Source organism: Hylobates moloch, unplaced genomic scaffold, assembly GCF_009828535.3.
Source record: "Hylobates moloch isolate HMO894 unplaced genomic scaffold, HMol_V3 SCAFFOLD_5, whole genome shotgun sequence".
NCBI classification, from domain to species: Eukaryota; Metazoa; Chordata; class Mammalia; order Primates; family Hylobatidae; genus Hylobates; species Hylobates moloch.
This window is the reverse complement of record NW_026652280.1, coordinates 19,582,592-19,726,770: the sequence shown is the minus strand read 5'-3', so window position 1 is coordinate 19,726,770 and position 144,179 is coordinate 19,582,592. Positions and strand designations below refer to the sequence as shown.

At 40.7% G+C, this 144,179-nt stretch overlaps 1 protein-coding gene and 4 pseudogenes across 2 annotated transcripts; 4 read left to right on the top strand and 1 right to left on the bottom strand.

The window, feature by feature from the left end:
* The first annotated feature begins 10,331 nt into the window (after nt 1-10,331).
* Nucleotides 10,332-14,672, top strand: PMAIP1 (phorbol-12-myristate-13-acetate-induced protein 1). Of its 2 annotated transcripts, none has more exons than XM_032152133.2 (2): nt 10,332-10,590; nt 13,004-14,672. In XM_032152133.2, exons 1-2 carry the CDS (start codon nt 10,533-10,535, stop codon nt 13,108-13,110), a joined length of 165 nt encoding a protein of 54 aa, XP_032008024.1. In that variant the 5' UTR covers nt 10,332-10,532; the 3' UTR covers nt 13,111-14,672. The 2 variants fall into 2 exon arrangements, with proteins under 2 accessions (XP_032008024.1, XP_058295739.1); XM_058439756.1 differs by lacking the exon at nt 13,004-14,672 and adding an exon at nt 10,784-11,294 and having other exon boundaries at nt 10,332-10,606.
* Nucleotides 14,673-40,900: 26,228 nt separating this feature from the next.
* LOC116468505 (pleckstrin homology domain-containing family B member 2-like) lies at nt 40,901-42,106 on the top strand (annotated as a pseudogene).
* A 683-nt stretch (nt 42,107-42,789) lies between these two features.
* On the top strand, nt 42,790-82,691 carry LOC116467776 (nuclear factor erythroid 2-related factor 3-like; annotated as a pseudogene).
* Nucleotides 82,692-124,447: 41,756 nt separating this feature from the next.
* LOC116468066 (endosome-associated-trafficking regulator 1-like) lies at nt 124,448-125,625 on the bottom strand (annotated as a pseudogene).
* A 3,632-nt stretch (nt 125,626-129,257) lies between these two features.
* On the top strand, nt 129,258-129,354 carry LOC116470012 (U6 spliceosomal RNA; annotated as a pseudogene).
* The last annotated feature ends 14,825 nt before the right edge of the window (nt 129,355-144,179 follow it).

The following is a 144,179-nucleotide window of genomic DNA, read 5'->3' as shown; positions in this document are numbered from 1 at the left end:
AGACAGACAGATAGGATGCAGCCTCCCTCAACTTCCAAATCTATCTTCCATAGTGAAATTATACCTCTTACTTTTTCTTTTCTTTTTTTTTTTTTTTGAGATGGAGTCTTGCTCTGTTGCCCAGGCTGGAGTGCAGTGGAGCGATCTCGGCTCATTGCAAGCTCCGCATCTTGGGTTCTCACCATTCTCCTTCCTCAGCCTCCGGAGTAGCTGGGACTACAGGCACCCGCCACCACGCCCGGCTAATTTTTTTGTGTTTTTAGTAGAGACGGGGTTTCACCGCATTAGCCAGGATGGTCTCGATCTTCTGACCTTGTGATCTGCCCACCTCAGCCTCCCAAAGTGCTGGGATTACAGGCATGAGCCACTGCGCCCGGCCTATACCTCTTACTAAAGGCAGCAATCACTGATTATCTACACAGCTGGGTAATAATTCTGCATGTTAGTAGTAACACTCAAAGCTTCTGCAAACTCAAAGCATCTTCCAATTATCCGTTCCCTTCTCAACACGTGTATCTTGTCTTGTTCCTGCTGCCTCTTGTAAATCATGACTATCTTTTCCCTATTCCACGGGACAAATGCTATGGGGCAATTGTATTCGTGTGTGTGTGTATTATTACTGTTTTCATTCTTTTTGCCTAAGACTATTTATCCAGGAGGCCTAGGATTCTTTTGCCTCCTGATGATAATAAACAGGACTTTTTATTTTTCCTTTCCCTACATAGTTTGTTTAAATTGTAAAACACGCCGGTGCGGTGGCTCACGCCTGTAATCCCAGCACTTTGGGAGACAGAGGTGGGCGGATCACTTGAGGCTAAGAGTTAGAGACCAGCCTGGCTAACATGGTGAAACTCTGTTTCTACTAAAGATACAAAAATTAGTCAGGTGTAGTGGTGCACGCCTGTAGTCCCAGCTACTCGGGAGGCTGAGGCATAGAATGGCTTGAACAAGGAGGTGGAGGTTGCAGTGAGCCAAGATCACGCCACTGTACTCTAGGCTGGGTGACAGTGCAAGACTTTGTTACCAAAAAAAAAAAAAAAAAAAGAAAACTGTAAAACATAACACTAAACCAGAAAAGCACACAAAGTATAAATATGCAGATTGGTAATTCATTTTACATTATTTGTTACTATTAATAAATCATTATAAATTTTTTCACTTAGCTGTTTTGTAAAAATATTTCCATGTCACATAATTTCACCCAAAAATTATAATCTATTTTCTATTATCTGCTGCTAATTCACAGGTACTGTCTTTAACTAGACTGTGAGCCACTTGAGGTCAGGTATCATTTCTTAAGTGCCTTTTCATTCTCTCCATTAGTGTCTCTATGTAACCCGAGAAGCTTTTTAAAGTGAAAATACCAAGTCTGAGGAAAGGTCTGTATTTTAAATAACGTCATCAATTAGTTCTGAGGTTGTACAGGAGCTACACTTAGACACTCATTGCTTTCTACTCTCCCATAAGAATAAATTACATAACTAGTAGTTCTTCAGTAACTACCTAAAAATCATTTTATCACCAGACATTAACGGTTCTGATAAACACAGCACTTACTAAGTCTCTTCAATTAAATCTTCTAAACTAATTGGATTTATTTCATTGCTAAAAGTCAGTAATTAAGCTAATTTAAATATTCAGGCAGTACTGACAAACTCCCTTCATTCCACGGGCAGCTTCTGAAACATACCTCTGCCTGCTTCTCTTCTGAAATCTTTGCAGAAAAAAACAAAAGCACAAACATGCTCAATAGTCATCATCTGCAATAATCCAGAAGGCTGGGGAAAAGTTAATAACAAGAGAGAATAAAATGAAGAAGAGAGACTTTGGGTACTGAATGTACTGAATTATCCAAAGAGAAAAGTAGAAGAGGCAATGAAAAGCAAGACAGGGCCAGCCTGAGGGGGTCAACTTTTAGTACTTTTTCTCTCCCTCAGAAGCATACATACAACGAAGTTGTATCTAGATTTCAAAAGGAATTAAACTGAAATTAATCTGCAAGTAACAAAGAGAAAGGAGGAAGGGCTGGATGTGGTGGCTCACATCTATAATCCCAGCACTTTAGGAGGCTAAGTGGGGAGGACTGCTTGAGCCTAGGAGTTCAAGACCAGCCTGGGCAACATGGCAAGAACCCTGTCCCTACAAAAAAATTTTTTTTTTGGATGGGGACAGTGGCTCATGCCTGTAATCTCAGCACTTTGGGAGGCCCAGAGGGGGCAGACTGCCTGAGGTCATAAGTTCGAGACCAGCCTGTCCAACATGGCAAAACCCTGTCTCTACTAAAAATACAAAAATTAGCTGAGTGTGGTGGCAGGCACCTATAATCCCAGCTACTCGGGAGGCTGAGGCACTAGAATCCCTTGAACCCGGGAGGCGGAGGTTGCAGTGAGCCAAGATCATGCCAGTCTGGACCACAGAACAAGACTTCATCTCAAAAAAAAATTTTTTTTTTTAATTAGCCAGACGTTGTGTGCAACTGTGATCTTAGCTACTTGGGAGGCTGAGGTGGGAGGATCACTTGAGCCCATGAGGTTGAGGCTGCCATGAGCTATGATCTTGCCAATGCACTCCAACCTGGGTGACAGAGCAAGGGCCTGTCTCAAAATAAATAAATAAATAATAAAAAAGGAGAGAGAAAGGAAGTAAGGGGGCAGGGTGGGGACGTCCAGGAGAGAAGAGAAAGAGACAAATCCCAGAGTACTACAAACGAGTGAATGGCCAAGTAGTAAGCTGTGAGCTGTCTACTTGATCACACTATTAGGAAGCAAGAAAAATGGTGCACATGAAGGCCAGCAAATAACATTTGATATAATGTAAGTGAGAAACAGAATACAGAATCTTACATGCACTGCATGCAATTATGATTTTTAGAAACACTCATTGAAGATAAGACCAGAAGTATACACTGAAATTCTTTCTTTTCTGTCTGGTTTTGAGACAGAGTCTCACTCTGTCACCCAGGCTAGAGTATGGTGGCACAATCATGGCTCACTGCAGCCTCAGCCTCCCCAGGTTTAGGTGGTTCTTCCACCTCACCCTCCCCAGTAGCTGGACCACAGGCATGCACCATCACACTCAGCTAATTTTTGTATTTTTGATAGAGATGGGGGTTTCGCCATGTTGACTAGACTGGTCTCAAACTCCTGGGCTCAAGAAGTCCTCCCACCTCGGCCTCCCAAAGTGCTGGGATTACAGGAGTGAGCCACTGTGCCTGGCTGAAATTCTTTTTTTTTTTTTTTTATGTTTCTTAAACAATACATTTAAAACCACAGTCAGGGTCTTTTCTTGCTATTTTTCCCAGACTGGTTGGTCTCAAACTGCTGGCCTCAAGTGATCATGCCTCATCAGCCTCCCAAAGCTCTGAGATTTCAGGCACGAGCCATTACACCCCATCTCCAAATCCTCATAACGGTTGTGTTAAGGTGCTGAGATGAAAAGAGATGTAAAAGTTTTTTTCTCTGTTACCCACATTTTATAATGTACTTATATGTTGCACTAATAGAAATTAAATTTACTTTCAAGCTCTTTCAGGGAATTTATTGAAAACTTGCTTGGCCTTGTAAGTGGGAAGCCTGGGTGTGGGCGGAGGGTGGAGTCACACCGTAACTTCCAACTAAGAATATGTAGGACACATACTTTCTTGGCTGACAGAGGTTCTAAGCCTATTCCCTCAGAAGTCCTCTTACTCCTTATCTTGTCTATACTGCGCTTGAGTATTTCAGGCTGCTTTAAATTCATTGTCAAGTATACTAAGGGCCTTATGATTTGCAAAATGTGCAGTTTGGTTTTGTTTGTTTGTTTTTTGAGCTGGAGTCTTGTTCTGTCACCAGGCTGGAGTGCAGTGGCATAATCTCGGCTCACTACAACCTCTGCCTCCCAGGTTTGAGCGATTCTCCTGCCTCAGCCTCCCGACTAGCTGGGATGACAGGTGTGCACCACCACGCTCAGCTAATTTTTGTATTTTTAGTAAAGATGGGGCTTTACCATATTGGCCAGGCTGGTCTCGAACTCCTGGCCTCAGGTGATCTGCCCACCTCGGCCTCCCAAAGAGCTAGGATTACACGCATGAGCCACCACACCCGGCCCAAATTGTAAAGAGGATGGAAAATGTATGTGCCAACAGCATGGGAAATGAAAATACCTATGATGATGTAAATGTAAAAATAACTGAAGAAAAAAAGAAAAAAATATATATATAGAACTTTTTTTAAAAGGCAGTTGATACAAGGAGATGTTAAGGCTTAAATTGCGTCCCCCCAAAAAGATATGTTGAAGTCCTAGATCCCCCCCACAACAAATTATAAATGTGAGTTCTTTGGAAATAGGGTCTTTACATATGTAATCAAGTTAAAGTGAGGTTTTACTAATTTGCGGTGAACCCTAGTCCTAGAGGGCTAATGTTTTTATAAGAGGGAAATTTGGACACAGGCACACTGGGGAGAAGGTCATGTGAAGACAGGCAGAGTGCAGTGACACACCTACAAGTTAAGGAATGCAGGCCAGACGCGGTGGCTCACACCTGTAATCCCAGCACTTTGGGAGGCCTAGGTAGGGGGGATCACCTGAGGTCAGGAGTTCGAGACTAGCCTGGCCAACATGGCGAAACTCCACCCCTACTAAAATTATAAGAATTAGCCAGGTGTGGTGGCAGGTACCTGTAATCCCAGCTACTCAGGAGGCTGAGGCAGGAGAATCACTTGAACCCAGGAGGCGGAGGTTGCAGTGAGCCGAGATTGTGCCACTGCACTCCAGCCTGGGCGACAGAGCGAGACTCCATCTAAAAAAAAAAAAAAAAAAGAAAGAAAAAAAAAGAAAAGAAGAAAAGAAATGCCAGGACTGTAGGCACCCACCAGAAGCTAGGAGAGGGAGAGAAGGATTCTCCCTTGGAGGCTTCAGAAAGAGCATGCCCTGAAGGCACCTTGATTTTGGACTTCTGGAGCGCAGTGGCATGATCTTGGCTCACTGCAACCTGATCTCGGCTCACTGCAACCTCTGCCTCCTGGGTTCAAGTGATTCTCCTACCTCAGCCTCCCAAGTAGCTGGGACTACAGGCGTGCACCACCGCCTGGCTAATTTTTGTATTTTTAGTAGAGACGGGGTTTCACCATGTAGGTCAGGCTGGTCTCGAACTCCTAATTTTAAGTGATCTTCCCACCTTGGCCTCCCAAAGTGCTGGGATCACAGGCATGAGCCACCATTCCTGGCCTGACAGAATATATTTCTATTGTTTTAAACCACCCAGTGTGTGGTACTTTGTTACAGCAGCCCTAGGAAGCTAGCATAGGATAAAATGTCAATTACAATGATGCTGAAACAAAAAATCAAGACATGTTCTACCACAATGTGGTCCTACCCTAGTCAGGAAATATGGGAGTTTTAATAAGATAGGTTGAAACAGTGACTGTCTTTGCTGACACTGCCATTTTATACTAGAATTACCATAATATTTTTACAAGTCACACTGTCTTGGGTCTTAGCTTGGTTAATCTACTCACACTGCAGTCAGAGTGACTTTCTAGAGTTTTATTACATCAACTACCTGCTAAAAACCTTCTGTAATTCCCTATTGCCCCCACGATAATATCCAAACTCCTCCAGTGGCTTTTCTCCCCATCACTTCTCGCCACTCCTGGCCTCACACTGCTGTCAGTCTCTGCCGAGAATGTCCTTCTTCCCTTTGGTTGGTGTGATTGCTTGGCCAACTTCTATTTGAGCCTCAGGTACCTATGTTGATGCCCTTTCCTACTGATTGCTCTCCCAGGCAGCCCTGTAATCTGCTCTAATTTCCCTGGCTCAGGACTGACACACATCTTATTGCAACTGCTGCATTACTGTCTGTATCACCCTCTGGCCTTGCTACTCAAAGTTGTCCACAGAGCAGAAGCAGCAACATCGCCAGAGTTCATGAAAGATGCAGAATCTCAGGTCCGAGCAGAGCACCAGAATCAGATGCACATTTTAAGAAGATACTCAAGTGATTCTTATGCACATGAAATTTCTGAGTTACTGGTCTCTCCACCAAAGATTGCATAGGGGCTGGCAGCAATGCCTTCCCTTGGCCTAGCTCAGTGTCTGTCTTTTTGTTTTTTTGGTTTTTTTTTGAGACGGAGTCTCGCTCTGTCGCCCAGGCTGGTGTGCAGTGGCGCGATCTCAGGTCACTGCAAGCTCTGCCTCCCAGGTTCACGTCATTCTCCTCCCTCAGCCTCCTGAGTAGCTGGGACTACAGGCACCCGCCACCATGCCCAGCTAATTTTTTGTATTTTTAGTAGAGACGGGGTTTCACCGTGTTAGCCAGGATGGTCTCGATCTCCTGACCTCATGATCTGCCTGCCCCGGCCTCCGAAAGTGCTGGGATTACAGACGTGAGCCACTGCGCCTGGCCTGGTTTTTTTTTTTGTTTTTTTTTTGTTTTTTTTGAGATGGAGTTTTGCTCTTGTTGCCTAGGCTGGAGTGCAATGGTGTAATCTCAGCTCACTGCAACCTCCACCTCCCGTGTTCAAACAGTTCTCCTGCCTCAGCCTCCTGAGTAGCTGGGATTACAGGCATGTGCCACCACACCCGGCTAATTTTGTATTTTTAGTAGAGATGGGTTTTCACCATGTTGGTCAGGCTGGTCTCGAACTCCTGACCTCAGGTGATCCACCCACCTCAGCCTCCCAAAGTGCTGGGATTACAAGCGTGAGCCACACTGTGCCTGGCCTCAGTGTCTGTCTTAAAGAGAGATTTTTTTTCTTTTTTTTGGACAGAGTCTCACTCTGTTGCCCAGGCTGGAGTGCAGTGGCGCCATCTCGGCTCACTGCAACCTCCGCCTGGGTTCAAGCAGTTCTCCTGTCTCAGCCCAGCCTCCTGAATAGCTGGGATTACAGGATTACAGGCATGCACCATCACGCCCAGCTAATTTTTGTATTTTTAGTAGAGACGGGGTTCTGCCACATTGGCCAGGCTGGCAGACTCCTGACCTCAAGTGATCTGACGGCCTCGGCTTCCCAAAGCGCTGGGATTACAGGCGTGAGAGATATAATCCATCAAATACTCTGGCTAATTTCCTGTTAACAAACATGCTATACGGGAAAACAACAACAACAACAAACACTTTTATTAGAACAAACACAATCAGATCTACAGCCTGTATATTTTATCCCAGGTTGACTCTAAATATGCCTCATTTATATCTCATGTCCTCTTGTTTAACTGTCAAATCCTATTTTCTGCAAGAAATATATGAATGACTATTCTGTTACTAATTATGCTTATCTTGTTTTGTCATTGTGGTTCATATATATATATACATACATATACATTTTTCTTTTTTTTTAAACACTGACATCGAAATGATCAGATGTGCACTGTCATTTTTGACAGTGTTTTACGAGAAAGGATTATCTAATAGTTTTTTAAAATGTCATTTTCACCAGTCGTACTTAAAAAAAATAGTAGGGAATTCTAACGCTTCATGATACATTTTTATTAATTATTTCGTTTGGTCAAATATCTCCATGTTTATATTTGTTGCAAGCCCGACATTAAATGATATCTCCCTTTTCCAGAGGATATAGTTAAAAGAAGCTATTCACTCTGCTTCTAGCTCTTTTTTTTTTTTTTTTTTTTTGAGACACGGTTCTCCCTTTGTCGCTTGTCACTCAGGCTAGAGTGGAGTGGCTGGATCATAGCTCACTGCAACCTCCTCCTCCTTGGCTCAAGCAATCCTCCCACCTCAGCCTCCCGAGTAGCTGACACTACAGCTTGTACTTGTATTATCGGGGTTTCACCATGTTCCCCAGGTTGGTCATCAACTCCTGGACTCAAGCGATCCCCCTGCCTCCACCTCCCACAGTGCTGAGATTACAGGCGTGAGCCACCATGCCCGGCCAATTCTCTTTAGAGAATGTTAGATCTGCCAAAGAGTTTATGGACCATCTCAAATCCCAAATCTTTAAAAGTCCTCTATAAACCAGCTGAATTTGACCCATGTCCCAAACCCCCCCTCCCCTGACTTCTTTCCGCCCTTTTCCTCCTTGCAAGCTGAATTTGCAATTCCCTAAAAAACAGAGTTGCCTAAGGTTTGTATCCAGTATGGGTCACGTGACCAATTCTTTTCTAATGAAAATGTTAGAGGATGGGATTAACATACCTTTTGTAGGTAAACAATGTTATGATTCACTTTTTTTTTTTTTTTTTTTTTTGGTGGTTGTTGAGTATATTCTCTGCATTTCAGGGTGCGTATTTGAACGACAGAAATTTAATAATTGATGCAACCAAAAAGTTAACGGTGTTCCTTATGTATTAAGTAAGTCAAAATGAGCCTGGAGCGGTTTTGAATTACCACTTGGGGATAATAGATTTCAAGGCAGCATCTCCACTGTGCTTCCTGGGTCTTTTGATGATTCCTAAATTCTGTCCACTCTTACCCGTTTGTATATACCCCACTCAAAAACAGCCAACATCAGCCTCGAAACTATGTTGTTTAAACTCAAGAGCAGTTTTGTTCCATGCTTATATTGTTGTCCATACCTTCAGCAGGGCCAAGCCATTAATAAATACTTGCTGGTTTGTGTTGACTGAATGATTTAAGATAAATAAACAACCTCAAATGCCTACTGAGGCCAGATAATGTAAATGGGAAAAGCAAACAGCAGGGAGTGTGGTGAACAGGAGCACCCTAGGTTCCTCTAAAGGTTGTGGCTTCGACCACACTTCAAGCCTATTTTGCACTTTTGGAAAACGGATCCCAGGTTGTCAGAGCTTCTGGTTTTCCAAGAGATGCTGGAATCTGGGTTTTTCATGCAATCCCTCAATGTTTAACATGTTGGTAATCAATTCAAATTTTTACAATACATTTTGAAGGCCAATACTGTAAACCAAACTAAGCACTTCTAGGGAGCCCTTGCAACGAATTTGCAATCTTTTCATTAAACAGCACAGCTAAGATGAAAACACGCTTTTTTTTTTTTCTTTTTCGTTTTTGAGACAGAGTCTTATTCTATCACCCAGGCTGGAATGCAGTGGCGCGATCTTGGCTCACTGCAACCTCCGCCTCCCAGGTTCAAGCGATTCTCGTGCCTCAGCCGCCCAAGCAACTGGGACGACAGGCGTGCACCACCAAGGCCGGCTAATCTTTTGTATTTCAGTAGAGACGGGGTTTCACCATATCGGCAAGACTGGTCTCGAACTCCTGGTCTCAAACGAACCACCCGCCTCCGCCTCCTAAAGAGCTAGGATTACAGACGTGAGCCACCGCGTTGGGCGGAAACACACATTTTCTAAGAAACTGATTGCTGGGAAGGCTACAGTGGGTAAGAGGTCTTGCTCTCTGTGGGCCCGCCTGGGTCGGGATCAGGGCAGTGCTCTCTGCCTAAGTGAACTTGGGAATTTTCTACAAAGCTCAGTTTCTGCACCTGTAAAGTAGCAACGGTTGTTCTGAGGCCGGAATGAGAAAATGCATGCCAAAGCCCTTAGCATGAAGCGGCTCTCAGTAACCGTTAACCACTCCTAATTACTCCTCTTCATAATAGTAGAATTACTCATGGCCTCGCCAAATATTGTGCAAATAATTTCACGTTCCCAGGTAGCTCATCCCTCTCACAAAAGATTTGAACGTTTTCCATATGATAACGATCCACTCGTTTTTGCTAAACATCCAGAATGGGCGATATCGACCTATCTGGAAGGACACACACGAATCCCTTCCCAACTCAAACACGATGTTCTTTCTGGCTGGCACCAGGGCTTGTTTGCAGTGACTTCCTGGGACCCGGCGCTTTCTCACAGGGCCTCTGGCATCTCCTCTGCGGTGATTAAGGTTCTTCTCATTTCCCTTCACTGTTACTACCCATACTCTTCAAGTTCGAAAAGTTTCCTTTTCTAATCTCTTTTCCGGGCTTGTTTACCCAAGTCTCTAATTGCCAAGGCCTTTGGTCTCTCCCCACCCACAACTTTCCTCCTGGTTAAACCCTTCCCCTCCCGCCACTCCCAGCTCCCGCCACTCCCAGCTCCCGCCACCACTGCAGCTGACGACGTCCAGTGTTTGCAGATGGTCAAAGCCGACCCCCTTCTCCTCCCACCCCATTTTGTAAGGAAGTAATTTCGGGGCCGAGCGCTCTGCGCCCCCCGCCGCGGGTCGGCGCCGCAGCGGGTCGGGAGCGTGTCCAGGCGGGTCGCGCTCAGCAGGGGACTTCCCCGCCCGCCTGGGTCCCGCGTCAGCTCACCTAACGCCGTCTGCGGGGCGGGGACAGGGGCGGGCCCGGCGTCTAGTTTCCCTACGTCACCAGGGAAGTTCTCATTGGACAAAAGCGTGGTCTCTGGCGCGGGGACCTCAGAGAGGCGCGGGGACCTCAGAGTTGCGCGGGGACCTCAGTTTCCTGGGCACTCACCGAGTGTAGTTGGCATCTCCGCGCGTCCGGACACCCGATCCCGGTACCCCTTCCTGCGGCACTGTTCGTGTTCAGCTCGCGTCCTGCAGACGTCCGAGGTGCTCCAGTTGGAGGCTGAGGTTCCCGGGCTCTGTAGCTGAGTGGGCGGCGGCACCCGCGGAGATGCCTGGGAAGAAAGCGCGCAGGAACGCTCAACCGAGCCCCGCGCCGGCTCCAGCAGGTACCGACCCGCTGGGGCCAGCGAAGACCCAGGCCGGGCGAGGTCGGGGCCGGGGTGGAGGTCTCGGTTGGGGCGGGCTCAGCTCGTCGGGGCTCAAGCACAGACTGCACGCGGGCTCAAGGTCGGGCCAGGTCTTTGCCCTGGCGCGAGCCTTAGGGGCGCCTCCAGAAAGTTCTTCGGGGGTTTTCCCCAGGACGGCGGGGACGGCGAGGAACCAAGCCGGATTTGGGATTGGGATGCAGCTGCGTTTCACCAGGGGCAAAAAGCTCCTCTCCTCCTCTCTTTCCTCCTCGCCACTTGCCCTTCCCCGGGGCCACGAGGAACAAGTGCAAGTGTAGGCGACTGCGTCTAGGAGAAAGTCATTATCGCGGCAGAAGGGGCAGGAGAGAGCTCCGGGGACCGCCTGGACTCCCAGTGCTTCCAGAGACGGCCCCATAAGGGCCCCTGTGTTCAGGAGCCTAGAAAATCTTGTAACATTTAATAATCGATATTGTGGGAGGTGGAGATAGGAGAATAGGAGTTAGTCCGCTCCTTTTTTTCATTCATTCATTCCCACTCCCCACCCCGATACATACAACTCCATCATAACTTTTCAGGCCTGCGCCCCGGCCCCATCCTTTTTCTAAATCTAAACAGAGAACCCAGTCACTGCCCAGAGCCCGAAATCTGTGTGGGCCATACTGCTGTTGCATCAGACGATTATACGTCCCCCCGCCTTTTAAGTTACTTTCATTTTATAGAGCTCCTGGGGCGTGCGAAGGAAGTGGTGCATTGCAAATGTGACCATGCCTAAGATGGTAACAACAGGCTGCTGTCTCTGGCCCTTGTGTAGGATGGGAAAAGCTTTGTCTACCTTTTGTGATGTCTTAGGATTCTGACCTTGTTTCTTTCTGAAGGATCTTACCTGTGCACAGCACTTTCTGGTCCGACTTAATTCCCAAGAACAGGAAGCAGCACAAAGTCCTTCTTAAACTTGATTTGATTGATACTAATACATTTATAGGTGTGTAACTGTAATTTTTAAAAAATTAAGGAAATGACCGGGAAGTATTTTCTGCCTTGTTTTCTACATTTTTGGTGAAAGGGATAACTTTTCCACTTAGAATTCAGGGCTTCCAGTGTCGGATGCTGAATGGTATTTGGTTTTTCTTTTAAAACTGTATATTAATATATCTCAGTCTCTGCAGACAACATGTCTATGTAAATACTTCCCAACATGTTTGATCCTGTAGCCCATAAAGAATAACATCTTAAGAGATTTATTAGGTCTCTTGGTATAGGAGTTAGGAAAGATTTCACTCACCTCTTGTAGAGAGAAATTGGTTGAAATATAGGTTTAAGATTTTGCTTTACTATATATTGACAGCTTTGATTCATTTTGAGCCTAAATATGGTATTTTCAGGGTCGATTTATAAAATAGACCAGATTTTAATTTGTAATCATGATTTTTAATGTTTGTAATCATGCAGTGTACCCGAAAGACCTCAAGCTGCTCTTTGAAATATTCAAGAAAATTGAAATTATAGTCAGTATAGATACGATATTATAGTCAGTATAGTATTAACTGCACTTACTGAAAAAAGTGTACTTGGAAATTATATTATAAGCATTATTTTTCTTAATATTCAGTTAGAATAACTCAATTCCAAAAAGTAGTAAACATATGAATTAAACATTGCTTATTTTCTGCTCCTCTCATTTCCGTAAAGGCAATGGATTGGTACATAACGGTGTTATAGGAAGAAGTGGGTTTACATTAAAATAGAAATGTTTAAATTATTTTAGAGAATGTGGACTTAATTTTAGAATAAGATTTTATGAGTCTTCTATGAAAAAATATCAGAGTTTTTTAATGAGAAAAAGAATACCTCTAGATTTGCCTATATAATGAGAGTATAACCTAAGCTGTAAATTATTGCCATTTGAAAATCAAATCCTACTTGAAAGCCACACAGAACTTGACTTCTGTTTCCTAGCCAACTTTAAATGAAACAGAAAAAGATGACATCATCTAAGGCTGGTGACTTATGCTACTCTTTGTAGCATTGCTTTTAAAATGAAGTGGTTTTATAATGTTCTCACATCTCAAAGAATGATAATGCTACTCTTCGTAGTATTTGACATAAAGAAAGGTAACACTTGACTCATCCAGGATGCGTTTTTAAAAACCTCAAAGTAAATGTCTTTATTCTTACCTTAACGATTGCTTTCGGTGAGTCACAATGTGTGTAAGTGTGTGTGTGTGTGTGTGTGTGTGTGTCACATTTGGAAAACAGATGCACATAAAGCCAAAGTTAAGAGAAATGCTTCCTGGGATCCTCAATTTGTCACTAGTGTGGGCGTATTAGGTCTTGCTGGTTACAGTTTGTGATATCATCAATGTTCATGTCCATGTTTTGCTTTCCTTCTCAGAGCTGGAAGTTGAGTGTGCTACTCAACTCAGGAGATTTGGAGACAAACTGAACTTCCGGCAGAAACTTCTGAATCTGATATCCAAACTCTTCTGCTCAGGAACCTGACTGCATCAAAAACTTGCATGAGGGGACTCCTTCAAAAGAGTTTTCTCAGGAGGCGCACATTTCATCAATTTGAAGAAAGATTGCATTGTAATTGGGAGGAATGTGAAGGCGCATTCACGGGTGCCCTTGGAAACGGAAGACGGAATACATCAAAGTGAATTTCTGTTCAAGATTTCCCAGATTATCATTCTTTGGGATGAGAGAACATTATAAAACCACTTTGCTTATTTTAAAGCAGGAATGGAAGATCCTTGAAAATAAGGAAGTAATTATTGACACATTTCTTTTTTACTTAGAGAATTGTTCTAGTGTTTTTGCGGAAGATTACTGCTGGCCTACTGTGAAGGGAGATGACCCATCATTAGACTGGGCAGCTGGGGAGAAACAGTTCAGTGCTTTGTTGTTGTTGCTGTTTTTGGTGTTTTGCTTTTCAGTGTCAACTCAGCACAATGTATATGATTCGGTTTATACATATTACCTTGTTATAATGAAAAAATTCATTCTGAGAACACTGAAATGTTATAGTCAATGTTGATTTCTTCGGTCACTACACAACGTAAAATCATCTGTTTCTTTTGACTCAAATTGTATTGCTTCTGTTCAGATGATCTTTCATTCAGTGTGTTCCTGTTGGGCATTACTAGAAACTGTGGAAAACTGGAAAATAACTTTGAAAAAATTGGATAGAAGTATAGGAGGGTTACTTGGGGCCAGTAAATCAGTAGACTGAACATTCAATATAATAAAAGAACATGGGGATTTTGTATAACCAGTGATAATAAAAGGAAAAAAGAAGTTGATTTTTAATTGATGTTTTTGAAACTTAGTAAAACAAATATTCAGAAGTAACTTGATACGAAATGAATGTTTCTCAAGAAGTTTCTAAAGATTTGGAAAATGCTCCTTGTCACGTTAGTTAGTGTGCATCCTACAAAAAGTGATCTCTTAATGTAAATTAAGAATATTTTCATAATTGGAATATACTTTTCTTAAAAAAAAGGAACAGTTAGTTCTCATCTAGAATGAAAGTTCCACATATGCATTGGTGAATATATATGTCTACACATACTTACATACTTATGTGGGTATCTGTATAGATAATTTGTATTATAGTATTATATAGATTCTTAGGGTCTCAAGTAAGTTTCATTGTTTTTATCTGAGCTATATACAGTCCTCAAATAACATAAATAATGTCTTGATTTTATTTCAGTAGAAATAATTTTATTTATTTTGCTTATTTATAATTAAAGTATTTTTCTTTAGTTTGAAAATGTGTATTAAAGTTACATTTTTGAGTTACAGGAGTCTTATAACTACTTGAATTTTTAGCTGAAATGTCTTAATGTAGGTTGTAGTCACTTTAGATGTAAGATTACCTCACATCTGTTTTCTTCAGTATTACTTAAGATTGTTTATTTAGTGGTAGAGAGTTTTTTTTTTTTTCAGCCTAGAGGCAGGTATCTTACCATCTGGTATTTATGGTCTAACTTGTATTTAAACATATGTACACATATAAAAGTTGATACTGTGGCAGTAAACTATTAAAAGTTTTCACTGTTCTTTTCTGTGTGTTAATTTTGTCTTCATCTTGTAAACTACTAACTACTAAGTGTTCATTATCAAGCCAAAGTATTTTAACTGATTTCCATCAGCAGACATCCTCTGACCTTCTGACCACACTGTCTCCTCCCAGTAGTTGGAGTAGAAAATATAGGAGAATTTGCATGATTTCTGCTGTCAAGGGACTTACACTTTAATTGGGAGGGGAAATAGTGAAAAATAGGAAATGAATGCCCGACATAGGTCCTTTTTTTTTTTTTTTTTTTTTTTTTCTGAGACAGAGTCTTGCTCTGTAGTCCAGGATGGAGTGCATTGGCACAATTTTGGCTCACTGCAACCTCTGCCTCCTGGGTCTAAGTGATTCTCATGCGAAAGCCTCCCCCACACGCCACCACACTGGGTAATTTTTGTGTTTTTAGTAGAGACGGGGATTTCACCATGTTGACCAGGCTGGTCTTGAACTCCTGGCCTCAAGTCATCTGCCCACCTTGGCCTCCCAAAGTGCTGGGATTACAGCTTATAGAGATTCATGATCTAATTAGAGGTGTTTTGTGAGCTGGCACCCTTGACTTCTCCTGGGTCTGTCTGGCAAGAGGAGCTGCAGTGCAGTTTCCTTTTTGGCGACCTCACACTTCTTCCTCTGCTTCCAGCCCTAGAGTAGCAAAGATTGCTTCATCTGAGGTTAGTCATGTGCAAAAGTAGGTGTAACTCAATGGCCTTCCTGTTTGAGTGTGAGAACTAAAAGATACCCCTAGTTTTTAGCTTCAATCTGGGAGCCACATCTTCACCCCAGCTCTGCCCAGGGAGTCAGCTGACACCTTAGAATGTAAATTGCCTTCCTAAAATGGGAAACGTGAGGGAAGAAGGAGGAGTTATAGAGGAAAAGAAGAACCAGAGAACTGAAGGATGCAGGGTTATGGACAAGATACACAACAATGCCTGGAGGGAAAGGCTTTTGTCTGGGAAAGTGGGGTGGAGGTGGGAGCTTGCCTTCAGAAAGGGTGGGGACAAACTGCATGATTTGATTTGAGAATCACTGGAAGAGTAACTCCTGTCTCTAAGCCTGTTCGCATAGCCAGAATTGTTTTGCTAAAAGTGCGCCTTATTAGTTCTTGCCACCACTAGAAAACAAATAAGGAAAAAGAGTGTACCTCAGGCTCTTCTTTTATATAAAGAGTAACACATGAAGGCTTAGGCACAGATTCACGATCTTCAGGTATTAGAGCTATATATTTTTTTGAGAACCATATTTTAATGTTGGAAAATGTCCAAGATGTTCAGGCAATTCTAATTATATCTGTTGACTGACAAAAACTGCTAGCTTTTAAATTTGCATTTATATTATAAAAGAAAATATCTATCAGTGAATAAGTTGTCCTTCAGTTTAAAGAACTGTGTGCTGTGATTTGGGTTTTGGAATCCATTGCAATAACTCTGCAAACTCCTCCCTGCCCCACTTCCCGTCCTCAATCACGGAGCAGAAACCACCTAAAGGGTCAAAAATCCTGTAAATCTCATTGTCAATCGTCAAAGGGGACGATCCATCATCATCAGGAAGAGAACCAACACCTTAAAAACAGAATAGTGACTGGAAGTGCTGTGATACAAGGAGTATCCCACTTTAGAATCTTGAAGCTGGACTTTCAAGGCAAAATCATGAATGAGCTGTGTGACCTTGGGCAAGACAACCTCTCTGAGCTACAGTTAATCTGAAATTGGGACTTAGATCATCTTTAAGGTCCCCTGAAGTTTGAATCATAAAATGGGATGGCAGAGGAGTCTGAAGAGTCTCCCACCACAGTTCCAAGTCTGTTGGCCCCCACTCCTGAGCTCATTTCAGACACTGTAAGAGGAAAGTTAAGGGTTTGCAAAAAGAAGTAGGGGAGTGTGATTTTAAAAGACCTCCCAAAATTTCTGTTTTCTGGATTCTTCTCCCAAACATTGATTCTAAATCTTAGAGGAGGTTGAGTGGGAACCTCTTGGACTTGTATTTTCTTAGAAAGGAGAGTTTGCTATGCATGCAAGCTTTCCCAGTGATGGTATCACTGCCAGAATTCCTTCTTATGTGGAGCTGAAAATAGATAGGGTCACCTGATAGACACACCTTGCGGTGTCATCACATGAATTTTCTCAAGTAATAGTTCATGGTTAAAAAGCAAAACATTTGTCAATACGGCCCAGGCACTAACTTTAGTTTCTCTTTTAAAAACTTTCAGAAAGCTGTTTAGCCAATTCAGGGTGAAACATTCATGCTCACGATTTATTCCCTTATGGTTTTCTTCCAAATAATACCATTCTTCAAATCACCAGAGAAACAGGAGAGTTGATAAGAGTTATAGATGGGGATTTTGGATTCTTTAATTTAGCAAGTAATTAACCACATGCTCTGGGCACCTCCCAACCACCCCCCGCCCCGATACAGTGCATGTAATCTATGCTCTCTGCCATTAGACATTGCGCAGTGCGAGAAGGCTCAGCTTGGATTTACACTGTGCAATAAGATAGAATAGAACAATAAAGAATGTGCAAATAACTCCTTGATATTTCTTGTGTTTTATGAAAAGGCCTCTATTGTTCTTCTCATGCTCTCTCACTATGATCTCTAGCAGAGCCTATGACATTTGCCCATTTCCAAATTCACATCTTTACTCAGCCATTTTCAAAACGACTATGTCCCTCTCCCACAATTGTCATTGTCATTGCCTCTGGCTTCAGAATTGTCATTTTGCCACTTTGTGCAACTCTGGATAAATATTGGATCTCTGTTCTCTTATAAACTGGTCTAAAATATATCTATTTCAAAGCATCATTGAAAATCAAATTAGATGAGATGAATATAGTGCCTGGTTCACAGTCAGTGTCCAGTAAGTGTGAGTTAACTTTCCTGACAAGGTGGAGGGAGGGTTAGAGATTAGCTTTCTTACAAAGCTATGGAAGATCTTACCCAATCAAGGTTGTTAGACTGAAACGAAACCTTTCAAAGGAAAGACGGGTAGGGCAGTGGTGTAGCTGGAGGGGAAGTGGCAGTTTTTCCCTTGATGAGGCCATCTGCTTTTAATTTATAAACTCTTAGTAATGTTAAACCGTTTTTTTTTTTTTCACCTGGTATACAACAGCTTTCACAAGCACTATTGAATTGTCCAAAGCCCCTTGCATGTATTCACATAAAAATTCAGGTCCTGATTTACATAATAACATCTCAAGAAGTAGAAAGAAAGTTCCGGTCTAGTTATTTTTGACTGGGGTAAGGCTAGATTTGGGTACAGTAATTTTTCAAGAGGGAATCTTGAAATGCTCTCCTTGAGATAAGACAAAAAAAAGTGTTAATTTGGAAAACACAGGTCAAACCCCAGCTGCCTTTGTTTTTGGCTTTAGGGAGTCAGTTGCACACATCCACAGGGGTGCAACACTGCTACGTTAACACTATACTCATATGACTCATATATACTTACATATACATGTATGTACATATATACGCATATGAGTATATACTAATAGGAACAAAACTTCCACTAGATAAATACTACTCACTGACAAACCCATCATGTGCCAAATACTTTCGAAACATAACTTTATTGATCCATCTGGTGCTCAGACACTCCTATTCGGAAGGTATGATTATCTTTTTCATTCTAGGAAGCAGCTTCAGAGAATCAGTAGTGTCCTCAAGGTCCCAAAGTAGTCAATTGGCAAATGAGGAGAAGTTACAGGATTTGAATTGGGCTTTTCTTTCTTTTTTTTTTTTTGAGACAATCTAGCTCTATTGCCCAGGCTGGAGTGCAGTGGTGCAATCTCAGCTCATTGCAGCCTCCATCTCCTTGATTTAAGCGATTCTCGTGCCTCAGCCTCCTGAGTAGCTGGGATTATAGGCTCACACCACCATGCCTGGCTAATTTTTGCATTTTTAGTAGAGACAGGGTTTTGCCATGTTGGCCAAGCTGGTCTTGAACTCCTGATCTCAAGTGATCCGCTCTCCTCGGCCTTCCAAAGTGCTGGGATTACAGGCGTGAGCTACCTCATCTGGCCTGAACTTGTGTCTTTCTGAACGCAAAATTCTTTTATCTTCCTACCACAACGCGACTGCTTCCCAGTGTGGGGCTGGAGGCAGGATCCCCGTCCCAGAGCAACGCTAGTTTGTTTTCCATCCTGCGTCTCATTAATTACAACCAAGGTTTACACCTCTGGGTGTTCCAAGGAAGGCTGATGATTAAGCCAGCTGATAGGCTAAAAAAAGACTGATCATTGCAGCCCCTATTTGCACTCATCTGGTATAGGGGCTTTCCAAACTGCAGCAATAAATGAGACTAACCCTATAAACTGTCTCACGTTAATCCAAGAAGGTAGGTAGAGCAAGCCAGTCAGCCACAGTCATGCGGCATCTCACTCCCAGAGGGATTTTGTGGTGGAGGAGAATAGAATTAATTCTGAAAGAAACAGCATTCATGGGCTTGCTTTTTATCAATTTAAGCCAAAACAGACCTGCACGAGCTATTTGTAAATGGAAAGAAAGTTATTAAAAGAAGCCTGTCAAAACAGCAACGGGTGTGTTTTTTCGGCTCCCCTGCAGTATCCACCCTATTTCAGCAAGTCTAGGCAGAAGTCAGGAAGGAAGAATAAATGGCTGCCACTACTTTAACAAAAATCAAACAACAGAGAATATCTAGACTAACCAGTGTATGTTTGTGATGATTCATTTTGGACAAGTGTTGGGAACCCGTCAGAAATCGACGGGTGGTTATATTGTGAAATCCTCTGGTTTTACAAAGCCTGCATTTTTAGTAAGAGATTCCCAAATGCTGTCTTCGAGAAACACGCATTTATTGATTCATCAGGAAAACACTCCCCTTTTCCTATCTGAATAAAAATGACACAATACAGTGCTGGTCACTGAGGTAAGAAAACAGCTCCTTCACCCCTTTCGAAATCTTTACTGATGTTATATTAAAATGAACAGGTTTCTGAGAACTAGCAAGTCAAGACTAGAACTTTAACTTTCAAAATGTCATTATAGAGGAATAGAAGGAAGTCAGGCTAATAACTTATCAATGACTCCTGGGCTACCCTGGTATTCAGTGACCTTTCCTGGAGTCTTGGAAAGCACCTAGTCTGGATGATAAATCTAGGCTTTTTTTCTGAACTTTAAATTAACGTAAACAAGGACAAAGGGCAGTAACAAGGCGTCAGTGTGTTACTTGCCAACCATACTATTTTTAGAATAAATTGGCTAACTTAAAAAGTATATAGACTTGCTTAAAACATACTTTCCCGTAAGTTTCAACCCACGTTATCTTACACTTACACTGAAATTTTTTCTTTAAAAATATTGTGGGAGGCCACAGATATTGGCCCTTTTCTTTATGAAAGCTTTTTATTGTTTCATCCTTAATGAATATGGAAATTTCTTTGGTACTGGTTTGCCTCTGACTGTCTCGCTTTTAAAACTGAAAGTCCCTTGGCCAGGTGCCTGTGGCTCATACCTGAAATCCCAGCATTTTGGAAGGCCAAGGTGGGCGGGTCACAAGATCCCAGGAGTTCAAGACCAGCCTGGGCAACGTGGTGAAACTCTATCTCTACTAAAAATCCAAAAATTAGCCAGGCGTGGTGGCACATGCCTGTGATCCCGGCTACTTGGGAGGCTGAGGCACCAGAATTGATTGAACCTGGGAGGCAGAGGTTGCAGTGAGCAGAGACTGAGCCACTGTACTTCAGCCTGGGTGACAGAGCAAGAGTCCGTCTCAAAAATAAATAAAATAAATAAAAACAGGCTGGGTGTGGGGTGGCTTATGCCTGTAATCCCAAAACTTTGGGAGGCTGATGGGGGTGGATCACCTGAGGTCGGGAGTTTGAGACCAGCCTGGCCAACATGGTGAAACCCTGTCTCTACTGAAAATACAAAAATTAGCCAGGCGTGGTGGTGCTGCACCTGTGGTCCCAGCTACTCGGGAGGCTGAGGAAGGAGAATTGCTTGAACCCGGGAGGCGGAGGTTGCAGTGAGCCGAGATCATGCCACTGCACTCCAGCCTGGGAGACAGAGCGAGATTTCATTTCATAAAATAAAATAAATAAAATAAAATAAAATATAAATAAATAAAATAAAACTGAAAGTACCATTTCCTGGAAATGTTCTCACTTCCAGGCAAATCAGGTGAGTCACCCTTGTAAGGTTGTAATGTGATTCCATGTGAAATGTTAGTAGATTTAACCATAAGAATCTACATCTAAGTAGCTATATCCTACTAACTTTTTATTTATTTATTTTTTTTGAGACAAGGTCTTGCTCTGTTACCCAGGATGGAGTGCAGTGGCACAATCTCAGCTCACTGTAACCTCTAGACTCTTGGGTTCAAGGGGTTCTCCTGCCTTGGCCTCTCTAGTAACTGGGATTACAGGTGCGTGCCAGCACACCTGGCTAATTTTTGTATGTTAAGTAGAGATGGGGGTTTCACCATGTTGGCCAAACTGGTCTCAAACTCCTGACCTCCACCCATTTCGGCCTCCCAAAGTGCTGAGATACAAGCGTGAGCCACCACACCTGGCCCCCACTTACTTTTTTTCACCACTTTTGACTCAGTTGTGAGAAGCATATAATCATTATTCCCTGCCTATCACAAGTTTCACTAGGGGATTAAAAGACACCACAGAGTCAAAGCTCTCAGCCCACGGCATGACTGTTCATAAGCCACCAGTAAATGGCTAAAAAAAATATTCTGTAGGAATACAGAGAGTTTACAAAAGCCAGATGTTATCATAGTTGTTGGAATTATTAAGTACAAAATGAGTGAAGAGATAAAGGCATTCCTCCTGATTTATGGACTTTACAGTTGAGAAGACAGATGAACCCAACCAGATGAAATATCTGCAAATGGTTCAGAACTCAAAGTTATAAGCCAAGAAAGTATTCACTAGAAAAAAGAAAAAATGGCTGGGGGCAGTGACTCACTGCTGCAATCCCAGCAATTTCAGAGGCCAAGGTCAGGGGATCGCTGGAGCCCAGGAGTTTAAGACCAGCTTGGGCAACAGGAGGAAACCTTGTCTCTACAAAAAATAAAAATTAAAAATAATTAGCCGGCATGGTGGAGTGTGCCTGCAGCTCCAGCTACTTGGTGGGATGAGGCTGGAGGATGGCCAGAGTCCAGTAGGTCTAGGCTACAGTGAGCTGAGAACGTGCCACCACACTGTAGCCTGGGCCATAGAGCAAGACTGTCTCAAAATAAGAAAAAAAAAAGTCAGGTAATATCAGTTACTTTTTATTTCAGGTAAAGAAAGGTGCTTATTTCATAATCAGATAAGTTATTTTATTGTCAAAATCACTAGTGACTTAATTAATGAGTAGGTCTACCAAGTTATTATTGGGACTGCTTTCCCAAAAACTAGTTGCTTTGTTGACTTCCTCAAATATACTGTACTTTTGCCATGTTGTAATCTGTCTTCCATCTCCATTTTTTTTTTCCATAGTTACTGTTTTCCTAAAGGTCACTAGTGGTCTAATTGCCACATCCAAAGGCCTCTTTTTACATTGCATCATGCTAAACCTCTGAGAGTCATCTCCTCCTTCAAACTCATGTAAAGTGATTGGCTCTTGTCTCCATGCACCTCGAGCCCTCTTAACTCTACTTAGCAACTTCCTCTTCCCTTTTGTTCCTTAAGTTTCACAAGGTTCATCTTACAACCATATTATCTAAGAGTAATGACCTCATTACTTTAAGCTAACTGATTTCCAGTTTTCATCTTTCATCTGGCTTCTCTCCCCCTCTCCCCAGCTCTGTCTCTCTGCTTCCCTTTTAAGGATTTGTTTATGCTTTTAATCAGCTCTCGATTTCTTTCTTTTCTCATTTTTGCTGCTCAAAGCTCTGTCATCATTCAAGGTCCATGTCAAAATCCATTTCCTCTGAGAATTCTTTTCAGATTGATCAGAACAGAAAGGACATTTTATCTTTTAGATTCCCATAGCACATTTTTCTTTTCCAGATCCTTACTTCATTGTTGATTCATTATGGACAAGTATTGGGGACCTGGCAGGGACAAATGGGTAGTTATATTATGAAATTCTTTGATTTCACAAAGGTTACTTTTTAGTAGGAGGCTCCCACATGCTCTGTCTTCAAGAAACACACATTCATTAATTTGTCAAAAAAATACCCCTCTTTTCCCATTTGAAAGAAAAAGACTTGTACAATACAATATAGCACATGAAATTATAGGCATAATAGGTTTTGTCTGCCTCTTCAACTTGATTATATGATCCTGTAGTTACAACATAGATCTAATTTATTTTTCCCCCTGCTTCACTTAGCAAAATGACTATTATTCATTTGTTCACTCATTCATTCATTCATCCATAAAATAATTTTTGACCAGATGTGCCAAGAACTATTTGACATAGAGATACTGAGATAGAATAGCCAGGAGGACATACTACAGCCTCAAATGTCTCAAAGTCTAGTGGGAACAATCCAAAAATTAATTAAAGGCTTAATTATAATTAAAACTTTAAATACAGTGCCAGGAGGTGAGTAGAAAGCACTGTGGAAGCTCTGAAGAGGCTCACAAAATGTGTGTATGTATGTGTGAGTCTGGAGGAGGGATTGAAGTCTTCATGGAATAGAGGTTACCTGAAATGATTGTTTTAGTTACATATTACTGTAACAATTTACTCAGAAATTTAGCAGCATAAAACAGCATGCATTTATTGTCTCATAGTTTCTGTAGATCAAAATTCTGGGCATGGATTAGTTGGATCTTCTCCTTCAGAGTCTCTGACAAAGCTGCAATCAAATTGTTGGCTAGGGCTGTTGTCTCAACTGAAGGCTCCAATGGAGAAGGATTCATTCTAAGCTCTCTTGTGGTTGTTGGAAGGACTTGATTTTGACACTGTTGTTGCCTGAAGGCCTCAGTTCCTAACTGGCAGTTGTCAAGAGGCCATCCTCTATTTTTTGCCACCTAGGCCTCTCCAGCCTGCTTCCTCAACACAAACATTTGAGGAGAACCAGAGAGAAAAAGTACAAACAAGATGAAAGTCACAGTCATGTATAATCTAATCATGGAAGTGACCTCTTATCCCTTTCATTATATTCTATTCTCTAGAAATAAGTCACCAGGTCAGACCTATACTTGAGGAAAAGGGATCACACAGGATGTGAAAAGTAGGAGTTGGGGATTCTTGAGTTTTTTTTTTTCTTTTGGCAGGGTTTTGCTTTTTCACCCAGGTTGGAGTTTAGTGGCACAATCATAGCTTACTGTAGTCTTGACCTCCTGGGCTCAAGGATCCTCTCACCTCAGCCTCCTAAGTAGCAGGGACCACAGATGTGTGCCACCATGTCTGGCTAAGTTTTTAAAATTTTATGCTTATTTATTCATTTTTCTGACATAGGGTCTCACTCTGTTACCCAAGCTGGAGTGCAGTGTTTTGATCACTGCTCACTGCAGTCTTGACTTCCTGGGCTCAAATGATGCTCCTATCTCAGTCTCCCATGGAGCTGGGAACATAGGTGCATGCCACTACTCCCTGCTAATATTTTTTTAAAATTCTGGTAGAGATGGAATCTCTCTCTGTTTCCCAGGCTGGTCTCAAACTACTGGCCTCAAGCTTTCTTCCTTCCTTGGCCTTTCAAAGTTCTGGGATTACAGGTGTGAGCCACTGTGCCTGGCCAAGGATCCATTATTAAAGGCTATCTCCCACCACAGTGAGTCTTAAAGAATAAGAAGTTAACTCAGGACGTCTTGCTCAGGCAAACGCATGATGAAGAGAATACATATGGCATGCATATGAATACATATGGCATGCATGTCTCCTACATGCATAGGAGACACTTTGGTGCTGCTGGGTTTTAAAGTTTAAAGTAGGAGATGAAGGATTCGAGGCTGGAGAGTTAAGCAGGGCCTGGTTTGTCATATGAAGGGGCTTGGACTTTATCTTGTAAGTTGATCGGGCTAGTATGAGAAGGAGTAACTGGAAAGTTGACATTTTAGATATCTCAATCTGGTGCCTAGATAGAAGATAGATTTGAGAGGGATAAATCTAGAATATGAGAAGCCAAAAGGGGATTGTTGTAGAAACATGATGAAGACCTCAGTGTTGGCAGTCTTTTAGGGTAGGAGAAGAGGAAATAGGCTTGAGATATTAAAAAAGGTAAAGTGGGTTGAATTTTATTTGTTACATCTGGGGAAACTTAGGGAGAAACGTCTTTCAGACCGCGTGGATATGTATCTATGAAGTTCAGGAAAGAACTTAGCCCCAAGTTTGCGAGTCATATAAATATCAGTGGTGGGTACAACTAGAAGAGTTGAACAGAGAATGAGATGAAAATGAATCTGGGTAATAGAAGGATGTAAAAAATGTACAGAGAAAGAGAGACCTGAAAGAATAAGAAGGAACAATCAGAAATGAACTCCTAGAGAAAATATTGGCCAGGTACAGTGGCTCACACCTTTAATCCCAGAACTTTGAAAAGCCAAGGAAAGAGGAAAGCTTCAGCCCAGGAGTTTGAGGCCAGTCTGGGAAACATAGAAAGATCCCATCGTTCAAGTCAAAGGACGAGAGGTGGTCAGATGCAGCAGAGAAATCCAACAGGATAAAGATTGAATGCCACTTTCACATTCATTCATTCACTCAATTCTTTATTTACTGGGCACTGAGCTGGGTATGGTCCATGAACAAGACAGACATTTTTCCTTCCCCTAGGGAAGTTATAGTCCAGTGGGTAAGATGGACCTTGGAGATAGTTACAAGTACCCAAAGTAAATGCAGAAAATGCCATGAGCAAAACTAAGAGGGCACAAAATATTCAAGTGGAATCTTCTTAAAAAGTAGAGCAGGGGAACAGTTTTAGAGGTTCCATCAAGGAAATCTCTTTTACCAAGTCAGGCAGGAAGGCTGGGGTGCAGATTCCTAGCAGCTCTCCTCTGTGGCTTAGGTGTCCCAGCTTGCTTGGAACAATTAATAGGTCTATCATTTGCCTTTTTTTTTTTCTTTTGAGATAGAGTCTCACTCTGTTGCCCAGGCTGGAGTGCAGTGGCGTGATCTCGGCTCACTGCAACCTACTGCAACCTCCACCTCCCGGATTCAAGTGATTCTCCTGCCTCAGCCTCCTGAGTAGCTGGGATTACAGGCATGTGCCACCACGCCCGGCTAATTTTTGTATTTTTAGTAGAGATGGGGTTTTACTATGTTGGTCAGGCTGGTCTCGAACTCCTGACTTTGTGATCCTCCTGCCTTAGCCTCCCAAAGTGTTGGGATTACAGGTGTGAGCCACCGTGCCTGGCCCAAGGTCTATCATTTCCTAAGGTAACTGTACAAAGTACAACAGATTGGGTGGGTTAAAGCAGCAGGAGTTTCTTCTTTCACACAGTTTTGCAGCCTAGAGTCCAAAATCAAGGTATCAGCAGGGCCATGCTCCCTCTGACACCTGAAAAGGAGAATCCTTCCTTGCCTCTTCCTAGCATCTGGTGGTTTCTGCAATCCTTGGCGTTCCTTGGCTTGTAAATGCATCACTCCAACCTCTGCCTCTGTTGCCACATGGCATTTCCCCTGTGTGTCTCGGCCTTCCATTCGCTTTGTCGTCTTCTTATAAGGACACCAGTCATACTGGATTAGGACTCATCCTAATGAACTCATGTTAACTTGATTATATTTACAGAGTTGATTTCCAAATAAGGCCGTATTTACAAGGACTGGGAGTTAGGACTTCAACATATCTTTTTGGGGGACACAGTTCAACCCATAACAGGAGTTGTTTAAAATTAATTAGTAAAACTTCACTAAGGACAGTTTCAGTAGATGGATGAATTTTAGTATTATTACAGGATTCGCCTGACATCTGCTCAATAAATGAATTGGATAAGATAGATGGTAATCGTTGCTTTTCTCCGTATCTATGGTGCCATGTTAGGTCAGAGAAAACTGTTTCTTACAAGTGCTCATCACTGAGAAAGGAGAAAACATATTGGCCTGGCCTTTGCCTTTGCTAGCTCACAGGCCTTATTGGCTGGGCTGAGGTTTCTTTTCTTTTCTTTTCTTTTCTTTTTTTGAGACAGGGTCTGGACTGCAGTGGCATGATCACCGCTAACTGCAGCCTCAAATTCTTGGGCTCAAGTGATACTGCTGTCTCAGTCTCCCAAGTAGGTGGAACTACAGGCATGCACTACCATGGTTGGCTAATTTTAAACATTTTGTAGAGATAAGGTCTCACTATGTTGCCTAGGCTGGTCTCAAACTCTTGGGCTCAAGAGATCTGCCCGCTTCAACTTCCCAAAGTGTTGGGATCATAGGTGTGAGCCACCATACCTGGCCTAGGGCTGTGGTTTCTTTTTTTTTTTTTTTTTTGAGACAGATTCTCACTCTGTCGCCTAGGCTGGAGTGCAGTGGTGCTATCTCGGCTCACTGCAACCTCTGCCCTCTGAGTTCAAGTGATTTTCCTGCCTCAGCCTCCCGAGTAGCTGGGATTACAGGCATCTGCCACCACACCTGGCTAATTTTTTGTGTTTTTAGTAGAGATGGGGTTTCACCATCTTGGCCAGGCTGGTCTTGAACTACTGACCTGGTGATCCGCCCGCCTTGGCCTCCTAAAGTGCTGGGATTACAGGTGTGAGCCACCACGAAGGGCTGAGGTTTCTTAACTGTTCTTGGCCTCACTCATCATTTGCCCAAAGAAAAGTCTGACCTGATAGGGGAGCCTCAGGATGTCAGTGTGTCCCTGAAATTGTGTATAAAAGAGTTGTTTGTTTTTTTTTTCTAGATGAAATCTATTGTACTTGTCACAGGAGTCTGTGACTCAGTAACACTTAAGAGCCACTGGACTGGATTTCCTACATTTAACTGCACATTAGAGTCACCTGCAGAGATTGCAAATGCCCCATCTGAATCCCAGAGACTCATTCAATTGGTCTGGGAGAAGGCTTATCCATCGGTATTTTTTAAGTTCCTCTAGTAATCTTGGTGTGCAGCTGAGTTGGGTACCACAGCACCAGACAATTCCTACACCCACCCTTTTGGCACTAATACTCAGATTCTGATGCTCTCTACTCTTTACATAAATAATATGGCATATCCCATCAAAACTGCCATTGCCCTGGGGAGAGGGCTTGTTTAGGGCCTGAGTATTAGGACTTAATATACTTCTGGTATGCATTTCAAGACATTCTCTTAGGCTTCTGCTGTACTCCTCTGCTGCACTGGGGTGGGGAGCTGGCTCCTGGGGCATCTCTCCTTTGCTTCCCATACCACTGTGCATTCAGGGAGAATCAGCTCTACAGAGGAACTCACTGTGGAGCTTCAAAGGGGATGCACTGAGAGGGCCAACAGGGGGCTGCCAAGCGAGCCTCCAGAGTGGGAGGGGAAATGTCAAAGAGAAAACGGGTGGCAAGCAAGAGGTGCTGGGGATGGGGTTATGCAGTGCGAATCGGAAAAGTGAGCCAGCTCCCGAGCACAGGCCATAGTTGCCTTTGGAGGGTGACTCAGCAGGTTACTTTTCAGGAAGTATTCTTTCTTCATTTTTTTGTTTCTTTTTAATGAGCCAGTGAAGGGCATCAAATGAACAGACAAGTTACTAAGACTGAAAAATATTTCAGTTTCTTTTTTTTTTTTTGTAAATAGAGACAGGAGGCCAGGTGCGGTGGCTCATGCCTGCAGTCCCAGCACTTTGGGAGGCTGAGGCGGGCGGATCACCTGCGGTTACGAGTTCAATACCAGCCTGACCAACATGGAGAAACCCTGTCTCTACTAAAAACACAAAAATTAGTTGGACGTGGTGGCGTGTGCCTGTAATCAGCTACGCAGGAGGCTGAGGCGGGAGAATCGCTTGAACCCCGGAGGTGGAGGTTGGAGTGAGCTGAGAGGGTGCCACTGCATTTCAGCCTGTGCGACAGAGTGAGACTCCATCTTAAAAAAAAAAAAAAATAGAGTCTCCCTATGTTGCCCAGTCTGGTCTTGAACTCCTCGGCTCAAGTGATCTTCCTGCCTTGGCCTCCCAAACTGCTGGGATTACAGACATGAGGCATTGCCCCCAGCCTTTTCAGTTTCTTATGCTAGATATGGAGATTAGCATTAATTGCTTAATTAGCTATGCACAAAAATAATCTAGTGATTCACACTTCTCTACTGTTGTCTGCAGACTGACATTGTATAATCCAGGTGTCTCTCCGACACTGATACACAAACTGATAAGGCTGATAAACGCTCAAATAAAATGGCCATTCCACAGTTGATGGCCCAGATACCCAGAAAGACACATGGCCTCCCCCATTTGCCATTTATCTCTGCAGACAGGAAAGCTAGGTGTGGCTGTACTGTGGATCGGGTGACGGACATGGCCCCTTGGGACTTAAAATTGCCTTGCCGGCAGCTGGCATGACTCAGCTTGTGTGCTGCAGCCAACATAGCGAGGCCAGGCAGGGTGGGGCTGAGGGCAATGGAGCAGAAGAGATCTTCCCCAGTTGCTCTATTTTAAGTTACAGGGTCTTCTAACAGGTTTGGTAGGAACTGAAATACTGGCTGAGGAGTGAGGAGGGATTGCATAGTCTCGAGGTCATTGGTTTAATAATAGTTTACACTTTCGGATTCCTTGATGTGTGCCAACTTCTATACCTAGTGCTTTGCAAATATAATTTCATCTAATCCTTCCACCAACTCTGAGGGCTAAGTATCATTATCTTCATTTCTTTCTTCTCTCTCTCTCTTTTTTTTTTTTTAATAGTAAAAAACAAGAGAGAACACTGAAGATTAGGAGGTTTAAAAGCCTGCTCAAAGTCAGAGGACTGAATGCAGAGGTAGTGACAAATATTAGAACGGTCTGATTCTAATGCGTGTCCTCAAGCCTCACAATGTAGCCACCCGTGGCCTCTCCCCGTGGGGAGTTAATTCAGTGAGCATTTGTTGAGGGCCTACAGCATGCCAGGTGCTTTGCTGGGCATGGTGGAGAATGCAGGGCTGAAACGTGGCCCCTGTTATCAAGGGCTCAGTATCCTCTAGGGGGACCACCCAGGGAAATTGCAACATGTTTGTTTTAGTCTCCATTTTATCCTTTACTGGTGGTGTGATCATGGCTGATTTATGTAGTCTGGGATAACATTTTATTTTTCAGCTATTAAAAGACTATTGTGAGTCCAGACGAGAGAAAGGATGGGGATGGTGTGTTGAAAAGTAACAGGTGCTCAAAAAGTGAAGCTTCATTCATCTTTCACAAGCTACCTGGATTTTGGATGGACTGGTTCTGAAGCAAAGGAGGCTCAGGCCAAGCTCAGGCATCTTGCCTCATCCAAAACCCTTTCTTTCTATAGACCTCACATTCTGTCACTCCTTCAGCAAATCCTGACAGCTATGTCTTCTGAGTATGGACAGAGTATGACCCTTCTCTATTCCCCAGGACACAGAGCCACTATCATTCCATACCTGGGTGCTATAGAGGCCTCCTAACTGGTCTCCAGCTTCTGCCCTTACTCCTCTTTGATCTCTGCTCAAATGGCATTTTATCAGAGAACGCTTGAATACCTGTTGAAAGACTATGCCCCCTACCATCACTCACTGTATCCCAACCTGCTTTATTCTTCTTCACCACTTGATATAGACCTGCTCATTTGCTGGTCATCTGATGCCCTCTCTTGAATGTAGGGCCCTGAGGGCCAAAGCCTGGGCTCTTCCATGCACTGCTGTATCCCCCAGATCAAGAACCTGGCAGGCAAGGCGATAGGGGCTGCCATGCTTGACCTCTTTCAGTTTGTTCTCAAACTGGTTTGCCCTTTATTTTTATTTTTATTTTTTTAATGAGACAGAGGAGTCTCCCTCTGTCACCCAGGCTGGAGTGCAGTGGCGCCATCTCCGCTCACTGCAAGCTCCGCCTCCTGGGTTCACGTCATTCTCCTGCTTCAGCCTCCCGAGTAGCTGGGACTACAGGCGCCCGCCACCACGCCCGGCTACTTTTTTATTTTTTGTATTTTTAGTAGAGACAGGCTTTCACTGTGTTAGCCAGGATGGTCTTGATCTCCTGACCTCGTGATCCACCTGCTTCGGTCTCCCAAAGCGCTGGGATTACAGGCATGAGCCACCGTGTCCAGCCCTAAATCTTATTTTTAATATTACAAAATTCAGCATATAGAGAAAGGTAAAAAAGGGAGGAGAAATATGTCCCTAATGGCAGTCCCAGCAACAACCACTAATACATTTAAAACTGTTTTGATTTTTAATATCATTTTTGTTTGTTTGTTTTGAGAGAAAGTCTGGCTCTGTTGCTCGGGCTGGAGTGCAATGGTGCCATTTCGGCTCACTGCAACCTCCATCTCCAGGGTTCAAGCGATTCTTCTGCCTCAGCCTCCCCAGTAGCTGAGACTACAGGTGCCCACCACTACACGTGGCTAACTTTTGTATTTTTAGTAGAAATGGGGTTCTCCCTGTTGGCCAGGCTGGTCTCTAACTCCTGCCCTCAGGTTATCTGCCCACCTTGGCCTCCCAAAGTGCTGGGATTACAGGAGTAAACCACGGTGCCTGACCTGATTTTTAATATAATTTTAAGAGTATTTTAATTACAAAGACTAACCAAGCCTTATTGCATCCCAGATGTTCTGAATTTTGATGTTTTACTTAAAGCATTTGAACAGTGGAGTGAGCCTAATTTGAAGTCTATACTTACCGTTATGAATGTTTAGCATTATCAGGTAACCCTTATCCAAATATTTTGAGAAAGTAAACCCTAAGAGGAAGCCCATTACACACTGTAAGCTGCTCTCATTATGTGTCTAATGCCCTGACAATACACCAACTTTATTCACATGATCGCTCATTAATTTATCAATAAACTATTTATTCACCACCTACTACATGCTGTACATCCAGTTTCTGTCTCAGTTTGAACCTTAAACTTCCATGCTGTTGTTCTCCTGAGTTTTCATCATGATGATATAGTAGGGCTGTCAGGCAGAAGCTGTGGTTTGTGGTTGTGGTGGGGGTGAGGGAAGATGGCTAGGCTCAGAGCTGGTAGGTAGATTTTTATGATGAAGCCCATGATCACTTTTGAAGTGGGAACAGTCTTGGACTAAGAGATAGAAGAGGGTTCTTGTTCCAAGTGTTGCAACTAAGTTGCTAAGGGATAGTGGAAAGTCACTCCTTCTCCAGATGTCAATTTCTATGTCTAGAAAATGTTAGGTTGGGCGGGGGTAATTCCTTAACTCTCATGAATGATTCATCATCTTGGCCAATTTTCTTGTCATTTGCCACCTAATTTATAAGTTGAACGCAGGGGAAAGAACCAAACCAAACCACCTGCCTACCCAACCAATCCAACCAGTAAAGCCATGTCCTGGCAACACTTCTTGTCTCCTGCTCAGATTTTCTGGTATTCCAGCAGTAGAAAACAGTTCTTCATGCTGCTTTGTGTTTGTTTGTGCTGGTCTTTGGCTATTTCTGAATTGGAGGAAGATTCTCTGATCGTTTTTAGAGCCTCCCACTGGCAAGGAAGGGTAAAAAAATCTGAGGATATAACCTACCCCAAACAATACTCAGAGTTGGGGTCAAAATATTGATAGTCACTTGGTGGCTTCCTGATGTCTCAAATCCAGTTTTTTTTTTGTTTGTTTGAGACAAGGTCTGTCTCTATTGCCCAGCCTGGAGTGCAGTGGCACAATCTTGACTCACTACAACCTCCACCTCAGCAATTCTACTGCCTTAGGCTCCCAAGCAGCTGGAATTACAGGTGCGTGCCACCATGCCTGGCTAATTTTCGTAGTTTTAGTAGAGACGAGCTTTCACCATGTTGGCCAGGCTGGTCTTGAACTCCAGATCTCAAGTGATCCACCCGCCTCGGCCTCCTCCCAAAGTGTTGGGATTATAGAAGTGAGCCACCACCCCTGGCCCAAAATGTCTTAAAATAAGAGCATTTTGGGCTATTTTGTCCTTGAAGCTTGGTCAGTTACTGCTACTTGTACATCATTTCAAGTTTTTAATTATTTAAACACAAACCATGAGTTTGACTTTTATCTAGATCAACTTTCTATGAAACAGAGGGAAATAAGCCACTCTGAATTGGCTAATAGTTTAATTCTATGTCAAATGTAGAATTTCTTTCCTTTTTTTTTTTTTTGAGATGGTGTTTCGCTCTTCTTGCCCACGCTGGAGTGCAATGGCCTGATCTTGGCTCACCACAACCTCCGCTTCCTGGGTTCAAGCGATTCTCCTGCCTCAGCCTGCTGAGTAGCTGGGATTACAGGCATACACTACCACACCCAGCTAATTTTGTATTTTTAGTAGAGACGGGGTTTCTCCATGTTGATCAGGCTGGTCTCAAACTCCCAACCTCAGGTGATCCACCTGCCTCAGCCTCCCAAAGTGCTGGGATTACAGGCGTGAGCCACCATGCCCGGCCTCTTTTTTTTTTTTTTTTTGAGATGGAGTCTCCCTCTGTCATCCTGGCTGGAGTACAGTGGCGCGATCTTGGCTCACTGCTACCTCCGCCTCCCGGGTTCAAGCAATTCTCGTGCCTCAGCCTCCTGAGTAGCTAGGATTATAGGCACACGCCACCATGCCTGGCTAAGTTTTGTATTTTTAGTAGAGACGGGTGTCACCATGTTGGCCAGGCTTGCAAATGTAGAATTTCTAAGCTGTGCTTGATATTGTTTTGTCATCTAAACAGGAGGTTTCTCCACAGCGGTAGCTTCAACCTGAACACCCAAGATGACATGAGCCTTTGGAATGTCACCTGACAAGACCACACTTTGTAAGAGAACACCAGTGTCTGGTAACCCACAAACCTTGTTTGGCCTCTGTGAGGAGTTCTGTTTCACCCGATAGCCGCAGCCTCTCTGTAGAGTACAGTGTGACCACATCAGTCATTGGATTTTGTGCCAGCGATTCCCATGAGAGAACAGATTGCATTTGTCTGTAAATGTTTCCTTAGATAATGTGCAGTTTCTTTGGTTGTTTTTTCCCCAGAAACAAACATAAAAGGGGTAAAATTTTTCTGGCTCTTTATTTTGATGTTTGGCAGGAATATGCTTTGATATATTAAGAGAGGTTTTGGTGTGTGTGATATTCTCTGTTACTCCATGAACCTCCTGCTGCTGGGCAGAGAGAAACCAAGCTCTGTTGCCTCAAGGGACAGTTGTCATAGCAGAATCCAAGAAATAAGAATCAAACTCTTGGCTTTTAGTTTTAAAAGCTAACAGCCAGGTGGAGGATGCAAAAGATTGAGAAGAATAGGTGGCCAAGGCAAGTCAGTTTTTCCATCGCTGAAGATTAGAGAAATCTACTAGTCCAAGACAGAAAAGACTTGAAGAGGGGAACAGTTTAGTGAGGCTGGGGACAAGGGGACCAATTGAAGCAGGCGCTGTCTGTCTTCACCACCAGGAAGCTGTGATGAGCCTCCATGGATCCTCTACAGACCCCACGCTCTATTTTGAAGCATTCTTCACCTTCCACGTAACTTAGGGTCCTTCTCTTCCGTGGGCTACTTGTGAGCAACACTTGCCTGCACCCCATCTTTTTTCAGCATCTCGCTGCTCACTGTGGAGGATTCCCCTTTCAGCAGCCTAGGAAATTTAAGCTGCCAAGAAGCTGCCTTTCCAATTCCTTTTTTCTTCCCTTAAAATCCTAATTTACTGTCTCTGAACAGAAGAATAGTGGGTGCTGGCAGGCCTCTGCTTCTGGTAGTCACTCTTCAACTGACCTCATAGAGATCATAAAGCTCTCAAAATTCGGAGCTTTTTCTTTTTCTTTCTTTTTCTCTCCAGAAATATGCTTACCCAAGAATATGGGGCTAGACCGATTCACCAAACAACTGCAAATTAATTAATTCAGATGTGTTAATTCTGAAATTTTTTTCAGGTACAGATAAGAACCCAAACTATTCATTGCACTTAAAGAAAACATAATTCAAATTAATCATACCACTTAGCATTAATTAATGTACTAGTTCATTACAGAATCTAATGTCCATGGTCAATTCCACCAAATCAATTTCAGAGGCTGCAGGTCTAGAATTATCTCTCTTCATTTGTACTCTTTCTCCTCACCAGAAGCCAGTATATTAAAACCTGATTTAATTAGATACAGTCAGCAGGGAATGGTTAAGCTTTCTTTCATTTGTGCAGTGTAGGATTCTGTTATAAATAATCCCAAAATATAAGTTGTTTAACAAAATTAAAAGTTCATGGGTTGCTCACAAAAAGTCTAATGCTGTTGTTCTTAGTTGAGAGGACTTCTAGGCTTCTCTCTTCCAAGGGGCGATTTGGGGACCCAGGATCCTTCCATCTTGTGGCTCCATGGTTTGGCTTCCAGGTCACTGTTATGCACTGAATTGTATCTTCCCCAGATTCATATGCTGAAACTCTAGCCCGCAGTTCCTCAGAATGTGACTATATCTGGAAACAGGGCCTTTAAAGATGCGATTAAATTAAAATGAAGCTGTTAGGATGGGCCCTAATCTGATGTGACTGATGTTCTTATAAGAAGAAGAGGAAATTTGGAGATAGAAAGAGACACCAGGGATGTGCACACAGAGAGGAAAGCCCATGTGAGAACATGGCGAGAGGGCAGCTGTCTGCCTGCCAGTGAGAGAGGCTTTAGGAGAAACCAAACCTGCCAGCACCTCGGTGACGGGCTTCCAGCCTCCAGAACTGTGAGAAAATAAATTTCTGTTCTTTAAGCTCCACTAGTCAGTGATGTTTTTTCATAGTAGCCCCAGCAAACTAATACCTGCACCTCAGCATCATCCAGGGAATTGATGAGTGGCGTGAGAATCCCATCTGGAAACTCTTCATGGCCCATGTCTGTAAGTAGTATATCTTTTCCATCTATATTCCCTGGCCCAGAATTTAGTCACAAATGGTGGTGGCTTTAATAAGTGTTCACTGATAATTAGTGTTCAAATTGTTTATATTATAAGTACTCAGATACATATGGTGCATATCATAGTGAAAAAACAGAAAAAAAAAAAAAAAAACCACCAAAAATTCTACTCCAGTGCCTCCAAAGTAGTAGTCTAATAGATAGTTTAGCTACCCCCTTTTCTCTGTATGTTAGGGATCCTAGATTAGAGAGTTAGGGCAGGAAAAACAATCTCTCTACTTGTTTTTAGGTAAATCTCTCATATGATTTGAAATTTGTATAGGTTTTTTTTTTGTTATTGTTATTTTATGTTTGTATTTGTAATGAAATAATGCTAAGGACCCTGTTTTCATAAAAATACATGATGCACAAACTACAAGTTATTCTTTTTCTGTTATTAAAGGGCATTAGATATTTTTAAGAAGAGATTTAGGTGGTTTTTCTTCTCTTCTCTTTTTCTTCTTTCAGAGACAGGTTTTCACTCTGTTGCCCAGACTGGAGAGCAGAGGTGCAATCATAGCTTACTGTGACCTGGAATTCCTGAGTTTGGACTCACACAATCCTCTTGCCTCAGCCTCACAAGCAACTGGAACTACAGGCACATGCCACCATGCCTGGCTAATTTTTTTTTTTTTTTTTTGGTAGAAATGGGATCTCACAATGTTGCCCAGGAAGGCCTTGAACAACTGGCCTCAAGGGATCCTGCTGCTTCAGCCTCCCAATGTGCTAGGATTACTGATGTGAGCCACCATGCCTGGCTTGTTTTGACTTTCTATAAGTCTTCTGAAAATAACCAACTATATTTCTTTATCAAAATCACACTTTTTCCAATAATTTTTCAAAATTAGTGTCTTGCTGCAAGCATGCATACTCATTTCCCCCATCGTTTTTTTTCCTCACAAAAAGACAACAGCAAAGATGTCCAGAAATCAGTAGTTGACCAAAAGCCTTTTTCATGCTTTCGTGTTTATGTTCTCGGCATAAACATATCTGCCATATCTGCTGGAGAATGGTAGGGCTCCTGAGGTCTAAATTATGGCTTCCACTGAAGCCTGAGACCATTGCCCTTACAGAAGCTTATTCAGAAACACACTCTCTGAGAAGCAAAATTGTGTGGTAATTAAGGGCAAAGACTCCGATTTCAAATCCACCACTTAATAGCTGGACAATTAACTTAAGCTCTCTGTGGCTCAGTTTTCCCACGTGTAAAGTAGGAATAACACTAGACCTACGTCATAGGGTTGCTGTGCTGATGAAAAGAGTTAATATATAGAAAGAACTTAAAACAGTACCTGATATGAAGTAAGTGCTACCTAAGTGTTTGCTGCTATTGCTACTAATAATCAGCTAGGTATTATCATCTTCCACGGACATAAGTCTGCCACTGTTTTTCTGTTTTAGCATCACATTTTCTAGGAAGAGTAGAAACTATCGGTGTGGGGAAAAAACTAATATGTTAATTTAAAAAATGAAGCCAGTTGCACAAGAGGCCTAAATGAGAAAATGAGTGCCTGTCTTGGAGATTCACAAGTTCAAGCATGATTCCTAACAGGTGCCTCAGAATTCTACTCCTTTAGAAAAGATTCACGCTGAAAACCCATTGTCACAATCACAGTTGCTGAACCAATCATCTTGCTGAGTGCTCCTGGACCTGCCCAAAGGGAAAGTCCAGGGATGGTGTTGAAATTCCATTCTGAGCTAGAGGGCTGTTTTAACAGAGAAAGGAATCTATAATTGGCAAGAAAGACCAAGCTTAATCTCAAAGCAGTTTGATAAGTCTGGAGGTCTGAGATCACAGAATGTCTAGGCCAAGACTTACTCAGTCAGAATGAAACACGTTTCTGGAGGTAGGTAAATGAGATTAGGGAAGGGGAAGACACAACTATTTATCATGTGACTTTTTCTTCCTTAACGTTCCACAAAGAATTGTTGTGGGGCCTGATAAGACATATGTGGGAGACTAAAAGCTTAATGACACTCAACTCTGGCCAACCTAGTTCTCACTGTGTGCTTGGGAGAAGGATTCCTACTCTTGGGTTTCTGTCCCTTCTTCCCAACTCCGGTGTGACTTCCTGCGGTGAGCCATCTCTGCCTCCTCAGTGAAATAATTGAACCAGAGAAACTTCTCAGATGTGGGTGGATTTAGAAAAAGATATGCGTGTGGGGAGAATGATTGAACACCTTGTATATGGGGTGATGCAGTGGTGGTCCCCTGAAGCAGTAACCGCTGTAGCAGGCTTCCCCGTTGGGCCCTGATGCTGCAATGTTGTGTGAACTTGGACCAATTAATGTTAAATTTCAATGATCTTATTTGAAAAATAGGTAGTGTAAAATCTACTGCACTAGCTGGATTAAAAGCAAAATTTCTAGTTCCACAGGTGGAAGTTGAAGCAAGATGTTTTTCCTCTAAGTGCATGGGGTCTTTACACAGAGAAGCTAGCTGCATAGGATATGAGTAAGACAAAAACAAATTCAAAACAGACTGCTTCCAGTCTGTTTTAGCTTAGCAGGAAAAAAGACAGAAGGGAGAAAGAGGCTGCAGTTTTCCTCCACTTCATTAGTGACCTGGGGAAATGGAGGGGGCACTATTCCAGCAGCTCACTGGTGCCTGAAATGTGTTGACTCACAAAACTTTTGATACCGGATGTGTTTGTTTTTCTTCCCCTCACATTAAGCAGGTCTCTAGTTCTTCGGAAAACAACTGAGTGATCTACAATTCCATTCAAGTCTGATAATTATTACCTGGAGTTAGTGCAGGTCCCATAGCTAAGGGCTCAGTCCCACAAGATTGGCCTCACTTCAGATGCCAATCACATGTCCTGGGTTGCCACCTGCACTTTGGTTCTGATTGGCTGGCTATAAATCAGGGGTTTCCATGCCCTTCTCCTCATGTTTGAGAATTTGATGGAAAAACATGAGAAAACCCTTTACTTACATTTACTGGTTTGTTATAAAGGATACCACTCAGAACAGCCAAATGAAGAGACACACAGGGCAAGCGATGGGGAACGAGTGCCCCATTCCCCCAGCACCTCCATGAGTTCACTAATCTCAAAGCTTCCCGAAGCCCCTTGTTTAGGGGTTTTTAGGAATGATGGATTAAATCCTTGGCCATTGGTCATTAAACTCAATCTCTGGCTCTCTCTTCTCCCTGAAGATCAGGCTGTGAAACTGAAAGTTCCAGTCCTGTAATCATGCATTGGGCTTTCTGGCAACCAGCTCCCATCCTGAGGCTATCTAGGAACCACTAGTCACCAGTCATCTCATTAACATGTAGAAAGACACTCTTTTTTTTTTTTAAAAAAACCATTTATTTATTTATTTTTGTTATTGTTGTTGTTTGAGATGGAGTCTCACTCTGTTGCCCAGACTGGAGTGCAGGGGCATAACCTCGGTTCACTGCAACATCCGCCTCCCAGGTGCAAGCGATTCTCGTGCCTCAGCCTCCTGAGTAGCTGGGACTACAGGTGTGTGCCAACACACCCAGCTAATTTTTGTATTTTTAGTAGATACGGGGTTTCATCATGTTGGCCAGGCTGGTCTCAAACTCCTGGCCTCAAGTGATCCACCCACCTTGGCCTCTCAAAGTTCTGGCATTACAGGCTTGAGCCACTGCTCCCGGCCCTTAACTTTTATTTTAAGTTCAGGGGTACAAGGGCAGGTTTGTTACATAGGTAAACTTGTGTCATGGGGCTTTGTTGTACAGATTATTTCATCACCCAGGTATTAAGCCTAGTATCCATTAGTTATTTTGCCTCATCCTCTCTCTCCTCCCACCTTTCTGCCTTCTGATAGGCCCGAGTGTGTGTTTTTCCCCTCTATGTATCCGTGTGTTCTCATGATTTAGCTCCAAATTATAAGTGAGGATATATGGTATTTAGTTTTCTGTTCCTGTGTTAGTTTGCTCAGGATATGGCCTCCAGCTCCATCCATGTTCCTGTGAAGAACATCATCTCATTCTTTTTTATGGCTGTGTAGTATTCCATGGTGTATATGTGACACATTTTCTTTACTCAGTCTATCATTGATGGGCATTTAGGTTGATGCCATGTCTTTGTTATTGTGAATAGTGCTGCAATGAACATATGTGTTCATGTGTCTTTATAACAGAATTATTTATATCCCTTTGGGTATATACCCAGTAACGGGATTGCTGGGTCAAATGACATTTCTGTCTTCACGCCCAAAAAAACCACTCTTAGTCATGCCAGAGATACTGTGGGTCTTAGAAGCTCATGTGCCAGGAACTGTGGACTAAGACTAAATATATATATTTTTATTGTCTCATATTGGCTCTGTTCATCCAGTTAGAAGAACAGCATTTCTTCAGGGGGATCTCAACAGAGACATGACATACGGAAGGTGCAGAATTCTGTATGCCCGGATGCATTGCGAGCTGTCCTGAAGAGAGGCCAGCTAGAGGCTGGCTAGAGGCGCTGGAGACGTGGTCCTGATTCTTACTATTGGGCTCAGGCATTGGGGCCTGAAATTCCTACCACAGGAATAAAAGAAGAAAGTTCATTCATATTCAGATAGTTTTAAGCTGGTAAGTGAGTTTCTATTCAAACTCCTACATTATTTTCAAGGTGCATTAGCCCATTTATGTTTAATACCTGTGGTTTCAACTAGCTCAGGGGCATTCTGATCACTGGAAAGAAAGCTGTTTACAAGGTGGTTTATGTCAGATGACTTTGCCAAGAAACCTATCTTGAAAGGTTGCTGGAAGGATTATGTGAAACAGCATATCAAGGTTCTAAACAGTGCCTACTACATTAAGTGCTGGATGGTGACTAAGACATACTCAGTCCCTCCCCTTATGGTCCTTATGGTTTAGTGAGAAAATGGAAAAATAAACAAGTCATTTCATTCTCATTCTAACTGGCTGGGGTGGTAATGCAGAGTAAAATCTGAAGAACCCCTGTAAATTGTATGTTAAATTAAGCTTAAGTGAGCACATACTATTTTCTAGGGCTCAAGTCCAAAGATTTCATTAAATTTTTAAAGATCTCCTTGGCTCATAAGAGTTTAATGATCATTTGTTAGAAGTAGATGAAAAGCACCCCAAATTATCTTATAAAATATTTTCCTGTTTCCCAATTTATTGTATGAAAGCTAGCATTACATTTTATAAAAGCCAATAAAGATATTTCAAAAGTAAAACTATAGGCTGATTTTACTTATGGATATAGGTGTAAAAATTCTAGATAAAATATTCGCAAACCAAATGCAGTATTACATTAGAAGAATAGATATTGGTGTGACAGTTGGAGCTGAGGAACCCCAGCAGTGTCTTTGCATTCTCCACTCTGGCTGGTGGGTGGAGATGGCCTGAAGAGTGGCTGGTTGCTGCAACAGAGTGCTATGTTGAAGCTCTGGAATAAGAATTGGTTTGACCTGTGGTCACGTGGTACCTGACCTATTATGATGACCAGACTCGGCAGAGTGTTGACGATAAGGCCCACATGCAAGTGGAATGCCTCAACATCCCTACCGGGCAGGAATGTCGGGATAGTCAGCCTCTGGATGGAAAGTCAAAAGACTGCATACTGACGGGAGTGGTGGCTCACGTCTGTAATCCCAGCACTTTGGGAGGTCGAGGCAGGCGGATCACTTGAGGTCAGGAGTTCGAGACCAGCCTGGCCAACATAGTGAAACCTCGTCTCACCTAAAAATACAAAAATTAGCCAGTCATGGTGGCACGCACCTGTAATCCCAGCTACTCGGGAGGCTGAGGCAGGATAATTGCTTGAACCTGGGAGGTGGAGGTTGTGTTGAGCCGAGATTGTGCCACTGCACTCCAGCCTGGGTGACAGAATGAGACCCTGTCCCCCCCCAAAAAATGTACAAAATATATATTATATATTGTATAATAAATAATATTTATATATTATATAATCACATTTAAATATAATATACATTAATATTTAAATTGATTATATAATATATAATATTCTTATTAAAATATATCATATATAATTTGTATATAAGCAAGCCAGGAACCCTGCCTTGCTTTTGTTCTTGATCTCTGCATGATAGAGAAGCTTAGAACATGGAATTTTGAACTCCTGACCTTGTGATTCACCCGCCTTGGCCTCCCAAAGTGCTGGGATTACAGGCTTGAGCCACTGTGCCCGGCCCCTAGCTTCTTATTCTCAGGTTATTCTTGTATGGTTTTGTATAGAAAAAGACTGCATGCTGCAGATTGTTTGCTCAGATGGGAAAGCAATTAGTCTTTGTGCAGAAAACACAGTGATTGCTTGGCCTGGAAATTTACACTCCAAGATTCCGGGACAAACACAGCCTGTGTGGGCTCCACAGTCATGACTGATGAGACACTCGTGGTTTCCTCCCCTCCACCACACACAGCCTATGCTGCACCAGCCACTGAGGAATAGGCCTGTGAGCCATACAGTGGTATGTGCCTGCCAGGAACTCAAATTGTCTATGCTGCTAATGGACAGGCATAGGCTGTGCCCTACCAGTACTCGTATGCAGGACTTTATGGACAGCAGCCTGCTAACCAAGTCATCATTCAGGAGTGATATCGAGACAGTGACCTGGGCAGTGGGCATGTTGTCAGGAGTGGCCATGGTCATGGCCTTAGGGTGTCTATTCTTGGTCTTCTAGAGGCCATAAGGTATTGATGTGCATAGCTCCTGATAACCCTGTGTGCAGTAACATGATTTACAGGGCATTTCTGTCTGTCACAAATGTTTTTAATAATAATTTTAATCGTTCCTTTGAAAGTAGTGACGTCATAATTGTAACTAATCCACATAAGTACCACAGAGAAAGGTTTGAACTGTGCTATTTTTTTCTTTTTCCTTTTTTTTTTTGAGATGGAGTCTAGCTCTGTCCCCCAGGATGGAGTGCAGTGGCGCGATCTTGGCTCCCTGCAACCTCTGCCTCCAGGGTTCAAGTGATTCTCCTGCCTCAGCTTCCCGAGTAGCTGGGATTACAAGCACGTGCCGCCATACTCGGCTAATTTGTGTATTTTTAGTAGAGATGGGGTTTCACCATGTTGGCCGGGATGGTCTTGATCTCCTGACCTTGTGATCTGCCCACCTCAGCCTCCCAAAGTGCCGGGATTACAGGCATAAGCCACTGCGCCTGGCCAGAACTGTGCTATTTTGTTCAAATATGGGCTCTCCAGGGGCACTGGCTCATTCTAGGACTGTCCTTACGGAGGTCTCGGAATACTTTATTTGAGCATAGCTGTTTTGAAAGGCATTTTCTTTTTAGAGTTAGGTGTAGTGCTTAAGGGATACTTTGTTTTCATGTTATGCCAGTAATATAGTGCTGTATGCGTCATGAGTGATTGTGGCAAGAAAATCTACAGTTCCTTTCTGTTTAACTTTTTCAAGCCAAAGACCAGAACCGGATGCATGTTACCCCAGGAGCTGTGGATTGGTAAGCTTCTGGTTACTTCTCCTAGGCTGTGATGTGAGAGCCCCCTGACCCGCCTTCTGGGGCTCCACAGGCCCCCAGCAAGGGTGACTCCTCAGGATGAGAGGGCACAGCCAGCCTTTGAAAAAACGATGCTTCAGAAATCTGCCTAACCCTAGCTTCTTCTTTTTCTTTCTTTTCTTTTCTTTTTTTTTTTTTAAGACAGAGTCTCACTCTGTCACCCAGGCTTGAGTGCAGTGGCATGATCTAGGCTCACTGCAACCTCCACCTCTCGGGTTCAAGCAATTCTCTGCCTCAGCCTCCCAAGTAGCTAGGATTACAGGGGCCTGCCACCAAGCCTGGCTAATTTTTTTTTGTATTTTTTTTTTTTAGTAGAGATGGGCTTTCACTATCTAGGTCAGGCTGGTCTTGAACTCCTGACCTTGGGATTCACCCGCCTTGGCCTCCCAAAGTGCTGGGATCACAGGCTTGAGCCACTGTGCCCGGCCCCTAGCTTCTTATTCTCAGGTTATTCTTGTATGGTTTCGGTAGCCGTATTTGGAAAACATATCCCTCATTAGGAATTGATTTGAGCTTCTGAGTTTTAGGGTTTTATCCTTTAAAACTTGGAGAAGCCAGAAAAATAACAAACAAGTGTGTGGGGGCAGATTTGCTTTATTCAGAGAGAGCTATTTGAGTGTGTGTCTGCCTGGGGTGTTTGCATTGCTGCCTCAGCCTCCTTATAGCCTATTTTTCTGCTTGTTGAGAGACTAATATTAAAAGAAAGGTGGGGGAGTGGAAGGAGAGCCTTAGTTAGAGCATTTTCATTTCAGGCCTTCTGAGAGGTTGGACTGTGGGGGGATTGCTCTCTCTTGTCCCCCTGAAGGCCCACAGGAACGGGGCCCTGTGGCTGTCCACTGAGCACCAGGACAGACCGTAGCTGAGCAAACTCGGGTTATGGATGGGAAATGGGGCCCAGGGGCCCTCAGGACACAGGGACTGGCTCAAGGTGCCACTCAGTCTGGCCAGGACCCCTGCCTTGCTTTTGTTCTTGATCTCTGCATGATAGAGAAGCTTAGAACATGGAATTTTGAGCCCCAAAATGTGGGAGTCTCTGGAAAATCCAGTCCTGCCTTTCTGTCCAATGCTCTTATTTCTAATATTATGAACCATGTATTTCAAATATTCACATTTCTGTTGTTTCATATTTTCAAGCTCTGAATTATTCTGGTTTTCTGTCCTTCATGCTTTAAACATGTGATTGTAAAAAGGCAGTTTAGCGCAGTGAATATCTCTGCCCCACCCTCCATATGGTCCTGTTTTCCCTAACATACGTTCCAGGTAGCACAGACGTGTTATTTTGCCCGACTAGTTACATACATGCTGTCTTGCTTTGCTGCTCAGTTACTTCCCTCTGAGGCCAACTTACATAGGATTCCACATGAAGCCAGATGCCCGAGAAACCGAGTGGTGACCACAAGTCTGTTTTTATCGCCAGTCCTAGGGGACTTGTTGACATGAGAGTGTCTGTTCCCACCTGGAAGGATGTGTGTTTATCTGTCGTCTCTGGATAGATGCAACGTATGACAACGCTAGTGTCCATGGTTTAAAATGTTGCTTTGAGGATTTTCCATCCTGTATAATAAGAACGGCTTTGTTAAGATTATAATCGTTGTTAAAGCTGTATGTACGCTTTACTTAAAAACTGTGAACAGTTTTTCATGTTGCACTGGTGGTAATTTTGGACTTGGAATTACCGGGAGGGAATTACAGGAACCAGAGAGTATTGACTTTTGCAGCTGAAATGCTCTTGAAGCAGACGTCTCCCTGTGCCCCATGGCTGCTTCTGGATGAACTGGGGGAGTTGTGGACTGAAGCTTGGGCACCCGTGTGTGTCCCCTCCCCAGTCCCCATCCCCAGTGGGGCCAGCCTCATTAGGCAGCCATAGTTGAGCCTGGAAATTCACGGTCATTAGTGATTTGATCCTGGTATGAAATGCATACTGGGGATAAGGTGGGCTCAGATATTTCATTTCTTTGGCCACAACTCCCACAGATGCCAACATTTTGATAGCCTCAGTATCTCAACGACATCCTTTGTTTACAGTGCTACACTTACTAATTCCAAGTCAAGAAGTGCGTGAGTTAGAAGAAACTTCTGTTCATTTTTGAGTAAGCATTTTACTTTCATGTGTCCTTTTTTTTTTTTTTTTTGAGACGGAGTCTCACTCTGTCGCCCAGGCTGGAGTGCAGTGGCACGATGATCTCAGCTCACTGCAAGTCCCGCCTCCCGGGTTCACACCATTCTCCTGCCTCAGCCTCCTGAGTAGCTGGGACTACAGGTGCCTGCCACCACGCCCGGCTAATTTTTTGTATTTTTAGTAGAGACGGGATTTCACCGTGTTAGCCAGGATGGTCTCGATCTCCTGACCTTGTGATCCGCCTGCCTCGGCCTCCCAAAGTGCTGGGATTATAGGCGTGAACCACTGCACCCGGCCTCTATGTGTACTTTTAAATAATGATCCATACCTTGAAGAAGTTGGCCATTGACATTACTTGCATGCTAATCTGATTGTTCTTTTAGCTCTGTTCTTTTCATTCCTTGAATCAACTTCAGGGTCTTGGATATTAAAGAGAAGAGGGAGAACTGTGGTTAATATCTTGGATCATAATTTGTGAACAAGGCCAGACTGCCCATTTTAGGCCATCCAGGACTTAGTGTAGCCACCTGGATCATAAGAAGATTCTCAGTTGAGACAAAATGACCCAAGTTTATTTTCCACATCGAGTTTTGATCCCCCGGAATATTTCTTTTTCCTTCCCTAGTGTATATAGATACAAGCCATGGAATGCAGTCCCACTTTCTCTCCAGAACTGAACTTTTTGTGATTGCTTTCTGTCTCTAGTATTCTCTTGTGTCTACAGAACTGATTTTTTTCCTACATATGCAAATTGTACGTTTGTAAGCGAAAATGTCAATATATTAACGTGTTAACCTTGAAGAAAAAAAAAAGAATAAATACCAAGATTAAGTAAATTTATTCTGGAATGCAAGAATTGTTCAACATTTAAAAAACTATAAATAATAATCAATTACAGTAACAAATTAAAAGAGAAAACCTGCAAGATTATATTAATAAATATTTAAAAGTATGTGATAATTCAATATTCATTTCAGAGAAAAAAGCTACCTAAATATGATGAGATTTGCCAAAACCCAAAAGCAAACATCATACCAAGTATTATAGAACAAAAAAAGTTAACTGAATTAAAATGAGGAATAAGGCAGATACACTTGTTATCTCAACTTATTTATTACTCCTACATTGTTTTGGAGGCTCTAGCTAATGCAATAGAAGATGAGATTATTTGCTTAAATATTGAAAAAGGAAAGCACAATACTAGAATTAATAAGTGAATTCGGCAAGTCATTTGGACTTTTTGTTAATTTTCTTTGGCTGTTATTTATTGAATGATATGACATTGTAAGGAAATGTAAGTTTTATGTTTTTACACTAACAGATTTAAAAATCTTTTCCTTTAAATTTAGGATTTTGCATCTCTGCTTAGAAATGACTTCCTCATGCTTAGAAATGACTTCCCAGGATTTCTTCTAGTAGTTTTATGATTTTATGTTTAAACTTTCGATTCATCAGGAAGCTCCTTTTGGCTTGTGAGGGAAAATTGGGCCTAAGATTTATTTATCTTCAAAGTATTTTATTTATTACACAATGCACTTTCTCCCATTGATTTGAAATGCCAACATGGCATAAATTTCATTTTAGAATGCAGCTGGGTCTGTTTCTGGACTCTGTACCTCTGTTTTCTTCTTTTGCAGTTCCAAGATATTTTAATTATCGTAGCTGCATTTTATGATTTACTACCTGGATGAGTGAGTTTCTAGGGAGAAATTGTCAGCATTTTAAATAGTGAAGGGAAGGTACTAGCAGAGAGGTTAGTGATGTTACACCAGGGTGTATTTATTTATTTGTTTTTAGAGATGGGGTTGTGCTTTGTTGGCCAGGTGGTCTTGAACTCTTGGCCTCAAGCAATCCTCCTGCCTCCACTTCCCAAAGTGCTGGATTACAGGCAGGAACCACCATACCTGGCCAGAAGGTTGTATTTAGATAACAGATCCCTGAATAGGTGGGTGGGTGATAAGGGAAGTGCAGGGGGTTGAGAGGGTAGTGGGGAATGGTTTTCAGGGCCAGGTTGGGGTGTTAGCCTTGACCAGGAGGAAGGGTACTCTGACACTGTGAAGAGACAGAGAGAGGGAAAGCTGGCATTAGCAAGATTACAGCCCTTCCAGGGGAAAGACCCTTCATCCTACTCCTAATGCTGGTCTTAGGTAGCCATATTTTGTGACTGTGAGTCCCTGTCCATCCCAACCATCCCCGATTAAATCAGGAAGGCCCTGTTACCAGAAAGCGGTCCCCATCCAGACCCCAAGAGAGGGTTCTTGGATCTCGCATGAAAAAGAATTTAGGAAGAGTCCATAGAGTAAAGCGAAAGTGAGTTTATTGAGAAAGTAGAGGAATAAAAGAATGGCTACTTGGTAGGCAAAGCAGCCCCAGGGGCTGCTGGTTGCCCATTTTTATGATTATTTCTTGGTTATATGCTAAACAAAATGTGGATTATTCATGCCTGCCCTTTTTAGACAATATAGGGTAACTTCCTGACATTGCCATGGCATTTGTAAACTGTCATGGCGCTGGTGGGAGTGTGGCAGTGAGGACGACCAGAGGTCACTGTCGTTACCATCTTGGTTTTGGCCGGCTTCTTTACTGCAAGCTGTTTTATCAGCAAGGTCTTTATGACCTGTATCTTGTGCTGACCTTCTAGCTCATCCGGTGACTTAGAATGCAGCCCGGTAGGTCTCAGCCTTATTTTTACCCAGCCCTTATTTAAGATGGAGTTGCTTTGGTTCAAATGCCTCTGACAACCAGAGCATGGCAGCCATTCCAGAACAAGCAGACTGTGAAGTGACGTGACATGAAGAGCTCTTTTCCAAACATGAGGAAGGGAATTCAGTTAGAATCTCTAGTGTATTGATTTGCTGGAACACTCATTGTCAAGTTCTAGATTTTCTTTATGTAGAAAACGCAGACTCACTGTGTGAACAAAGCAAGTTTTAATGCTTCCCCACTTCCTCCCCAGACCCAGAGGGAGTGAAGGAGAGCAGTGTTCCTGTCCAGAAGTGGGTCAAGGATTGAAATTTCTTACCACTGGGTTCAGGACTGGCTCTCACCAGGGATTGCAGGTCCTAGAAGATGCTGGGTCCTACCTGATGGAATCAGAGAGAAAGTCCAGTAGCTTGGTCTCAGTGGGGCCTCAGCCCAAAGAGACCGAGTGGATGTCCTTTTCCTCCAGACTGCCGGGGGCAGCAAATTCCATATGTATGTTTTGCTAAAATTTTTCTTCCTGAGAGTTTGCCTTCATGCGAATCTTCCTGAAGGGTATTTTCCCTGGGTGTAACCCCCTGCATATGAAAGCTAATGGTAGGCCAGGCGCAGTGGCTCATGCCTGTAATCCCTGCACTTTAGGAGGCCAAACTGGGTGGATCACCTGAGGTCAGGTGTTTGAGACCAGCCAGGCCAATGTGGCGAAACGCCGTCTCTACTAAAAACACAACAATTAGCTGGGTTTGGTGGTGGGCACCTGTAAACTCAGCTACTCTGGAGGCTGAGGCAGGAGAATGGCTTGAACCTGGGAGGCCAGCCTGGGCAAAAAGTGAGACTCTGTTGCCAAAAAAAAAAAAAAAAAAAAAGAAAAAGAAAAGAAAGCAAACAGTAGCAGTGGATGGGAGTGTTGAGAAAGTGAATGATGGATTGATGGGCTCTTTTGCAAACCAGAGAGTTTTCAACTGAAGGAGGAAATAATCATGTTGTTTATTTGTTTCTCACCTGTCAGCTAATCAAGTGATTTGTTTCATTGACAGATGAACTAAGAAAGTTACTTATTTCAAGTGGAAAAGCATTCACAATAATTTAATCTTATCAGTAAAACTGAGAAGTTGTTCAGGGAATTGAATATCATTTCTGTGCCCAAATTCCCTTCCCATTTCTATTTATTTATGTGAACAAGTTTTTCACAGTTGTATATATATATATATATAAACAAAAATAGGAATAAAATCCATGCCAACTTAGTCTCAGGCTATCATCTACAGATACATTAAAAATTGCAAAAGCCCTCTAAACTATTAAACAAATAGTACCATTCACCTTTCAGGAGCTTCGTTCTCAATATATTTCCTTTATATTTTATATTTACTTTCTGTTTAATGACTTAAAATATGTAATATTTAGGTACTTTGATCAACTGTTCACTGAAAACAATGGTAAAGATAATTTAATCCAGAAGAAAATTTAAATACAGAGCTTTAAGATCAAAGTAAATAATTTTTAAAAATTTCAATGTGTACACCTATTTTTGTTATAGAAACATAAGGAAGTTCAATAAAAGACTTTTAGACAGAAAAACACATTCCATTAGGATATAATTCTGTAGGAAATGTGGAAGGGCAGAGGTCCGGAGCCCGGGTCTGTGAACTCCCTTTGCCCCCAGGTCCTCAGATCTTGCCCTCCATGCTGAGATTTAGAGACTGGAGGCCCTAATGACTGCTGATCTCGTATCAGGTGAGAGCTCATCTCCTTGATGACAACAGGCATCACTAAGCCCTAATTAGTCAGGCCACAGGAAGCTGGTATCTATTATTTAAAGGAAAGCAAAACACATTTTCCTTCTTCTTTGGTAGAACAGGAAGCAAGGCCACATGCTGAGTAGGAGGAGCCAGCACAGGGTGGAGTAGTGAAGGGCCACTCTGCCCTAGCCACGTCTCAATGGTGAGCTTATATGTATTTCCCACTGGGCACAGCCGAGCGTCAGAGATTTGAGGTGTGTGTGTGTGTGTGTTTTGCTTATTTGCTTCACAAAGTCATTCTGGACCTCAGTTGAGAGAGAGAGAGGCTCTGATTCTTTAACTGGTGGCCTCAGGCCCTAGCACCCACTCTGTAGATGGGGAAAGAGAGGAACATTTGTGAGAGGTTTGGATAATCCTGGTCCAGAGAAGAGGCACATCATTTAAATTTTTATTTTTTTATTTTTTGAGACGGTCTTGCTCTGTTGCCCAGGTTGGAGTGCAATGGTGTGATCTTGGCTCACTGAAGCTTCTGCCTCCCTGGTTCAAACGATCCTCTCACCTTAGCCCCGCAACTAGCTGGGACTACAGGCACATGCCACTGTACCTGGCTATTTTTTTTATTTTTATTTTTTGTATTATTTGTAGAGATAGACTTTCACCATGTTGCCTAGACTGGTCTTAACCTCTTGGGCTCAAGCAATCCACCTGCCCTGGCCTCCTAAGGGCTAGGATTACAGGCACGAGCCACCATGCCTGGCCTTTTTTTTTTTTTACTTTAAAGGTTTTCGATATTTCCAACAATAATGAGCTTGAAGGGGCACATCACTTCTGCTCATACTCCATGACTTGAACTTGGTGGTTTGTGGCTTTCCTGGGGGTCCTGGAAGCAGGAGATGCTGGTTGGCTCCTCAGCTAGCTGTCTCTGCTCTACGGGGGTAGAAGGTTTGAAGACAGCTGAGAGGGTTGGAAATAGCCACTGCAGCACGAGGAGAACAGCTGATCAGGAAACACAAGCCTGGTGGGCAGCATTAATGGCCAGCTGCAATCTGTGGGGTGGTGGGCTTTCCTCCAGCAGCCTCCAGCTATGCCCCTACGAATGTCAATAGGAGAAGAGTTGGTTAGATCGAGCTTGTGGTTTCAGGGGAGAGGCATGTCAAGGGGACAAGGGGGCAAGGGAATTGAAGATCTTGGCAGGAAAGAATCTGAGGAACTACTATGTCTATGTTGGTTAAGGAAGAGAGTGGTCATGGCAGATGGGCAAAAAAGAAAGGGCTCAAGTACCTACAGGTCTTGATGAAACTGAAGAAGAGATGGAGTGGATGGAAGTGCTGGGATTACAGGCGTGAGCCACTGTGTCTTGCTCTGTTGCCCAAGCTGGAATGCAGTGACACAATCACAGCTCACTGCAGCCTTGACCTCGGGGGCTCAAGCGATCCTCTCACCTCAGCCTCCTAAGTGCTGGGACTACAGGTGCTCACCACCATGCCCCCTAATTTTTGTATTTTTTGTAGAGACAGGTTTTTGCCATAGAAACTCCGTATTTGTATTGTACTTGTATCTGGACTCTAAACAGAATATACATGTTTAGAAATTGTTGCCCAAGCTGGTTTTGAACTCCTGGGCTCAAGTGATCCTCCTGCCTTGGCCTCCCAAAATGTTGGGATTATAGGTGTGAGCCACTTCGCCCAGCTCAATAAATTTTTTTTCCTTCAAGCCCCAGTCCAAAACTCAGGCTACTACAACAGGTATCTCAAATATGACACTTTTTCTTCTCATATTGGCACCATTGTCAGTTCAGTCTCTGAAGATGAAGTGTCTTGAGATCACTGCTCTCCATACATAAAAGCAGTAAGAGACTTCTTCAAACTTGTATTTTAACCACGTGGCTCTGCTTTTTACCTTAAATTAATGATGACTATCACCTGTTTTCCATAGTCATATTTGTTAACCGAAGCTACTAAGTATTGTAAGTTTGTCTAAGGCAGGATGATAGGGTACATAGGAAAAAATTAAATCTATTTTATGACTATAAAGGGAGGCATAAAACTAGAGCATGTTCCTGAAGCAGGTCATGTTTCAAAAAGATGGTCAGGGATGATGGACTTCTCCAGCAGCATGCAGCATTTTTTTAAAACTAGGAACTATCTTTTTTTTTTTTTAAAGATTAACAAAGAAAAAAAACAGGAAGTAAAGAACAACAACAATCTGCATTGCTGTACCCAGCGCAGGAGAAGTTGTCTGATGTGTAGATATAATTTCAGTCATTTGAGATTAAGAAACTTTAAAAGGGTCCAGGTGTGGTGGCTCATTTCTGTAATCCCACCACTTTGGGAGGCCGAGGTGGGCAGATCACTTAAGGGCAGGAGTTTGAGACCAGCCCAGCCAATGTGGTGAAACCCTATCTCTACTAAAAATACAAAAATTAGCTGGGAGTGTTGGTGGGCACCTGTAGTCCCAGCTACTCAGGAGGCTGAGGCAGGAGAATCACTTGAACCTGGGAGGCGCAGGTTGCAGTGAGCTGAGACCATGCCACTGCACTCCAGCCTGGGTGAAAGAGTGGGACTCCATTTCACCAAAAAAAAAAAAAAAAAAAAAAAGAAACTTTAAAAGGATAATTTGGAATACTTGTATTCGGACTCTTAACACAGTATATATGTTTAAAAATTGTGGATTCTCAGATGATATTTGATTAATAAAAACATATTTTTATCATTGGTGAATGTACTGGGTTGGATAGGGCCTCCCCAAGTTCACGTCTCCCTGGAACCTCAGAACATGACCTTATTTGGAAATAAGGGTCTTTACATGTGTGATCAAGTTAAGATGAGATCATACTGTATTAGGTTGCACCCTAAATCCAATGACTGGTGTTTTTTTTTTTAAATTTATTTTTTGGACACAGGGTCTCTGTCACCCAAGCTGGAGTGCAGTGGCACAATCTCAGTTCACTGAAGTCTTGACCTCCCAGACTCAGGTGATCCCCCCACTGCAGCCTTCCGAGTAGCTAGGACTACAGGTGTCCACCAGCATGCCTGGACAATTTTTAAATTATACATAGAGACAGGGTCTCCCCATGTTGTCCAGGCTGGGATTGGTGTTTTTAAAAAGCTGTACAAAGACACAGAGACACACAGGGAGAATACTGCGTGACAATGGAGGTGGAAATTGGAGTGAAGAGTCTAGAACCAGGAAATGCCGGCAGCCACCTAGAGCTAGAGGAGGCAAAAGGGGCTTCTTCCCAAGCGCCTTCAGCAAGGACATGGTCCTTCTATACCTCAATTTCAGACTTCTGGCCTCCAGAATTGTGAGATAACAAATTTTTGTTGGTATAGGCAAGTTTGTGGTACTTTGTGGTAGCAGCCTAGGGAACCAACATACTTAGGTGGGGTAAAAAATATGGAGGTAGAAGGTTGGAATGGCTGACATTTTTTCTAAACGTTATGATGGACAGTCTGTGGTATAGCCTGAATGAACCAGATGCTTCCTGCTGGAACAGTGACATTCGCAGGTTCTTTGGTTCAGAGTTTACTAAAACGTAGCCAATAGACTTCCCTTCAGATGGAGAAATGATTTTCTATTTTATATATAAACGAGTTTGGTATGCTTCATGGTATCTTTAACTTCGCTAAATAAAACGCTGCACAGAAACATCCTACACTGCAGTCCCTGAAGATATTACTTTTCTTTTCTTTTTCTTTCTTTTTTTTTTAGACGGAGTTTTGCTCTTGTTGCCCAGGCTGGAGTACAATGGCGTGATCTCTGTTCACCGCAATCTCCGCCTCCTGGGTTCAAGTGATTCTCCTGCCTCAGCCTCCAGAGTAGCTGGGATTACAGGCATGTGCCATCATGCCCAGCTAATTTTGTATTTTTAGTAGAGACGGGGTTTCTCCATGTTGGTCAGGCTGGTCTCGAACTCCCGACCTCGGGTGATCCGCCCGCCTCGGCCTCCTAAAGTGCTGGGATTACAGGCATGAGCCACTGAGGCTGGCCGATATTACTTTTCATAATTTGTTTTTGCATTTTTCTTCGTCTCCAAGGCCAGCCTCATAGATGTGTAATATTTTATGTTTAGCTAATAGTTACAAATATTACGTTTCTTTGTCACTGAATACTTTTGAAATTATTCTGATGCGTATTTACCAAACTTTATGAGGCTAAAAACCTTTGTGATTTTTTTTTTTTTGGGAGCGTAGACAATATTTTTATATGCTGATAGCTATAATCAAAGCATAGGGGTTACTTAAATGAACAAGCGATCTATCACAAGAGAAATGGAAACAGACATTTAATGCATCATTTTGCTAATGGTTCTTCCCTATACACTAATCAGCCTCCATTCACTTTTTTGCTCTGATAAATGTACTATATTGTTATGTAAATTTTCTTCTGAGTGTTCATATAAGAAGGAAGTTATTGCAACCCTCTTTACACAGAGACCTAATGGAATGAAGGACTTGATCAACATCACAGTTTTCCTATCAGTGAGTAGGTTTTCTAGCTGGATTAATGCCAACTCTTCCTTTTTTTTTTTTTTTTTTTTTGAGATAGAGTCTCACTCTTTCACCCAGGCTGGAGTGCAAATGGTGCGATCTTGGCTCATTGCAACCTCTGCCTCCCAGGTTCAAGTGATTCTCCTGCCTCAGCCTCCTGAGTAGCTGGGACTACAGGTGTGTGCCACGATGCCTGGCTAATTTTTGTATTTTTTTTTGTAGATACAGGGTTTTACCATGTTGGCCAGTCTGGCCTTGAACCTCTGATCTCAAGTGATCTGCCTGCCTGCCTTGGCCTCCCAAAGTGCTGGGATTACAGGCGTGAGCCACCACACCTGACTCTTACTCCTGTTCTTAGCTCAAATCTCATCCAAAGGAAATTGGCACTCTCAATTTCCTTTTATATTAAGAATGAGTTTGATGTTCATAAGTATATACTCTGAAATGGTAACCAATATTCCCTTTGAAATGGGTCCCCTTGATGTCAACACAGGGCAATAAGGCAGAATGGCAAGACAAGGCCCTGTACTTACCCTGCTCTGCAGCCAAAATGGAAACTAAAGACCATTCGTTTGGTCAGGCCATTAACCTACATAATCATAAAAGCAGAGATCCTTGTCCATTGGTGATATCTACTCTAAAGCACAGTGAAATTTAGTCTAACACCTATTTTAATGTTTTGATTTTCCTATTCTGTAGCCTGATCTTGTAGGCATTGAGTTGGTGCTTTTAACCCTTGGTGAACACAAGATTTGAAAAAGCCTCTGAGAGGCGAGGGAATTACATAAACTATGCTGCATAGTTAGATGGTCTGAAACTTTGCTCTGCCTATGAAGTAAACACCTTCATAGGTTGTCACATTCTTGGAAATGCAAATAGCTTCTGTGGAGATACATTAAATATAAATTTCCAAACTTATCGGCCAGCTAACATAGGAAATATGTTAGATTTAAACACCAGGATTTTAGAATTTGTGTACTTTCTTTTATGGCAGCTGCAACTGGTTGTCAATCCAGAGAAAAAAAGAGAGCTGAGTTTTGGAAGGTACTCCTATGTGGTATCTATTGTTTTTATTTTATTTTGAGACAGAGTCTTGCTCTGTTGCTGAGGCTGGAGTACAGTGGTGTGATCTCGGCTCACTGCAACCTTCACCTCTGGGGTTCAAGCTATTCTCCTGGTTCAGCCTCCCAAGTAACTGGGATTACAGGTGTGTGTTATTATACCCGGCTAATTTTTGTACTTTTAGTAGAGTCAGGGTTTCGCCATGTTGGCCAGGCTGGTATTGAACTCCTGAGCTCAAGTAATACACCCACCTTGGCCTCCCAAAGTGCTGGGATTATAGGTGTGAGCCACGGCGCCTGGCCTGGGGTTAGGTATCTTTAAATATTGGGCAACTTACTAGCGATTTTCTTGGAAGGCAGATGGCCTCTTCGGTCACCACTTCTGTAGGGTCTATGAAAGAGGATAGAATGAGTAATTAAAATATAGGCATAAAGAAAAAAGTAAGACAAATAGCAGGGGGCAGACCTCTGGGTTACAGAACACCACCCAACATTTCACTGTCTTAGCTTCATGTTTTCTCTACAAAGAATCTCATTCCATCTGTTTGGGAAGTTTCTTCCTTAACTTCCATAGAAAACAGATTATTTTGTTAGAACCGGAGGGTGGTATTTGTGATTTCAAGATGGTTTTTCGCCATTTTAATCTCTCTTTATCTGAGGTTAGACTTTTGTTTGCAATTGTGATTTTCAAAGAAAAGGTCCTGTCAAATGTTTCAAGTAGAACACAGCAACACACATTTGCACCCCAACTTGTCAACAAAGTGTGGGGACAGGCATGAAGGAAAGATGCCATTAACTGCCATTGTTTAACTTCATTGCTGCCCGCCTCAGAACTCATCTGACTAAAAACACTTCTTAACCCCAATGTTTTTCTGTCATTTTAGGATTTCAGTGTGGCACAGTATGTTCCTGCGGTCCAAAATTGAGAAGGGAATTGAAACAAGGGAAACTTTTACTGTTATGAAATATAATAAATAGTGCTTCCTTTACTGTATGATTTTTATGCTTTCTGATTATATGGACTCTATACAGTTTGTATAGTCACAATGACAAGAATTATTTTATCTTCCCTTTCTTTGGCCCAGCTTTTTGGGCCACTCTCACTATGACTAGCAATGAGCATTAAGTGGTTAATAAGGAAGCAGGTGCCCAGATATTGGCTCCAGTTTTCACAGTATCCACCAGTGACTGTGGACACTTTGGGTAAGTCATTCTCCACAAAGAACATGGTTTATTTGTATTTTTATAGATTTGAGCTATGTAGTTAATAAGGCTATGGTAGCTCTTTGATGTTCTATGCTGAATTTTCATAGTTCATTCTTTGTTTTTTTGAGACAGAGTTTTGCTCTTGTTGCCCAGGCTGGAATGCAACGGAACGATCTTGGCTCATTGCAGCCTCCGCTTCCCAGGTTCAAGTGATTCTCCTGCCTCAGCCTCCCAAGTAGCTGGGATTATAGGCATGCGCCACCACACCCAGTTAATTTTGTATTGTTAGTAGAGACGGGGTTTTGCCATGTTGGCCAGGCTGGTCTGAAACTCCTGACCTCAGGTGATCCACTTGCCTCAGCCCCCAAAATGCTGGGATTACAGGCATGAGCCACTGCACCTGGCCTTGTAGTTCATTCTTAAAATCTATAACCATTAGCATTAAAACATAAATAATTGAAATTTAAGCATAAAATATTTAATGAGTAAAAAAATGGCCCAGAAGAGAAGTAAAAATCAATAGCTATTCATAAGGGTAGGTTTTCATATAGCTTGTATTAGGTAGCATTGTATTGTGTGTGTGTGTGTGTGTGTGTGTTGGGAGGAGTGCATTAATTTGTGAGGGCTCCCATCTCCCATAACAAAAAACTTCAGACTGGGTGGCTTAAACAACAATTTTTTTCTCACAATTCTGGAGGCTAGATGTCCGTGATCAAGGTGTCGGCAGGGTTGGTGTATTTTGAGGCCTCTCTCCTTGGCTTGTAGGTGGCCGCTTCTCACTTCATTTGGTCTTTTCTCTGTGCCTATCTGTGTCCAAGTCTCAGGAGGACAACAGTCATATTGGATTGGAGTTCATTCTAATGACCTCATTTTAATTCTATTGCCTCTTTAAAACCTTATCTCCAAATAGACAGTCATATTCTAAGGTATTGGGGGTTAGGACTTCGACATGTGAATTTTTTTTTGGCGGTGGGGGGGATACAATTTAGCCCATAATAGTGGGTATATGGCTTTAACAGCTTTCTTGAGGTTTATCTTATGAACTATACATTTAGCCCATGTTAAGGTTGACCAGTCTTAGTAATTTTATGCAGCCCTGCGACTGTCACCGCAGTCCCATTTTTTTTTTTTGACAGTGTCTTGCTCTGTCGCCCAGGCTGGAGTGCAATGGTGCGATCTTGGCTCACTGCAACCTCCGCCTCCCAGGTTCAAGCGATTCTCCTGCCTCAGCCTGCCCCGTAGCTGGGACTACAGGCGTGTGCCACCATGCCCAGCTAATTTTTTGTATTTCAGTAGAGATGGGGTTTCACTGTGTTAGCCAGGATGTTCTTGATCTCCTAACCTCGTGATCTGTCTGCCTCAGCCTCCCAAAGTGCTGGGATTACAGGCGTGAGCCACCATACCACACCGCAGCCCCATTTTAGAACTACATGACGTTGTTCTAAGTCTCAAGGAGCACAATGACGTAATGGGAGTATTGGATGACAACCCAGTTGTTATATTATTCTCAAATTACTTACTAAAATTTATGTTTTAAGAATCAGTTAAAATGATTGCCTGTTGGTCTGTAAATTTTCCTAACCGGTTATACTGATGTTGATATATTTTGCACTTGGCATCCTGCCTATTTTTTTTTTTTTTTTGCCATGGTTTTTCTTATAAGGATGAAAGAGGAGACCCCAAATAAGCTACTTAGAAGGGAAAAAGTGTTATAAGTTTTCATATGGAAGATTTCATCTGATTTTGATAGAATGGAAAGGGCACTGGCCAGGTGCAGAGGTTCACGCCTGTAATTCCAGCACTTTGGGAGGTTGAGGCAGTAGGATTGCTTGAGGCCAGGAGTTTGAGACCAGACTGGGCAACATATGGAGACCCTGTCTCTACAAAAAATAATTAAAAAATTAGCTGGCTGTGGTGGTACATGCCTGTAGTCCTAGCTACTCGGGCCAGGAGTTAGGGAGACCTGGGTTTGCTCTGAGATTCATACTTTCCAAACTGAGCCTCAATCTTCTCAACCAAATAAGACCCTGCTCAGCATGCAACACTGTTAGGAGCATAATAAAGAATATTACCCAGAGTAAAAATCCTTAAAAAGTTTTTTAATGTAAATATAGGATGGTATTACTTTTTGAAGAAAAATAAAATGGGGTCCCTGATTAGAAATAATTAAAATAGACTTTTCTGAGCTGTTAACAGTTTACCCAGTTACTTCAAAGAATAATTATTTTGCCAGAACCTTAAACTTTAAATTGGTCTATAATCTAAATATTATTATTATTATTATTATTATTACTTGACATGGAGTTTTGCTCTTGTTGCCCAGGCTGTAGTGCAATGGCACGATCTCGGCTCATTGCAGCCTTTGCCTCCCGGGTTCAAGTGATTCTCCTGCCTCAGCCTCCTGAGTAGCTGGGATTACAGGCATGTGCTACCATGCCCAGCTAATTTTGTGTTTTTAGTAGAGGTAGAGTTTCTCCATATTGGTTAGGCTGGTCTCGAACTTCTGACCTCGGGGGATCCGCCTGCCTTGGCCTCCCAAAGTGCTGGGATTGCAGGCATGAGCCACTGCACCTGGCCTATAATCTAATTATTAATGTGCCAAACAGCCTAAAGAAATTGGCTCAAAAAGACAAAGAGATTAAAGTAAATGTTAACAATTACAAAATCATGCTTCAAGTTTATGAACGGCAGTCATATTTCATCATGCTTTTAACTGTCTCATTAGATTGTGTTTAAATACATTGGGAAAGTTGTTTGCAGTTTGAAGCTTCCTCTGCTTTTGCTCACAAGGGTCTCTTCTCAAAGAATTATTATTTGAAAGTAATGAGGGTCTGAGAAAGGAAAAGTCACTCCCACCGCTCCACTCTACCACACATGCGAATTCAGATCACCCTGACTTCAGCCAAAATACCCTGGTTCTACAGTTACACTTGGTCTTAATTGAAATATGTGTAGCGAGGCAGGTTTATAGCAAATTGATTTATTATTAAATAATGTTTGCTCAAAACTCATAATTTTCATTGAGATTTTTTTGTCCTTGGAGCAATGTACAAGCATAAAAGGGAGGCCCCTTCTTTGTAATCAAGAGATTTCTTTTTTTTTTGAGATGGAGTCTCACTCTTTCGTCGAGGCTGGAGTGCAAAGGTGCCATCTCAGCTCACTGCAACCTCTACCTCCTGGGTTTAAGCAATTCTCCTGCTTTAGCCTCCCAAGTAGCTGGGATTACAGACACCTGCCATCACACCCAGCTAACTTTTGTATTTTTAGTAGAGATGGGGTTTCACCATGTTGGCCAGGCTAGTCTCGAACTCCTGACCTCAGGTGATCCACCTGCCTCGGCCTCCCAAAGTACTGGTATTACAGGAATGAGCTGCCGCGCCTGGCCAAGAAGTTTCTTGAGGCAGGGATTTGAACGTGGAGAATGGGTGTAAATATGTAGGACAGCTCTCAGTCAGATATTTCAGGAAATAATGTTATTACCATCTGTGCTCACTCACTCTTTACCTCTTGTACAAGAGTTTACTGAGGGGAGTATATGTGAACCCCCATTTGTGCACTAATTGTGATGGTTAATCCTGAGTGGCAACTTGATTGGATTGAAAGATGCAAAGTATTGATCCTGGGTGTGTCTGTGAGGGTGTTGCCAAAGGAGGTTAACATTTGAGTCAGTGGCCTGGGAGAGGCAGACCCTGGCGGGGCAGCTGCCAGCACAGCTAGAAAAAAGCAGGCAGTGTAATCCCAGCTACTCAGGAGGCTGAGTCAGGAGAATCGCGTGAACCTGGGAGGCAGAGGTTGCAGTGAGCCGCAATTGCACCATTGCAGTCCAGCCCAGGCGACAGTGTGAGGCTCCGTATCAAAAAAAAAAAAAAAAAAAAGAAAAAAGCAGGCAGGAGAAGGTGGAAGAGCAGACTTGCTGAGTCTTCCGACCTTCATCTTTCTCCCGTGCTGGATGCTTCCTGATCTTGAACATCAAACTCCAAGTTCTTCAGCTTTTGGACACTTGGACTTGTTTGCCAGAGGGTCTTGGGCCTTTGGCCACAGACTGAAGGCTGCACTGTCAGCTTCCCAACTTTTGAGGTTTTGGGACTCAGACTGCTCCACCACTGGCTTCCTTGCCCCTCAACTTGCAGATGGCCTATCGTGGAGCTTTACCTTGTGCTCATGCGAGTCATTCTCCTTAGTAAGTTCCCTTTCATATATACATATATCCTGTTAGTTCTGGCCCTCTAGAGAACCCTGACTAATACACTAATGTTCTGTCATTTGCAACTTCCAGTAAAATGAAGTACTGTTTAATTTAGAACTTATGACTGGCAATTCTAAGATTGAATCACTCAGACTTCTAAAGATCTGGTGTGTTCTTAAGAACATTAAGTCTTGCAACTTGTATTACAAAACCTCTTTCTAAGTGGATTTGCTCTTTTCAAATGGAAACCATTAGTAGTGCATTGAACCATATGTGGAAATAAATCAGATGGCAGAACATACTGTTAATTTCCCCAAGACACTGATTATAAATATTCTTTACAAACAGGTCTAGCTCAACATGCTTGCTTTTCCTTCATGGAAACTGAAATCTCACCTGGCAATAGATTTCAATGTCTGGACACACACATAGCACTTTCAGGAAAGCCACTGAAAACAGCTGCGGCCAAGAAAGTCTTCAGATCTCAAGGCCACAGCTAAGATACAAAGCCAAGGGGAGGAGCCAGCTGCAGGTTCTGCATTAGATGGATTTCCCAAGGGAGGGGCAAAATGTCTCTCTTACTGAACTCCACAGAGTGTATTTTGCTGTCTAGGTAAAGGTGGGAGGGAAGGGGCCCTAGGATTGTTTGAGATGCAATCTTGAGAGGTTGTGAGATTACACTCATTACAAAAAATAACTGGCCAGGTGCAGTGGCTCGTGCCTGTAATCCCAGTACTTTGGGATACTGAGTTGGATGGGTTGCGTAAGCCTAGGAGATCAAGGCTGCAATGAGCCATGCTCGCGTCACTGCACTCCAGCCTGGGTGAAAGAGTGAGACCCTGTCTCAATTAAAATAATGATAATGATAATAATAATAATAACCTTAGGTGGAACTTGGAAATGGTACCAAGAAGCAAGTGTCTTTGAATATCTAAGGTAACTACAAAATCTGCCCCTGGAACTCCTAGCAAGCCATGAGATTGGTAACATTGATCCAGGCTCAGACTGATGTTTGTTAGTAAAAAACTCTTTTCCCTTTATTCCTTATTATTATTATTATTATTATTTGAGATAGAGTCTTGCTCTGTTGGCCAGGCTAGAGTGCATTGGTGCGATCATGGCTCACTGCAGCCTCAACCTCTTGGTTGAGGTGGTCATCCTCCCACCTCAGCCTCCTGAATAACTGGGATCACAGGGGCAAGCCACCACACCCAGCTAATTTTTAAAATATTTGTGTAGACAAATAGTGAGACAGGGGTCTCTATGTTGTTCAGTTTGGTCTCAAACTCCTAAACTCAAGTGATCCTACCACCTTGGCCTCCCAAAGTGCTGGGATTACAGGTATTAGCCACAATGCCCGGCCTCCTTATGCTCTTTTAAAACAGGAGTGAATAAAGCCCTGACATGTTCCCAAGCCTAAATTTCCCTCGTTATTGATTCTTTTGTTCGAAATGTCTCCAAGGTAGTCATCTCTCTAAATTATTTCCTGATTACTCAGACGTGATAAATCATAAAGTAACCTATTTCTTCTACAGAGATTTGGAGAAGTGTTAAGTGATCAATATCCAAGCAGTGCAACATGAGCTGCTGGATTTGCTAATGATCACTCTAAATAGGTTTCTTGTAAGCATTGGCAATGAACATGAGAACTCACTTTATTCATTTTCTCTGATTACAGAGAAGATGAAATTTCACATAAGTGCACCCTAAGAAGCTGCCCATGTTTCTCCTGTATTCAGATAGTTTCCACAATTCCATTCTCATTCTTAGAGAATCAGTCCTTCCCTTGGTAGATGAAGATAGTTTCTGTTTAGCAGAGGACTGGGCCCATCTTTCCTTAAGGGATGACAATCTTTGTGCCATTGCCACTGGTGAAGGCTTCTAGGACATGTCCATGGATGGAATAAGCCATTGCAGAAGGAAGGTCACCTCCTCAGAGAATGGCCTTTGAGGAAGATCCATGGGGAAGAGGAAAAAGGTAAGAAAATGCATATCTACTAATAACCTTCAGTAAAACCAACAGGGTAAACTACAAATCAATTTGAAAGGAATACGTTAAAGACTAAATGTTCCAAATCAAATTGGTGCTCAGTTTGTGCACGTAAAAAACTTGTGTGCTAAAGCAGGGAACAGATTTCTAAATATTACTTGCCAATGCCAACATGTACTTGAATTTTTACTCAGTAAATGTTCATTATTGTCAAACGTATCCCCAGGATCCTTTTAATTTTTAGAAATACAAAAATGAATAAGTCATGGTCTTTTCTAAGATGAGAACACAAATTAGTAAAGATATTTTAGTAATTTCTTTTCTCTCTTTTTTTTTTTTGGAGACAGAGTCTCACTCTGTCACCAGGCTGGAGTGCAGTGGTGCACTTTCAGCTCACTGCAATCTCGGCCTCCTGGGTTCAACTGATTCTCCTGCCTCAGCCTCCTGAGTAGCTGGGACTGTAGGCACACACCACCATGCTCAGCTAAATTTTTGTATTTTTGGTAGAGATGCTGGTCAGGATGGTCTTGATCTCTTGACATCGTGATCTACCTGCCTGGGCCTCCCAGAGTGCTGGGATTACAGACGTGAACCACCATGCTCAGCAGGAATTGTTAAAAAAGTGTGGTTTTGGAAATGTGCCAATGTAGAGCAAACACAGATTATATATATGAATTAGATCTAGGGCTTTTAGTGCCCTTATAGTGAAACATTAAGACAAATTTCTCTCTTTTTCTCTCTGTACAAACTCATAGTAATTTGTTAATCTATAATACTCTGATATCAACTGTGTAACAAGATGAGCTCATCTTTATCGATGAAAACATGATGTAGTTTTCCATTTTGGTGGTAGCTGACAAAAATGACTAACCTTTAAAGGGTTTATTATGACTCACTGATTTGAGCTGGGTGTATACCAATGAGAACTTGACTAAATATTAAGGTAGTTTGAAAAGAAACTTGCTGAAAGACTTAACATCTTTTGCAATAACTGGTTTACACTCGGTATCTCTATTTTATGCTATAATGAATATCATACCTGAATCTCCTTTGTAAATATTTACTTGTTCGAGTAAAAGAGAAATAGAAAAAAATTACTTGGCCAGGTGCGGTAGCTCATGCCGGTAATCCCAGCACTTGGAAGGCCAAGACAGGTAAATCACTTGAGGTCAGGAGTTCAAGACCAGCCTGACCAATGTGATGAAACCCCATCTCTACTAAAAATACAAAAATCAGCTGGGTGTGGTGGCACGTGCCTGTAATCCCAGCTACTTGGGAGGCTGAAGCAGGATAACTGCTTGAACCCAGGAGACAGAGGTTGCAGTGAGTCAAGATCGTGTGCCACTACATTCTAACCTGGGCAAGAGATTCAAACTCTGTCTCAAAAAAAAAAAAAAAAAAAATGGCTGGGTGCAGTTGCTCATGCTTGTAATCCCAGCACTTGGGGAGGCCGAGGCAGGTGGATCACCTGAGGTCAGGAGTTCGAGACCAGCCTGGCCAACATGGTGAAACCCTGTCTCTACTAAAAATACAAAAATTAGCCAGGCGTGGTGACATGTGCCTGTAGTCCTAGCTACTCGGGAGGCTGAGGCAGGAGAATCGCTTGAACTTGGGAGGCAGAGGTTGCAGTGAGCTGAGATTGTGCCATTGAACTTCAGCTGGGCAGCAAGAGTGAAACCCCATCTCAAAAAAAAAAAAAAAAGACAAAAAAATTACTCATTCTTTTACTAAGAATAAGGAAGTTTATGAACCTAAATCATTTGGTGGCACCAACAATGACAGACTTCAACTTTTGACGTCAATCTTGAATGTTCAGGTTGGGCTGAGGTGCTGCAGCGACACCATAGGAGCACCAAACCCCCTAGTTAACCAACTCAGGGTGGTATTTGCATGATGAGTTTAGTATTCCACTATTCAGATGGAGAAATAGAGCCACAGAGAAGTGGAAGCAATCATGAATGTTTTGGATTGAAGACAAGCTCAGAGAAATGATTAAAATTCTTGAGAATTAACATCCTGTTCTGGCCCCTAGTTCTGGTTTCCCCTAAATTAGGTCATAGAACATGATTTTGGCCAGAAGAAAAATTTGATTCTTTAGTTTTAAAGCTTAACCCCTACCTCCAAAATGCACAGAAGTCAGATTCTACGACATCAAAATACCGTGTGTCAAAGGAAAAACATGTTTAAAAAATGTTTTCCATAATTTAATATATAATTATATATTATATAGAATAACATATATTATATATAATATATAATATTATATATTATATATTATATAGAATAATATATAATATATAATTATATATTATATAGAATGATATATAATATATAATTATATATTATATAGAATGATATATAATATATAATTATATATTATATAGAATTTCTATATAATTATATATATTCTATATAATATATAATTATATATTATATAGAATGATATATAATATATAATTATATATTATATAGAATGATATATAATATATAATTATATATTATATAGAATGATATATAATATATAATTATATATTATATAGAATGATATATAATTATATATTATATAGAATAATATATAATTATATATTATATAGAATAATATATAATTATATATTATATAGAATAATATATAATTATATATTATATAGAATAATATATAATTATATATTATATAGAATAATATATAATTATATATTATATAGAATAATATATAATTATATATTATATAGAATAATATATAATTATATATTATATAGAATAATATATAATATATAATTATATATTATATTATTATATTAATAATATATTATATATTATATAAAATATATTAAATAAAATAATATAATATATTATTAAATTATTGAATTTAAGGTGCAGTAGAATAACTAGCTGTAGAGCTAAAATATGTAGTATTTAAAAGTAAAATTTAATTTTTATTAGTTAATATTCCAGCCAAAAAGGCTCTTAATAGTAATTTACAGTATATCATAAAAGACTGTATCAAGTGTCAAACTGGAATAGTCACTTATTAGAGTCTAAGGAAAACAAAAGAACTTTGATTACTCAGATTGAATCGTGGGATAAAATATTAGCAGCCAGGTCACCTTGATCTCAAGTTATATGAACAGTAGACTAAAGCGATTTATATTTACTTCCCTTTTCCTCCCCCGCCTTTTAGTGTTCAAGACAGACTTGTTTCCAGAGGCTAAATAGAGCTGATGTGTCCAGGGAGTTTTAGACAAGCTCAAGGGGAATTGTGAGCCATGAAAAAATCAGACAGAGGGCCACTTGCCATTCTCATCTCATTTTAATCATGTTATTGTTCCAAGGATTAATACCAAATTTTCAAGACTGTTATTCGCCTATTTTTAAAACTATTTTTCAGCTTCTATGCATAGCTCTGGCATCATGCATAGATAAAAACTTACCTATGCAATCCTGCTGAATGAGACCTTCCTGGAGACACACATTCCTTCCTCTTTTGTGTTACCATTAAGGCCAATGTGGACAAATTTCCAGAGTGTTCTACAACTGTCTTTTCAGACCGTACTCAAATAGGTCAGAAAGACAAAATTCTTTAATGATGACACTTGTTCCCTGCTTTGATGACAGGAAGTACAGATGTCAAGCAAATAACCACATCTGAACTGTAAGCCTACATTTCATTTAGTGTTTTGAGAAACAGAGCATATGCGATTCAGAGTAAAGGCATTTATTATGACACTTAGTCATAGAGAACTTACCTTGGCAATTTCTGCTGTCTAAAAAAGTGCATTCAGTTTTTAACCCATGGAATTCTGATAGCTCCGATTTTGCCTATACTAAAATTACTTTTGCACTTCTTAGGGGTTTGAATGTAACCTCCTACATAAATTTTTTGGTGTCCAGAGATACCATGCCATGGAAAGAGAAACAGATCTATTCTTTTTTAATTTTTGAATTTTAAAATATATTTTGTAATTTTCGTGGATACATAGTAGATGTATATATTTACGGGATACATGCGATGTTTTGATACAGGCATGCAATGTGAAATAGCACATCATGGAGAATGGGGTAATCATCCACCTCTCAAGCATTTATGCTTTGAGTTATAAACAAGCCAATTACATGAAGTTATTTTGTTTATTATCATTATTATTATTATTATTTGAGACAGGGTCTCTCTCTGTTGTCCAAGCTGGAGTGCCGTGGCACAATCAAGACTCACTGCAGCCGTGACCTCCCTGGGCTCAGGTGATCCTCCCACCTCAGCCTCCTGAGTAGCTGGGACTACAGGTGCATGCCACCATGCCTCCCTATTTCTTTTGTATTTTTTGTAGAGACAAGATTTTGCCGTGTTGCCTAGGCTGGTCTCAAACTCCTGGGCTTAAGCAATCCATTTGCCTTCGCCTCTCAAACTGCTAGGATTATAGGCATAAGCCACTGTGCCTGCCCCTAAGTTATTTAAAAATATACAATTAAGTTATTATTGACTATAGTCACCCTATTGTGCTGTCAAATAATAAACATTATTTCTAAAAGAATAATGGAAACATATAGATGACAAAATATTTTGTCGTTTTATTTTGACTTCTGGGAGATGCAGCATGGATGTTGAAATTTTGGCATTTCAGAGACATTTAAATGGCTTATGGGATCACAGGGCAGAATCTTTTATCCCAAATTTTTACACATTCAAGTTGTGTTTTTCTATTCCAATATTTAATTTTTAAAATATTGAAATATTTAAAAAATAGAGAAAAGGATTGCATTCATTTACTTCATAAATATCTATTGAGAGTTTAGTACATGGCAGCAACTGATCTCTGTGTTTGGGATATATCAGAGAACCATGTAGACAAAAATCCCTGGATTTCTGGAAAATATAATGTAGCAGGGTAGGCAGGTGATAAAGAACAATTGCAGAGATAGTCTTGACTAGATGCAGGCCATGTTACCTAGTGCTCAAGCACCGGGAATTGGATGTAGATGGTCCCATACACTAATGGGCAGGAAGGCAGAATATGTGGGTATAGATGCTAGTGGGCGGTGGATGTGGTGGGGGAGGCTCAGGACCCTCTGATGGCATCATTGCTCTCTGGGAAGTAAGAAGCAAGGTCGTAAGCAGAAAGCAAAGATAGCAGAGGAAGTGGTGGATATTTGAGGAAAGAAGCTGAAGGTGTGAAAAATTTATTTATTTAGTATAGAAAATGACATAACAGATACTTATAAACAACCCAAAGTTTAAACAGATAACATTTTGCCATATTTTGTTCAGATTTTCTTTTTTTAAATAGTTACAGAGATATAGTAACTCACTGTTGATCATTTACCTTTCCATCTTCTCAAAGAAAACCACTGTCTCAAAACTGGTGTATTTGGTACTTATGCCTGATGTTCAAATTAGGACTGTTAAAGTTGGATTTGAAGCTGCTTATTTCTCTGAGAAACTGAATTCAATATGCTCCCCCCCACCCAGTGCCTTTTATTGCTTTGCTTTTTAAAATTGTGGCAAAATAGACATAACATAATATTTGTAATTGTATTTTTATTTATTTTTTATTGTAAATTGAATATTCTTAATTGTATATATTTATGGGAGATAAAGTGATGTTATAACTCATGAATACAATGTGGAATAATTAAATGAAGCCAGTTAATGTATCCATCACCTCAACAACTTAACTTTTTTTTGTGGTGAGAGCATTTGAAATTTACTCTTAGCAATTTTGAAATGTGCAATACTCTATTATTAACCATATTCACCACACTGTGCAATAGAACTAAAAAAAAAAAAAAATCCCACGCCATGTTTCTCTTCTGAGATTTTGTACCCTTTGACCATCATCTCCCAACCCACTTCACCTTCAGCCTCTGTAGCCACCATTCCACTCTCTGCTTCTATGGGTTCAATTGTTTTAGATTCCACATGTAAGCAAGAATCATTTGTTTTTCTGTGCCTGGCTTATTTCACTTAGCATAATGTTCTCCAGTTCCATCCATGTTGTTATCAATGACAGAATTTCCTTCTTTATTAAGGCTGAATAATAGTTCATTGTGCATATACATCACTTTTTAAAATCCATTTATCTGTTGATTCATGGACATTTCAGTTGATTCCATATCTTGGTTATTGTGAACACAGCTTCAGTGAACTTGGGCGTGCAGACATCTCTTGGACAAACTGATTATAACTCTTTTGGGCAAATATCCAGAAGTTGGATTGCTGGATCAATATTTGTCATTTTAACCATTTGTAAGTACAATTCAGTGGCCTTATGTACATTCATAATCTGTGTAACTATCATCACTGTCTGTATCCAGGACATTTTAGTTATCCCTAACATAAACTCTGTATCCACTAAACAATAACTCTTCTTTCCCCACCCTCCCCTAAGCCCTAGATAGTCTCTATTTTGCTTTCTGTCTCTATAAATTTGCTTGTCATAGGTACATCATGTAAATGGAATCATGAAATATTTGTCCTTGTCCTAGCTTATTTCACTTAGCATAATTTTTTCAAGGTTCATCCATGTTGTAGTGTATGTCCAAATTTCACTTATTTTTATGGGTGAATAATATTTATAACAGGCTTTTAGTATCATAAAAACTTACTACAACCATCATAGTCTAGTACAGGGGTGCTAAGGACTGCAAAATCTTACTAATGGCTTCTATCTTCCTTGTCAGTATTTCCTATTGGCTTTAGTGCAAAATTATTCTTCATAAATCCTTTTTGGGCTGTTTCACTGACATCACCTCAAAGCCATACTGAATGTCATATGGTAAGGCAGGATCTTGTTCGCTAGCAAGCTATGAAGACCTTGGAAGGCTGCCAGGCTCCCAGCTCTGAGGCCCTGCTTGCTGCAAATTATCTCTGTTGGGCCGAGCAGGGCAGGTGCGGAGGAAAAGGGCAACTGTAGATCAACAGCAGCTGCTGCTTGCTGACCGGAAATAGGGCCAGTTGAGAAGAAACATCTTGGGTAATGGTTTCCATAGTTTCCCTCCTTGGGAGGAAATAAATGACAGTCACAAAAAGAGAGACCATGAATTACGGGAATTGTACTTTGCATAGCTTTGCATTCCGCAGCTTAAAAACATGACTTTTTGAAGTTTGAATGACTTAGATTTGGCAATCCTAAAGGTTAAAGGCATTTGGTCATTTTTATCTGAAATATCATGTTTTAAAAGAGATACTATCTCATTTCTCAAATATTGTTTCTCAAAAGAACTAGTGCCTGAAAAATGTTTTCTAAAATTCTTACAATGAGCAGTATTTCTTTTTTTTTCCTTTTTTTTGAGAAGGAGTTTCTCTCTGTCGCCCAGGCTGGAGCGCAGTGGTGCAATCTCAGCTCACTGCAACCTCTGCCTCCCGGGTTCAAGTGATTCTCCTGCCTCAGCCTCCTGAGTAGCTGGGATTACAGGCATGCGCCACCACGCCTGGCGAATTTTGTGTTTTTAGTACAGACGAGGTTTCACTATGTTGGCCAGGCTGGTCTCAAACTCCTGACCTCAAGTGATCCACCCGCCTCAGCCTCCCAAAGTGCTGGGATTACAGGCGTGAGCCACTGGGCCTGGCTGAGCGGTATTTTTTTTTTTTAATGAGAATGTGTTAATTTAAAAACTCACTTTTGTTCTTGTTGTTAAAATTTAAAGTTTCTTATACTTTCTATATCAGTGTCTGTCCTAATTTTTCTGCAGTGTATTACTAATACCAACAATAGTAGGAAATATTTTTTGAAGGCTTAGTATATGCCAGTGTCCAAAGTAGGCATTTTATATAATCCTTACTTAATATTTGAATTATATGATAAAGTAGAAGTTATAATATTCATTATTCTCATCTTTGAAATGAGGAAACTGAGGCTTAGCATAGGTGACAAAATACATAGCAAAACCATGAGTCAAGGCAAGCTTGGCCAAATGTCAGTGACCTTCTTCTTAGTCACCGTATGCATCAGGTTATCAGATGAGGTTCAAGAATGAAGAGTGCCTTGAAACTATCTGATTAAGCGCCCCCCCCACCCGTGCCTTTTCAAATATGGACAGTGAGGCCCAGCGTGACCTCAGCCCTCTTCCACACTTGTTGAGTGGGTTAGTTGCAGGGTGGGAGCCAGGAGGGATCTCCCAACACCAGAAGACCCTTGTGCTTTCATACAAGAGTGCTTGTATTTTCTTGTAACTGCTTTACATCCGATGGTTTCAAAAAGAAAACTCTTGTAAATACTAAAACACAAAACAATATGTTGAAGAAGAGTGATTTGGGAGGTGGTATCTTCATGACTTTTCTACAAAGTGAAAAATGGGCTTGTTAGTGTCTGCTCATTTCACAACCACATTCAGTGAGAAGAGATTTTTTCTTCATTAATTACATTCTCTATATCCTATAGCATTTGTATACTATGCATTTTCAGAAATGGCTAGAAATTCCTTTGAAACAGAACTAAAAGGTAAAATTAAAAATACATATTTCTGCTAAAGATGGCCTTCATAAAAGATTCATAAGTGTTGTTTATTTCTGATGCTGCTTCCCTCTATCTCTGTACACCAAGGTAACTTTGCATAACCTCGTATAACACTTCTACTGTCTTGTCTTGTCATGTCTGAAGCCCAGCTCTTTAACTGTGAGAATATTTCCTGTTTGCCGCTTTTCTAGCTGGCTATTGCCTCTGCTTGGAAGGTTTGAGGAAAATTCTGACTATTTTTATATTTCACTTCTATCACTTCTAAATGCATCTTCTTGTAAATACATCTTCTAAATATTTCGGAAGCCATCTCTGGTTTTCTTAAATTTTCTCTTATGCTAATTTTGTTCGGTTCTTCTTTATCTGATAATAACAATAGATTCTTTTTATTTTAAATTGTTCAGTTCAGTAGTTTATAATTTAAAGTTGTACAATCCAGTAGTTTTAGTAGATTACAGAGTTGTGACCACTGTCCCTGCTATCGAATTCCAGAACATTTTCATCATCCAGAAAGAAACCTCATACCAGTTACTGGTTACTCTCAAGTCCTCTCTTCCCCCGTCTCCTGGCAACTGCAAATCTACTTTCTGTATCTACAGATTTGCCTATCCTAGGCATTCTGTATAAATGTCATCATATAGTACGTAGCCTTCTGTGACTAGCTTCTTTCACTTAGCATCAGGTTTCTCAGGTTCCTTCATTTCGTGATATGACTTAACTTTATGACCGAATAGTATTCCATTATATGGATATACCACATTTGTTTATTCATTCTTCAGTTGATGGACAGTTGGGCCTGGTTTCTTTGTTAATTAACTCTCCCGTCTCCTTGATTTCCTCACTCCAATGCATAATCTGCTACATGTCCAGAATTATCTTCTCAAAGAGTTGTGATCACAGCACCCTGTATACGAAAACCTGTGAAGGTTCCCCAGTGGCTCACCCTCAGAATGAAGCCTTGTCCCCATCCCCCCACTTTAGTCTCATTGCCTATTCTTTCCAGATGCCCCATGTGGATGAACTCTTATGCCACTCACCTTCCTTGCTTGGGGCCTCTGCCCTGACTAGAATACCCTCTGCTTTCTCCAAGTGGCGAATTCCTCTGGCCTTCCCTGGGAAGCCTTTCCCAAGGCCTGCTGGGAGAAAGCATGATGCCTCAGCACTTTCTACATTGCCCTTAATGGAAATATTTACAATTCTGTATGGTATTTGCCCTTTAATTGTCACTCTATAAAGATTGTGAGCCCTTTGAGGAAAATGCATGCTTCTTATTTATCTTCTATCTCTCCATGACTTTTCTGTGACCAACTCAAAGCAGTTGTATAATCAGTGATGATTTAATTAATGTGCATACCTGTGCTTCACCTTGACTTTGAAATGTTTATGGAACCGTTTAATGTTCCTGGCACTCAGTTTCTTTACTGGGAAAATGAAGCCAGCTACTTTGAGCCAGGTGCTCGCGTGGCCCCAGAACAGAAAGCAGAAGTGTGTTACCTCATACTGTGCCTGCTGCCCCACCTTCCAGATGATAACATGTTTTTGCATACTTTATCTTCTTTTGATTGCACATTGTCTGTGTATCTGGCAACTATTGTTGCCCTCAGTTGAAAACAATTTGAAAGCGAGACTTTTGCCTGTTTGAGGTCACACAGGTAGAATAAAATCTGTCCCATTTAAGCCACATTCCTAAGGAAGGAAGAGATCCGAAAGGAAAGAACATAAACTCTGCACTGGATAATTTAGCTCCTGAGGGGAAATGGTGGTTTTGCATAGGTTGTGTTTCCGCAAAGGAGGAACTCTTTTCTCCCCAAGTTCTTTTTCTTTTCAGTGTACGTGCATGTTGATATAAACATTCTGTGAGAAAGACAATGCAATAGGCCTAGATTGTCATTTTTTTATTTTTATTTTTTGAGACAGAGTCTCCCTCTGTTTCCCAGGCTGGAATGCAGTGGCACGATCTCAGCTCACTGCAACCTCCGCCTCTCAGGTTCAAGCCATTCTCCTGCCTCAGCCTCCCGAGTAGCTGGGATTACAGTCGTGTGCCACCAGGCCTGGCTAATTTTTGTATTTTTTTGTAGAGACTGTTTCATCATGTTGGCCAGGCTGGTCTCAAACTCCTGACCTCAAGTGATCTGCCCACCTCGGCCTCCCAAAGTGCTGGGATTACAGGCATGAGCCACCGAGCCCGGCAGGATCTGAATTTTCAATTCTTTTACTGTTCTTGCCCCAGAGTGATCGACCCCAAACCTGTGAGCAGAGAGAGGATACAACAACCAGCTTAGGGCTTCTGGGCTTACAAGAATCAGGGAGCACAGGGAGTCCAAGTCAGGATTGGAGACATCATTTTCAGGGCCCAGGGCAAAATAAAATGTGAGATTCCTTGTTCAGAAAGTCTTAAGAATCTCAAAATCATGACAGTAGAGCATTAAATCAAGTAAGGGACTCTTCTAATATGGACATAGAGATTCCTTCTTGTACAGGTCACATGCCCATGAAGCTGGCCCTGGTCAGAATTGTCTAGTCATCCTTTGGTATCTGTGGGAAAATGATTCCAGGACCCCTCCCCTGGTATTGAAATTTGAAGACGTTCAAGTACCTGATATAAAATGGCATAGTATTTGCATATAACTTAAACATATCTTGATGTATACTTTAAATCACGTCTAGATTACTTATAATACCCCATACAATGTAAAAAACCATGTAAATAGTTGTTATACTCTGTTGTTTAGGAAATAACAACAAGGAAAAAAGTCTGTACATATTGATACAGATGCAGCCATCCATTTTTTTTACAAAAATATTTTTGATTTTCAGTTGGTTAAATCCATGGTTGCAGAACCTACAGATACAGAGGGCCAATGTATATTCAAATACACTTTGTTCTCAGAGTCATGGAGAAAACACCACCAACATCAACATTAAGGAATACAGACCAAGACGATTTCTCTTAAAATTCTTTTTTTTCCCCTAGAATCTAGCTTATATAATAATTGTACTTTCTATATTCCAGGCACAGTTATAAGTGTTTTACAAATTCTGACTCGTGTTTTTCTTCTTGAGAACTCTATGAGGTAGATGCTACTATTATAATACCCATTTTACACTTGAGGAAACTGAGGCATGGGAATTCATGTAAATTACTCCAAAATCTACAGAACTCAGCCAGTCTGGCTGAAGAGGCTGTGCTTTTAATCACTACATACACTGCCTCTCTGAAATAAAAATAAGACATATTTACCTTAGTATATGACTCTGTTCCCGACATATTTTTGGAAGATGACAGTTTTGAAGAGTATCTTCTTTTTTAATCCTCAAAGAGAGAGGATTTAATTAATTACAGGTATCTGTAGAGAACTCCATGAATCCTTCAGGTTCCTGCAACCCAACCCATCCATGTATGATCCTATATGTACTGTTACATCATCTCACTTTTCAGCTCTCCGATTCAGTCACAACTATTCAAAAACATATCTGAGAAAGAATAAATGTACAAAAATACATCCCTAAAGGAACATCAATAACTATTACTACCCCTTTCCCTCCCCAATAACAAAGTAGCTTTCAAGAAAAGCTGATAAGACCTTGAGCAAATAAACACACAGCACTTAAGGTAGCTCCTGAGAATACCTCTATACTCACTGCCGAGGGAAACAACTAGCATTTTTGAATTTGAAGAAAAGGTTAAATTGGATCTTGCACTATAAAAGAGAGTAAACTACAAAATGAATCTTAGCATTTTATTCAAAGTGTTAAAATAAATACAAAGTTATGGTATGTATGTAATAACTTTATATAGAAGCTTCATATATTCATTCCCATTTACCTTTCATGAGATGTTTGATAAATGTATTGTTTCTTTTTCTTTTTTGAGACAGTGTCTCACTGTGTTGCCCAGGGTAGATTGCAGTGGCACAATCACAGCTCACTGAAGCTTCAAACTCCTGGGCTCAAGTGATCCTCCTACCTCAGCCTCCTGAGTAGCTGGGACCACAGGTGCATGCCACTGAACCCAGCCAATTAAAAAAAATTTTTGTAGATATGGTGGTCTCACCATGTTGCCCAGGCTGGTCTTGAACTCCTGGGCTCAAAGAATCCTCCCACCTTTGCCTCTCAAAGCGTTGGGATTGCAGGTGTGAGCCACCACACCTGGCCTGTTTCTATATTTTATTTGCCTCTCCGTGCACTTTAGCTTCTGGAATGGAAATTAGGATTGTGGATTTTAACCTCACTGATGAAGACAGCATTTTTTTTTTTCAAGGAGTCTGAACTGATCCAAACGAAATGACACAAATAGATGGAAGAATATAAAAAAAAAACCCTTACTACACAAAGAGAATTCTTGTGTCCCTAAAAAGTGTTTACTTCAAAGCTATTTCTTAAAAAATGCTGAAAGGAGGCCGAGCGCGGTGGCTCACGCCTGTAATCCCAGCACTTTGGGAGACCGAGGCAGGCGGATCACGAGGTCAGGAGATAGAGACCATCCTGGCTAACGTGGTGAAACCCTGTCTCTACTAAAAATACAAAACATTAGCCGAGCGTGGTGGTGGGCGCCTGTAGTCCCAGCTACTCCGGAGGCTGGGGCAGCAGAATGGCGTGAACCCGGGAGGCGGAGCTTGCAGTGAGCCGAGATTGCGCCACTGCACTCCATCCAGCCTGGGCGACAGTAGTCTTACGCAGATTCCGTCTCAAAACAAAAACAAAAACAAAAACAAAAACAAAAAAAACCCAAAACGCTGAAAGGGTATGGGCGCAGCGGCTCATGCCTGTAATCCCAGCACTTTGGGAGGCCGAGGTGGGAGGATCACCTGAGGTCAGGAGTTTGAGACAAGCCTTGTCGACATGGTGAAGCCCCCGTCTCTACTAAAAATACAAAAATTAGCCGGGCGCGGTAGCGCATGCTTGTAGTCGCAGCTATTCGGGAGGCTGAGGCAGGAGAATCGCTTGAACCCAGGAGGTGGAGGTTGCAGTGAGCCAAGATCGTGCCACTGCACTCCAACCTGGCGACAGAGTGAAACTCCGTCTCAAAAAAAAAAAAAAAAAGTCTCTGACCCTCTTGTGTTTGGGAACCTTATTTGAACAACTTACTGAGTGTAATGGGGTCATGATGGATTTTCCCAGACATTGCTTAGCGCTTCACGGACCTTGCTCCGTGATGTTTTGTCAGGAAGTGCTGCTCCCGTTGGCATGCTTTCTCTCTTCCCGCGGTCGCCGGTGGGCTCCGGGGTTGTGCTGGTTATTTGCTTGCCCTCAGGTACATTTTTCTCCCTTCTCTTCCCTTCTCAGCCATGCAGCTCTCTTGCCCTCTTCTTTCCATGAAAGTTCTGCTAATATAAGACTAGAAGAGAAGATGCCAGGAAAAGCCTGGGTTTCTCTCTCTCTCTCAGCTGGAATCTTGGGAAGTGGATTTGTCTTTTCCTCAGAGCAGCTCCCTCTATGCTGTCCCTCTTTCCCCCTCCTTTTCTCTCCTTGGTTTTACCCTGCCCCAGCTTCAAATCCCCTCCCTTTGACATAAACTATGCTGCCTTCCATTTTCTTACTAGACCCTGACTAATTCAGGGGTGATTAGGAGATGTGCTAACCTACACCAAAATTGTCTCTGTTCCTTTCCTTCTGGCCATCACTTTTTTTGAGATTATAGAACAGGGATGTGTACCTTTCACTGTTCTGATGTTTGTGGACAAATATTTTGGCTCTTTAAAAACTTCGGTGAAACATCAGAGAAAATTTCATCTGCTGTTGTCTCTTGCAATTCCATTGTCAGTGTTTTATTTTACTTTATTTTAAATTGTAAATCAAACTATTTTTAATTGTAAATTGTCAATTTATAATTATATAAATTTATGGGGTACAAAGTGATGTTATAATTCGTAAATATGAAATGAAATAATCGCTCTTAGCAATTTTGAAAGGTACAACACTCTAATATAATATATTCACCATGCTTGGCAATAGAACTAAAAAAAAACCTATATTCTTCTGTGAAGTTGAGATTCTGTACCCTTTGACTATCATTTCCCCATACCTTCATCTGTCTCTTCTCACCCCTATTCCACGTCTCTCAGCAAGTGCCAGGCTCTTATTTATAAAATACTCTCATCAGAACTGCATTTTTGCAAAATATCTTTTTTCTAATAACAAGTGTATAAAGACAGAAACCTAGCTACGCACTGACCAACTTCTAACTAGAATAATCCATCCCGATTTCTTACAGCTTCATGGGTTTCAGACACATAGGCCAAAGTCTGCTTCATCTTGAGCTCATTCTATTTCTTTCCTTGGCTTGTCACACTCCTTGCAGGAAAGTCAAAAAAAGAAAAAATAATGTAATAAGCATTAGCACCCATAAGAACATATTAAACTCATAAAATTAAGAAACATTTCTAATAAAGTTGAAGTTCCCTTGATCTTCTCTCTGATCCTGTTCCCTTTATTTCTTCCCATAGGTCCACACAATGATAATTGGGCATTTTATTATGTCTGTTCATGCTTTAAATTTTGCTACAAACGTATTTTTAATATATAGCATATAAATATTGCTTGCATGTGTTCACAAGTTTACAAAAGTGGTGTGTTTCGCCAAGATCCAGATCGATCTAATCTCTGGGAATAAGAAAGAATAAAATTTCCTGAAATTACAAGCTCTGTTTTAGAAACTGTTCCCTTGAGCAAATTTTAATCTCTAGAGTAATCGGAGTGGCAAATCTTCACTGCAGACAAGAATTCTTGAGCCTCTTTTTGCCTTAGCGACTTTATGAGGTTCTCTTAGAAAATGACACCAGCTGGGGACTGTCTCTTACCCGAAGTCTGTAAACTTGAGAAAAACTTGCTTTCAGAACATTTCCAACAATAGATTTCTTTCTGAGAAGCTGATTTTTTTTTTGCATCTATTAAAATCCTCAGGTGGTCACTATAGTGAATAAATACATATTTGCTATATTTTAAATCCCTGGATACAAGATGTCATTGTAGTCACAGTTTTATCTGTCCCAATATAGATTTTTCATGTTAGTGACAAAAATTTCAGAAAAAACATTAAAAATGTGAGTTAGTCATAGTATTTATAAATCCATCTTTTTTTTCAGCATGGAAAATTTTAATGATGTTTCAGAAATACACATGGGAATTATAAATTCTTCAAAGGTATATAGTTCTATACTCTTACAGTACCATGAGAAACAGCTGAGTACCATCATACTTTAATTAGAATGAAATGTCTCCTCACCTTAGGGTGATTTTAATGAAAGCTGGTATGTTAATGAATCTAGCCATCTAGTGGCCACCTGTGACTAAAATACTCAATTACGTTGTCTTAGATTTTAGAGTAAGAATTTTATTTCTTTGGAAGTTTAATGAATGCATTCAGTTTAATATTTATGGATAATTGGATTGATTGACAATGTCTACTAGTAAAGTGATTAGCCATCCTGGTTTTCTTGGTACCGAGGGGCCTCCCAGGACATGAGACTGTTTTAAAACCATTCCTGGGCAAGCTGGGACAAATTGGCCACCCTACCTACGTAGGTACAACGTGCTGTCTAGGCACGCAGGAGACAGCAATAACTCAGATAATCAAGTCACTGTTCTCATCTAGTGCATGGAGAAAAACAGATGATATATAAACAATCATGTGTAACATCAGATAGCTATAGGCTATGTGGGGGACTAAAACAGGTTAATGTAATAGAAAGTAGCTGGGTAGCTATTTTAGGTAGAATGTTTGAAAATGGGGAGGTGACATTTAAGCTGAGATGAATGGCATATAAGTGCTGGTCATATAAAGACAGGAAGAACATTCTGGTCAGAGAGAAAAGTTAGAACACAGCTTTTAGGTCAGGAATCAGCTTGGTGTGTTCAAGGAGCCCAGAGGGGTCAATATGCCTAGAGTAGTGTGGGTTTATTAGTGGCCTGGGGCTGCTGTAACAAATGACCCCAAACTGGGTGGCTTAGCTCAATAGGGTTTTATTGTTTCACAGTTCTGGAGACCAGAGGCTGAAATCAGGGTGTCAGCAGGGCTACAGTCCCTCTTAGCTACCAAAAGCTAGGAAGGGCAAGAAAGGATCCTCTATGGGAGGACTGTAGATGCATTGCTCCAATCTCTGCCTTCATTGTCACCTGACATTCTTCCTGTGTCTCTTTTCTTTGAGACACTGTCTCCCTCTGTCACCCAGGCTGGAGTGCAGTGGCATGAATATGGGTCACTGTAGCCTTGACCTCCTGGGTTCAAGCCATCCTCCTGCCTCAGCCTCCTGAGTAGGTGGGACCACAGATGTGCACCACCATGCCCTGCTAATTTTTTTTTTTTTAGAGATGGAGTCTTGCCATGTTCCCCAGACAGGACTCGAGCTCCTGGGCTCAAGTGAACCTCCTGCCTTGGCCTCTGAAAGTGCTGGAATTACAGGCATGAGCCACCATGCCCTACCAATGTCTCTGTCTTTACATGGCCTTTTCTTCTAATAAGGACACCAGTCATTGGATTTAGGGCCTTCTGTAATGATATCATCTTAACTTGATTACATCTGCAAAGACCCTATTTCTAAATAAGATCACATTCACAGGTATGAGAGTAGGCTGTGTTAGAGATTCAACATGTCTTTTTGCGGGACACAATTCTCTTCACTACAGTGGGCAAAGCCAGAAGTGGCACAAGAGACAGAGATGGAGGCAGGGCCCAGATCATGCAGGTTTTGCAAGGCAAAGTGAGGACTAAAACTCCTGATGGATTTTAAGGAGCAGAAAGATGTGATACCACAGCCAGTTAAAAGTAAGATGACTGCTGTGGAGAGATGGACCACAGGAGGGTAAGGGTGGAGAGAAAGAGACAGGTTAGGAGAGGGTTGGCATGGCCTGGGTGATGATAGCGGTGGTGAAGAGGCAGTGAATTGAACAGAGTTGGGATATGATTTAAAGAGAGAACTGCTAGGTTTTCTAGCATAGAAAGGACAATATTCCATTCCTAGACCCCATGCCTCATGGGGTAAGAAAAGATAGCTGTTTCTCTAGAGGGCTGTGGGGAAGGAAGAAGAGATGTTTTTATGGAATAAGCACGTTTCAGATAGGGCATGCAAGAGGAGAGGAGAAGGTTTAGAGAAGAGTTTGAGGATAAAGAGAGTTTCCTGATGATATACTGTACATTCCATAGAACGCACCAGCAGCGTTTTGGAGGGTGGAGACGAAGGGAAATTGGGTCATATTAGAGCACGTGCCTGCTAGTTTGGGTGATGGTGGCTGACAGGCAGAGTTTGGGCTGCTGCTGATGACTGAGGTGAAGTGATTGTAAGCATGCTTTCTTAAAGATGCATCATAAGCTGTTTTTTTCCCCATAAATGGAAGTGTTAGAGAAACACCTTTAAAAGCAAATGTTGAGAATATGTTAGTTCAACATGTTTATTTCTGCATTGGTTTGTATGAAACAGGTTTACAAATACAGCTTTAAAAGGCAAACATAAGTATGCTTTCTTAATAATTCATTATAAGCTGAAGGATTAGTATAATGATCTCATAGCGGAGGACATCCAGTTTAGTATGTCTCATATGGGAGCCACTGGACAATTGCTCTGTCTTGCAGTTTCCAGGGGCAGAGTGGGCAGGTGAGAGCCAAGGCCTTCTACAGACTCCTTCTTTAGGAGGTTGGGAGTAATAGGCTCCTGGTCAGCTGGTAGAGAGCTGGCATTATCTGGAGCAGGAGGTTAGGCATTGCCTTATTTCCTGGTGACATACTTAAGCATAGACTATTATTCACAAAGCCTCTTCTGTTGCAGGGAGCCTCTTCTGTTCATGTGTCAAGTGGTCATGGTGCTAAGGTTTAGTTGCTCTAGACATGTCTACCGTTTAGAACTCATGCACCAAAGATGAATATTCCGTGCTCCGGGACGAGCTGCTGTTCCTGGGTGGCCAGGCCAGCTCCGCCTATGCACTCAGCCTCTTCTCGGCCTCGGGAGAGTGGGGGCGCGCGGGCCAGTTGCACCCCAAGGGCCGGGAGCTGGACCCTGCCGCGCCGCCCTAGGGCCAGCTGCTCCGGGAGGTGCGTGTGCTCAGGGTCCTCTTCGTCCCTCGCGCCCGGGTGGATGCGTGGCTGGTGCACAGCGTGGCTGCCAGGAGCGCGGACGAGGCCCACGGGCTGTTCGGCGCCGCCGCCGCCGTGTCCCCGTAGGAGCCGGCGCCAGCCAGGCTGTGCAGGGGGGCGGCGGGGACCCCCGAGCGGCTCGGAGTGGTTCCTTGGACGCCGGAGAAGAGGAGTAGGCACCCGCGGAACCGACGGCTCAGTTGCCGGACGCTGGCGGATGTGCGAGCGAGGAGAACGAGGTACTAAGAGAAAAGCACGAAGCTGTGGATCATAGTTCCCAGCGTGAGGAAAATGAAGAAAGGGCGTCGTCAGCTCAGAAGGAGAACTCACTTCAGCAGAATAATGATGATGAAAACAAAATAGCAGAGAAACCTGACTGGCAGAAAAGACCACTGAATCTAGAAATGAGAGACATCTGAATGGGACAGATACTTCTATCTCTCTGGAAGACTTATTCCAGTTGCTTTCATCACAGCCTGAAAATTCACTGGAGGGCATCTCATTGGGAGCTATTCCTCTTCCAGGCAGTATCAGTGATGGCATGAATTCTTCAGCACATTCTCATGTAAACTTCAGCCAGGCTGTAAGTCAGGATGTGAATCTTCATGAGGCCATCTTGCATTGTCCCAACAATACATTTAGAAGAGATGCAATAGCAAGGACTTCACAGTCACAAGAACCATTTCTGCAGTTAAATTCTTATACCACCAATCCTGAGCAAACCCTTCCTGGAACTAATTTGACAGGATTTCTTTCACCGGTTGACAATCATATGAGGAATCTAACAAGCCAAGACCTACTGTATGACCTTTACATAAATATATTTGATGAGATAAACAATGTCATTGGCCACAGAAGACAACTTTGATCCAATCGATGTTTCTCAGCTTTTTGATGAACCAGATTCTGATTCTGGCCTTTCTTTAGATTCAAGTCACAATAGTACCTCTGTCATCAAGTCTAATTCCTCTCACTTTGTGTGTGATGAAGGTGCTATAGGTTATTGTACTGACCATGAATCTAGTTCCCATCATGATTTAGAAGGTGCTGTAGGCGGCTACTACCCAGAACCCAGTAAGCTTTGTTGCTTGGATCAGAGTGATTCTGGTTTCCATGGGGATCTTACATTTCAACACATATTTCATAACCACACTTACCACTTACAGCCAGCTGCACCAGAATCTACTTCTGAACCTTTTTTGTGGCCTGGGAAGTCACAGAAGATAAGGAGTAGGTACCTTGAAGACACAAATAGAAACTTAAGCCGTGATGAACGGCGTGCTAAAGCTTCGCATATCCCTTTTTCTGTAGATGAAATTGTCAGCATGCCTGTTGATTCTTTCAATAGCATGTTAAGCAGGTATTATCTGACAGACCTACAAGTCTCACTTATCCGTGATATCAGACGAAGAGGGAAAAGTAAAGTTGCTGCGCAGAACTGTTGTAAACGCAAATTGGACATAATTTTGAATGTAGAAGATGATGTATGTAACTTGCAAGCAAAGAAGGAAACTCTTGAGAGCGAGCACAATGTAACAAAGCTATTAACATAATGAAACAGAAACTGCATGACCTTTATCATGATATTTTTAGTAGATTAAGAGATGACCAAGGTAGGCCAGTCAATCCAAACCACTGTGCTCTTCAGTGTACCCATGATGGAGGTATCTTGATAGTACCCAAAGAACTGGAGGCCTCAGGCCACAAAAAGGAAACCCGAAAGGGAAAGAGAAAGTGAGAAGAAACTGAAGATGGACTCTATTATGTGAAGTAGTAATGTTCAGAAACTGATTATTTGGATCAGGATCAGAAATCATTGAAACTGTTACAAGAATTATATCTTTAAGTACTGCTACTTGAATAACTCAGTTAAGGCTCTGCTTTGAAGCTTACATGGACAAGTGTTTAGGACTTCAAGTTCACACTTGTGGGAAATCTGGGGGAGCCACCACTTTTCATGAAATGCATTATATACAAAATTCATAGTTATGTCCAAAGAATAGGTTAACATGAAAACCCAGTAAGACTTTCCATCTTGGCAGCCATCCTTTTTAAGAGTAAGTCGGTTACTTCAAAAAGAGCAAACACTGGGGATCAAATTATTTTAAGAGGTATTTCAGTTTTAAATGCAAAATAGCCTTATTTTCATTTAGTTCGTTAGCACTATAGTGAGCTTTTCAAACACTATTTTAATCTTTATATTTAACTTATAAATTTTGCTTTCTATGGAAATACATTTTGTATTTGTATTAAAAATTAACTTTTCCTTTTTATACAGAAATCTCAACCAAATTTACCTTACTTTCCTTCCAAAATATCCACTTTCAGGAATATAGGTGAATAACAAATAGGGCAGCATAGCAAATTGCTCAGACTCAAGCCGAATTGAGGTCAACATAGTATGCCAAAATAAGGCAAATCCACCCCCCTACCCCAATACTTAACACACAGAATACTATGTGATACAGAATGCATTGAAAACCTACAGTCACTGGTAGTTTAAGCCACAGGGCTTCCTCATGTAACCAGAGACAGAATGGACTACTTGCATAAATATAACTCCTTGTGTGTATATTAAATCCATAAAATCTCTGGCAGTAAAGCCAGCCTGAAGGGATGGCCTCATCATCTTAGAATACTGAGATCTCACCAGAACATTTTAAGCCATATAAACAAACAGTAGGGGAAGAGTCAGTAACAGTGAAAACATCTAAAAGATTTAAGTGTTTAAAATGGGCAAAAGCGATTAGGGGAAAAAAACAGGTGAATTTGAAAATAAACCAGGGTAAGGTAAATTCTAGAAATAATGACATTTGAAATGAAAACCTCACTTAAGTTCACTGGAACAGTAAACAGGAGATTGTTGAGTTTTCTGAAGACAGCAATTACCTCACCTAGATGACTGTCAAGTTTGGGGAACATCAAGATTTTAATGTGTACTATAATGCTTAATATGTCCAAATTTTCAAAATGAAATTTCTCAGATGTTATTTCTGCCATAGGAGTTACAGTGTAGAGTAGGACATAAATATCTTGGGCTAGAGAAATGCAGTTTATATACACCGTTGGATTTTTATAATAAAGTTTTTTTCCCCCAAAAAAAGAAAATTCCATCTGTTGGTAAAATGATTGAATACTCTCAGTGTCTTTAAACAATACCCGCTAGTTAGAAAACTTGTATGTTGATTTTTATTTATTATTATTTCGTATCTGATAAAGCACCATATAATATGAAGATATAAAATGAAAATAGCTGGGTGTGATGGCATGCATCTGTAGTCCTAACTACTTGGGAGGCTGAGGTTTGAGGATTGCTTGAGTCCAGGAGTTCTGGGCTGTTGTGCGCTATGCCGATTGGGTGTCTGCACTAAGTTTGGCATCAATACGGTGACCTTCCGGGAGTGAGGCACCGCCAGGTTTCCTAAGGAGGGGTGAACCAGCCCAGAAACTGAGCGGATCAAAACTCCAGTGCTGATCAATACTGGGATTGCGCCTGTGAATAGTCTCTGCACTCCAGCCTGGGCAACATACAGAGACCTTGTCTCTTAAGATAAATATATAAGTAAATAAAAAGAAAGATCATTTCACAATTCTAAGCTTATGTGAATGCATATATAGATTTTTTTTCCTATGCAAATTAATGGTCTTATATTTAGACTTCCATGTCAGGCTAGGATCATGAAAACTCAGTAATAAATCACCTCTATGATGAAAGGGGAAGAAGCAGGAGGAAAAAAAGAGTAAATGCTCATTTCTCTCTTGTTTATTATTTTTCAGTTCAAACAGGTTAGAGAGGCCGGGAAGCCAACCAGACCTAGTTGATATGTCATATATCACATTCCAGTTCATGTGCATATTTCTGTGTGGTTCTGTGCAGAGAAGGGAAGACAACAGAGAAAGGAAGAAAACAGCTGGCCTTTCTTCTCCAGTCCCCATTTCTGAGCTGGCCTTAGGGTTGAGGATAAGAGTGAGAATCAGTAGCACCTCCTCTGGGAGTGAACACAGAAAACAGAACTTTTCTTTTTCAGTCACTCCAGAATTAATGCACATAAATCCCTCCCTCTCCAAAAGCATTAAGAAGATTAAGTACTTGGGCTTTTCATTAGTTGCTTTCTTCTGTTTGGAATCAGTGTGAACAAGTATAGTGTAAACAAGAAGCTGTCTTTGGACAAAATTCATTTTCCTTTATTTTAGACAAAATTCGTTTTGTTTTATTTTAAACAAAACATTTTGGCTAGTTTATTTTATAATGTACAAAGTATAAAAGTGATTCTTTTTGGTGTACTGATCTATAGATTTTGACAAATGTAAAGAGTTGTAACAACTACCACGATCAAGATACTGAACCATTCCATCACCCCATCAGCCCCCAAAATTCTGTCATGCTGACCCTTTATTCAGTCTTTTAAAGTAAATTATATTTTTATTTATTCTTAGGCAATTGATCTATATCAATTGGGTGAAACTGAAGAAAAAATTAACATTTTTTAGAAAGATTAACTCCTCTCTATAACATGAGTATAAGAAGTTCTTTTCACTATGGGCCCGCGATAATGGATTTCCATAGTGTAGTGCTTCTCATGTTCGCCTCACAGTATGGGCTCCCCATCAGTCTATCAGCCCCCTCCAGTATGATCACAGATTGCTTTCTGGGTCTAGCAGGATTAGGGTTGCTCTTTGATTTAAGTCGTTGCTTACATCCATAAGACTTCAATTCTCTTTATGTTTCTTCCACTCTTCCTCATAAAGTGGTTATTGATTTCTTCACTGTGTTTACTGCTCTTTAAGTGTGCTAAAGCAACTCTTAAAACATGGTGCCCAGAATTAGATGCAATGCTCCAGATGTTGATATCGTACATGATGGGCCTAACGAGCACACACTTTCCCCTCCTGGATTCTTAAAACGGCAGTAGCATTTTTATTTTCATAGCCACAATTTGGTGTTTACTGACTGTGAGTATTCTGGTCAATTAAACAGATTAAAAACATTTAACACATGGCTGTGAATTCATTTAGTCCTTATCCTGTAGGTGTAGCACTGGGATTTTTGCACCCAAGTAAAGGCTTTTATGTTTACCCTCACAGTGTTTTCTGTGTAAAAATTAGCCATGGGTCCAGTCTGTTAAGATGGGTCTAGATGCTGTTTCTGTGACACCATGCATTAGACATCCTTGCTTATTTGCCATCAAGGGTAGCAGGCAGCCAGGATTGCTTGCTCACTGCCTTGTTAGTCTCACATCTCTCTTTAATCTTGATGCTGCCTCTTTTTTGCCCATTTTCTCGTTGCTCATATCTCTTCAAAAGTGAAAGACACTACAGCCAGAGCCAATAGAAAGAGAAAGGGGACAGACCCAATAAGTGCTGCTGGACCTGCAACTCCTACTTGGGGGCTTATGAGGACACTGAAAACTGGGTCTTCAGCCTGTCCAACATGGCAAAACCCCATATTTACTAAAAATCCAAAAATTAGCTGGGCCTGATGGTGCACACCTGTAATCCCAGCTACTCCGGAGGCTGAGGCATGAGAATTGCTTGGACCTGGGAGGCAGAGGTTGCAGTGGTCCGAGATAGAAACAAACAAAAAGAGAAAACTTGGCCTTTTCTGGAAAAACAAATGGAGGGGCTAGTAAAAAAAAAAAAGAAAAGTTCATGATTGGGATTATTACCTTATGATGATATATTGGGCAAGCCTTGGAAAGAGCATGGTTTGGACTAAAGAATAGAAGGAACCCTCTATTAGTAACATTTCATCGGCACATACTTAGTGAGTTGCATTTAAAGGGGAAGGATAGATTGGATTGACTTATAAGGATTCTGGATGCCACTCTTACATGGGCATCAGTAAGAATGCAGAGAATGGCTGGGCACTGTGGTTCATGCCTGTAATCCCAGCACTTTGGGAGGCCGAGGTGGGTGGGTCACCTGAGGTCAGGAGTTTGAGACCAGCCTAGCCAACATGGTGAAAACCCACCTCTACTAAAAATTACAGAAAATTAGCTGGGTGTGGTGGCACGTGCCTGTAGTTCCAGCTACTCGGGAGGAGAATCACTTGAACCCTGGAGGCGGAGGTTGCAGTGAGCGGAGATCACGCCATTGCACTCCAGCCTGGGTGACAAGAGTGAAACTCCATCTGGGGGGGGGGGGGGGGGGGGGAAGAATGCAGAGAATAATGTTTTCGTTTTATAAGGCCTGTTTCTAGGACATTTTGGAATTCTTTGCTACTATTCCTTTGATTCTAAAATTTTTGATAATGAAGTGTTTGGATAGAACAGATGTATTGACAACAAAAATATTGCTAATGTTTACTATAATTTTAGAATAATGCAAGTTTATTAAACACCAAAGGGATTTCCTTTCTTTTGAAATTACTTCAGATACACAAAGTACAAAAATAAGATAATAAACACTCATGTACCACTGCCCCGATCTTACAAATGACATTGTTGCTACATTTTGCCTCAGATTTTGGAAACACAAAATAAAACATTCCACAGATGTGGACTGAAGATTGGTCTATGTGAAGCTCCCTTTGTGTCCCCTTCAGATTCTTTCCCTGCCTCCTATTTTCCACATGTAGCAACATAGCATTACCATGTTGATTCGTGCAGCTTTTGTTTATTCTTCTTGACTGCTATGCAGTAATTCATTTATGAATATCCCATAATTTAAACATTTCCCTTAGTGATTATTTAGGTGAGTTTAAAATTTTTTGATTTTAATGTGCTGTTGTGCACATTTTGTTTGAGACCAGCCTAGCCAACACGGTGAAAACCCACCTCTACTCAAAATTACAGAAAATTAGCTGGGTGTGGTGGCACGTGCTTGTAGTTCCAGCTACTCGGGAGGAGAATCACTTGAACCCTGGAGGCAGAGGTTGCAGTGAGCAGAGATCACGCCATTGCACTCCAGCCTGGGTGACAAGAGTGAAACTCCATCTCGGGGGGCGGGGCGGTGGGGAAGAATGCAGAGAATAATGTTTTGTACAACATTTTTTTACAAGTCTTTTAGGTCACACGTGTTCAAGTTTCTATAGTATATATATGTGGACATGAACTTCTGGATGATGTGGTACAAACATCTTCAAGTTTATTGGGCATTGACAAATTTCAAAGTGGTTGTAACCAGCATTTATTCCCACAGTATATTTCACATTCTTGCACACTCTTGGTATTGCCAGACTTTAAAAATTTTGCCAATCTTATGGGTATAAAGTGGTAGGTTATTTTTATTTTAAGTCTTTACACTTTGTAAATACCAGCTTAATTGAGATATAATTTACATACCATACCACCCACCCTTTTTTTTTTTTTTTTTTTTTTTTTCTGAGACGGAGTCTCGCTCTGTTGCCCAGGCTGGAGTGCAGTGGCACGATCTTGGCTCACTGCAAGCTCCGCCTTCTGGGTTCACGCCATTCTCCTGCCTCAGCCTCCTGAGTAGCTGGGACTACAGGTGCCCACCACCATGCCCGGCTAATATTTTGTATTTTTTTTAGTAGAGACGGGGTTTCACCGTGTTAGCCAGGATGGTCTTGATCTCTTGATCTTGTGATTCACCCGCCTCAGCCTCCCAAAGTACAGGGATTACATGTGTGAGCCACTGTGCCCGGCCACCACCCACCCTTTTAAAAGTATATAATTTGGTGGTTTTAGTCATAGTCTCTTTTTGTAAATGTGTCTTTTTTTCATATAAAAGTTTCAGGAAGTAATGTAGTTAAGTTAATCGATTTTTTCTCTTATGATTTATACTTTTTGTATCTTATATAAGATTTCCTTCCTTATCACATTTTTTTTTTTTTTTAAAGAGACGGGGTCTTACTCTGTTGTCCAGGCTGGAGTGCAGTGATGCAATCATGGCTCACTATAGGCTCGACACCCAGGCTCAAGAGATCCTCCCACCTCAGCCTCCCAAGTAGCTGGGTCTACAGGTGTGTGCCACATGGCTGGCTAATTTTTAATTTTTTGTAGAGACAGGGTCTCACTATATTGCCCATGCTAGTCTTGAACTCTTGGGCTTAAGCAATCTTCCCACCTTGGCCTACCAAAATGTTGGGATTACAGACATGAGCCACCGTGCCTGGCCCCTTATCACAATTTTAAAAAGTTACTCTCTTACATTTTCTTCTGAAATTTTTTAAAGTTTGTTTTTCACATTTAGGCTTTTAATTCTCCTAAAATTGACTTTTATCTATGGGGTGAATTTAAGGATCTTAATAATCTCTTTCTATAGACTCCAAACCATTTTTAAAATAGTTTATTCTTTCCCACTGATTTATAATGTTAATTCAGTGTACATCAGATTTCTATATTTACTTTCTAATATGTTTCACCTATGTTTTTTGTTTTTACTGTGTTAAGATCACAATGTCTTAATCATTACACTTTACAGTGATATTCCTTAGAGTAAGGACATCCCCTGTCTTTTTCATTAAAAGTGGTTTTGTGGCCCTTTGCTCTTCCAAATGAAGTTTAACTTTGGCCTGTCAAGTTCAAAAACCTTAATGAAATCTGAAATGGAATATTAGTAGATTTACAGATTAATTTGGAGAGAATTGACATCTTTATTATATTCCCAGTCATGAACCTGGTCTATGTAATTAAGCTTCCTTAATTTTTGTCTCCACTTACAGCATAGGACCAATAGGAGAATGTCAAATATGACCCCAATCAATCAAGTTAAATGTCAGGAGAATGTCAAATATGACCACTAACCAATCAAGAATGTCAAATATGACCGCTAACCAAGTGCTCTGTGTAGGCACTTAACTGAAGAAAAATCATAATATGCATAAATCTAGAAAAGGATACTTTATTTCTTGTAAAGGATTACAGCTAGCAATGTGGCCATTCTGACAGGCTGGGAAGTATAGTCTCAGGCAAAGACCAGAGACAGGCACTTTGAAGAAGGGGTTGGGTAGGCTTCTAGTTAGTCTGCCTCCAGCTTCCCCAGGCCAACAACAGGATATACCCAAGCCTCTCCTTTTTCCACTATAAAGCTATTCCATCTCTCTGCCTGCCTTTGCAGCTCTGCCAAACACAAGCGATTGTGGCTGGCTCTCTTGCTAGAGCAAGCTCTGAATGAATCACCTTTCCTTGTTCTCATTTGGATGGTCTCCATTTATTTCTTCCACACAAGAAAGAGAGAAGCACAACAGAGGAACACTGCTGAGATCTGTAGGATAATGCCTTCTCATGCTAACTCCCTCATGGACTAGATGCTGACTGGTGAAGATCCAAGACAGGAGACGTCAACATTCTTGAGGAATAGAGGGTGTGTACAGCTTGGTTCTAGAAGTTTAGAAGAATTTATAACCAGTAAAGACATGAAAGAAGGGGTGGGTGAATGAGAAGATAGTTCTCTCTTTTATTTGTTTTTCCCTCAGGAGATATGTGAAAGTTGAGGGGGAAAAGGCCCTAGGATAATAGATGGAACTAATAATACTGGACTAGCCTAGACAAGGAGGTGAATTGTTGTTATAGGGTTGACCTTTGCATCCTTTCAGACTTGTGTTGATTTTAACATCCCTCTGGAAATCCCTCTGGCACATTGTAAGGGCCTAATACATGTTTGCCAAATCTGAATCTGAGGCTACCTGGCCAAGGCAATGTGGGAGATGACTTGAGGTAGCATCAGCCACTTTGGGGTTTCAGAACGTGAAAATCAGGCCAGTTATCTTTTAGTTCCTCTTCTATTTTCGTCTCTGAATAATTATTCATTCATTTTAAAAATAATGTGTTTAGTATCCCCTGTATGCTAGTCGCATTAGCCACCTAGAGACCAACTGTAAGTTCTTCCAGTGCTGCCTAACAATTCCAGTTGATCGTGTTTTCTCTTTTCAAGCAAAACTAAATTCTGAGCTAAACTAGATGTCAACCTAAAATGTGAATGGCATTTATCCTTTGTATTACAAACAGTGTAATTATACACTTTTAGGTATTTTTAAATGTACAATTAAATCATTATTGACTACATAGTTATTTTTGTGGTCATAATAAAAATTATATAGAAATATAAATAAAATCCATACATTTCTGAGTCATGAAAAATTATTAATAAATATTTGTTATATAGTTCTCTTCTTTAAAAAAGGTGAACGGTTAATTGAATTATCTCTTCTAATGTGTGTTTGCAATTTCTAAAGGGTGGCATTAGTACAGGAAAATCTCTGGCTTATTCCTGGAACATATTTTGAGCTAAATAGATTTTTTAAAAAGTACCTTACCTCTATGCATCTGCTGGAACATAAAAGTATAGCACCAGTCATCCAATATCACTTTACTGTTTGGGAAATCCCCACTGAATGGAGCTCTGTTTAGGCGCTTAACAAAACAAAAATCAGGCCATCATGGTGGCTCATGCCTGTAATCCCAGCACTTTGGGAGGCCGATGTGGACAGATCGCCTGAGGTCAGGAGTTCGAGACCAGCCTGGCCAATATGGTGAAACTCCGTCTCTACTAAAAATACAAAAATTAGCCAGGCATGGTGGCAGGCGCCTGTAATCCCAACTACTCAGCAGGCTGAGGCAGGAGAATCACTTGAACCGGAGGTTGCGGTGAGCTGAGATGGTGCCATTGCATTGCAGCCTGGGCAACAAGAGCGAGACTTCATCTCAAAAAAACCAAAAAACCAAAACCAAAACAAAAATCATAAGATCTATAAATCTAGAAAGGGAGACTTTATTTCTTGTAAAGGGTTACAGCTAGCAATGTGGCCATTCTGACAAGCTGGGAAGCATAGTCCCAGGCAAAGACCAGAGACAGGCACTTTGAAGGAGGGGTTGGGTAGGACCTGTATGATGAACAGATTGGCTAAACATACATATTCAACAGGTTATGGTAGGAGCTATGAATATTTATGAAGGTGATCCTGATGCTTGCATATGGAACAAATTTGCATGTTACATATGATCCGCGTTTACTTTGGGGTGGAGAGTTAACATTTACATGTATTACAAGTAGGCCCCATATGTCAAAAGATCTCTTTAGGACACAAAGGCATCCGAATACACAGCATCTGTAAACTGACCAGAGCTAGTCCACGGTTGTTGGGTCTTCTGATCTGGAGATATTTACTGCAATCAGTCTTTTGACCACGTAACAGCTGTAATTATTGCTGGTGGAACAAGGGTTCAGTTAGTCAGCATCTGGCGGTGGATGAGCTGCGATTGTTTCAATAATGCTTATCTCGAGGCCAGTGCTTGTTTAGCTGTTTGGTTAAAGAAAAAGAAAAACCTTGCGGCAGTTAGAAGATAGTTTATTTTTTAAGTGTAAGGCACTGCCTTAGGCTCTGTTTATAATGTGGAATCTTATTGCTAGAAAGAGTCCATGCAGTCAGTCTTATGATCTCTATTTTCATATCAATGGTGGTCCAACTATTTTGTAACTTTTTAATAAAAGTTTAACAACTGTTCTGAGAATTGAAGCTACTCCTTATAAAGATGAGGAATTATTTTTATAAATTTTATTTTTTCTGTCACCACAGAATCAAAATGCCTTTGCACATTATAGTAGGAAAGAGGGATTGTAATTTCAAAAGTATTAAAAATTCATAAGACAACATTATTGAGATTTAACTTAAAACAGGAATATTTCTATCTCTTTATTGCCTATTTTTCTTTTGGGAACAAGAAAACATTAGCAAAATCTGAGTGCAGTGAGAGTTTAGTCCTCGTGTCTAAACTGCAAAAGGGAGGGGGTATAATGAGGGTGTCTGACCTCCTGCCCCGTCATGGCGGGGAACTCTATTTTTAAGGTTTCTTTGGGGTCTCCTTGGCCAAGAGGGGGTCCATTCAGTTGGGTGGGGGTTTAGAATTTTATTTTTGGTTTATAGGGAGAAACCTGGAAAGCGAGTCTCCATGGGCATAATACGTACTGAATCCCCGCACAAGAAATGCAGAGTTCAGGGGCTTGTAGCTTAGAGTTGGGTATGTGATTGAGTGGAGGTGATACAGGGCAAGTGAGCCCCCAACTGGAGCTTAGACAGTGAGGGTTCTTGGCTTTGCCCAGGAAAGAATTCAAGCGCAAGCCAGAGCTAGGAGAAAACAGCTTTATTGAACAGGCAGTGTTACAGCTCCGTGACTGTTCCTGCAGAGCAGGGTCACCCCACAGGCAGAGTAGCAGCTCAGGGCAGTTTTGCAGTCATATTTATACCCACTTTTAATTGCATGCAGATTAAGGGACGTTTTATGCAGGGAAGGGATAGTAACTTTTGGATCACTGGGCGCCATGGAAAGGGGGGTAACTGCCAGGTGTTGCTGTGGTAACAGCAAACAAATATGGCACACTGGTGGGAGGGTCTGATTGAAAGCTGTATTCACCCTTCCCTGTTTTAGCTAGTCCTCAATCTGGTTCAGTGTCTGAGCCCCACCTCTCGAGTCCAGTCCCTCCTGCTACCTCAGAGATGAGGCTTAGAAAGGGACTCTTAGATGAAGAGAAGCTTAATAGAATGGGCTTTGAAAGCAGAAATTCAGGACACAACAATCTGAACAGGGAGGTCAAAGTGGGATGTGAAAGTGCCATGAAAGAAACATGAAGTGTTAATTTTAGTTCACTGAGAACAGTGAAAGGTGTTGAAAAGCCATTACCCTTAAAACAATAATTTTCTTTTTCCTTTGTTTTTTTAAGATCAATGGCTTTTTTCCAGAAAAAGAAGCAAATTCTTGTGTATTTTAGTATGTCCAGCTAAGAGCATGTTCAATATATGTTGATTTAATCAATTTATCAAAGTTCATTAAGATTCCCTCCTGCATTAAATAACATGCAGGTTGAAACTCTCACTGCACTCAGATTTTGCTAATGTTTTCTTGTTCCCAAAAGAAAAATAGGCAATAAAGAGATAGAAATATTCCTGTTTTAAGTTAAATCTCAATAATGTTGTCTTATGAATTTCTAATACTTTTGAAATTACAATCCCTCTTTCCTACTATAATGTGCAAAGGCATTTTGATTCTGTGGTGACAGAAAAAATAAAATTTATAAAAATAATTCCTCATCTTTATAAGGAGTAGCTTCAACTCTCAGAACAGTTTTTAAACTTTTATTAAAAAGTTACAAAATAGTTGGACATACTTCAAAACAGACCCAAACATTTGTAAGCACATTTATAATTTTCTCATGAAAGTCTGCACATCATCTAAAGATATGCTTTTTAAGTGTAACGTACCATTTTCTTCTTTTTTTTAAAAAAAATTTCAATAGCTTTAGGGGTACAAGTGGTTTTTGGTTACATGGATGAATTGTATAGTGGTGAAGTCTGGAATTTTAGTGTGCCCATCCCTCAAGTAGTGTACGTCGTACCCAGTATGTAGTTTTTTATCCCTTACCCGCCTCCCACCATTCCCCATTGTGAGTCTCCAAAGCCCATTATACTATTCTGTACACGTTTGCATCCTCATAGCTTAGCTCCCACTTCTAAGTGAGAACATTTGGTATTTGGTTTTCCATTCCTGAGTTACTTCACTTAGAATAATGACCTCCATTTCCATCCAAGTTACTGCAAAGACTTTTTTTTTTTTTTCGGCTGAGTAGTATTCCGTGGTGTATATATACTACATTTTCTTTACCCACTCATTAGATGATGTGCACTTAGGTTGGCTCCATATCTTTGCAATTGTGACTAGTAGACTGGTTCTGCAATAAACATATGTGTACAGGTGTCTTTTTAATGTAGTGACTTCTTTTCCTTTGGGTAGAGGCCAGCGATATGGTTTGGCTCTGTGCCCTCACCCAAATCTCATCTCAAATTATAATCTCCATATGTCTAGCAAGGGAGGCAATTGAATCATGAGGGCCATTTCCTCTATGCTATTCTCATGTTACTGAGTGAGTTCCCACAAGATCTGATTGTTTTAAGTGTTTGGCAGATCCTCCTTCGTTCTTCTCTCACCTGCCGCCATGTAAGATGTGCCTGCTTCCCCTCTGCCATGATTGTAAGTTTCCTGAGGCCCCCCATCCATGTGGAACTTGAGTCAATTAAGCCTCTTTCCTTTATAAATTACCCAGTCTTTGGTAGTATCTTTTTTTTTTTTTTTTGAGACGGAGTCTCTCGCTCTTTCACCCAGGCTGGAGTGCAGTGGCGCGATCTCGGCTCACTGCAAGCTCCGCCTCCCGGGTTCACGCCATTCTCCTGCCTCAGCCTCCCGCGTAGCTGGGACTACAGGCGCCCGCCACCTCGCCCGGCTAATTTTTTGTATTTTTAGTGGAGACGGGGTTTCACCGTGTTAGCCAGGATGGTCTCGATCTCCTGACCTCGTGATCCGTCAGCCTCAGCCTCCCAAAGTGCTGGGATTACAGGCGTGAGCCACCGCGCCCGGCCGGTAGTATCTTTATAGCAGTGTGAAAATGGACAAATCCAGCCAGCCTAGACAACATAAGGAGAGGGAAGAAGGGAAGCCTAGGCAGGTAAGAAAAGCCAGGCAGGTAAGGCAGGCAAGGCAGACAATGCAAGCCTCTAGGCAGGCCAGGCAGGCCAGGCAGCCCATGCAGGCAAGAGGCCATGCAGGGTAGGTAGGCAAGGAAGGCAGAAAGGAAAACATATATGGTTTCATTTACCTTCTTGAACATATGGAGTCTATTTAGGATGGTTGTTATAATATCCTTGCTTGCTTCTTCCATTATCTCTGTCATTTCTGTGTTTCTATTTCTGATTTTTATTTTGGTTATGGGTCATATTTCTGGTTTCTTTGTATGCCTAACACATTTTAAATTTGTGCTTGACTTTTGAGTATTAGTTATTCTAGGGCTATTTTAGACCCTCTTTCTTTCTTTTCTTTTCTGCCTTCCTTGCCTGCCTGGCCTGCTTAACCTGCCTGGTCTGCCTAACCTGCCTGGCCTACTTAACCTACCTGTTCTTCCTGGCCTGCCTCGCCTGCTTAACCTGCCTGGCCTTGGCCTGCTTGGCTTTTCTTACCTGCCTAGGCTGCCCTCCCTCCCTCTCACTGTGTTGCCCAGAGCCTGGCCTCAAGCTCCTGGGGTCACGCAATCCTCTCACCTTGAGCCTCCCAAGTAGCTGCGCCTATGGGCATGCACCACCATGTTCAGCCTAGTCCCGCTTTTAAGGTAACATCTTTCTGAGGTTTCTACTGAATGCCTGTGTATTCAAGAAGACCCCCTGCAACCCCCCATTCCAGCTGGAGGGAATGAAATAATTCCTGGCACTGTATAAGCTTTGGAAATTGTTCATCTTGCGTCTCCCTTGTAATTGTTTTTTTCCCTTGGTAGTTGTTGTTCCCTGACCTTGTGATATTTCCTCTTATGTATGTACAGATTGGAATTCAGCCAAAGACCGAAGTAGATCTCTATTCTATGTTTGAATAACATTTACTTGGTAGGCTGGAGCACAAATTAGTGGTTAGTGTGCTAATTTATTAAGCAAGAACCTTTTGACATCCACTATGTGTGTGGTGCTTTATTAGGCTGCCTGACACTCAAAGAAATTGGCCAGATATACCATGTGACATATGGAAGAATTGGTTTTGTTTTTAATAACCACCACCACCTCCCCTGGGGAAGCGTCTTTTGATGTTCTCCAATACCTGTGTTATGTTTAATTACAGGAGGAGAAATACAAAACAACAACAACAACAAAAAAACAAAACAACCTCCCCCAAAAACAGGCAGGTCATAAAGGATGGATTGAAAATAACCTGGTGACAATTGTCCCATGAGAATTTCTGTGACTCTCTTCCTACCTCTTTTCCTTCGGATAAGTTTACTCATTTCTATACAGAACTAAAAGGAGTGTGATTGAATTACACCACTCTCTGATTCAGCTGGCAGTGGCAGTGTAGTCTAGTAACTGGCAAGGGCTCTCAAGTTGTGCTACTCAAAACACAATCCCTATATGCTCCCATTAATAAATTCTGGGAAAATCAAACATTTTTATGTCTTAGCATTGATTCTGAAACCATCTGTGGTGCATTATTTACAAGTCTTTATTTTCAATTAATGGTTTTTTGCCCTTTTTTTTTTAATTGGAAGAACCTTTTAATGACTTGAAATCCAGTTTGAAAGTCACCTCTCTAGTCATTGTTACACGTGGTAAGGGAGTGAGAAAGGCTCTGGATTCAAATGCCAGGTTGGAGTCTCAGCTCCACCACTTGTGTTCATTATTTGGCCTCTATGAACCTTGGTCTGCTTCTTTAAAAGGGGTAATAACAGTGCTGTATTATAACATTGTTATGAGTATGGAATGAGATAATCCATGTAGGGCATTTATTATTATTATTATTATTTTGAGACAGGGTCTTGTGCTGTTGCCTAGGCTGGGGTGCAGTGGCATGATCAAAGCTCACTGCAGCCTCGGCTTCCCAGACTCAGGCGATCCTCTCATCTTAGTCTTCTGAGTAGCTGGGACTACAGGCAACTGCCACCATGCTTGGTGAATTTTTGTATTTTTTGTAGAGATGGGATTTCACCATGCTGGCCAGGCTGATCTCGAACTCCTGGCCTTGTGATCTGCCCACCTCACCCTCCCGAAGTGCTGAGCTTACAGGTGTGAGCCACCGTGTCCGGCCGCGGCAAGGTCTTTAGTGTGCTACACTTGCCTGTGTGAGACTCCTGGTACTCCCTTGCAGTAATGAGTAGATTCACCTGCAGGTAAAACAAAACCAAATCATCAAACTTGATGTAGTAGATTTGTACTGAGTCAATGAAGCTAAGCTGGAATGATGTTTCCCTGAATTCCCTTCCCTGCAGAGTTCCCTGCATAGTTAGTGTGGTCCAGAAGGGACACTGATGTACGAGATTTGGAAGGCGGAAGAGAAGCAGCAGCATGTTGCTTTTATGCTCAGAAGGTGGGTGCAGGGCCTGTTCTGCTCACGTGTGTGATTGCATCTCTGTTGGCCGCCCTGGGGACATGGGCAGCAGCCGGCCTCACAGCTGCTCCAGCTCCTGTGCCCAGGGAGTGTGTTTACCTTTGTGAGGATGAGTGCCAGCAGGTCACTTTCCTTGCTGAAGTTGGGGGCACTGAGAGACTGAGGTGGGATTCGGCCTGGCCATGTATGTTTCACCTTGTCCTTGTAGTCATCTTGAGAAGAGCGTTGTGTGTGCACGTGTGTCTTATCAGGCATCGGTAGGAATTTAAAACATAGAGATGCTCATAGGCCAAGCAAATATTGCTTAGTTCCATTAAATAATCCCTGGAGCAATTTCTGGTCCTATCATGAGGGTCAATGAATAGAACTTTGGAGTTTTTGTTTCTTCTTTTCCTTTATTGTCCTCTCTTTACTTTTCCAAGTTGCCTCCCACCCCCACTTTTGCCCCAGGTCTATATTTTAATCAATTAGTCAAAATTTTCATTGAGTGCCTACTGTATCCATACTGTATATGTGGGAATGTATCAGGCATTGTGCTGGGTACTATGGATACAGTAGAGAACAAAATGGAAATAGCTTAATGTTGGTCCTCTTGGAGATAGGTGTGAAACAGACAAGTCAACACAGGGATATGTAATTGTAATTTCCAAAAGAACTATGGAGGAAAATTTACCTACAAACATATCTAAGGTACCTTCTTGACACTCAAGATTCCTTAGTACTATAGCCTGAATGTTTATATTCCCTCCAAATTCATAGGTTGAAACCAAAACCAGTGTGACAGTATTTGGAGGTGGGGCCATTGGGTAATGATCGGGTCATGGTGGCGGAGCCCTCATAAATGGGATTGGTGGCCTTATACAAGGGACCCTAGAGAGCTCTCTTGCCCTTCTGCCATGTGAGGACACAGTGAGAAGATGCTATGACCAGGAAGCAGGATCTTAACTGACATCGAATCTGCCTTAATCATGGACTTTCCAACCTCTAGAACTGTGAGAAATAAATTTCTGTTTTCTGGTAGGCCACCCAGACTATGGCACTCTGTTATAGTAGCTGGAACAGCCTAAGATAACTGGTCTTATACAATATGTAGGAAAGGAGAATTTATAAGAATGGCTACCAGGAAAGGTATCTGCACATCAACACTTTTCAGTGTTTAGCAGCCCACAAGGTTGCAGTGTATATGGTGCAAACAAAACCCTGGAACCTTATACTCCCCAGCACAGTTATCTTGGAAACTTCTAGTCAAACTGAACTATATGAATCGTACATTTATTTTTGTTTGACAATTCAGAGAATGTCTTCATATCTTTTCCTCTATTAGCATTACGTGATCATGTGAGCAACCCATTTCTCATAGGGCTAATTTATAGGTCTTGATTTATGTTATGCTAGATAACAAGTTTTAATTATAAATGGTAAGACAAAAAGTAGGTCTTTAATTTTGACCTGTCACATGACTTAGGTCACCATCCTCAGCTTTGTGACAATCTACCATGCCCATCACCTTGTAAGGCACCATAAGAAATTCATTCCCAACCTTGGTGCTCTTCATTTTCTCATTTTGTCCAAGCTTCTCAAGTTGTATTTTTTGTTTTGTAAATAATTTTCATCAATATACATTCTTAAAAAATATAAGGCCATTAAAAAAAGACAAAGCAACACTCTAAATACAGCAATTATTTTTCTATCTTCAAATTAATTTCCAGTCGTTTTCACACAGGTACATATTTCTTACGTAAATTAAGTAATTCGCAGTGTAGCTGAAGAAATTTATACAGGGAGAAGTTACTGCTACTGTGCAGTAGATGGCGCCAGACACCAGGTTACCAATCAGCCTGTATTTAAATTAAACGTCTTTAAAATTGCTGAATAAATTTCATAAGTTTGATAGCATCTTTCTCATTTTATTTGAGGAACATCAAATTGGCTTAGATTGCTTTTTTTGTCCAATTATCATATAGTCCAAAGTTTTACATTTTAAAATATCGTGAAAAAGTGCTATTTATTTTGGGGAGCATTTTTAACGGTTTTTTGTTTGTTTGTTTGTTTGTTTGTTTTGAGACGGAGTCTCGCTCTGTCGCCCAGGCTGGAGTGCAGTGGCGCAATCTCGGCTCACTGCAAGCTCCGCCTCCCGGGTTCACGCCATTCTCCTGCCTCAGCCTCTTGAGTAGCTGGGACTACAGGCGCCCGCCACCACGCCCGGCTAATTTTTTTTTTTTGTATTTTTAGTAGAGACGGGGTTTCACCATGTTAGCCAGGATGGTCTTGATCTCCTGACCTCGTGATCTGCCCACCTCGGCCTCCCAAAGTACTGGGATTACAGGCGTGAGCCACTACGCCCGGCCAAGGTTTTTTATTATACTTGTGGAAATTCTATAAATGAAAGTATCCTTAGAGGTAATTATTTTATGTGCTAAAAATTATGCATTTATAGAGTTTAAAATGCTTTTTGAATTATAGCAGTAAAAAATTGCCTGTTAGGCTGGGCACAGTGGGTCATGCCTGTAATCCTGGCACTTCAGGAAGCTGAGGTGGGAGGATCGCCTGAACATAGGAGGCTGCAGTGAGCTATGGTTGTGCCACTGCAATCTAGCTTGGGCCACAGAAAAATACCCCATCTGAAAAAAAAATGCCTGTAATCTGTGTGTTGGTGAGGCTGATTTTACTAGCTCTTAAAAAAATTTTTGTCTTTTAACGCTATTCATCTTTTAATACTATTCTCAGAGAGTATGGTGTGTAATGCAGGTGTTATAGGCAGATGAAATAAGGTGCTGACTTACTTTGTAGGTGATTGATAGTTTCTTTTTGTAGCAACAACTCAGAATGGGGAGTTTCTAGGTGAATGCCAGGCTTTGGCAATTGAATAGAACCAATCCAGTAATTATTTCAAGTTAACATTTTAGCACATCAGTGTAAATAGTGCTGGATTATCAACATGTTCCTGTTTCTTACATAATAGAACAGTGTTTCTGTTTGGTTTGAATATCCTTGGAAAGTGATATTTTGCACATCTTTAAAAATAAGTGGCTTTATGCGTGAGCATAGTTCTTAGCTTTATACACACAATATACATTTTGGGTAAAGTTAAAATAACCAAAATAATTAATTATTCTGGCCTTTTTATGTGGCCATTTGCCTCTTTTACATCTTTTAAAATATTTGCTTTACAAGTAGCTGGTCTTTGCTTATGTTTAGATAAGTACCTGTGCTATTGCCCTGTTCATTTAGTAATCTAAAATTCTAAGCCAGGGGAGCCATCACCAGGTGATATGGTTTGGCTCTGTGTCCCCACCCAAATCTCATCTTGAATTATAATCCCCACATTGTCAAAGGAGTGGCCTGGTGGGAGATGATTGAAAAATGGGGGTGGATTTCTCCCTTGCTGTTCTCATGATAGTGAGTGAATTCTCACAAGAGTTGATGGTGCTTCCCCCTTTTTGTACACTCTCTCTCTCCCGCTGCCCTGTAAGGTGTGCCTTTCCTCCCATTCTGTCATCATTGTAAGTTTCCTGAGGCCTCCCCAGCCATATGGAACTGTGAGTCAACTAAACCTTCTTTTTATGAATTACCCAGTCTCAGGTAGGTTTTTTATAGTAGTGTAAAAATGGACTAATATACCGGGGGTCTTGTAGTCAGTTGTTTCTTAGAAGATATTCTCATTTATATCATGTGGGGATTCACTTTGGTACATAATTAAATTTTCAAGAAAACTGAAGCTTTTTTCTTAGCCAAATATATAAACTTCAAAAAATTTCTATTACTTGGAAATTTCTTAGACATCTTCTTCCAAATTACACTAAACATTTAATGAGCTCTTTCTTAATGAGATGTTTTACTTTATAGCGCTAGTCATTATTTTATTTTTTGCTGCTTGCTTCTAAATGGAATATTCCTATAGAGTGGCTGTAATTCGTCGTTTCCTGCATTTTATCATTTAGATAACCTAAATACAAAAAAATTATCAACCAGTGTAGCATGGATATAGGTATCAGAATGGATGCTAGCTGAAAACACCTGCCTGATCATACCAGCATCTCCTAGTTAAATATTGGCACCTCCATTTACTTCCTCTAGTCTGACCCTCTGTCCAACAAATGGCTTTCTGATGACTAATTTGGATACCAGGTACTTTGATTGGTGGAAGAATATGCTCTGGAGATGGAATATAAATATTCTGGTTACCACTGTAAAGGTGCATCCCCCTTCACTGTAAATAAATGAGTTGGCATCCAATCCATTGGTGACATGAGAGTTTAGTAGCTGATCTGAAAAGCTGAGGATCAGCTACATTATGGCCAACCCTCCAAGCTGGGAGGCTCTTCCAGAGAAACCAGCCCGCCCTTCTCTGCTTGTCTTGACCTGCTGTATCTTTCACATCTCTCCCTTTCACTCCAATGCTATCATCAGCAGAGAGTGAGAACATCTAAACGATGTCTTAATGTGGTCTCAACATTGACCACAAAAAAAAAAAAGCCATTTGGGCTCTTTTGGATAAGAGCCCATGTTTTAAATCATTAAACTTCTCCATATCAAAGTGAAGAAGTTTAATGATTTAGTCTCAGACTAGCATGATTGCTGATGGTATGAACTCTGCAATTAAACTTTGTGAATTCAAATCCTAGCTTTTTCACTTACTAGACCTATAAGCCTGTTTTCTTCCCTGTAAAATGGGGATGACAAAAGTTCTTAATACATAGCCTTTTAGGAGCAATAAATGCATTCAAGATTCCTAAATAGAACTTAGCATATAGTCATTACTCAATGAAGCTTCACCATAATTACCTTTTCTGACCTTGGTTGGGGTTTTAGCACTGCTCAAGTGCTCATTACTCCTTGTGGTAGTTATTTTAAAATTTACAATCTACCATCAGAGAATACTACAAACACCTCTATGCAAATAAACTAGAAAATCTAGAAGAAATGGATAAATTCCTCGACAAATACACCCTCCCAAGACTAAATCAGGAAGAAGTCGAATCTCTGAATAGACCAATAACAGGTTCTGAAACTGTGGCAATAATCAATAGCTTACCAACCAAAAAGAGTCCAGGACCTGATGGATTCACAGCTGAATTCTACCAGAGGTACAAGGAGGAACTGGTACCATTCCTTCTGAAACTATTCCAATCGATAGAAAAAGAGGGAATCCTCCCTAACACATTTTATGAAGCCAGCATCATCCTGATACCAAAGCCAGGCAGAGACACAACCAAAAAAGAGAATTTTAGACCAATATCCTTGATGAACATTGATGCAAAAATCCTCAATAAAATACTGGCAAACCGAATCCAGCAGCACATCAAAAAGCTTATCCACCATGATCAAGTGGGCTTCATCCCTGGGATGCAAGGCTGGTTCAACATACGCAAATCAATAAATGTAATCCAGCATATAAACAGAACCAAAGACAAAAACCACATGATTATCTCAATAGATGCAGAAAAGGCTTTTGACAAAATTCAACAACCCTTCATGCTAAAAACTCTCAATAAATTAGGTATTGATGGGACGTATCTCAAAATAATAAGAGCTATATACGACAAACCAACAGCCAATATCATACTGAATGGGCAAAAACTGGAAGCATTCCCTCTGAAAACTGGCACAAGACAGGGATGCCCTCTCTCACCTCTCCTATTCAACATAGTGCTGGAAGTTCTGGCCAGAGCAATCAGGCAGGAGAAGGAAATAAAGGGTATTCAATTAGGAAAAGAGGAAGTCAAACTGTCCCTGTTTGCAGATGACATGATTGTATATCTAGAAAATCCCATTGTCTCAGCCCAAAATCTCCTTAAGCTGATTAGCAACTTCAGCAAAGTCTCAGGATACAAAATCAATGTACAAAAATCACAAGCATTCTTGTACACCAATCACAGACAAACAGAGAGCCAAATCATGAGTGAACTCCCATTCACAATTGCTTCAAAGAGAATCAAATACCTAGGAATCCAACTTACAAGGGATGTGAAGGACCTCTTCAAGGAGAACTACAAACCACTGCTCAATGAAATTAAAGAGGATACAAACAAATGGAAGAACATTCCATGCTCATGGGTTGGAAGAATCAATATCGTGAAAATGGCCATACTGCCCAAGGTAATTTATAGATTCAATGCCACCCCCATCAAGCTACCAATGACTTTCTTCACAGAATTGGAAAAAACTACTTTAAAGTTCATATGGAACCAAAAAAGAGCCCGCATCGCCAAGTCAATCCTAAGCCAAAAGAACAAAGCTGGAGGCATCACGCTACCTGACTTCAAACTATACTACAAGGCTACAGTAACCAAAACAGCATGGTACTGGTACAACAACAGAGATATAGATCAATGGAACAGAACAGAGCCCTCAGAAATGATGCCGCATATCTACAACTATTTGATTTTTGACAAACCTGACATAAACAAGAAATGGGGAAAGGATTCCCTATTTAATAAATGGTGCTGGGAAAACTGGCTAGCCATATGTAGAAAGCTGAAACTGGATCCCTTCCTTACACCTTATACAAAAATTAATTCAAGATGGATTAAAGACTTACATGTTAGACCTAAAACCATTAAAATCCTACAAGAAAACCTAGGCAATACCATTCAGGCCATAGGCGTGGGCAAGGACTTCATGTCTAAAACACCAAAAGCAATGGCAACAAAAGCCAAAATTGACAAATGGGATCTCATTAAACTAAAGAGCTTCTGCACAGCAAAAGAAACTACCATCAGAGTGAACAGGCAACCTACAGAATGGGAGAAAATTTTTGCAACCTACTCATCTGACAAAGGGCTAATATCCAGAATCTACAATGAACTCAAACAAATTGACAAGAAAAAAACAAACAACCCCATCAAAAAGTGGGCAAAGGACATGAACAGACACTTCTCAAAAGAAGACATTTATGCAGCCAGAAAACACATGAAGAAATGCTCATCATCACTGGCCATCAGAGAAATGCAAATCAAAACCACAGTGAGATAGCATCTCACACCAGTTAGAATGGCCATCATTAAAAAATCAGGAAACAACAGGTGCTGGAGAGGATGTGGAGAAATAGGAACACTTTTACACTGTTGGTGGGACTGTAAACTAGTTCAACCATTGTGGAAGTCAGTGTGGCGATTCCTCAGGGATCTAGAACTAGAAATACCATTTGACCCAGCCATCCCATTACTGGGTATATACCCAAAGGACTATAAATCATGCTGCTATAAAGACACATGCACACGTATGTTTATTGCGGCACTATTCACAATAGCAAAGACTTGGAACCAACCCAAATGTCCAACAACAATAGACTGGATTAAGAAAATGTGGCACATATACACCATGGAATACTATGCAGCCATAAAAAATGATGAGTTCATGTCCTTTGTAGGGACATGGATGAAACTGGAAAACATCATTCTCAGTAAACTATCGCAAGGACAAAAAACCAAACACCGCATGTTCTCACTCATAGGTGGGAATTGAACAATGAGAACTCATGGACACAGGAAGGGGGACATCACATTCCGGGTACTGTTGTGGGGTGGGGGGTTGGGGGGGCGGGGACAGCATTAGGAGATATACCTAATGCTAAATGACGAGCTAATGGGTGCAGGAAATCAACATGGCACATGGATACATATGTAACAAACCTGCACATTGTGCACATGTACCCTAAAACCTAAAGTATAATAAAAAAAAAAATTTTCACACTTTGCTCAAGCTTTTCTCTCTCCAATTCTATCCCTTTTTCCTGATTACCATGCCTCTTTCTTCACAGATAAGATATAGACAATTGAGTGTAATCTTTCCCACCATCTCATCATCTATAGATTTTTTTTGCCACATATCCTTTTAACTAAAGGATTGTTTCTCAATGTATGGTCACCAGACCAGTGTCATCATCATCATCACCTGGGAAACTGTTAAATGGCAGATTCTGGGGCCTCACTGCAGACCTACTAAATCAGGTTCTCATTGCAGACCTACTAAATCAGATTTTCTGGGGGTAGAACCCAGGGATCTATGATTTAACAGAATCTCTCAGGGAATGCTAAAGTTTGAGCATCATTGCTCTACAGCTTGGGGGTCTGACATGCAAAGTCCCCTTGACCAGGTCATTCTCTCCCTGGGAGTAGACCTTTAGCTTTATATACCAAGAGAAATAAAATCATTCCCCTACGATGTCTGGTGTGAACCAAGGGGATTTAGAGGAATCAAATGATGAATGGCTGGCTTAGCTTGGTTCATCTTTTCACAGTAAATCTAGGATGCCAGTGGAAGTATACTGTGCAGAGTCCCTTGGAAAAGACTTTTAATGGGAGTACCTTGGGGTTACGCTGACAATATTTGCTTCTGTATCTCTTTTTTCATTAGTACCTCCATGGCTTTTAACTGAGATATTTCTTCTTTACATATACATATTTAAATTTTTTATTTTTAATTATTATGGGTATATAGTAACTGTATATATTTGTGGGGTATATGTGATGTTTTTATTTTTATTTTGTATTTTAGAGACAGGACCTCTCACTATTTTGCCCAGGCTGGAGTCCAGTGGCATGATCATAGCTCACTGCAGCCTCAAACTCCTGGGCTCTAGAGATCCTCCCGCCTTAGCTCCCCCAGTAGCTGGGACAACAGGCATGTGCCACTATGCCTGGGTAATTTTTATTTTTTAAGATTTTTTTTGTAGATATGGGGTCTCACTATATTGCCCAGGTGAGTCTCAAATTCCTGGCTTCAAGTGATTCTCCCACCTTGGCCCCCAAAGTGTTGGGATTACAGGTGTGAGCCAGCAAACCTGCCCCATGTGATGTTTTAAGATCCTTCTTTCCATAGATTAATTCATCCAATCAGATTACCCACTGAAAAAGCATTATTCCTCTCTATTGTAAATGAAGGAATTGGCATTCTACCCATCACTAACACAAGTTTGGAACCTATTTCCTTTTTGTATTGATCTGAAAGCTTAATTGCAAGAGCGCAATCTTTTTTTCCCCACACTTCCAAGCTCTTAAGTTTCCGTAATAACAAGGGATTAAATTAGTGCCAACAGACAGGAAACCATGCAAGCAATTAATAATGTTTTACTTTTCTTCAAGGTGAAGGAAATAAGGATACCTTCATGTCTGATGCTTCTACGGTCAAATTAATATGTATTCTTGGGAATGGGAAAATGCCATTTTCTAATCAGGTTTTGAGTAATTAACCCACTTACTATCTATTGTCTCCAAAGGAAATAGAAAAAAAAAAAAACCTCTCTCTATGTTAATATCAAACCCAGTGGAAGAAAAGGAAACAAGAAAGGAAATTAGGAGTTATTTATGGATGCGAAGAGTAAACATTTTTGACAGGGAACTTCAATGAATACAAGTGGAAGAAAGAAATTTTGATGAGTGCCTGTAATTATGCCAACTAACCTGTGATTATGTGTACTTGTTTTACAAGAAGAAATTCATTCTGAGTGAGCCTGTTTCCATGTCTTTAATGTTTCTATATTATATCTCAATATTCCCTAAAGTTCTGCAGAAGAGTTCCTGCCTGTGACGGATACTGTGGTTGGCTTCCTCATTACCCCTTCCAACCCTCTTTCCCTGTTTCCCTCTCATTTTACAGTCTTGAAAGCTAAGATCCCATTTCTGGCTCTCCTTCAACTTGGGTGGCTGTGTGATATAGCCTGGCTCTTGAGGGATAAGTTGAAGTCTTCCACTTGGGGCTTCTGTGCAAGCTTTTGCTTTTGGATATAGATGTTTCCCTTTTCTGACTCGATTCTTCATCTCCTACTGGGAAAATGGTCTCAACTGCTGCAGCTTCACAACCTACTTGTTACCTGGTATGGTTTGGCTGTGTCCCCACCCAAATCTCATCTTGAATTGTAGTCCACATAATCCCCATGTGGGAGGGGCCTGGTGGGAGATAATTGAATCTTGGGGGCAGTTTCCCCCATGCTGTTCTCGTGGTAGTGAATGAGTTCTCACGAGATCTGATGGTTTTGTAAGTGTCTGGTGTTCCCCCTGCTGGCACTCATTCTCTCTCCAGCTACCCTGTAAAGAGGAGCCTTCAGCCATGACTGTATGTTTCCTGAGGCCTCCCCAGCCATGTGGAACTGTGAGTCAATTAAACCTCTTTTTAAAAAAAAAATAAAATAAATAAATTACTCAGTCTTGGGTATTTCTTCATAGCAGCGTGAGAATGGACTAACACTACCATCAGGAAGAGGCCAGATGGCTATTGAGCCTAAGTCCTGATATCTTTGAGCTGCTGAAACACAGCCAGCAACTGTCTACCTCATGATCATAAGTGCAAGGAAAGAAAATCATCACGCATTTAAACCATTATTATTTGGGTTTTCTGTCACTTGGAGTCTACCTGATACATGGTCGGTCTCAATGGAACTAGGCTAAAACAAGTTTTTGATAAATGAGTCAGAGTGGAGATAGCAACGAGACAGAGAAAGATTCAAGAAGAGAGGACAGCCCTGGCATGGTGACTCATGCCTGTAATCCCAGCACTTTGGGAGCCCGATGTGAGCAGATCACCTGAGGTCAGGAGTTCGAGACCAGCCTAGCCAATATGGAGAAACCATGTCTCTGTTAAAAACACAAAAATTATCTGGGCGTGGTTGTGTGCATGCCTGCAATCCCAGCTACTGGGGAGGCTGAGGCAGGAGAATGGCTGGAACCTGGGAGGCAGAGGCTGCACTTCAGTGAGCCAAGATTGTGCCACTAAACTCCAGCCTCAGTGAGAGAGCGAGACTCCATCTCAAAAAAAAAAGAGGACAAAAAAGATAAACTTAAAGTGGGAGTTTAGGAAGTCAGGGAGAAAATTGTCAATATGTTTCTCTCTGAGATGATGCGTTATCTGCTCTGATATGCTAGTCCAATAGATAATCATTTCATAGAAATGTGATTTTCTGTACAGGCTCAAAGAAGGCTACCAAAAGTTGGTGTTAGAATATGTGTGAGCCTCTTGCACAGTTTCTCAATGGGGTTGCTCTTGAAATTTTGGACATGACTTTTCTTTATATGGAGAAATTATTATACACATATGGGATATTTATCAGACCAAGCCCCTGCTCATTAAATGCCTATAGTGCCTACCTGTTATTTTGACAAACAAAATGTTTCTCACAAGTCAAATGCCACCTGGGAGGGTGGCCATATGGCTAGTAAAGAACTGCCTTCTTAGAGCATCTAATACAGTGCCCTCAAATGGATGTATTTGGTTAAACAGCTCCCATTGAGTGGTATGCTAGTAAGCTAGCTCTCTGAAAAAAAGCCCTGATTTGTAGCCTTTGCCAATTTTTATGTTGTAAATACTCCAAACGTGTCAATTTCATGCTGTCCATGGCTTAACCACTGGCTTGTGAAATTTAAAAATATTTAACAGTTGGCTCTTGAGGGCAGGTAGAGCTGGTTTCAGCACACCCATATGCTCGCAGAAGTTCTGGAAGGAACTTAGGGATTACACAGTACGCCTTGTTTTATAAAAGAAGTAACACTGAAGAAGGTTTACAGTCAGAAGTATGTATTTTGTTATGACCAATCAGTCTTTGTCTAAACAATGCCCCAACAAATTTTCCAGGGAGCCTAAAGTGTTTAGTGGCTTAACCACTAAATGACGATGGTTGTGGAAAGTGACTCAGGTCGCAGACCAGGCTGCAAATTCTTTTCAGGCACTTTGCCTTTGGGTTTATCTAATGTGTAGGTACACTTAATATGTATGCGTTATTTAGGTTAAACACACAAGCTGACATTTATTTGATGCTTCCCATGACCCGAAGGATTAAAGGAGAGAGAAGGAAATGTCCTACCCAGAGAGCTTGCTCTACTGTGTCCCCTTGTTTGCAGTAGCTACTAAAGCCTTTGGCTGGAAAGGGGAGGAGAGGTTCTTCATGGCAGCCTCCATTTCCATAAGATGCGAGATCGTCTTCTTTTTTTTTTTTTTATTATGCTTTAGGTTTTAGGGTACATGTGCACAATGTTCAGGTTTGTTACCAAGATGGCCGAATAGGAACAGCTCCGGTCTACAGCTCCCAGCGTGAGCGACACAGAAGACGGGTGATTTCTGCATTTCCATTTGAGGTACCGGGTTCATCTCACTAGGGAGTGCCAAACAGTGGGTGCAGGACAGTCGGTGCAGCGCACTGTGAGTGAGCCGAAGCAGGGAGAGGCATTGCCTTACTTGGGAAGCGCAAGGGGTCAGGGAGTTCCCTTTCCTAGTCAAAGAAAGGGGTAACAGACGGCACCTGGAAAATCAGGTCAGTCCCACCCTAATACTGCGCTTTTCCAACGGGCTGGGAAAACGGCACACCAGGAGATTGTATCCCGCACCTGGCTCGAAGGGTCCTATTCCCACGGAGTCTCGCTGATTGCTAGCACAGCAGTCTGAGGTCGTCTTCTTTTGGTCATCTACAGAGTCCATGTGTTTGCAGCAGTGACATCCCTTTGGAGCTTCTTCCTCCTACATAAAGATCCCTCAAGTGGAAGTGGAGGTCTTCCCTTTTTATGAGATTGGTTACTGCTATAACTGGCATTAGTTTCAATGAGATGTGCCTGTCGTTCACCCTCTTGGCTCTCCTTCACTCTCACACTCATCAAACCAACACTTTCATAATCATACACAAAATTTTCAATTTTAGACCTAGGGGCATACAATCATTTAGACAATAGCCTACATACTATCGGTAGAAACCTCCATTGCTTGGTGTGGTCCTGCAGGACTTTAATGGGGTTATGTATATCTATAGTGTCAGAGCCACAACTAGAAATCAGGTCTCCTGGTTTCCAGGTGTTAATGAACTTGGCCAAGGTCAGACAGCTAGTAAATAGCGGAGCCAGAATTCAAACTGTGGTCTACTTACCTACTATACTACACTAGAGGAAAGGAAGTAGCTGCTGCCAGCTTTGGCTTAGGAAAAAGTTCTAGGTCATATTCCAGCATGCAAGTGACAGAAACCATTGGCCTAAATCCAGCATCCCATTAGATGGTCTCTGATAAATTGGACTGTTAGAGCTATGCCTAATTAGCCTTTTGCAAGAAATGTCCATGATAGCCACGTGGTAACATCATGGACCTCCTCACTGCAATTTCAGTCACCTGAAGCAGGGATAGATAACCCATTCTGGGGGCCTGCAGGGCTGCCAATAGCTTTGGAATTAGGTACACTTGGGTTCAAATCCAACTCAACAACTTACTAGATGGGTGCCTTGGGAAAGTTTTATTTTATTTAAAATTTTGAGTCCCCTCACTGTTTCTGGGCTCTACTAGCTTCCTGTGTCATTGTACTTAATATGTACTTAATATGGATTTTTATTACCTATTTTCATGTCTTCCCCACTAGTCTATGAGTTCCTTAGCGGTATTTTCGGTTGTTAATGTTAGTGTTCCTGGTGATGTTTACACTGTTTGTTATGTAATGGGAGCTTAATGAATTTTGGATAAATCACTGAACAGTGAAAGATGGTATGTCTGAGCTTTGACAGTATTGGGGAAATCTTGTCCTATGACTTGGGATATGATTGGGAATATTTTCTTTCTGTAAGTAAAAATGTCCTGAACTTCCTAAGATTTTCAGTATTCAAGATGTTTAATTGCCATACAAGTAATGGGGATGCTTTAAGACAAATCAATCCTTGCTTTATCATCTTTTAGACATATGAGAACCCCGAGAGAACATGCTAGGCTGGATTTGGCCACTAGGTGGAACACTTAACCTAATGCCAACACTTGTTGAAACCAGCTGGATTTATTTCCAAACCCTTTATGGATATGAATCTTTCGTACAAATGGAAGTTTCTAACATTCTAGAGCTGTCATTTCTCATGTCCAAGAAGACCAGACCTAGGATTTATTTTGTCTCTTCAGTATATTGTGAACCTTCAGAATGTAACTAAGCTGCCTCCTATTTAGAAAGCAAAGGCAGAGGTAGAGAATTATTATTCTTGTCTTTGGTTGATGTTAAGAGAAGAACTCCATGGGCACCCACCCTATAAATCATATGGAAAAGTGAGGGATAATTTCAAAAATAGATGTCAGTTTAGTAAAATTTAAATCAGCCGATAATTCAAACAAACTTGAAACAAGTTCTGATGAAGTGATACCTATTTTTTTCCACCTTGCAATCATTTAAGTATTGTTTCCTATTATAAAATGTCCATTGCCAGAATTACAGTTTTATAATTTTTAATATAGTACTTTTGTGATATTTGAGAGAATTTTATTTTTGTAAAAGTTGTTTATGGAAAATGTAAACTGAAAACAAAGAAAAGGAAGAGAGTAAAAAATATCAAGGGATAAAAGGAAGAACAAAGAACAGAAAACCTAAGTCTCACATTGAAAGTGATATTCTAGGAGTACTTGAAGTATGGGAACACTTTCTTCTTCTGTTAGTTAGTTGTACTTTGGCAACTTGTTTTTAGAATTCAGAATTTTCATCTTAGTTTAATAAGAAGCTGCTCAAACTTTATATGACAAATACACAAAGTCTAAACTTGTTCATACAGGCTAATTACAAAGAAACCTCTGTTACTATTTTTATTTATTTTATTTTTTAAAAATTTTACTTTAAGTTCTGGGATACATGCAGAACTTGCAGGTTTCTTACATAGGTACACACGTGCCATGGTGGTTTGCTGCACCTATGACCTGTCCTCTAAGTTTCCTCCCTTCGTGCCCCACCCCTCAACAGGCCCCGGTGTGTGATGTTCCCCTCCCTGTGTCCATGTGTTCTCATTGTTCAACTCCCACTTATGAGTGAGAACATGTGGTGTTTGGTTTTCTGTTCCTGTGTTCATTTGCTGATGATGATGGCTTCCAACTTCATCCTTGTCCCTGCAAAGATGTGATCTCATTCCTTTTTATGGCTGTGTAGTATTCCATGTGTCTGTGTACCACATTTTCCTTATCCAGTCTATCACTGATGGGCATTTGGGTTTGTTCCATGACTTTGATATGGTGAATAGTGCTGCAATAAACATATGTGTGCATGTGTCTTTATAACAGAACTATTTATATTCATTTGAGTATATACCCAGTAATGGGATTGCTGGGTCATACAGTATTTCTGGTTCTAGATCCTTGAGGAATCACCATACTGTCTTCCACAATGGTTGAACTAATGTACATTCCCACCAACTGTGTAAAAGCATTCCTATTTCTCCACAGCCTTGCCAGCATCTATTTTTTCCTGACTTTTTAATAGTCACCATTCTGACTGGCGTGAGATGGTATCTCATTGTGGTATTGATTTGCATTTCTTTAATGATCAGTGATGTTGAGCTTTTTTCATATGTTTGTTGGCCGTGTAAATGTCTTCTTTTGAGAAGTGTCTGTTCATATCCTTTGCCCACTTTTTGATGGGGTTGTTTTTTTCTTGTAAATTTAAGTTCCTTGTGAATTCTGGATGTTAGACCTTTGTCAGACGGGTAGGTTGCAAAAATTTTCTCCCATTCTGTAGGTTGCCTGTTCACTCTGATGCTAGTTTCTTTTGCTGTGCAGATGCTCTTTAGTTTAATTAGATCTCGTTTGTCAATTTTGGCTTTTGTTGCAATTGCTTTTGGCATTTTCGTCATGAAATCTTTGCCCTTGCCTATGTCCTGAGTGGTATTGCCTAGGTTTTCTTCTAGGGTTTTTATGGTTTTGGGTTTTACATTTAAGTCTTTAATTCATCTTGAGTTAATTTTTGTAGAAGGTGTAAGGAGGAGGTCCAGTTTCGGTTTTCTGCATATGGCTAGCCAGTTTTACCAGCACCATTTATTCAATAGGAGATCCTTTCCCCATTGCTTGTTTTTGTCAGGTTTGTTGAAGATCAGATGATTGTAGATGTGTGGTGTTATTTCTGAGGTCTCTGTTCCGTTCAATTGGTCTATATGTCTGTTTTGGTACCAGTACCATGCTGTTTTGTCTTGTAGTATAGTTTGAAGTCAGATAGCATGATACCTCCAGCTTTGTTCATTTTGCTTATAATTGTCTTGGCTATGTGGGGCCTTTGATTCCATATGAAATTTACAGTGGTTTTTTCTAATTCTGTGAAGAATGTCAATGGTAGTTTGATGGGAATAGCACTGAATCTATAAATTACTTTGGGTAGTATGACCATTTTCATGATATCAATTCTTCCTAGCCATGAGGATGGAATGTTTTTCCATTTGTCTGTGTCCTCTCTTATTTCCTTAGGCAGTGGTTTGTAGTTCTTCTTGGAGAAGTCTTTCACATCCCTTGTTAGCTGTATTTCTAGATATTTTATTCTTTGTGTAGAGATTGTGAATCGGAGTTCATTCATGATTTGGCTCTCTGCTTGTCTATTGTGGGTGTATTGGAATGCTCGTGATTTTTGCACATTGATTTTGTATCCTGAGACTTTTCTGAAGTTGCTTATCAATTTAAGGGGTTTTTGGGCTGAGATGATGGGGTTTTCTGAATATAAAATCATGTTCATCTGCAAACAGAGACATTTTGACTTCCTCTCTTTCTATTTGATTATGTTTTATTTATTTCTCTTGCCTAATTGCTCTGGCCAGAACTTCCAGTCCTATGTCAAATAGAAGTGGTGAGAGAGGGCATCCTTGTCTTGTACCAGTTTTCAAAGTGAATGCTTCGAGATTTTGCCCATTCAATATGATATTGGCTGTTGGTTTGTCATAAATAGCTCTTATTATTTTGAGATATGTTCCATCAGCACCTAGTTTATTGAGAGTTTTTAACATGAAGGGATGTTGAATTTTATCAAAGGCCTTTTCTGCATCTATTGAGATAGTCATGTGGTTTTTGTTATTGGTTCTGTGTATGTGATGGATTATGTTTATTGATTTGCGTATGTTGAATCAGCCTTGCATCCCCGGAATGAAGCTGACTTGATTGTGGTGGGTAAGTTTTTTGACATGCTGCTGGATTTGGTTTGCCAGTATTTTATTGAGGATTTTCACATCGATATTCATCAGGGATATTGGCCTGAAATTTTCTTTTTTGTGTGTGTGTCTCTTCCCAGTTTTGGTATCAGGATGATGCTGGTTTCGTAAAATGAGTTAGGGATGAGTGTCTCCTTTTCAATTGTTTGGAATAGTTTCAGAAGGAATGGTACAGGCTCCTCTTTGTACCTCTGGTAGAATTTGGCTGTGAATCTGTTTGGTCCTGGGCTTATTTTTTGGTTGCTAGGCTATTAATTACTGCCTCAGTTTCACAACTAGTTATTGATCTATTCAGGAATTCAGCTTCTTCCTGGTTTAGTCTTGGGAGGGTGTATGTGTCCAGCAATTTATCCATTTCTTCTAGATTTTCTAGTTTATTTGCAAAGAGATGTTTATAGTATTCTCTGATGGTAGTTTGTATTTCTGTGGAGTCAGTGGTGATATCCCCTCTATCATTTTTTCATTGTGTCTATTTGATTCTTCTCTCTTTTCTTCTTTATTAGTCTAGCTAGCAGTCTATTTTTTCAAAAAACCAGCTCGTGGATTCATTGATTTTTTGTGGAGTGTTTGTTGTGTCTCTATCTCCTTCAATTCTGCTCTGATCTTAGTTATTTCTTTTCTTCTGCTAGCTTTTGGATTAGTTTGTTCTTGCCTCTCTGGCTCTTTTTTTTTTTTTTAAGTGGAATCTTGCTCTGTAGCCCAGGCTGGAGTGCAGTGGCATGATCTTGGCTCACTGCAACCTCTGCCTCCTGGGTTCAAGCAATTATCCTGCCTCAGCTTCCTGAGTATCTGGGATTACATGCACCCTCCACCACGCCCAACTGATTTTTGTATTTTTAGTTGAAACGGGGTTTCACCATATTGGTCAGGCTGGTCTCAAACTCCTGACCTCACGTGATCCACCTGCCTCAATCTCCCAAAGCACTGAGATTACAGGCATGAGCCACCTTGCCTGCCCCTCTAGTTCTTTTAATTGTGATGTTAGGGTGTTGATTTGAGATGTTTCTAGCTTTCCAATGTGGACATTTAGTGCTATAAATTTCCCTCTTAACACTGCTTCAGCTGTGTCCTAGAGATTCTAGTATGTTGTCTCTTTGTTCTCATGGGTTTCAAAGAACTTTTTGATTTCTGCCTTAATGTCATTATTTACCCAGGAGTCATTCAGGAGTAGGTTGTTCAATTTCCATGTAGTTGCATGGTTCTGAGTGGGTTTCTTAATCCTGAGTTCTAATTTGATTGCACTGTTGTCTGAGAGACTGTTATGATTTCAGTTGTTTTGCATTTGCTGAGGAGTGTTATACTTCCAATTATGTGGTCGATTTTATAATAAGTGCCATGTGGCACTGAAAAGAATGTACATTCTGTTGATTTGGGGTGGAGAATTCTGTAGATGTCTATTAGGTCCACTTGAACCAGGGCTGAGTTCAAGTCTTGAATATCCTTGTTAATTTCCTGTCTGGACAATCTGTCTAATATTGACAGTTGGGTGTTAAAGTTTCCCACTATTGTGTGGGAGTCTAAGTCTCTTTGTAGGTCTCTAAGAACTTGTTTTATGAATCTGGGTGCTCCTGTGTTGGTGGCATATATATTTAGAATAGTTAGCTCTTCTTGTTTAATTGTTCCCTTTACCAATATGTAATGCCCTTCTTTGTCTTTTTTGGTCTTTGTTGGTTTAAAGCCTGTCTTGTCAGAGACTAGGATTGCAACCCCTGTTTTTTTTTTTTTTTTTCTTTCCATTTGCTTGGTAAATTGTCCTCCATCCCTTTCTTTTGAGCCTTTGTGTGTCTTTGCATGTAAGATGGGTCTCCTGAATACAGCACGTTGATAGGTCTCGACTCTTCATCCAGTTTGCCACTCTGTGTCTTTTAATTGGGGCATTTAGCTCATTTACATTTAAGGTTAGTATTGTTATGTGTGAATTTGGTCCTGTCATCACGATGCTGCTGGTTATTTTGCACGCCGGTTGATGCAGTTTCTTCATAGTGTCATTGGTCTTTATATTTTGCTGTGTTTTTGCAGTAGCTGGTACTGGTTTTTCCTTTCCATATTCAGTGCTTCTTTCAGGAGCTCTTGCAAGGCAGACCTTGTGGTAACAAAATCTCTCCACATTTGCTTGTCTGGCAAGAATTTTATTTCTCCTTTGCTTATGAAGCTTAGTTTGGCTGGATATGAAATTCTGGGTTGAAAATTCTTTTCTTTAAGTGTTGAATATTGGCCCTCAGTCTCTTCTGGCTTGTAGAGTTTCTGCAGAGAGGTCCACTGTTAGTCTGATGGGCTTCCCTTTGTAGGTGACCTGGTCTTTCTCTCTGGCTGCCCTTAGTATTTTTTCCTTCATTTCAACCTTGGAGAATCTGATGGTTATGTGTCTTGGAGTTGATCTTCTCATGGAGTATCTTAGTGGTGTTCTCTGTATTTCCTGAATTTGCATGTTGGCCTATCTTGCTAGGTTGGGGAAGTTCTCCTGGGTAATATCCTGAAATGTGTTTTCCAGCTTGTTTCCATTCTCCCTGTCTCCTTCAGGTACTCCAATCAAATATAGGTTCAGTCTTTTTATGAAGCTGCATATTTCTTGGAGGCTTTGTTCAGTCCTTTTCTTTCTTTTATCTCTAGTCTTATCTGCATGCCTTATTTCAGCAAGGTAGTCTTCAAACTCTGATATTGTTTCTTTTGCTTGTTTAGCTGTTGATACTTGTGTATGCTTCACAAAGTTCTCATGCTGTGTTTTTCAGCTCAACCAGGTCATTTATGTTCCTCTCTAAATTGGTTATTCTAATTAGCAGCTCCTCTAACCTTTTATCAAGGTTCTTAGCTTCTTTGTATTGGGTTAGAACATGTTCCTTTAGCTCAGCATAGTTTTTTATTACCCATCTTCTGAAGCCTACTTCTGTCAATTTGTCCAATTCATCCTCTGTTCAGTTCTGTGCCCTTGCTGGAGCAACACTGTGATCATTTGGAGAAGAGGCACTCTGGCCTTTTGGATTTTCAGGGTTTTTTTTGTTGATTCTTTCTCATCTTTGAGAGTTTGTCTAGTTGTGATCTTTGAGGCTACTGACTCTTGGAAAGAGTTTTTGTGGAGGCTTTTTTTGTTGTTGATGCTATTGTTGCTTTCTGTTTGTTTTTCCTCCAATGGTCAGGTCCCTTTTCTGTAGGGCTGCTGTGGTTTGCTGGGGGTTCACTTCAGGCCCTTTTCATCTGGTTTGCTTCTGTGCCTGGAGATGTCACTCAAGGAGGCTGGAGAACAGCAAAATTGGTGTCTGCTCCTTCTGGGATCTCTGACCTTGAGGGGCACCAACCTGATGCCAGTAGGATCGCTCCTGTATAGGATGTCTGAAAACCTCTGTGGGAGGATCTCACCCTGTTGGGTGGCCCAGGGAACAGGACCTGTTTAATGAAGCACTTTGTCCCTTGGTGGAGGGAGTGTGCCTTTCCCTGGGAGGAAACCCACTCATCTGGGCTGCCCGGATTCCTCAGAACTACCAAGAGTGGGGGTGGCTGCAGGTTCCCCCTATGGGCTCAGGCCCAGAGAGATCCAGGTTCTGTCCCTGAGCCTGTGGCTGGAGTTGTTGGAGTTTCTGCAGGGAAGTCTTGCCCATTGAGGAAGGATGATTCAGGGTTAGACCTGAAGAGGCACTCTGTCGCAGTCTGCCAAAGCTGGTGTGTTGGGCTGTGGGGACATGTCTTGAGACCAAGCCGTCCAGCTTCCCTGTCTCCAGCAGGGGAAAGCGCGGCATGGAGCTATAGAGATAGATGCCGCCTTTCCCCCGCCCAGAGAGCTTAGGGTGTTAGGCAGCTGTGAATCCCAGCTCTGGCTGTTGCCCCTCCCCCAGTGAGCTCAAATGGCTTAGATAGCAGGCAGCTGTAGCTGTGGTGCTGATCGCCCCTCCCCACCGGGAGCTCAGTAAGCTTAAGCAGATTCCAGCTGAGAGGCTGCTGAGAATCTGCAGGGCTCTGGGGTTGGGACGCTAGGCCCTGGAGGTGTGGGCTTGCGAGTGGGATCTTCTGATTCATGGGTTGCACGGTTACATGAAAAAGCATGGTTTCTCCAGCTGGGTAGCACGTTCACACTGCCTGTCTTGGCTTGGGGGTGGGGGGCTTTCCTGCCCCATGTGGCTCTCAGGTGGGTCACCGTACCACACTGCTCTTCCTTCCTCTCAGTGGAAGACCCCAGTCTCCTAGCCAGTTCTGATGAGAGAACCTGGATACCTGCTGGAAGTAATGAAATCCTCATCCCAGAGGGTCCTGAGCCCCAAGTTACTGTGCCCCTCTCAGTCTGTGGTTGCTATTCTTAATTGAAGGAGGGGCATGTGGATCTCCTCCTGAATCATGATTTTATTTTATGTTATTATCTTTTTTTTTTTTTTTGAAACACCGTCTCACTGTCTTGCGTGTGCTGTAGTGTAGTGGCACAATCTTGGCTCACTGCGACCTTTGCTTCCCAGGTTTGTGATTCTCCTGCCTCAGCCTCCCAAGTAGCTGGGTCTACAAGCATGTGCCCCCATGTCTGGCTAATTTTTGAATTTTTAGTAGAGAAAAGATTTCACCATGTTGGCCAGGCTCGTCTTGAACTCCTGACTTCAAGTGATCTGCCTGCCTTGGCTTCCCAATGTGCTGAGATTACAGGCGTGAGCCACCGTGCTCAGCCTTATTTATTTATTTGTTCTTTCACTTGTTTGACTATCTTACAATTTTTAATTTCATTTTGTTACAATTTTTAAATTTATTTTTTATTTCAATAGTTTTTTAGGAGCAAGTGGTGTTTGCTTACATGAATAAGTTCTTTAGCGGTTATTTCTGAGATTCTGGTGCACCCATCACTGGAGCAGTGTACACTGTACCCAGTGTGTAGTCTTTTATCTCTCGCCCGCATCATGCCCTTTCCCCCAAATCCCCAAAGTCCATTGTATCATTTTTATGCCTTTGTGACCTCACAGCTTAGCTTCCACTTATGAGTAAGAACATATGATGTTTGGTTTTCCATTCCTGAGTTACTTCACTAAGAGTAATAGTCTTCAATTCCATGCAGGTTGCTACAAATGCCATTATTTTGTTCTTTTTTAAGGCTGAATAGTATTCCATTATATATATAGATATCTCACATTTTCTTTATTCACTTGTTAATTGATGGGCATTTGGGCTGGTTCCATATTTTTGCAGTTGCAAATTGTGCTGCTATAGACATACATGTGCCAAGTGTCTTTTTCGTATAATGACTTTTCCTCTGGGTAGATACCCAGTAGTGGGATTGCTGGATCAAATGGTAGTTTTAGTTCTTTAAGGAATCGCCACACTCTTTTCCATAGTGGTTGTACTAGTTTACATTCCCACTGGCAGTGTAGAAGTGCTTCCTTTTCACCACGTCTTGCCAACATCTATTCTTTTTTGATTTTTTGATTATATTATGGCCTTTCTTGCAGGAGTAAGGTGTTATCACATTGTGGTTTTGATTTGCATTCCCCTGATAACTAGTGATGTTGAGCATTTTTCCATATGCTTGTTGGTCGTTTGTGTATCTTCTTCTGAGAATTGTCTATTCATGTGCTTAGCCCACTTTTTGATGGGATTGCTTGTTTTTTTCTTGCTCATTTGTCTGAGTTCTTTGTAGATTTTGGATATTAGTCCTTTGTTGGATATATAGATTGTGAAGATTCTTTCCCATTCTGTGGGTTGTTAACTTTGGTGATTATTTCTTTTGCTTCGTAGAAGCTTTTTAGTTTAATTTGTTTCTACTTGTAAATTTTTGTTTTTGTTGCAATTGCTTTTGAGGACTTAGTCATAAATTCTTTGCTAAGGCGGGTGTCCAGAAGGGTATTTCCTCGGTTTTCTTCTAGGACTTTTGTAGTTTTACATCTTAGATTTAAATCTTTAATCCATGTTGAGTTAATTTTTGTATATGGAGATAGGCAGAGGTCCACTTTAATTATTCTGCATATGACTAGCCAATTATCCCAGCACCATTTATTGACTAGACAGTCCTTTTCTCGTTGCTTATTTTTGATGAATTTGTTGAAGATCAGATGGTTGTAGGTGTGTAGTTTTATTTCTGGGCTCTCTATTCTGTTCCGTTAATCTATGTGTTTGTTTTTGTACAAGTACCATGCTGTTTTGTTTACTCTAGCCTTGTAGTATAGTTTCAAGTTAGGTAATGTTATGCCTTTGGCTTTGTTCTTTTTTGCGTAGGATTGCTTTGGCTATTTGAGCTCTTTCTTGGTTCCATATGAATTTTAGAATAGTTCTTCTAATTCTGTGAAATATCATATTGGTAGTTTGATAAGAATAACATCAAATCTGTAGATTGCTTTGGGCAGTATGGCTATTTTAACTATATTGATTCTTCCACTCCATGAGCATGAAATGTTTCACCATTTGTTTGTGTCATCAGTGATTTCTTTCAGCAGTCTTTTGTAATTTTTATTGTAGAGATCTTTCACCTCCTTGGTTAGATGTATTCCTAGGTATTTTATTTCCTGTGGCAATTATAAATGGAACTGCCTTCTTGATATGGCTCTCAGAATTAACATGATTGGTGTACAGAAATGCTACTGAATTTGTGCATTGATTTTGTGTCCTGAAACTTTACTGAAGTAATTTATCAGTTCTAAGAGCCTTTTGGTGGAGTCTTTAGGGTTTTGTAGGTGTAGGATTGTATCATCAGCAAAGAGAGATGATTTGACTTCTTCTTTTCCTATTTGGATGCCTTTTATTTCTTTCTTTTGCCCCACTATAATTTTATATCCTACAGACAATTTGTTTTGGAAGTGTCTTTTTAATTTAGTACATTGCAGAATTCCAAGGAGGAGATAAAAGGGCTCCCAGTCTCAAGAAGCTTAGTCGTGCAATTATTAAGACATTCAAATTTAAAACAATGCAAAGAAAAAATAGTGAACTGAAACAAAAAGAAGACAACCTTTGGATTCAACATTCCTAGATTTCCCAGCTTCTCTATTTAGTAGCCATAATCTCTGAAAGTAACAACGTCTGAGCTTCAGTTTTCTTATCTATAAGAAATTTTATAAGAAATGGAAATTTTAGCAATACCAAATGGAGGTAATGAGGGTTAGGAGGTAACATCTAAATCATTTATTCATATGAGAGTTTATATAATAATTAATAGCAGAATATGGGATACAGACAAATAATATTCTAGAATCGTATAGGAATGATTACTTATGCTACAGTGGTTTGACAGGATTTTCAATTTTTAGCAGAATTTTGAAAAGTGTGGAATAATGAAGGAGCTAGTCCAATTATGGCGAATAATGTGAACAAAATTTTGCAGCATTATTTATCTAATGTAACAAAAAATGTAACCTTGTCCAAAGTAGGTTTGTTTAGGGAGCTGAGCAAGATGAACCTGACAAAATGAAGAGAATTTGAATGTCTGGATGTCTGTCCATTTAAGGAGAAGGACAAAACCAAGATGAGCTTTTAGGCTGTATTATGCAGGAAGACTTGGACACGATTCATGCTTAGCCCCATACATCTGTTTACTGTCTCTATATTTTTGTCTTTTCTAGAATGTCATCTAAGTAAAATTATACACTATTAGCCTCTTGAATCTGGCTTCTTTCACTTATCATAATTCATTTGAGATTGACTTATATGGTTGTATGTATCAGTAGTTTGTTCCTTTTTATTGCTGAGGAATATTTTATTGTATGGCTGTAAAATAAACAGTGTGTTTATTTACCAGTTGCAAACATTTGGAATGTTGCCAGGTTTTGGCAATTATGAATCAACATTCGTTTAAAGGTTTTTACATGAATATTCAGTCTTCTCCTGGGTGACTGCTTAGAAATGGGATTGCTGGGTCATATGGTATGCTTATTTTTATAAGAAATGGTCATAGCATTTTTCAAAGTGGCTGTAATATTTTGCATTCTCTTCAGCAATGTATGAGAACTCATCCATATGTCATTTTATTTGCTTGTTTTAAAAAATGAACTTCATTTTTTAGAACAGTTTTATGTTTACAGAAAAATTGCCAAGATAGTAAAAAGTTCCCATATGCCCCACACCGAGTTTCCCCTGCTGTGAACATCTTACTATTACATTATATAATTGTCACAATTCATGAAGCAATATTTATTCCAGCATTGAACCAACATTTTTCCAATATTGAGTATCTTTTAATATTGAACTGACATTATTATTAACGGAAGTCCATTCTTTATTCAGATTTCCTTAGTTTTAACCTAATGTTCTTTTATTGTTCCCGGATGCCATCCAGGATCCCACATTACACTTAGTCACCAAATCTCTTTAGGTTGCTCTCGGCTATGACAGTTTTTCAGACTTTCTTTGTTTTTGATGACCTTGACTGCTTTGAGAATTACGGTCAAATATTTTGTAGAATATCTCTCCATTGGGATTTGTCTGATGTTTTTCTCATTGTTACACTGGGGTTATGGGTTTTGGGGAGGAAAACCACAGAGGTAAAGGGCTATTTTTGTGTCATAATAAGGGTATCTATTATGATTTAGGCATGATTTACCACTGTTCCTGTTGACGGTGACCACTTGGCTGAGGTAGTGTGTGTCACATTCCTCTACTCTAAAGTTACCTTTTGCCTCCCCTTAACTCTATATGTGATTTTTTAGAAAAATATTTTTAATTCACAAATAATAATTATATATATTTATGGGGTACATTGTGATGTGATATTTTGATATGTGCATACAAAATGGAATAATTAATCTAATTAACATATCATTACTTCACTTATCCATTTTTGTGGTGAGATATTTGAAATGTACTCTCTTAGCAATTTTGAAATATACAATGCATTAACTATAGTCACTATGCTGTGCAATAGATTGCAAAAACTTATTCCTCTTGCCTAACTGAAACTTTTTCTTTGACCAACATCTCTCCATTCCCTCCCTCCCGCCATCAGTCTCCAGTTACCACAATGCTACTCTCTACTTCTATGAGTTCAACTTTTTTAGTTTCCACATATAAGTGAGACCATGAGGTGTTTGTCTTTTCGTGCCTGTGCCTGGCTTATTTCACTTAGCATAATGTCTTCCAAGTTTATCCATGTTGTTGAAAATGACAGAATTTTCTTTTTTTTAAAAAAGGCTGGCTAGTATTTCACTGGCATGTTTAAAAAAATATATGTTTCCATTGGTGAATGCTTAAGTTGATTCCATATCTTGGCCATTGTGAATAACGATTCAATGAATATGGAAGTGGAGGTTTCTCTTCAACATATTGTTTTATTTCCTTTGGATGTGTACTGAGAAGTGAGATTGCTGGGTCACATGGCAGTTCTATTTTTAGTTTTTTGAGGAATCTTCATACTGTTTTCCATAATGGCTGTACTATTTTACATTCCCACCAACAGTGCACAAGAGTTACCTTTCCTTTACATTCTCATCAACGCTTATCTTTCATCTTTTTTTTTTTTATAATAGCCATTCTAACAGGTATAAAGTAATACCGCATTGTGGCTTCCATTTTCATTTTCTTAATGATTAGTGATGTCGAGCATTTACTCATGAACCTGTTAGCTATTTGTAAGTCTTTTTTTTTTTTTTCTTAAAATCGCTGGCTTTTATGTCAATGTCTTCCAAGAGCCCATTAGAATCTATAAAATCGCAGGAATTTTGCAAACAAGGGCTGCATAGAAACCACAGGGTCAACTCAGCCAGGGCTGCTCCCATTGCGGTGGCCAAGAACTGGCTGAGGGCACGACACTGGACTCTTGTGATAAACACTTTACTCTGGGTGAAGACTGCATATTTAAGGACACAACTGCGCATTTAGATCAAGCAAGCGGTGGTGATCTCAGGGCATACACGGAGCTTCATGCTGAGAACACCCAGGGGTTCTCAAGAGTCTTCCTCCTCGTCTTTAATTTCAGAAATTCTGTCTATAGATTTAAGGATTTCAGCAACAAGATTCAGTGTCTCAGCTCCGGAAACCAGTTGCTTAATGGAAGCCTGTGCGCTGTTCATGACCACCCGGAAGTTCTGCTTCACCACTGTCAGGCTGGCGCCTGGCCGCACCGCAGGTCTTCATTCTCTCGCTGGAAGTTGGAGACCTGCGCCTGGAGCAAACTGATTTCCTGTTTCAGTTTCACGACGTGGTTTTCTGCCTTTACAGCCAGCCCATTTGGTCATCAGCTCCAGGTTCTGCTCCACCTGCTGAACCACCGACTCCAAGTCGTGGTAGTCGCTTTCCTCCTCGATCATTTTTGCTTCTAATTTCCGCTCAAGTGTCCTCACCATCTCTGTTTGAGCTTCAGAGAAGCTCTGAACCTCCTTCAGCTTTCTTCTCAGCTTAGAATTTTCATCTTTCGGTGCTTCGTAACTTATCTGCAGCGTCCGCAGGTGCCTGTCTCCCAGAGACTCTCCATGAACCGCAAAATCTGTGCTAGGACCCCCTGCCGGAGAGGCCGGAGACACGCGAGAATCAGTGTCACTCAATGCCCACGGGGGCAGAGACTCAGGCCCTGCCAGCTCCGACGGGGTGGAGAAAAAGGAAAGGTATGTGCTGCAGGGCGACGCGCAGGCAGGGACCCTCTCTGGGTGAGTCTGCTCGATGGCGGATGGCAGGTAGGCCCCACTCCATCCGGTGTCCTCATCCTCCTCCTCATCCAGGAGGTCACCGGCCTCTGTCGGGTCCTCGAAAAATGGCTGCTGATACTCCAGGCCATACCCCCCGGTTTGGGAGGGTGGGGAGTTGTGGTCAAGTCCCAGTGAATGCCTCGACGCTTCCTTTGCATGAATTCTGCTGGCCGGGTCCTCTTTTGACAGGCCGAGGTTCTTGGTCTTCAGAAACTCTTTAAAGGAGAGTGGATTTGCCTCTTCAAGATCTTAAATTTGTCATCTCCAAAACGTGTCTCGTGGGCTCCTGACGGGCTCTGCTTAGAACATTTCCCCTTTCCATAGCCAAAATCATCGGGAATGGCGAGGCTCCGGGCTCGGGACAGCGGGGTGACGCCCGGGCGGCGCGGGTAGCCCGACATCGCCATGGGCCCGGCGGCGCAGGACCTTCCTAGCCCGGCAGCGGCGGCTCCATGGCCCCGGCTCGGCCCGTGCCGCGGCCCGTGTCGCCCGCCCCTGTCGCCCGCCGCTCGGTCACCCCTGATCCTCCGAGCCTCTCGTAAGTCTTCTTTTGACCAATGTCTATTCGGGTCCTTTGCCCATTTTTAAAGCCAGTTATTTGTTTTTTTTGCTATTGAGTTTAGTTCCTCATATGTTGTGTTAGGCCATTCTTATATCACTAAAGAAGTACCTGAGGCTAGGTAATTTATTTAAAAAAAGAGGTTTAATTGGTTTATGGTCCTGCGGGCTGTATAGAAAGTGTGGTGTTGGCATCTCCTTCCGGTGAGGGCCTCAGGGAGCTTACAATCTTGGTGGAAGGTGATGGGAAGCCAGCATGTCACATGGTGACAGTAGGAGCAAGAGAGAAGGGGGGAGGTGCCGTACTCTTTTAAACAACCAGATCTTGTGTGAACTTAGAGTGAGAACTCTCTCATCACCAAGGGAATAGAACTAAGCCATTCCTGAGGATCCATCCTCATGATTCAAACACCTCCCACCAGACTCTACCTCCACCACTAGGGATTACATTTCAACATGAGATTTGGAGCAGACAAACATCCAAACCATACCATATTATATGTTTTGGATAGTAACCCCTTATCAGATGTATGGTTTGCAAATATTTTCTCCTATGCCACGTATTGTCTCTTCACTCTGCTATTTGTTTCCTTTGCTGTGCAGGAGCTTTTTAGAGTGATGCAATCCTATTTTTCTCTTTTTGCTTTTGTTGCATATACTTTTGGGGTTATATTCAAAATATTGTCCAGACCAATGTCATGGAGCTTTTCCCTTATGTTTTCTTTTAGTAGTTTTACTACTAAAAGAAAGTTTCAGTAGTTGAGTGAAACTACTAGGTTTCAGGTCTTAATTTGTCTTTAATCCAGTTTGAGTTGATTTTTGTATATGGTGAAAATAAGGATCCAATTTCATTCATCTGCATGTGGATATCCAATTTTCCCCACAGCATTTATTGAAAAAGCTGTCCTTTCCTCATTGTCTCTTCTTGGCACCTTTATTAAAACTCAATTTTCCATAAATATTTGGGGTTATTTCTAAACTCTATCCTGTTTGACTGGTTTTATGTCTGTTTTTATGGCAGTACTGTGCTGTTTTGATTACTATAACTTTGTAATATATTTTGCAGTTAGGTACTATGATGCTTCCAGCTTTTTTCTTTTTGGTCAAGATAGGTTTGGCTATTCAGGGTCTTTTGTGTTTCCATACAAATTTAAGGATTGTTTTTTCTGTTTCTCTAAAGAATGACATTGGAATTTTGATAGGGATTACACTGAATCTGTAGATTGCTTTGGATATTATGGACACCTTAACAGTATTAATTCTTTCAATTCATAATCATGCCTTTCCATTTACTTCTGTTTTCTTCAGTTCCTTTCATCAATGCTTTATAGTTATCAATATATAGATCTTCACTTCCATGGTTAAATTTATACCTAGGTATTTTATTTTATTTTTTTGCTATTGTTAATGAGATTGTTTTATTAATTTCTTGTTCAGATAGTTTGTTGTTAGTGTTGAAATGCTACTGATTTTTGTATGTTGATTTTGTATCCTGCAAATGAACTGAATTTGTCCGTTGTAATGTTTTTATTTGGTAAAGTCTTTAAGGTTTTCTATATATGAGATCATGCCATCTGTAAACAGGGACAATTTAACTACTTCCTTCCAATTTGGATGTTTTTTCATTTCTTTTTCTTGCCAAATTGCACAGGCTTGGACTTCCAGTAAAATGTTGAAAAGAAGTGTGATTGAGCATTCCTGTCTTGTTCTAGATCTTAGAGGAAATGCTTTAAACTTTTCACTGTTGTAAATATTAGCCATGGACTTGTCATTTAAGGCCTTTATTGTGTTGTGGTACATTTCTTCTCTACCAAATTTGTTGAGAGTTTTTATTATGAAATGCATTCGAACTTCATCAAATTCTTTTTCTATATCTACTGAGATGATCATATAATTTTTGTTCTTCATTCTGTTAATAAAATCAGAAACAAAAGAGGAGACATTACAACTGATACTACAGAAATACAAAGGGTCCTTTGGGAAGCTGAGGCAGGCAGATGACCCGAGGTCAGGAGTTTGAGACCAGCCTGGCCAACATGGTGAAACCCTGTCTCTTCTGGAAACTACAAAAATTAGCTGGGTGTGATGGCAGGCACCTGTAATCCCAGCTACTAGGGAGGCTGAGGCAGGAGAATCGCTTGAACCCAGGAGGTGGAGGTTGAAGGGAGCCAAGATTGTGTCACTGCACTCCAGCCTGGGTGACAGAGCAAAACTCTATCTCCAAAAAAAATAAATAAATAAATACAAAGAGTCACAAGAAACTACCATTAGCAATTATACCCCAATAAATTGGATAATTTAAAAGAAGTGGGTAAATTCCTAGACACATATAACCTGCCAAGACTGAATCATGAAGAAATAGAAAATCTGAACAGACCAATAATAGACAAGTAGATTCAATCAGTAAGAAAAAGTCTCCCATTAAAGAAAAGCTCAGGACTGATTGGCTTCACAGATGAATTCTGCCAAACATTTAAAAAAGTACTAATGCTAATCCTTTTCAAACTCTTCCAAAAAAAATTGAAGAGAAAGGAATATTTTCAAATTCATTTTATGAGGCCAGCATTACCCTGATACCAAAACTGGACACAGACACTACAAGAAAAGAAAGTTACAGGCCAATGTCCCTGATGAACATAGATGCAAAAATACTCAACAAAATACTGGCAATGCAAATTCAACAGCACATTAAACAGATCATTCACAATGGTCAAGTGGGATTTACCCCTGGGATTCAAAGCTATTGCAACATATGCAAATCAATAAATGTGATACTCTATATGTGGTTTTGATTTCACTCCCCCTTCTCAATTATGTTCTCTGTCCTATACCATGTTTTTTTCTATATAGTCTTACCATCAGCCTTGAAACATGCTTCAGAAAAATTATCAACCTTTTTGCTTTTAAAGCTTATCAATTTGTTCTAATCCAAGAAACTTAAAAAACAACAGAATTTGGGTGATTCTGACTGAATTGACTGGGGTGGGACACAGGCATCAGTATCTTTTAAACAGTCCTCACATTTGCCTTCCCACTGGGTACACCCTTACCTGGTGAAATCCTGTTTACCCTCCAGGATTCACCTGCATATCATTTCCTCAAGGACGTCTTCCTGAAGACTTTGATCTAAATCAGGTGCTCTCATAGCTCCCTGTTTCCTTTCTTACAGCACTGATCATATTTCTAATCCAGAGTTTCTAACCCTCAGCACCACTGACATTTTGGGCTGGGTATAACTTTGTTCTGGTGGTCTGTCGTCTGCCTTGTGGGACGTTTTGCAGCATCCCTGGACTCTGCCCACTGGATGCCAGAAGCACTTCATCCCCAGATATGGCAACTGAAACTGTCTCCAAACATCGCCAAATGGCCCCAGGAGGGAACCCCTACCCCTCGCCCCATGAGAACCACTGCTCTAACACATGGTTATTTTATATGTAGTCTGTCTCTCCCTCCATACTATAAACTCCAGCAGGGCACTTGCTTTGGCAACACATATATACCCAAATTGGAAAGATACAGAGATTGGCATGGCCCCTGTGCAAGGATGACACACATTTGTGCAGCATTCTATTCAAAAAAAAAAAAGGCAAAACCATCAGAAGAGCTTTCCTTTCTCCTAGATTCCCAAGGACATACCTCAATGCCTAGGCACATCCCAGATGTTGGACAAGAATTTGTTGAATAAATGAATGAATGAGATGGCTAAGCCAGGATTTCAGAGCTCTAATAAGGGTGAAGACCACAGGTGTCAATAGCAGAGAAGAAAAGGAAGGAATACATCTGAGCCACATTTAGAGAGCAGAAATTAAATTTTATGGGAACACAGTCACTTCTATTCATTTGCATATAATCTGCAGCTGCTTTTTGTGCTACAGATGGCAGAGCTGAGTAGTTGCAACAGAGACCACATGGCTGATGAAGCTTTAAATATTTACTGTTTGACCCTTCACAAAGAGTTTGTAGAACCCCTTTTTAGAGATTGTGTTTAGAATATAAATCCTAAGTAAACTATTATGAAAGTAGCTAAATGATTTTGATTATTTGCAAAACATTTCCATTTTTAAACATTTTACCATTGCCCTATTTCTCACACACGTGAGAAATTTGCATGCACAAAAATGCACAAACATGCATTGCAGAGACGTTCTTTCCTGATAAATAGTTTATCCTGTTATTGGATTTTTTTTGAGGGGTTTTGAATGCACTCCACTCCTCTTTTCCTAGAAGGTCAGAACTTCTTTTTTTTAAAAATTTCAATCTTCTAGTTTTCTAAAGATTTTGTTGGGAACAAGGGAAAATTAAGAAAAAGGGTCTCAGTCCTCTGTGTAAAAACTTTTTTTTATAGCTTTTGTCATGCTAAAGACACAAATCTGTTTATTTTGTGGTTGCTGACAGAATGTATAAATTCTGTCTTGAAGATTGTGTGAAGCTTTTATAGTTCATTTGCTGATTCATTCAACAAGCATTAAGAAATGCCTTCTGAGCACTGGGCCCTGCGGATGCAGAGATACATAAAACGCATTCTTTGCCGGTAGCCAGCCAACAGCAACAGACAGGAAGCAATTACCTGGAAGACAGCCTTGTTTGTGCTAAAATAAAGTGAAAATGGGAGTGCAGGGAAGGTCCAACCAAGGCTGCTTTACAGAATGGAAGGAAGCATAGGTTTTGTATCTTAAATTTTACTTTTATTTGTTATTAATAGATACTAAGGCGCCAGTATCGTTGGTTAGAAAAAGTTTACCCCCAAATCTAAAACTCAAATGTAGTATCAACTGTAAGAATCATGTTTAATTATTTTCCACCAGTACTCTCCCGATTAGCATGAAATATAAGAATCAAGTTGGCCGGGCGCGGTGGCTTACGCCTGTAATCCCAGCAAATTAGCCGGGCGTGGTGACGGGGTGCCTGTAGTCCCAGCTACTCGGGAGGCTGAGGCAGGAGAATGGCGTGAACCCGGGAGGCGGAGCTTGCAGTGAGCCAAGATCGCTGGGCGACAGAGTGAGACTCTTTCTCAAAAAAAAAAAAAAAAAAAAAAAAAAAAAAAAAAGGAGGAGAAGGGGGGAACCCCGGGGGGCGGGACTTGTAACGTGTAAAGACAGTTGAAAAATAAAGAGATGTTCTTTAAAAAAAAAAAAAAAAAAAAAAAAAAAAAAAAAAATCAAGTTTTATTTGATCATTTCCTGAAAATCCTCTCCTAACTGCTGCTGTTAGCACAGGTGATGTCCCTTAGGACTGAGCTCTGCGTGCAGCGTGGAACATCTGGGTACTCAGGAGAAGACTATGGGATTCAGTACAGTTCTGGGGAATCAGGGGTGCCTGCATCTGAGTTCACAGATAACCAAGGTCTCTTCGGGAAGGGTACCTGAGGTTTGTTTCCTTTACTAAGTATCTCTTAGGTTCCAGCCCACTGAGCTGGCATCTTTTCCCAGACAGTATTATTTTCATGGGTGGTGTGAAATAAGGTCTGAGGCAGTGTTTCTGTCCTTGAATGTTGCTGTGTATTAGAATTACCTAGTGAGCTTTGAGTCCTGAAACCAGGCTACTTCCCAGACAAATTACAGTACAACATGGTGTCTGAGGGCAGGACCCAGACAGCTGTAGTTTTTAAGCTCCTTAAGTGACTCCAATGTGAAGCCAAGTTTGAAATGGCTGCTATAAATCAACAACTCTGAAATGTTAGCTTGCCTTAAAAGTTCCCACTGGGCCTGTTAAACAGATTGCTGGGCTCCAGCCCCAGAGTTTCTGATTCAGTGGGTGTGGGGCAGCTGGGTGATTTGCATCTCTAATAAGTTCCCATGTGATGCTGATGTGCTGTTCTGGGGACAACACTTTGAGAACCACTGCTTTAAATTAAAGTAATGAGAAGGAATGACTGTGGGAGAATAGTGGTTCTTCCTATTTCTTCACTAAGTTGGTCCAGTCTGCTTTTTGAAGAACGAGAGTGGAGAGGGTCAGGCTGGAGATGTTACTGCAGTCATTACTGTGTACCTTTAAGACATTCTTGGAATGATATATAACCCATCTTTAGAATGCCCTTGCCGTATTTGGGAAAACACAGTACTTTTCAGGGTCTCTCACTTTGCCTCTCTCTCTCCCCCTTTCTCTCTGTCTCTCCTCCTTCCTAGAAAAGTCTTGAGAAGGGAACTTTGTTAAAATACTAAAGTGCATCTAAGGGAATCAGTTGCATTCAAAACACTTTTAATGTTAGAGGAAATTTGACATGTGAAAAACCTTTTGTAAAAAGCAATCTTAAATGATGTAGGTATTTCTGATGATTGTTTTTTAGCCCTATAGGAAAAACTTGTAACTAATAGCAGAAAGACTCATTCCACATGAAATAACAGTGAGTTCAAAAGTAATAGTAAATACAACACAAATAATTCAACATATTTTAACTGTCTATATTGACATCAGCAAAGAGCACCATAGCCACACCTTAATTACCTTAAGCATTTATGAAGCAGTCTCATACCACCCCAAACTGATTTCTCCTTCAGCCCACCTCTTACGTGCCACAAAACCAGATATTTATATCACATTCTAAATACCCTTTCAAACACTTCATATTCAACTGAGGGAATACTCTTCTTGCTAGTCATGATTATTTAGCATCTTCTATTTATATAGGTCATTTAATGAGTGAAAATTTCCCAGTGGCTGTGAAATTTCAGAAAGTAAATCAGAACAGAGGACACGTTCACTAGTAGATAATTATAGGCCCTGGAGAATTTATAACAACACAGATATTTTAGGAAGGAATTGGTGAAGTCAATTAGGCAAAATCTACAGAAGTAAAATGGCGAGCTGGCCAGTGTTCTCTGAATTTTGAGTCCTTATCCTCTGAAAACCCAGGAGCTCTTTGATGTGATGTTTCCCTTTTCCTTACTTAAAGAAAGACTTTATTTTTTAAGAGCATTTTTAGATTTACAGCAAAATCAAGAGGAAGGTACAGAAATTTCACACGTATCCCTTGTCCCCATACAAGCACAGCCTCCCCCATTACTAACATCCCCCACCAGAGTGGTGCGCTTGTAACAATCCACAAACCTACACTGACACATCATTGCCACCCAAAGTCCATAGTTTAACATTAGGGCTCCCTCTTGGTGTTTCACGTCCTATGGGTTTGAACAAATGTATAAAGACGTGTATCCACCGTTGTAGTATCATACAGAATATTTACCCTTCCTACAGATCCTCTGTGTTCTGCCTGTTCATCCTGCCCTTTCCCAAAAACCCTGACAATCGCTGATTTTTTTTTTTTTTTTTTGAGACGGAGTTTCGCTCTTCTCGCCCAGGCTGGAGTGCAATGGCGTGATCTCGGCTCACCGCCACCTCTGTCTCCCAGGTTCAAGCGATTCTTCTGCCTCAGCCTCCCTAATAGCTGGGATTACAGGCGTGTGCCACCACGCCCGGCTAATTTTGTATTTTTATTAGAGATGGGGTTTCTCCATGTTGGCCAGGCTGGTCTAACTCCCGACCTCAGGTAATCTGTCCTCCTCGGCCTCCCAAAGTGCTGGGATTATAGGTGTGAGCCACCGCGCCTGGCCCTGACAATTACTGATCTTTTTACTGTCTCCATAGTTTTGCCTTTTCCATACTGTCATCTCATTGGAATAATACAGTGTGTGTTGCCTTTTCAGATTGGCTTCTTTTCCTTAGTAATAGGCATTTAAGTTCCTTCCATGTCTTTCCACAGCTTGATAGCTCATTCTTTTTAGGGCTGAATAATATTCCATCATCTAAATGTACTTCCTTTCCTTTTTTTATTCCTTCAGATGATTAATCTTTCTTTCCACTCTCTTTTGCCTGTTTATACAATCCAAGGACACTTAAAAACTCCTTGCTATAAGAGATTATTCTTGTATGACTAAGAGTTTATAAATGATCCAGAGTTGTAGAAAGCAATCTGTTTTAAGAAGAAGAAGCAAGAAGGAGCAGAGAGAAGACATGCTTTGGAGTTGCCTTTTAGCAGTTCTGGCAGGTTGAATGTGAAAGCTAACATAGCCCCTTGCAAGGCTCTCGTGACTACTAACAGAGAAAATACAGAAGCGAGTCTGCTACTGAGTGGGTTCTCAGTCTGTAAATGTTGGTTCCTTCACTTTCAATGGCTTGAAGAGTTTATTTCCTTTAGCAGACATTTACTTAGAGACTTCTCTGTGGCATGTTTTGGGAATACAGAGATGTGAAAGATAGTTCCTTCTTCTGGAGGACTTCATAGTGTAAAAGAAAGGTAGAAAAATAAACAGGTGGCCAGGGGCGATGGCTCATGCCTGTAATCCCAGCACTTTGGGAGGCCGAGGCGGGTGGATCACGAGGTCAGGAGATTGAGATCAGCCTGACTAACATGGTGAAACCCCATCTCTACTAAAATTACAAAAATTAGCCGGGCATGGTGGCATGTGCCTGTGGTCCCAGCTACTCGGGAGGCTGAGGCAGGAGAATTGTTTGAACCCACGATGTGGAGGTTGCAGTGAGCCGAGTTCGTGCCACTGAACTTCAGCCTGGTGACAGAATGAGATTCTGTCTCCAAAAAAAAAAAATCTTACACTGATTGAAAAACTTATTGTAACATTAGTACAGCCAGAGTCTGTGGAAAAACACAAGACTCAAAAGGTTCAATTTAACAACAATTTATTGAGCATCTACTATGTTTTATATATTATTCTTTGCTCTTGAGATGTATTTGTTACCATTAATAATAACAACAACCACAATGAACCAAAAAGATCCCAGCCTGAGGAACCAGGGCAGGGTAGGTGTGTATGTGTACAGAAATAAACAGTAAACATCATAAGTTATATGACATTTATAAGTAAAACGCATGTTACTTTAGAGGGTAATAAGTAATAGTGATAAGCTGTAGAAGAGAAAAGATCAGAGTAGGCGGGATGGGTCAGGTTGGGGTAGGCAGTTTACAATTTCAAATAGGGTGGTCAGAGTAAGCACAGTTGGCCCTTGAACAGCATAGGTTTGAACTGTGTGGGTCCACTTATATGTGAATTTTTTTTCAATAAATATATTGGAAAGTTTTTTGGAGATTTGTGACAATTTGAAAAAACTTGCAGATGAACCACATAGTCTGGAAATACTGAAAAAATTAGGAAAAAGTTATGTCATGACTGTGTAAAATACATGTAGATATTAGTCTATCACTTACTATCATAAAATATACACAAGTCTTATAAAGGTAATAAACATTTATCAAAAAGTGCACACACTTAACAGACCATATGTGGCACCATTCATAGTAGAGAGAAATACAAACGAATGTAAAGATGCAGGATGGAATCATAACTGCATAAAATTAACTGTAGCACATACTGTACTACTGTAGTAATTTTGTAGCCACCTCCTGTTGCTATTTCATGAGCTTAAGTGTTGTGAGTATCAGCTTAACACTGTGTGACCCTAATCATCTCTGGGTGAGCAGTTAATCTCTCCAGTACACTGTGTATGGAAGTAAAAGTGATGTCTCAAGGTTCTGGCACATTGTGTTTATTGCAATACCATAAACCTTGAATAACATCATGGGGCTCATACAAGTGCCACCAGTGATGCTGGGAGCGCTGCTGAGATGCAGAGAAACATCAGACATGTCTTGTAAACAGGCAACGTATTTATGGCATCAATAAATGCAGTATGGTATTGTGAATGTATTTCTTCTTCCTTATGATTGTCTTAATATTTTCTTTTCTATAGTTTGTTGTGTGAGTACAGTCTCTAATATATATATAACATTAAAAATTGTGTTAATTGGCTGTTTATGCTATTGGTAAGGCTTCCAGTCAACAGTAGGCTATTAGTAATTGAGTTTTCTGGGAGACAAAGCTATACATGGAGTTCTGGCTCCATAGGTTGGCACCCCTAACCTCTGCATTGTTCAACTGTGGTCCTCATTGAGAAGATGATCTTTAAGCAAATACTCAAAGGAAGTGAAGAAATTTACTAGGCTAATTTTAGAACAGACTGTTCCAGGAAGCAGGGATTTGTTGAGTATGCCTGGAGTATTCTAGGAAAAGCTGAAAGGCCAGTATGGCTGGAGAAAGAACAAGAGAGAAAGAAGGAAATTGAGGTCAGGAAAGGGAACAAGGCAGAGACAGACCATATAGGGACTTGAAGATTGAAGAAAAATCAGTGTAACCTATGACATAGTTTTCAACATTAACTGAATAAACACTATTTCCTACTTGTAATTTTCTATAACAGATATTTCTAATTTCACCATTACAAGTCAACAATCCTCAGAATTTTTGAAATAGATTTCTGAATAATGCAGGGAGGATTGCTGACCTTATTAAACAGACATACTGAGGAACTTAGCTTTATGATGACAAGATTTAATAAGCAGTGATTCAAGATCAACTTTGTGGAAACTGTCATTTCAATACTTTTTATCCTTCTTTCTACCTAATTAAATAAATGTTAATGAGTGGCCTAATGCTTTGTACCATCAAAAGCATGTGATGTGTTTCAACAGCTCCTTTCCTTAAACATTGTTAGGTGCTATTTAACATATCATTTCAAACAAGAATTTTACAATGGTTGAATTAAAAAAATTTAGAGCTTATAGTAACTTATTTTTATATTTCCCAATTTCTGATCAAATATCAGGGAGGATACCCAAAAAGACAGAAGTAAAAAGAAATGCTAAGGAAGCAAAAAAATAGAAGCCTCAACCAGATGTGTCAGTTGTAACAAAAAAGTACATAGAACATCCGTCCCACCATTTTTTTGTTGATATAGATGTTTTATTGGTGGTTGTCTGTTTTAGACAGTTGTGCTATATGAACATTGTTATTATTTTAAATATTGAATTATAACAGAAGTATCAATATGTCACAAATTTTATAAACACATTTGGAAAATGATACATTTTCCATTTACCGTGGTTTATTTCTCCCTACAATTACTGTGTTTTTTGAGCTCTTTCTAATTTTTCTTAGAATAACTAATGATATTAGGCACTTCTTCACAGAGAAAACATCCCTCTCTTTCTCTCACTGTCAATCTATTTATCATATTTTTCTGTATATATGAAACAAATTCTTAACCTAACAGAAAAAAGGAAATTTACAAGGAAAAATATATATTGTCTAAGAACATGCCCCTGGGCTTCTGACCCACCTGCTTTTGAATCCTGCCTCTTCTGTGAGACAAACCTGCTTATTGCTTAATCTTTTTAATATTTGAACTTATATATAAATTTACTATCTACCGCACAGAATCATAATGCAGAATAAATAAGATAAAAGTAAAATATTTTATCACACCCCTTTTCAAAGGACAAATGTTTGGCCTTCCAGCAATGTAACAATCTGAGCTTATGCAAATGGGACATCTTATAAATACTTATAAACATAAAATGAGCTCAAAAGACTGTAATTTCCAGGACTAAAGCCAAAACTGGAAATAAAAATGAGAATAGCAAGGAGACACTGAAAGCCCACAGTGACTGGGGACTGGGTATGTGATGGCCAAATAGTGGTCGCAGGTGCATGTGAAGTGAAAGAGCTCGGAGCCAAGTGTCATGCCTGAATCTTAAACCTCAACTCCACTCACTTTCCTTGAACAGTGCTGGGAAGCCTGGATGGGAAAAACAAGTCAGCCATGAGGAATGTGTTCCTTTGGTCCTTTCTCAGATGCAAACATAAAATTTTCTTGTAACCCAAGGTACAGGAGACACAGAATAATGAGTCACTGCTAAAGACAAGCTCAAAAAATAATAAAAAATATTTCTACTATAAATATATCAAAACATCCCATCGAAGAGCATAAATTTATACAATTATTATTTGTCAATTAAAAAAATCTAGTGAGGAAAGCAAATAATGTCACAAAGATGAGTGTTAATTGCATAGGAATTGGAAATACTAGAACAATTTAAAAATTTTAAAAAAAGTTAAAATGACGAAAAAGAGAAGTCAATTTTCTCCCCCCCGCACCCCCCCCCCTTTTTTTTGAGACACAGTCTCGCTCTGTTGCCCAGGCTGTAGTGCAGTGGCATCATCTCGGCTCACTGCAACGTCCACCTCCCAGGTTCAAGGGATTTTCCTGCCTCAGCCTCTGGAGTAGCTGGAATTATAGGCATGCACCACCACGCCCAGCTAATTATTAAATTTTTAATCGAGCGGGGTTTCACCATGTTGGCCAGGCTGGTCTCAAACTCCTGACTTCAAGTGTTACACTTGTCTCAGCCTCCCAAAGTGCTGGGCTTACAGGTGTGATTCACTGTGCCTGCCAGTGAGAAGTAGATTTCAAGTAAAACAAAAGATTATGAAAAAGAAACAAGGGATTAGAAAATAAAGTCCTAGGAATGAAAAATAGGATCACTAAAATTACTCAATGAATGTGCTAACAGCAGACTAGATACAGATAGGAACAGAATTTTATAGGGACTGGTATATTTGAAGAAACTATATCCAAAATACACTGTGAGAGATAGTATCGGAGCAGATACAGGACACAGAATGTAGAATGCACATATGCCCGTGGGGCTGGGCATGCAGGCTAACACAAGGAAGCAACAATTGGCCCTGTGTGTCTCGGTGTGTTTGTTTCCAGTTGCTGCTGGAACAAAGTACCACAGTTTCACCAGTTTGTTCATCATTGAATCAACATCATGCTATTTGAATACTGTGATTTCATAATGAATCTTGTTGGTAGTAAAGAAATTTCAAATCTGTTCTTAAGATTTGCTCAGGTTTTTTTTTTGGCGTCTTTTTCATTTCCATATAAAATTTAGAATCGTCTATTGATTTCCCCAAAACACCTGCTGGATGAATGGGGTAAGACTGAATATGTAGATAGATTTGGGGAGAATTGATATCTTTACAAATGAGTCTTCAATTCATGAGCATGGTCTGTTCATTTATTTAGTTATTCTCTCAGCAACAGTTTAGTTTTCAGTAAATCAAAGGGCACGTCTTTCAATAAGTTATCTCTGTGTATCCATTTTTTTGCATGCTATTGTGTATGGTATTGATTTTTATTTTGTTCTTCAATTTTTAAAAGTAATATGTACATATGTACTATATGAGTTTGCATCCACCAACTTTGCTAAATTCTTTAAAAAATCTTATAGTTTGAGTTCTTTTGGATTTTCTATGTATGCATTGCTGTCATCTGTGAATAATTACATGATTACTTTTTTCCCAATAATTATACTATTTATGTATTTATTTTGGCCTTATTGCACTGGCTGGGTGTAATAGAGGTGATGAACATCTATGTTTTTTCTGATCTCAGGAAGAAAGCTTTTAGTGGTTTTTCTATTATGTATAATGTTAGCAGTAGGTTTTTTCATATATAATATTTATCAGAAGGAAGTTCTCTTTTAGACTTCATTTGCTGAGAATTATTTTTAATCATGAAATGATATTAAATTTCATCAAATGCATTTTCTGCATGTCATTTCTCTCATTTATTCTATCAATGTGGCAGAAATAAAGCTATTAGTTGCCAATATTGAGACAATTGAGGAAATTTGAATATGGACTGTGTATTAGATAACATAGTTAAAGCAATCTTAATTTTTTTCATTATGATAATAGAATTCTGTTTATGTAGGAGAGTGTCCTTGTGTCTAGGGTATACATGTTGAAATTTTTACATCTAAAACTTATTTTTAAGTGCTTGTACAATAAATAATATCTATCTCTGTACCGAGGTCCATGAAAACACATACAAGTTGTGTCTCTGTTATTTCTCCATCTATCTATCTACAAATGTAGCAAAATGCTGGCAGTTGGTGAATCTAAGAGAACTGTAAGAGTGCCTGGAGTATTCCTTTAATCTTACTATAGGTTTGCAAATAAAAGACATTTAGGGGAAAATAAGGATAAGTCAAATGCAGATTTAATAATGAACTTTATACCCTTTTAAGTAACTGTACTTTATTTCCATTGTAAAGGTAATATTTATAAAAGCATTTGTATATGAAACCCAAAGAAATCTCAATAAATGTAAAAACTGAAGTTAAAGAGACATAATTCTCTTACCATATGAAATGAAATATAACTAAAAATTAGTTATAATATTCAATACGAACACTTTTAAAGTTTAAGTGAAAACTTTAATTACTATTTAGAAATTAGCAACAGAGATAACCATATCACAACATACCAATTCTGAACAATGAGTAACCAGAGAAAAATTCACATCTTAAATATTTTATTTTGTTGTTACATAAGAAAGATTTAATAATGAACTAACATCCATTATATGCAATAAATATATACACCTATTATGTACTTTCATAAAAATGAAAGTTAAAAAATTAAAACACTCCATCCATTTTATGAATATACCACAATATGTTCATCTAGTCACATGTTGACAGACATTTGGATTGATTTCAGTTTTGCTTATTACAAATAGTACTGCTATGAACATCTGCATACTACTCATATGGGAATACATTTTTATTAGCTTATTTTTGGCAAATACTAGGAGCAGAATGGTTGTGCCATGTGGTAGGTATATATTTAACTTTTTAAGAAACTGTTCAGCTCTTCTTAAGTGGTTATATCATGTTTGCATTCCCACCATCAGAGCATGAGACTTCTAGTTGCTTTACATCCTTAGGGTCAGTTTTGTAAATTCTAGTCATTCTAATAGGTGTGTTACGGAATATCACTGTAGTTTGAATTTGCATTTCCCTAATCATTAGTGATGTTGAGTATCTATTTATTACTCATTTGTCATTTAGTTATATTCTTTGGTGAAGTGTCCAAATATTTAGCACAATATTTTGTTAGATTATGTGACTTTTTAAACATTGAGTTGTGAGAGTTGAGTATTCTTGAGACAAGTCCTTTTTCAGGTGTGTAATTTGGAAATATTTTGTTCCAGCCTGTGGCTTATTTTTTCAATCACTTACCGTTGAGTGAAAGACCAAAAGTTCAAAATTTTGATAAAATCCCGTTTATCTTTTTATTTCTATATTTTTTTGCTTAGAAATCATGTTTTAGCAGTCTTATGTAAGAAATCTTTACCTTGGGGGCGGGGCGGGGACAGGGGCGATCCCCACCCCATCCTGGCCGATTAGAAAAAAAATCTTTGCCTCACCCAAGGTCAAACATTTTTTTCAATTTCTAAAATACTTTCAGATTTAACATTAAGGTATATGATTCGAGTTAATTATTATTTTTTTGCATATGGTAAAAGATATGGAGTAAAGTTTGTTTTTTTAAATATGGGTATCCAATTTTTCCTGTACCATATGTGGAAAAGGCTATTCTTTCTCCACTAATTGCCTTTACACTTTGCTAAATACGAATTAATCATACATGTGTATGTCTGCCTCTGAACTGGACTGTATTCTGTTCCATTGTGATTTGTTTATCTTTTTGCCAATACCATACCGTCTTGATTATTATAGCTTTATATTTACTCTTGAAATCAGATAGTGTGCATTCTCTTTGTTCTTTTTAAAAGCTGTTTTGGCTATTTTATGTCCTGTGCATTTTCATATAAATTTTAGAATCATCTTGTCAAATTCTACAAGAATATTTTGTAGATTAGATTGACTATATAAATCAGTATTGAAGAGAACTGACATTTAACAACATTCAGTCTTCCAATCCATGAATTCATGAACATGACATGTCACTTCCTTTATCCAGGACTTCTTTAATTTCTCTTAGCATTTCTTTTTAGTTTTCAGTGTATAAGTCTTGTATAACTTTTGTGAGATTTATTCTTAAGCATTTCATATATTTAGATACTATTGCAAATGATTTATTTTCCAGAAGATATATAGCTTATTGAATTATATTTTTGGGAATAACATTTTAAAATTTAAATTTCTAATTATTTATTGTTAGTATATAGAAATAGAATGATTTTTGTATATTGATCTTGCTTCCTGGAACTTTGCTATACTCATTTAGTTTAAGATTTTTTAAATCTAAGATTACATTTATTGTTTTTTGTGTGTTTAGATCATTGTTTTTTTTTTTTTTTTTTTTGGGGGCGGACCTTGCTCTGTCACCCATACTGGAGTGCAGTGGCAGGATCTCGGCTTACTGCAACCTCTGCCTCCTGGTTTCAGCCTCCCAAGTAGCTGGGAATACAGGTGTGTGCAACCACAGATGGCTAATTTTTTTATTTTTAGTAGAGACGGGGCTTTGCCATGTTGCCCAGGCTGGTCTCGAACTCCTGACCTCAAGTGATCCACCCGCCTCAGCCTCCCAAAGTTCTGGGATTACAGGTGTGAGCCAGGGCACTCGGCTAGATCATTGATATTTAATGTAATTGTTAATATTGTTGGAGCAAAAATTACCATTTTGCCTTGGGACAGCAAGAGCAGCCACTGTGAGGAAAGGCATGGACCTGCACCCAGATCCTTCTTCTCTATCTCCTCTATAGAACAAAGTCTTTAATCTGCTGAGGAAAGGGCAGCACATTTGTGACCTTCAGGTCACAGATGAAGATCCAATGCATCTGGGGGAAGGAAAGAAAAAAATACCCTCTATTCCTGGGTGAGAGAAATATGTCCTGGGCCCAAACCATTAGAAACTTTCTATCACTGAGTGAGAGGCAAGTTCACCGAGAATACGTGCCCAGAAGATTCAGGGGCACGGTGTCTACCTAAGAATAAATCTGAGCAGCAACAACAAGGAATGCACATGCCATCTGCCAACACTGAGGAGAATAGGGCTCCTGACAGCCACAGACACAGGAAAATTCAGATCCTTTTGCAGACTCCTCTCCACAGACCTCACTAGGTGATCACAAGAAAGACTGGGCACGGTGAGATGCTGGAGAAAGCTCCTGATAAAGACATATCCGAGACTGGGAAGAAAAATAGGTTTAATGGACTCACAGTTCCACGTGGCTGGGGAAAAGGCACTTCTTACACGGCAGCGGGAAGAGAGAATGCGAAAGAAGCCGAAGAGGAAAGCTCTTATAAAATCATCAGATCTTGTGAGACTTACTACCATGAGAGCATTATGGGGGAAACCACCCCCATGGTTCAATTATCTCCCACCAGGTCCCTCCCACAACATGTGGGAATTATGGGCGTACAATTCAAGATGAGATTTGGGTGGGGACACAGAGCCAAACCATATCAGTCCCCTTTCTGATGGGGGTGTCTGTGTGTGATTCTCAGGAGTTCTGTACTCTCTTGCTATCCCACAGCAGGACTACAGTAATTTATTAAGAATTTTAGCTGAATTCTTCCTACTAGTTCGACCAGTTTCCAGCACCTCTCCAGACACACATGGACTCACATTCTGTCTTTTATTTGAAGTTTTGGATGTGTTGGTTGTCCCTGAGTTCCTTTCTTTGATGGATTTTAAATAGTTGTGATTTTGCAAATTATCCAGCTTTTTTTTTTCCTTCAGTGGGAGCACACTCTTTCTAGTTTCTTACATTCTAGGCAGAAGCCAGAAGTTAGTAAATGTTGTTTGAATGTGTGTGTGTGTGTGTGTGTGTGTGTGTGTGTCTGGAGACAAACAAATCTAACATATTTTAACACAGAATTTACCTAACTTCTATGACCACTTTTTTGTGATAACACTAATAAAATGTGTCAGGATAGAGTTCCACAGAATTTATTTTGGTGAAACAATGACTTAGACATTTCCTGATTAGATCATTAAATTTTAATATATTGATATCTCTATTTCTATCTATATCACCTCTATATATACATCTTCAACTACAACTATTTCTACCTCCACATCTCTATCCCCATCTCTGTGAATGCTTAACATTAAAAAACTATAAATATTCATAAAATAAGAAATGAAATGACTATTTTCTAAACCAATGAATTAAAAAAAGACATTAGGAGTGATTTTTTCTTTTCAAAAAATTTATTGCATTTTACTCAGACTTGACACTGAATTTATATTAATGTAATAATTACTAATATAATAGTATATATTTCTATAATTTTTATTTTTTAATATATATTATAGTATATATATAATAGTATATATTTCTGTAATTGTTTATTGTTTATAATTGTTTCTATAGTTATTTCTATAAAGGAAATAATAGTGTATATTTCTATAAATTGAAGTCAACAAATTTTAGCAATATAGATAATCTGAAATTTTTTTATATCATTTAAGCCAGTGATTTTAATCCTAGAAATCTATTCTAATGACTTCATATGAAGAATGGACGAAGAATATATAAGAGAGTTCATTTAATCTTTAAAAATGAAGATACAAGTCATAGAAAATGTTTAAAAAATTGCCAGGCCGGGCGCGGTGGCTCACGCTTGTAATCCCAGCACTTTGGGAGGCCGAGGCGGGCGGATCACGAGGTCAGGAGATCGATACCACGGTGAAACCCCGTCTCTATTAAAAATACAAAAAAATTAGCCGGGCGTGGTGGCGGGCGCCTGTAGTCCCAGCTACTCGGAGAGGCTGAGGCAGGA

Bases quoted from the DNA above. Each gene is read 5' to 3' on its own strand.
- PMAIP1 (XM_058439756.1), top strand. From the start codon at position 10,533: ATGCCTGGGAAGAAAGCGCGCAGGAACGCTCAACCGAGCCCCGCGCCG. The intron at 10,607-10,783 runs GCCAGCGAAGAC...GGTTTTCCCCAG, and splicing joins GCAGGTACCGACCCGCTGGG to GACGGCGGGGACGGCGAGGA.